Genomic DNA, 123,955 nt, shown 5'->3' with positions numbered 1-123,955 from the left:
GCCCCATGGAGGCCATGCTTTCCACGAAGTCCCGAGCGGCCCCTTGTAAGGTCGTGCCGGCATGGATGTTAAAATCCCCCAGGACAACCAAGCTAGGTGTCTCCAGGAGCATATCCGCCACGACCTGAAGCAGCTCGGGCAGGGAATCCTTGGTGCAGCGGGGAGGTCGGTACACCAGTAGGAATCCTGTACTGCCCCTATTGCCCAACTTCCAGAACATGCACTCAGAAAACTGGGTCTTCCCAATAGGACGCCTGGTGCAGACTAATGACTTCCTAAAAATCACTGCAACCCCCCCTCCCCGCCCACATGACCTGGGTTGCTGTGCATAAGAGAAACCTGGTGGGCAAGCAGCGGCAAGGACAGGCCCATCTGCTTCATCCAACCAGGTCTCTGTCACACATGCCAGATCAAATCCTCCATCCACAATCAGGTCGTGGATGGCAGTGGTTTTATTCATCATTGACCTGGCATTGCACAGCAACACTTTCAGGTCATGTGGGTTTCCCTTGCTGATCACTGTATCCTTCCGGTCAGGACCAGACCTGGAGGCAGGGATAGTCCTCAAACAACGACTAAACCTGCCTCCTCGGTAATGACATGGTCTGGTCTTAGCATAACTCCTCCTCCTGCCCGTGATCACTGAGATCGGGTGTCCCAATACATCTCCCCCTGTGGAACCTGCCCCACCCAATCTATTGGCTGAGGCCCACTCCCAGGCAGCCATGACCCTTCCCCTTAAAAGGCAAAATACAAACTATATAATAATTTAACAGAATAATAATAATAATAAAACAAAACAGAACAGAACAGAACAAAACAAAGCAAGAAACAATAGCCCTGACTAAATGCTTATCCCACCCCAAGCAAAAATAAAATAATTAAATAATATCATATTATAAAAAACAACAACCACCATTTAAAGTGCTGCAAATTAAAAGCGATCTTCAGTGTCCCCAATGACTATTTGAATAAAGGGCTTCACTGAGTACCCATGGGTATTCAGCTGTGTGCCTGGGGAAGTAAAAGGGTTATCAATGGCCTCTCCTGTCTGGATGTTGCTATGTGTTAATCCATCTCACACATCTACCCAAAAGCCCCCTGTGGTCCTCCAGCAGATGTAGCTGGTTAGAAACTAAGAATCTAGAAGTTAGGAACATTTTCTGGCATTGTGGCATTCATGAGATGGACACTGGGTATTGCATATCACCATCATGTAGATAGTGTAGACAGAAGCCAACAGTTTCATAGAACACATATCTAATTTTGCACGCTCTACCTCACAGAAGCCTGGCAGTGCAGCCTCATGGGACACAGGGTGGACTGACTACCCATGCCACATTCCATTGGAAATGCCCTATTACTGGGTAATGCAAGCCCAGGAGGACATTCTTGATACCATTAGTATGGAGCAGACCCGATAGGTTGGAAATGGACATGGTGGTGACATGTTAAGAGAAGCAGAGAAAGGAGTTGGCAGTGCCTAAGAGGCTGACCAGCTGGCCCCCCAAAGTCATCGAACCCTGGAGGTGGCTGTGCTCAGCACTCCTGGAAAGGTGTAAAAAAGGTGTGCTTGGCAATGCTCCAGTGCAATGAGCTTGTGAACCATCCCTGGTATAAGTTGCCCTTCTTTATACAGGCATGCTACTCCTCCAGGGTCCATCAACTGTTGTGGCTACTCTCCCACTGACTGCCTAGCCAGGCCCCTTCCCCCAGATTTTGGAGCACTACTGTCTTGATCTCCAGAAACATCCCCTTGCCCCCGCTGCTACTATTTGGATATGGGCTTCAAGGGAAACTGAAGAATTTGAGGAGCTTGTAGTCAAGGGGCAATCTACACTTGAGTGAACCTCCCCCTGGCCTGCCTTATCTTTGCACTAGCAGGCTTGCTCTGACAAACTGGCTTTTGCTAATGGTAGCTCATCTCATTCTGCCTTAGTATGGGTGGGTGCTCTATTGGGTGCCTGGCCAGCAGTGTGCATGGTGGGTGATATTGTACCTGCTCGGAGCTGCATCTAGACTGGCTGCTCCAAGTGGGATTGCTATGGATGTGTGTGCCTTTACATTCCTCCCACTGCAGTTGTTTTCTTTTGGCTGGTAGTGGCACCTTCCACTGAATGGAATTTGTACGTGCTGGATTTTGCCATTGTTATATCCTATATGGATATATGGTACTAAGAGAACTGATAGCAGCTTATTACAGAAATAGCAAATGTGGATGAAAATATGTTTAACCTAGATTGCTAAAAGTGTAATTGTTGTCCATATTACCAATCTGTTCTTTTTAAATGTCCTGAACAAAAGCAGCTACTTCCCTATAGTTCTTATCTGGCTTTTCTTTGCTGGGATCTGTAGCACGGAATTAGATGCACCTGTTATTATACAAAAGCCTCCAAATCCTTTATTCATGTTTCCAGGATGTCATATAGCACAAATTGTATGTAACACAATGAAGAGCATCACACCAGCTACAGAAAGTACTGTGCTGTATGAGAGTACTTTGAAAACAATATCCCAGAGCACCAACATGGGCACACGCACACACTCCACAACACTACAAATCACTTTGAAATGTATTTTTTAAAAAATAGACAGCTAGAGACTTCAGAACCACTTAAGATTCTAAATGTTGCAGAACCACCAGTGCAAGTGGCACTGGGTTTATGAAGGCTGCTCTAGCCACTGCAAGATCTTAAGGAGCAAAAAACTGAGTTGGCTACGTGGAAGTAGTGTCATCTCCAAACAGTTTCAAGACAGATGGTTCTTGAGGTCTGCTGCAGAATCCATTGTACAAACCTGTGAAGTTATCTCTAAAACTGTAGGATGGAAGGGCGAGGACTGTCTATCACGTTTGCATCAATGGTTCCAATTAATAGGCACTGGCACATCAAGAGGGCTAAACAAAATGTGACTGTGAAGAGTTTAAACAGGGACAAGCCTGAGAAAAATCTTTGTTTCTTTGATAGATCAATAATCATCCCTTAAGGTCATTGGGCTCCAACGTATCCATCCATCGTCCTTCTTACTCAGATGTAGCTCTCTAAAACAAACCCCCAATTAAAAGAGCCTTAACACTGTTCTGTACAACCTTTGTTTCCAGAGTCTTTATACCTCTGGCTCTAGACTTTTTCTTTTCTCTTCAATTTGGATACTTTCTTGACAGTTCCATTCTTATTGAGAAGCTTCAGAACACGCTCTTTGTGATCCAAGACCTTTAGCATGGATTCTCGAGCTTCATTTATTTGATCCATTACGAGCTTACATCTCTGCATATTCCCCTGAAACACAACACAGGACTGATATTAAACAGCTGAATGCCTCATAGGCACACAAGTAATTGAAATGTCAGAGAGTACATGACCTAAAGAATTTTAAAACAAATGAAACAGCCATTTAGGAACAGATGAACAAGTATGTTTCCACTTTCTGCTAATAATAATCTGGGAAATTAGACTCTCTACATCAAATGTATTATGTAAGACATTTGCATTTCAAGACACATAGTAATAATGGTGAACTTTCAAGGCAAAAGCAACCTCATTTGGACGCAATACTAAACTTAGTGCTGCTTGGATAAAGCTTGTGCGCTCTCCCACTCCCCTTTCCACTTCTTGCATATCGGCAAGGAGGAGAGTCATGTCCAAACCTGGATCAACAGTTATTTTTAATTATGGTTTAGGGAAACAAGCCAATTTCAAACCATGGTTGATTAAGTTGGCTTGTTTCCCTAACCATAATTAATATTAATCATAATTTAGAATTTGAATGGAATAATAAACTGCAGTTAATTTAAAAATGGGTATCTTCCTTATGGCTGCCACAAAGAGGATAGAGGTTTATGTGACTAATGGACTAGTTCTTCTTCTTCTCTCTGTCTCCCCCCACGTGTCTGTGTCCCCTCACTTTTAGAAATTATATATTATGCTCAGGCTATGAATGATACACGGAACCATGGAACCTGTGAATATCTATTTTCTATTTGTTGTAGTGTTTAAATACATCCCAAATTATTCATTTTTAAAAATAACCATATGTGTGGTTGTTTTTAATATTTTGAGTGGCTATACTAAAATACTGTGTGGTTTGTTTAGTCTGCTTTATTTTCTACTTCCCTCTTTTAACAGTTCTTTGTTTCACATTTAAAAAACATGTCCCACCATTTAAATTAAGAAAAAATATCAATTGCAAATCACCAAACTGAAGGAGTGAACAATAAGCCTTTACCTGTATCAGTTCATTTATTCGATGCAAATCATCATCAGTTGCTGCCTTTTTCTTGGGAATGATCCCTTCTTGCAGGGAGGTGAGTCGTTCATACACATCGTGCTCCAGGTTGGTCTATAAAATATTAGAATTTGGCAAGAATACCTATCATTTTCTCACTGTTTCATATCAAGGGCTACATAAGCTATAAAAATTCCATCTGCTCATATAACTGCTTTCAAAAGATTCACTATTTTTCACGGCTGACAGAACAGTGCTCCTCTTCTTAAGGTTACAATGTCATCTTTATTGCAACTGCAGTAGGATGCTCTCTGAAATATGCTTCAAAATGAAGCAGGGCTGTCCCACTTCAGAATGAGGAAATAGGGAAACAGTAACTCCCTATTATATACAAGTAACCGTCATCCAATGCCTGAGAAAGATATCCTTTGAGGTTCTAGTCCTCTTACCCTCATCTCTTATACTTAGATCAAAACCTAGTTTCACATGCCATCAGCAGCCCCAGCACTCCTAAATTACATACACAATGTAATGTCACATTTCCATAGTACTCCTCATGGCCTTGGGAGCTTGGTGCTAGAATACCAAGCACCTACATCACCCCAACCTAAAACAGAAGCATCCAGGAATATGGAACAGTGCTGCCTCCTCCAGTCAGCAGCACAATCCCAGACACTTCTTCAGATTTGTGCACCAGAGGGATTTGCCAGTTTTGAGCATCTGTATAAAATGCATCAGTTCTTACGCCTGAATCAAGCCCTCCATTCATACCTGATATACATATACTCAACTGCAACCTACAACATATCCCTCAATCTTGAAGGGAATCCAATTCCAATAGACTTATCAATCTGGTGGTAATTTTTAAAAATAATATAAATGTTTTGTGTGTGTGTGTGTGTGTGTGTGTGTGTGTGTGTGTATATATATATATATATATATATATATATATATATATGTAGTTTTGTATCACCTTTCAGAAAGCTTCCTGGGCTAAGGCTTTTCTTGGAGGAATCTCTTCCTCATTTTATATGAAACTACCCCATTTCCCCCACTTACCAGCTGTAATAGCTGTGCTGCGCAAAGGTGGACCTTCCACCCCTGCGCACGGCAGGATACACCTTTCTGATTAGCGATCTCTTGCAGCATAGCCTTCTTCTCTTCTAGAACAAGAGTCAAATATGAGACACAAGCAAATAATGAGTTTTTAAAAGGTGAAATGTACCTTATTCCTTGAGCTACAAAAATACTAAGTTTACTGCAGCAGTCATTTGTGTACCTGGTATGTGAAACCTGACCACAGATGTTGGTAGAATGCAGGAACAGGGGTCCAGGGTCAGATGTGCAATAATGCAACAGCCAAATTTTGTGATCTGAACAGGGGTGGAGTGGGGCTTGCTTTGAATCTTTGTATTTGAGTGTTGGTAAACTTAGTTTGTCTAATAGCCAGGGACTATATATGTAGAAACCCAAAAGTCAAATTCAATAAATACATAATGCAAAGTAAGCAAGTCTCCTTGCACCCACTTTTCTTGCATAATTCATTTTGCTAGTCAGACACACAGAGAGCAAGCAGCTATACGGGGACTATTTCCTGTCAGTTGAGGTTCTCGATTACCTTATGTATAACTAAACCTCAGTAACAATAGGAAAACTGATATGTATTAGCACTGCCTCTGCAGTACAAATATTACAGTGGCTTTAGATGGTGGATGTGTTTCTAGGCAATTTGCTGCACATCCTATATCAGAGGTTAAATGTTTGCAAGTAGACACCTGTCTAATATTGTAACACATCTGTTCACCGACCCATGCAAAATGTAATGACAGGAAGACATACCTTTCACTCTGACATCACTATACCGCTGAAAGTGATGGTAGGCAGCTTTCCATGGGTTGCGATAGTGGCGAAGCAGTGTTATGGGTGGCCGAGGACGTACAGGCACATACCTCACACCTTCTTCATCTAAAGCAAGGATCGAGAAAAATAACTAAAGCCTCTTTTAAGGTGCTTGCGTTTTGAGCTAGGAAAGAAAATGTGATCCCATGATAGGGCCGGGATACTTTGAATTAGAGATTAATTCAGCTCCAACAGCTCTCCCTCCACCCCAATAATAATCTGCCATGAAAAACTGATCTTTGTGGGGGACAGACGGACCCAAAGTTGATCATTTTTAGCTCAAATTCCTTTTCTAGTGGCAACATTACATTTTGGGTGGATGGGTATTACTTGGAGAAGACGACGACCAACCAATTATTTAATTTATTTATTTCCATTCACCTATATATTCTTTTGGAGGTGACTTGCGCTTCTCTGCTTTTACCAGCAAGCTTTTGGTAGTGGATTTCTCATCATCAGTGCTATTAGTCTCCATCATATCCCCTTCCTCTGTAGAGATTATGTGCTGCTGCTTTCGTGGTTTTTTCCTTGGAGAGGCACCAGGTGGCAAGTCACTTGAGGGCACTGAAAGGTTGTTGGCCAGCAGTGTAAGAGATGGGGAGACAGTATTTGTAGTCAGTGGAGGAACTGCTGAAAGAGAAGACAGGAAGGGACAAGTTTTAAGAGACTGACGGGTAAAACAAAGGCAGCTTTAGAGCCAACACCCTTGTCTTCCAAAGACTGCAATGCTAGAGACCAGATGCTAACTGCCAGTGCAGTGCCTTTGTAAGAGGAGAACATTATGTTTTTCTAGAGTCCCTCCTCTCAAGGATCTTAGAGCTTTTATATATACTTTCCCCCTGATTTTCTTTTGAATGGTTTGGCCTTACGTCATGAGTAAGAATGAGCAGAGCTAAGCAAACAAAGTCTTTTGTTTCAGTCCTCCCTGGTCTCTTTTTTTCTGGGATTATAGTTACTATGACAGCGTTTGGGCTCCTTCAGTTCCCAATAAAGCTGCAAGGCACCTTTAGTGCAAGCGATTGGCAGTTTGTGTTTGACATGCAAACTACTACGGCAAAAGTAACTTTCAGGAAATTCCTTAACAAATTGAATTTAAGAGTGAAAGCCTTGAACAGAGACTTCACACTATAAGGCTGCACAACTGTTCTCTTAGCGTTTACTACAGAGCAGAATTAAGCACTAATGTTTGATCTCTCCACAAACTTTAATAGCAAGTGTACAGTGGTACCTCTGGTTATGATCGCTTCTGGTTACGAACTCCGCTAACCCGGAGGTAGCTGCTCCTGGTTGCGAACTTTGCCCCAGGATGCTAACGGAAATCGCGCAGCAAGAACCCCATTAGTGAAAGCACGCCTCAGGATAAGAATGGTTTCAGCTTAAGAATGGACCTCCAGAACGAATTAAGTTCATAACCAGAGGTACCACTGTATTCTTTTATTTCTACCTGCCATTTTAACTATGCAACTCTTGTAGCTTTCAGTGACATGCTAGCTATGGCCCTGCTCTTAATAACCTCTGAACCTCTTTACTAAAATCAAACAAAATATAATTTAAAATGAAGCTGCTAACAATCTTTCTAATTATTATCTGCTGTGGGGCTTTTGTACCTACTTTGAGCATCTCATTTGTGACTGCTTAAGCAGAAATCTACCTGAGACTGGCCGCATTATATCCATGGGTTCCACTTCCTCTTTTATTTTTATCTCTGGCACAACGGGGCCCAATACTGTAGAGAGGACGCCACCCATGGCTGGTGGAGGTGGAGGAGCTGCCACAATTGTGGTTGAAGTTGGTGCAGCAGCAGGAACAGTTCCTGGAATGGTTGACAGGGCAGCCGTGGGCTGCGAAGGTGGACTAGTTGCTGTGATGATGGTTGGAATGGCAGCTGGTGGCTGCTGGGAAGTGGGGACTGCAATTGGAGGTTGTTCATTGCTCTGAATGGATACTGCCTCCACAGATACAGTCACTGGAGTGGCCATAGACACATGGATTTCTGGTTTTGGCTTGGCACTAGATGAAACAAACCAAAAGGAAAAAAGGAAAAAGTTAGCAGGTTCACTTATTCAAGATCATACTACCATGACTGTATAGAAATGCAGAGCCTAATTTTGTTCTGGTTTTTTTTTTCCTTTCCAGTTTTCTAGAAACATATCTTACAATATGGTGACATCACATAAGTAGATGGAAGTCTGGGTTTCCAGAATCTAAGTAGTACAAGCCCACCAGAAATGGTGAAATACAGTCACCAAGTTTAATGCCTTTTCTTCAGAATCTTGACAATGCCATGTTAAAACATCAGAAAGCAACAAGCTTAGGGTTCCAGTGCTATATCAAAAAATGAGGTACGAAATGAAAGAGGTTTTAGCATTATGCCTGAATCAGAACCTTTGATTTGTTTCTCCCCAAGAAATCACATTCAGGAAACCAAGAACATTGGCTTCCTGGTCATGTTTTTTTCAAATGCAGAAAGGAACCAGGAGTGCTGGCTTGGACAGAATTTGACAGTAAGCCAGTCAAATTTACATGCTAAAAACCATCAAGATAAGAAAGTACACTGGACCCCATTTTGGACGACACATTTTTTTTCTGATCCACTAAGCCGCCTGCTCTGTGGTTTGTTTTCCCACTCAAAGAAGGGGAGAGAAAAACAAGGGATGCTAAAACTGTAGGCAGCATCATATGGCTCATTGGCAAGACTATCTTGCCTAACTATGGCTTTGCATAGGCTTATATCTGAACATGGCCAATATGTGCATATTGTAGTGATCTGAGAAAAAGTAATTCAATACTCTTAAAATAGCTCCCTATTTTATGTTCCCCAGGTCCTAATCTGCTTGCACAGCTCAGTGATGATCACTGAATATTTCACTGAACTCCCATTTACCCAGAAGTAAGTATGCACCAGCTGTCTCCACGGAGCTTATTATTTTGCAATGGGTAAGAACAGCCAGCATCTCTTTCACCTTTTCGCCAAGTTAGAATTACAGTACTTTGAATGCTTTACATATCTTTTTATTATGAGATCTTACCCAGCTGGTCTTGGCGATCCAGATGCACTCCTCATTGAGCTTTCCACTCGAGTGCCAGATACCTCAGATGGCTGCGGAGGGATGAGGCTTTTCCTAACCGCCAACCTGCAAAATAGCCATGAATATAGTAGTTTCTGAAAAGCAAAACTATTACAATAGTTGCCAAGGGTGCTTAATTTAAAAGCGGTGTACTATTATTCTCCTTTGCTGTATTTATCCTATATAGGCTCCAGCTGAGGGGCTGATTAGAATTGTTCGCTCCGGCAGATTAATGGAATCCAAAAGATTCCTGAATTCGCAGAGAAATTTTCCAAAAAGAACAGCTGCCTCTCATGTCAAGACCCTAGTCTTGCTGTGGAAAAGCAAGATGATATAGGCAACTGACACAACTGCACCTAGGGGCCCTCTCCAGTCCTGGTTTCCCAAGAGACTTTGGGCAATGAAACATGTCAGAAGATGGCTAGAGCATAGATTACTTAAGATGTAAAGCGGGTTTGACCAAACACAGGTGACAGAGCTCTTTCCTCGTAGGTGGTTACGAAACTACAGCTGGTGCAGATTGCTGCTGGACAGCCTGGGTCATGCAACACTAATTCCTAAGGTTCTGCACTGGCTTCTTGTGAGTTACTGGGCCTGATTCAAAGTTCTGCTATTAGCATATAAAGCCCTGAACAACCTGGCACCTAGTTATCTAAAAGAACAGCTCTCCCTATGCTGTCCAACTTGTGCCTTGAAGTCAGCACTGAGGCCCTGCTTATGGTCACACACACATAAAATGCTAGGAGGCTGCTGACATGAGACAAGGCATTTTCTGTAGTGCTCCCTGCACCGTTGACTCCAGACCATGAAAATTACTTCCTGAAGAAATACAGTTGCCCCCTACAGTGGCTAGTTTTAAGAAATTGCCTGGTCCCTGTGTTGAAGTGTTTTTACTCTTCTATTTTACTGATCTGTTACTCTGTTTTTAGTTTTGAATTTTTTAAAAAATACACACCTCTCTGTTTTTGTAAGCTGCTTTGAGCTACATACTGGAGGTAAGGCAGGGTATAAGTCTTCACTAATAAATACATATTCCATGAGTTCTCACATGTTTTATTGGTTCTGTCATAATGCTCAGCATACATAAGACGACTGATGAACAGAATGCTACAAGGTTGTATCCAACAATATTGTACTGTTGGTGCAAGGACTTTCATCCATGCATTGAGACTTCTCCCTCTCCCACCCCTGCACACCTGGCCCAAATCTCCTACAGAGGACTGGAGAACCCACAGAAGACATGGGGCGGGGCTGCGGAGGGAGAGGAAATCCCGTCGCGCAGGCACAAATCCTTGCACCAACAGGATGCTTTTATTAGATACGACACTATTTCTTGTACAGTGGCAAGCAGATTGCACATTATCAAAGCAACTGCAATTTTACTCACCCATCTGTAGTGGGTTTCTTCCGGAGAATGCTTGGGCGAGGGGATGAACCCTGGGCTGGTGTACTAGAACTGGCATTCTGACTATGGGTTTGTACCACTGTAGTTGAAGCTGGAGCAGTGTTGAATGTATTGCTGATTGGATTGGCCATAATAGTGGCTCCATCTGCCAAGACCACTGATAGAAGGAACAAAAAGGTTATAGGGAGGTAGCAGACAAAAGCAAGAGAAATTTAACCAGAAACTGTTTCTCTTAAAATAAGAAGTGGGAATGTTGTTCCATTCTATGCTTGCTCAACAAATGCCAAATTTAAGGAGACAGCCATTCAAATGATACTCAGGAGCAGAAGAACAACTGAACTCAATAGACTTAAGTCTGTCTTTTTACATTGCTCTACTAAGAGTATAACCAAAATTGAATATCAGGCTTAGTGTTTTAAAACTATCTGCTGCTCAGTTCTACAAACGTTAACTCAAGGTGTTCAATGGGGCTCTCTCAAAAATGTATACACAGGATTAAAACTCTAATTAGCCATAGCTTAAGAAAACCACCCACAAACTTGATCGTATATTTTTGCTAGGAGATAGGGAACAGCAGATACTGGTAAACAAAATAAAATGCTCAAGTGACTCTAGCAGTGTGTTTGATTCAGAAATGGCAGTTGTCCACATTAGTGACAGCCCAGACCTATGCATTTTTAATCATAAACCCCACCAAGCTCAACAGAACTTCTAAGCAGGTGTTCATAGTAGTATTGCAGCCATAATTACACGATTAATTAAAAAGCAAACCCCAAGAGGAATAGTTATGGACAATTTTGCTCGCAACACAAGCATTCTTGGCTAGTTACCTGATGTCTTGGTTTCAGTTTGTGGCTGTTGAGCACCCATTGGTGCAGTCTGAAGACCCTGTGTGCCAATTGGGGCAGCTGGATGTAGCCCTTGGGTTCCAATTGGCGCAGACTGTATTCCTTGCGCACTGATGGGTGCTGGTTGTATACCCTGTGCACCAATTGGTGCAGACTGGATGCCCTGAATATGACGGGCATGAGATGCATCCACTGTCATCAGCTGCATGGGATTAAGATGAACTGTGGAGGCCACTCCTACTCCAGTCTGAGCTGCTATGGCAGAATTTGGCGCCTGAGCTGAAACTGGAAATACCAAACAATAGACTTAATTACTTCCACACAAAACAGCCAATTTATTATCTTGTGTTGCCAAGCAGCATTGTTAGATTTTGTATTTAAATACTTGTAGTTTATGCACACATCTGTGGTCCTGCTGAAGATGCCAACAAATTAAATAAGATTCATAAGCCAGCCCTTCCAGCATTACGTTTATACAGCAGCAACAGTGGCTTCATAATGCTAAAGCTGAATTATAATAATCCTCATGAGGACTGTTGAGGTTATATATGCAAAGAAAAAGATGTACCGTATTTTTCGTCCCATAGGACGCTCCGTCCCATAGGACGCACCTACTTTTTTGGGGGGGAAATAAAGGGAAAAAAAATTCCTTTATTTTCCCCCCCAAAACCAGGTCGGGGAACAGTGGGATGGCGGTGCTGCGCCTCCCCGCTGTCCCCCGAGCTTGTGGGGCTGGCCCATGTCTGCCTGGTGCGAGGGGCGCTCTGCTTCAGGGCGCCCCGTGCGTCGGGCGGCAGGCTACAGTCCGCAGCATGGGGAGCCCTCTGTTTCAGGGCGCCCCACGCGCCCCCCGGGTGCGCAAGGCTTGCCAACACCAGCGCGGAGCACGGGGCGGCCTCCAAAGGGCGCCCCATGCTCCGCGCTGCCAGCTGCCGCTCGCAAGCCTTGCGCTCTCGGGGGGAGATCCCCCGGGTGCGCAAGGCTGGCCAGCACCAGCGCGGAGCACAGGGCGTCCTCCGAAGGGCGCCCCGTGCTCCGTGCTGCCAGCTGCCGCCCGCAAGCCTTGCGCTCTCGGGGGAGATCCCCCGGGTGCGCAAGGCGGGCCAACACCAGCGCGGAGCACGGGGCGGCCTCCAAAGGGCGCCCCGTGCTGCCGGCTGCCGCCCGCAAGCCTTGCGCTCCCGGGGGGATATCCCCCGGGTGCGCAAGGCTGGCCAACACCAGCGCAGAGCACGGGGCGGCCTCCAAAGGGCGCCCCGTGATCCGTGCTGCTGGCTGCCGCCCGCAAGCCTTGCGCTCCCGGGGGGAGATCCCCCGGGTGCGCAAGGCTTGCCGACACCAGCGCGGAGCACGGGGCGTCCTCCGAAGGGCGCTCCGTGCTGCCGGCTGCCGCCCGCAAGCCTTGCGCTCACGAGGGGGGGGGATCCCCCGGGTGCGCAAGGCTGGCCAACACCAGCGCGGAGCACGGGGCGGCCTCCGAAGGGCGCCCCGTGCTCCCAGCTGCCGCCCGCAAGCCTTGCGCTCACGGGGGGGGGATCCCCCGGGTGCGCAAGGCTTGCCGACACCAGCGCGGAGCACGGGGCGGCCTCCGAAGGGTGCCCCGTGCTCCGCGCTGCCGCCCGCAAGCCTTCGGCTCCCGGGGGAGATCCCCGGGTGCGCAAGGCTAGCGGACACCTGCGCGGAGCACGGGGCGGCCTCCGAAGGGCGCCCCGTGCTCAGCGCTGCCAGCTGCCGCCCGCAAGCCTTGCGCTCTCGGGGGAGATCCCCGGGTGCACAAGGCTAGCGGACACCCGCGCGAAGCACTGGGCGTCCTCCGGAGGGCGCCCCATGCTCCGCGCTGCAGGCTGCCGCCCGCAAGCCTTGCGCGCCCGGGGGAACTCCCTCCGGGCGTGCAAGGCTTGCGGATAGCTTCCTGGAGCCTGGAGAGCGAGAGACGTCGGTGCGCACCGACGCCTCTCGCTCTCCAGGCTTCAGCGAAAGCCTGCATTCGCCCCATAAGACGCACACACATTTCCCCTTCATTTTTGGAGGGGAAAAAGTGCGTCTTATAGTGCAAAAAATACGGTATTCCAATACTCCAAGGAAAACATATGGCCCTTTCACAGCTAGGGTCTAGCTATAACAAGTTTTCTGATTAGCTGAAGTAATTCAGAAGTGGTTATTACTGGATATTCAAATAGTTTGGCTGAGAACACAAAGCAGAGACTCGCCAGTTAAACTTTCACCTCAATTGTCAAACTATTAGAAGTTATTTCACACTGTCAGTCCTGGTTTGGAGAGCTTGCACAAACCACAATTTGCCAATTTAGATTTAACAGCAAACCCCCATTTCCAAAAACAACAGGACATCCAAGAGAAGGGTGGAAGAGGACTGTCAGGAGGATTTTTTTATTGTTTGTAGCAGTAGCCATTGTAATACAAATCACAAGAAACAAACAAGTCAATTTGAGAGTAATTACAAAATACAAATTTTTCAGAACAGCAAATCACCAAAACTTAAAAACTGCAGAATTCCCCAAATCATTTAGATTTAAAATTCCCCTTGGTAGTCACTATGTTTGGGGTAAAAAAACAGACCATATGTGGTAGCCACCAAAGTAGTTCTGTTGGCACAAAGAGCTCTAGCTGTGCAATGGAATTTCCTCTCCTTCTCGGCCCCCAGTGCACCCCCCAGTATTTTGTGGGGATTCCCCCAATTCTCCTGAGCAGATTTGGGGAGGGCATGGGGAAGAGGAGAAGGAGAGAAAAACCCATTGCGAAGCCGGAAGTCTTTAGCAAAATGATCTGCTTCATCATTATCTTGACTTGAGCAAGCTTTGCAGAAAGGGTTTTTTAATTATTTAAATATTAAATTTGCCAGATAACCTTTGCTTGTTTCCCAAAGTACTTTGGAACCCCACTTTGAACTTAAAAAAGAAACGTTTATGCAGAAAGCTCATTTATGTAGCTGCTCTAAAACTCTTCTGTAAATCAAACTTTGAGATTCCTTACCAGGATATTGGCGTATAGTGGATACAGAGCTGGTAATTGGTGTGTAAGTGTGGGCAGCCAAAGGGTAAGGAGGTGGATATGTTGGTAAGAAGTACTGGAATTGAACAGGTACTGACTGTCTAGAGGAATGAAGATAAATTAAATGTTAGACACAACATTATAATTGTAGCCTTCAAATGAACTGTAGCAGTGATTGTTAATTAACCTTTGTTGCAATGCAATTGACTGTTCTGGTTTGCTAGCTTCTTTGTGCGCCATCACATTTACCTACTTGGAAGGACACCCAAAAAGCTTCCAAATTCAAACCCTCTTTCTATACCCTGACAATGTTGAACAGTATAATTCAATAAAGAGTAAACAGAAGAAGTGAAGTGAAAGAGTTTCGACATTTGCACATACTTCATGTCACTATGTAGTCTGTTTGTAGAACATGTATACACCTGACACTATTTCCACTTCCTAACAATGCAGCTCCTTTCCCTTCATCTACAGCTGCCCTGAAATGCAGGAGTCAAATTTGACATGCAACATTATTTGCTCCTCAGGAATCTGACAATTCCCTGAATCCACACCCTTTTAAACAAACTGTAGAATTTGAAGAGCACTGTCCATAACTCACAGAACTGGAAGCATAAATTGTGGCTTGGTTACCTAGATGTCTTTTCAGCCCGATTGGTTCAAATCAATCCAAAATCACAAGCGCTTCTTTCATCAGAAATATGCAAAGTCTTAGCTGGCGCAATCCTATGCACATCTATTCAGAAACGAATCTTACCAAGTTCAACTGGGCTTACTCTCAGATATGTGTGCGCATAGGATTAGCTTTGGATACTGAAGTTAACTGAGAGATCAAAACACATTTCATTATATTTTTGCAGATGTCCTCACGTATAACATACATGCAATATAACCAAGATGATTAAGTACCTATCCTATGTGAGTAAATTTGTTCAGTTACCTGTTATCATTTCTAGCTTCCATGGCAACTGGGTTTGGAGATGCCCGGTGCCCAGATATAGGAATGAGATTACTCCTCTCTGCAGTGTAATCAGACTGGATGCGAGGGGAAGTGTGCGTAATTTGCTGTGGGACTACTTTAGCTGTACAGTGAAAAAAGACATCCCAGTTATTCACAAAGTAAACTGTAGTAGATTCATACTAGGAAACAGATACTGATTGTTCCTTTGCTGGAGCAAGATGCACTCCCAACCTCCATTCAACTGGTGGGTAGTAGGAGCATGGCTTGCTCAAGGAGGGGAACCTGCTTCTCCTGCCCAGCACTACTGTTTTAAGCCACCCAGTGCGGCTACTTTTCACCTATAACAAGACGGGTGGAAAGGAGCGGCGCAGGGAGGGTTGCAAAGCACAGGGCTGACAACACTCGTTGTGCTGTAGTTCTCAAGCTTGGAAACCCCACACAAGGGGTTTCAGCAGGTAGGTGGGAAGCAAAGAAGTTTCCTCACCCCTGATGTACCTAGTCCATTCTGTCCCAGCAGAAAATAAAATGATAGATCAAAGGACAATGAAGCTCAGAACTAATGCTTTCTTACCGACAGGGATGTTTGAGGTGGTCACAGCCGTTGCATGGGAGGAGTGTGAGGGCATAGTCACTGTGACAATTGTACTTGTAGGTGCTTGAGTGTGGGATACAGAACCTGAAAGGAAGAAAAGTACACACACAATTAAACATTCTTCAGAGTCTGTGCCTTTGACAGAAAATGTATATCACTTCTAAGCTGTGAAATTTCTGTTGCTCCTTGTAGAACAGCTAGACCCCTAGCCTGCTCCTGCAGTAACTGGGGTAGTGTTTTCCATGTGTGCCTAGCCTCCAAAATCACATGTTAAAAATCATACACTAATTTTATTGTTCCACTCAATAATTATCAGAGATAAAGGGCTTTTTTTTTAAGCAGGATACGTCAACCCTATTAATGGTTTTTGTATTTGTGCATAAGAAATGCTGAGCTGTAGATACTCACCAGCTGTAGTTGCCGAAGGAATGGTATTGGTTGCTAAAATAGGGGCCACAGTTGCTGCTGCCACTGGAGCACCAGTACTAAATATTGTTTTCTGCAGGGGGAAAAAAGTTGTCTGTCAAGAAACCATGATTGGCATATTTTGGCATCTTGGAACAGAGATGGCACTTCCCCTGATCTGATGCTTTACAGAGGAGCTGGAGTAAATGGGCTCCCATTGTTGGTCTAAGTGACCAGCTCATGAGAGTCCACAAGCTACCTAGACTATCAGCCACAGCATAGCAGGATGCCATGAACCAAGAGGGTTTTTTAAGCCTCTTACAGCAACACCAGAGGACTGAGCAAAAGAAAGATGCTAGGTATATCAAACACCAAGTAGAAAAGCAGCAGCCTAGAAGAGGAAAGGAAGGCTAGACTTGCTTGGCAGATTAAAGAAAGCAAGGAGGCAGACTGTATTCCCGAAAGGAAAGAAGCTCCAGACTTAGGAATGGAGGATTGTGGGTTGGATGTTTCCCACCCCCTGTCCAGGCCAACAATATGTTTCATGCTATGTCATGAAACCTCATTCAACTACCTTATAAAACCATATGGTAAAAGTCAGACAACAACATGGAAGAAACTGCGCTGATCTCACTTATAATATTTACCTGAGCCATGGTGTGAAGCTGCTGTTTCTGTGTACCTATGGCTGGATGGGACGGCAGGGTAATTCTGGTTGCTGTATCCCGTGGCTGTGCAGGGCGCTGAATACTGATAGGTGCAGAAGGTGGGTGCTGCTGAATTGACAGTGTTGGCCGGCTGGAAAAGACAATCTAAGGTTCTTTTTCTGAAAGCACTTAACAGTCCGTCGACTCATTTTATGAAGACAACCACAATGGAGCTTAGAATGGCTTCTTCATTGTGCATTACATGAATTAATGCACCAACAGCATTTCTTCTGGACAGTTCAATCAATGCTGTTTCACATTATATGGCCACCATGTGAAAGGGTGCTTAGCTGCATAGCAAGATGCTGCACACAGAATGGCTCCTTTCATGGAGCAGCTGCCTAGGGAGGCAGTTTGAAGCAGCTCCCATTAGATGGCCATATTGTGTAAAGTGGCCCTCAGTTAAATCACCGAATGTACCTTTTTTTATTTAAGAAAGCAATCCCAAGACACATTTACTAGGGAGTAAGCTCCACTGAGCACAGAGTGACTTACTTCCAAATAAACATATCTATGGTTGTACTATTAATGGGTATACTGGTTACCTGAGGGTAGCTTCTGTGGCATGTGTTGTCGTTGTTGTAATAACAGGTGATTGGGCCCTCGTGGCCGACACTGTTGCTACTACAGCAGGAGGGATGGTACTTGAAGTTGTCACAGGAGGCCGGGACTGTGGTAGGTAGGGAAAAAGTATTACATTAGGGCTTTCAACCAATAATTTTAAAAAAATTATTCACTGCCTAAAATGTAAAGAAATTACACATAGCAAAACTTTGTAAAAATGGACCTCTGAGCCTCCTAAGGGTCAGGTACCATATTTTTCACTCATAAGGCGCACCTAGTTTTTAGAGGGGGAAATCAAGAAAAAAATATTATTCTCCCCCCCAGCCCCAAAGAGCAAAGAAGCCAAGACAGCGATCCATCCCGCTCGCTGTCTTGGCTTCCTCTTTAGCTGCGCGCAACCTCTCCGGCCGGGAGAGGCTGCGCTTGACTATGGCAATTCCCCCACCTCCCGCAAAAGCCCACAGGAGCCGCGCACCCTTTAAGGAGCGCACGGCTTCTGCGGGCTTTTCTATGAGGAGGGAGAAGGGACTGACTAGCCGCGTCAGTCCCTTCTCGCTCCTGGGGGAAAGCCCCCAAGAGCCGCGCGGAGCTTGTGTGTGGCTCTTGGGGGCTTTTCCTGCCTGCCTCCCCCTGCATTCGCTCCATAAGACGCACACACATTTCCCCTTACTTTTTAGGAGGGGAAAAAGTGTGTCTTATGGAGCGAAAAATACGGTAATTTGATTGCCAGACACATTTTTCTCCCTTAGCAATATGTAGATCATTTTTGTAAACATATTATAAAGAAAAACTGTTGGCAACCTTACAAACTAGGAACTATTTTACATCTAAACAGAGCTTGGCATGGTAGGCTCCACAACTATGCTTGCACCACACTCAGCTCCCTGCTGCCTTGCTTATCCCCCTTAGTAACTGGCAGCAAAGTGCAGCACTGGGAAGTCAGGAAAGCAATGCAGCCTCACCTGTGCCAGCCACTACTGCACACAAATGGAGCTGAAAGCCAACCAACCATTAACAGGAGGGCTTCAAACAAAATGGAGAGCTCTTAACTGGGGGAGTTAATCTGAAGTTCACTCTTTGGATAATATTATTAGTTTGCTCCCTTTACAGGTTCTTTAAATCTTGGCCTGCAATGCTGAAGAATTTGAGTCACAAGAACCAGTTGTCAGATTTCACAGTTCATTTAACTATGTAAGTGGTTTCCCACTTAAGAAAAGCCCAAAAGAATCTGAAAGCAACAACAACAATCATACTGCACAATTGTCACCTGCCTGGATAGGTTGATGAATGATGTGCTGAACTGCTGGTTGAGCTGTCGCTGCATTTGGCAACTGTGAAGCTGGCCTCAGGACAGTTGTCACTTTAGAACTGGACATCACAGCAGCAGCAGCCGCACCTGAGGAAAATCCCACGTAAAACTGAGACAATCCCTAAGACAGTCCACTTTTCAAAAAGTGTAAGAGCAGCCACGACTCTTTATACATGACACAAAGAATTAAGAGTGCTATTAGTAGTGCTGGCTAAACAAAGCAATTTGCATAAAAGAAAGAAAAAGTGGTAACATCCAGTGTTTCCCAACCTTTGGTCTCCAGCTGTTTTTGGACTACAACTCCCATCATCCCTAGCTAGCAAGACCAGTGGTCAGGGATGATGGGAATTGTTGTCCAAAAACAGCTGGAGACCAAAGGTTGGGAAACACTGGTAACATCAACCAGGGTTGTATAGCTGCAATATCCCTCAGCTGCATTCTCTCATGCATCTCATGAGAGAATAGGCTGTGGAGCTGTATGCTCCCTCCTCCCTTCAGATGCATCAAGTTTCTCCAGCTGGCTTGAACTGCAGATTATTTTACAGGGATATTGAATTGAGCCTGATCTCTTGAACAGGACTTGAAACCAATTTGTTAACCCTGGTATATAAAGAATCTGGTTCATCTGAACTGCAGTTGACACCACTGCAGTGGTGCCCCGCAAGACGAACGCCTCGCAAGACAGAAAACCCGCTAGACGAAAGGGTTTTCCATTTTGGAGGCGCTTTGCAAAACGAATTTCCCTATGGGCTTGCTTCGCAAGACGAAATGTCTTGCGAGTTTTTCCAACTTTTTTTCCCTCCCCCCCCCTTTTTCTAAGCCGCTAATCAGCTGATCCGCTAAGCCGCTAAAAGCCGCTAAAATCGCTAATCCGCTAAGCCGTCAATGGGCTTGCTTTGCAAGACGAAAAAACTGCTAGACGAAGAGAATCACGGAATGGATTCTTTTCGTCTTGCAAGGCACCACTGTATTAATGTTAACTGCAGTTAGAGATGGTGGATTTGCCCAGAATGTAGACAGCATGTGATCCACAGCATATTGTAAACAAGGGGCAGCCAACATGGTGTCCTCCAAATGTTGCTGGACTACAATTCTCATCAACCCTGCCCACTGGTTGAACTGTTGGCCTTGCTGGCTATGGATGATGAGATTTGTAGTCAACAATGTCTGAAGGGCACCCCTGTCCTAAAACATATGAGGGGTGTGTGTGTTTTTTTAAAAAAATGATCAACACACCTGTCAGGGGCTCAGGAGCAGAGGCACAGGGGAGAGAGGAAATGGAGAGCGAAGGGGAAGAATCTGAGGGCAGTGTAGGGGAGTATGACAGTGGCATGAGAGATTCCATGAGCTTCTCCAGTGAATCAGAAGATTCCCAGAGGGGGGCGCCGAGGGCCAGGGCAAGGGGGGTCCCAGGGGGGATGCACCAGAAGCAAGGGGCCAGCGGGGACTCCCAAAGCAGCAGCGGGAGATCAGGACCAGTTCCCCCACCAGAGCGTAGTGGGGGGGGGGAAAGAGTCCCATGTATCAGGGCCAGCGTCTCCTCCAGCAGGGAGAGATGATGAGTCAGGGCTGACCACGCCTCTATCAGAGAGTGAGGGAACGGAGGGGAAGTCAGGTCCAGCTAGCCTCCCCGAAGGGGGGAGCAGTGACAGGAGCAGTGTAACGGTCAGGAGAAAGGTTGCCGGCTGGGCGCGCGCGCCAAGTTCGAATGTACAGGAGCGCGGGACAGCAGAAAACCCAGATTGGGAACCAGGTCCTAAAGCCCGCCAGAGGCGGGGGGAAGACTCAGGGGACTCAGCGTCAGAAGAGTCTAGAAAGGGCAAGACCCCAGCGGACAGGTGGACCCAGAGGAGGAAAGAGCAAAGGAAGAGGTGGAGCAAGGCTAGAGTCTTAAACTGGTGTCTGGGGGGAGGAGATTCAGACGGAGCTTCAGCGGTCTAGAGTTCAAGACGTAGAGCTGCGCACCGCGGCTTCGAAATCGAAACTGAACTTCAATAAAGACTTTTGTATATAACAACGAACTGGCGTTGGTCCTTTGTGAGCTGGGACCTCGGGCAGCTCTGACAACACCATATTCTACTGTAACCCTAATTATACCCTACACTTTCCCAAGTCCAAGAAGCTAAAAATCATTACTTTAGATTGCAGCCATTATCTTTATAGCTACTCTACCAAGGTATTGACGCATGCATTAACCACAGTATAAACATTGTCCAGAATAAGTTTATTACATAATCAATCATCCCAAGAAAGTATTATGTTAAGTACCTCGAGGTAAGTGAGACGCTCCAATGTGTAATGGTGGTCCAGGAGCACTACTTCGGATTATTGACATCTGAACATTGGTTGTCATGATATGGTGCACATTGCTGGGATGTCCCTGCAGACAGTAACAGATTGTGTGTGGGGAAATCGTCTAGATGTAATTTACAAGAAAGGCTTCATATACAACCACACACTACAGTTAAGCCGCTTGAAAGTACAGGTTAGATATGAATTATTATGGTAGGAGATACAAACCAAGACTGTGGCTACTGTGGTTCACAGTGCTTCATTTGCTTTCCATGACTTTAAACAAACAAAAAAGTTACTTTAGAAGAAGAAAATGATTACCTGTTGTCCACTGATTGTTGCTACAGGAATAGCAGAGGCCTGTGGGATGCTGCTCTCCATTGTTACAGTAACTTGCCCTGGGACTTTGGTGGGGCAGGAGAGAGGAGAGGGTGGAGCTGGTGCAATAGGGCGGCTAGGGATGGTAGGCTTCAGGGGAGGCTGCAAAGAACATAAAGATACAACTACTGGTTCTTAGAAATCTGTGGCAACAGAACAAATAAAAACAACACAAGTATGCACCAGTTAGTTTACCCTGAGGGGAAAAGAAAACCTGTAACAAACTTACTGGTAGCCACAGTCTAATTAAATTATTTTGAATTTCTCTATACATATGAAAGGGGCGCAGGTGGCGCTGCGGGTTAAAGCCTCAGCGCCTAGGACTTGCCGATCGAAAGGTCGGCGGTTCGAATCCCTGCGGCGGGGTGCGCTCCCGCTGCTCGGTCCCAGCGCCTGCCAACCTAGCAGTTCGAAAGCACCTCCGGGTGCAAGTAGATAAATAGGGACCGCTTACTAGCGGGAAGGTAAACGGCGTTTCCGTGTGCGGCTCTGGCTCACCAGAGCAGCGATGTCACGCTGGCCACGTGACCCGGAAGTGTCTTCGGACAGCGCTGGCCCCTGGCCTCTTGAGTGAGATGGGCGCACAACCCCAGAGTCTGTCAAGACTGGCCCGTACGGGCAGGGGTACCTTTACCTTTACCTTTATACATATGAATCATATGAAAAGATGAATCTTTGTGCAATAATATTGCTTTCTTAAGATCAGGTCACTAGTACAAAAAGCTTTAATCTTGGAGACAGCTACTGGGAGTTAGCACACAAATAATTATACAGACAGACATACCCCATCAACCAATTTTCTTGAAACTTTTTGTAATCCTGCTCTCTCCCACTAACAAAAATTAGGTCTAGGGCTTGAAATTATGCAACTCCCTACTGGTTGCATTGGAACAGAGACAGTCAACTCTCAAAACCTGTGGGGCTGTATTTTCTCTAAGCCAAACTGTTTAGGATTAAGATTATCATTTCACTGCCAGCCTCAGTGTACGGGGAAGATGATGCAAGGGACAAGATGCCTCTTTCCAATTAACTACTGTGAACCTCTTCCTCCTCCTCTTCCGACAGTTCTTATTCATGCATGGCAAAGAGAAGCCTTCAGCAACTGGTACCCTCCAGATGTTTTGTACCACAACTTCCATTAGCCCCAGCCAGCACAGCTGACAATTACAATGCTCTTGTAAGGGCATGACCAGCACTTTTTAGGAAGAATTTAGTGGCATGTTTAAGAGATGGGCAGTAGGATATTTTGACTGAGTTTTTCATAGATTCACAGAGTTGAAAAGGACTTGAAAACATCACGTAGACCTCCTGCTAATGCAGAAAATTTGCTGCTATAGCATAACTGTTAGCTTACCAGCCTCTGCTTTAAAACATCTAACAAGGAGGGCCCACCATCTTCTGAGGCACAGTTTGTATCAATGGGGAGCATTTCCTTGTAATTTCAACCTATTGGTTCAAGTCCTACCCCTCTGGCATAACAGAAAACATATTTGCTCCATCACTGTGAACTATGTACTAGTCCAATCCCTTGTCAGACTGCCTTCAATGGTAAAGGTTTCAGTAGATTTTCTTTAGAAAGCACCAGATAACAGTATTCAACCTTCTCTGTCCCAGGGAATCAAAGGCAGTTGCAATATATAAACAAGTACATGCTAAAATGAAGAGAAAGTTGCACTTAAACTTAAATCTAGCCTGAGCTAACTTTGCCATTGTATTAAATTTGTGCTATTGAATACCCCTATTCCATATTTGAAAAGCAATGCTCTCATTACCTTCATAAGACCTTCAGAAAAAGAAAGTGGCACTGCTGGAGCTAAATGTGCTGGAGGAGCTGCTACTGTAACTGGCACACCAGATTGTACCGTATGGTGCTGAGTCAACATTTGCACCTGCGGATATGGCCGGACTACCACTGTTTCCTGCTTCTCTTCACGGGACTGCAGAGAGCCACCAGGGACCACATGATCTCTGGGAGCAACTTCCATTTCTCGGCTGGGTTCATCACTCACTAAATAGAAAAATGTATGAAATTTTAGAAAGAAAACAGGACTAGAAACAGGCAAGGCACAGGAATGCTGTCTTTGATTGCTATGGAACTTACTTCCAAAAAAAGTATACTGAAGCCTTAGTAGAAATCCTGTAGTTGCCTTACCTGTAGTTGTTGGGTTTATCAATCCAGTAGATCCACTGGTAGAGATCGGAGCTGGCGCTGGTCCTAGACTTGCAGGAGGGGGTCCTGAACGGGGAAACTGCTGAGAACTCATTTCCACCTATGGAACACACAGAATTACAAATAATTCATACATCCACATTACTGAAGCCCTTGTTACTGAGGAATCCCAGCAAATTCAGTTAGGTTACGTATGCTTGCACAGAGTAGCCACTGACAAATGATATGCAAGCTCTTCATCTGGTTAAAATACAAAATACAAACAGTTCAGCCAAGTTCAATAACTTAATAAACAAATGCTGGTGCGTTAATATACTGAAATATAAAAATAGTAACACAGGTTCAAGTGACAACCACCACATGCAAATAATAAAGTAGCAATACAGAGGCCTGGCACAAATCCAGTGTTTACAGTGCCAACTTATGCTTACTGAGAAATAAGTCCCACTGTCTTCAATGAATCTTACTCCCAGAAATGTGTACAGAGGATATTAACCTTCCAATATTTTGACATTAGGACTTCTCTACTAACTATCTGAAAAAAACACCAGGGCTATAATTATGAAATTAAGACTCAATATTAGCATTAGTAGTATCGATAAATAACAGTTGCTATGCAAACATCTGTATAAGACACCTATATCAAAGTATTTTAATCATGTACTGAACATCAATTAAACATACCATCAACTACACAAAACAAATACAGTTTAAAGATTATAGACCAGGGCAGAAATGCTTTAAATAAATGAAATGATAGATGTAATTATCTTGTACTTTGTAAATGGCCACAATTCTCTATACTCTTTCCTCATGCAGTTCCAAAGGAGGTGAGGCTGGTATTAAATACTAAATCTATATTGAAAGATTGCACATGTACACATGACAGTAAATGTAATGATGAGCAACACAGCTGTCACACACAGGTACCCAAATGCAATCAGAAAGACTCAGCTAATTCTGTGCAACAGCTGAGCAAGCCACATAGAAACACTGAAAGTGACTATAAATGTAAAACCAGACCATTGATCTAATTATATCAGCATTGTTTACTTTACTGTCTAGTTTCCAAGATCTCAGGCAGAGGGCTTCCAAACAACTCAAAAGTTCTACACAAACTATATACTTCTGTTGACAGCAGCCATGCAAAAACCAGAGGAAGTGTACAACTACGCAGAACAATACAACTGTACTGAACAGCTAAGCATCTGTTGTGCACACTTAGCAGAGAGAAAGCCCCACTTAACAGAGAACTTATTCCCGAATAAGCAAATCTTGGGCTGCATAATGGAGTGTTAGGCGTTGGATCCTGACATCAGTACAGTAATCACATAAACCAGTTCTGAACTCCAGCTCCCATCAGTGACAGTTGGAATAGCCAATTAGCAGGAGTGATGGGAGATAAAGTCAAACTGCACCTGGATAGTAGCAAGCTAAGGTAAAGGTAAAGGTACCCCTGCCCATACGGGCCAGTCGTGTCCGACCCTAGGGTTGTGCGCCCATCTCACTTAAGAGGCCGGGGGCCAGCGCTGTCCGAAGACACTTCCGGGTCACGTGGCCAGCGTGACAAGCTGCATCTGGCGAGCCAGCGCAGCACACGGAAACACCATTTACCTTCCCGCTAGTAAGAGGTCCCTATTTATCTACTTGCACCCAGGGGTGCTTTCGAACTGCTAGGTTGGCAGGCGCTGGGACTGAACGACTGGAGCGCACCCTGCCACGGGGATTCGAACCGCCGGCCATGCGATCGGCAAGTCCTAGGCGCTGAGGTTTTACCCACAGCGCCACCCGTAGCAAGCTAGGGAAGACTAAATCAGTCTTCACATCCTTCACGATCATAACTTCTACATCACCATCAACTCCAAAACCACTTTATAACACCGCAATACAAACGTAAATTCAACTTTCATGTGTTTGTCTCCCTCTTTTAACATCAACTGCAGGCAACACCTACAGTATCTCAATTACCTGCTTGGCAGCAGAACGCAGCTAGCATGAAGTCATCAGGGGTAATGACTGCACGTGCACAGTGCGAGATCTAGGGGAATCCAGGAGCAGCTCCTTATTCGGGGATGCTCTCTTTCCCCCTTGTTCTGGGAAACAAGCCTAATACCTCGCCCCACCCCGCACCCCCGACCCTAAACTGCGCTGGTCATGGAAGGGCCACTACGATCAATACGATTCTAACAGCGCCGCTTGCAACAGCTGGGCCGGCTCACCCGCCCGCAAACCCGCCGCAAACTTTTGGCTTCCGAGACAGGCGCGATCGGGGCGAGTTCAGTGCGGAATCTTGACGGGAGAAGCCGACACTCAGCAGCGGAGACGCCGCAGCGCGCAGCACAAGGCGGCAAAGGGAGCAGCGCCCGTCGCCGGTCAGGGGCGGCTCCCGAGGCCCCTCCCCTTTCGCTCGCTTTGGGCGGAGCTCTCCTCTCGGCATAAGCTCCGCCCACTAGAGCATGCGCGAAGCCCGCCCCCCTCTGCGGGCAGCCAATGGGAACCCCTCACTTCCCCATGGCGAGCCAGCCCAGCGTAGAAGGCAGCACAACCTGCCAACCAATGGGAAAGCCCGCACAGGCTACGCCTGACTACCAATGGGAAAACAGGTAATGGCTAATCAGGAGTAGCCAGGGCCCGCCTCCCTTCCCTCCCTGATCACTATGTGAAACAGACGCGCAGGGCCAGGGACCCGGATGTTCAGCGAGAATAAAAAGGCTGCGGCGGCCGCCGCGAACGCCCCAAGCAGCCGCCGTGAGTGAGGAGGAGTCGGGCGCCCAGCTCGAGTAACTCTCGGCGGGGCTTGGCCAGAGGGAGCGGCGCCTCTCCCTGGCGCCCCGCTCCCAGAACGAGCCCTCCCCTCGCCCGCCGAGTTACCTGCAGCCGAGGGGGCGGCGGAGCCTCTCGGAGTAGCCTCCGGAGCCGCTTCTTTCGCCGACGCTGAGGGGGCTCAGTCGGGAGTGTTGCTTCCGCTGCCGCAGCAAAGCATCCCCTCCCCCCTTTCGATTGATTGGGTCTCGCCTAGTCCTGCCCACAGCGGTGATAATTTCTCCTCGCTAGGCGCGTCGATTGGCTGAGGCGGCGCTTGCGCAGAGGCTCCTGGGGGCTGTAGTTCGAGAACTGAGCGTTGCCCATAGATAACGCCGCGAGAGGTTGGGGGAAGCGAGAGGGCCCCGATTGGCCGCCTGAAAGGAGGCGGGACGAGCGTTTAGCTGTCCCCGCCCACCAAGATTAGGATTGGTCGGCTTTCTTCGGAGCGCTTTAGTAAATGGCTTCTAGATGGAGAACGGGACGGTCCGCTGCTTGGTGAGATGGCGGGAAACCGACCTGGGAGCTGTCAGTTCCTTTTCCCGCTCCCACTTCCGAACCCAAGCTAAGAAAACAAAAAGCGGAGCTGCCCCGAAGCCGCATTGCTCCCGCTCTGCCTTACATTTACCGGCCTGACCCTTATTAAAAGGTTTATTATTGCCCCGTTGCTGTGATCTCTTGTTATTCTAAAACACACAAGTTCTCTGCATTTTAGCAGCATCTCATTCACTGGTTATGAACGGGGCTAATATTAATAATATTGTAATACATGTAATATAATGGACATGCGTGGACTGTTGGACTATTGCAGTAAACACTGGGCTGTCATATACAATGGAAGAGCCTTCAGGGTCCCTAGTGCAGCCTCTGGCACTTATACCCACTGGAGTATATTGCAATGCCAGTACAGTGTCAGAGAAAGCCAGGGTGGGCGGGCAGGTTCAGATCCCTGCTCAATGGTGAAGCTCCATAAACTAATTTCCATATTCTACCTCACAAAGTTGCTGTAGGAATAAATTGCGGGGATGTGACCACTTTGCGCTCCTTGGAGGAACGTAATAAATACTGAACCAACTTCAGCCCAGTAAATGGTTTCTTAGGGCAGGGAAGTTCTGTTGTGCCAGAAGCGGTTTTGTCATGCTGGCGTCATGACCTGGAAAGCTGTCTGTGGACAAACGCCGGCTCCCTCGGCCTGAAGTGAGATGAGCACTGCACCCCCCATAGTTGCCTTTGACTGGACTTAACTGTCCAGGGGTCATTTACTTTTTTACCTTTACATAATTTTCTTTGTATGCTGCCTTTCTGCAGTTAGAGCCATGCTCAAGGTGGCTTACAACGTGAAAAATACATAACTACAACATAACAAAAGTACTCATAATCAACAAATCATTAGAAAATACACAACCAAACTGAACAATTTTCTCCTAAATCACAATATCGAAAATAAAGATACAAAAAAGCAACAGCAACAACCCCCTGCAACAAAAACAAACACCCCAGAATCTGTACAGGAGTAGGCAAAGGACCAGGTCATTCAGGATTCACATCCTTCTTTTAAACCACCACCAGCAGTTTTAAGGAGGGTGGAGAGTACATGATCTGCCAACACTTCTGCTGATGGGTAAGAATGTGAAATGGTGGAGGTGGCCATTCCTTTGTGAAAAAAGGAGACTTATGTGAAGCAACACTGTGGCTGGCAGGATTGGGAGGGACTAGGTGGTGTTGCACGTGAGAGGATTTTAGATATGGAGCTAATGGGGAGCCTCGGTGGGAAGTTTTCAAATATATATAGGTTGTTCAAGTTCATAGAAGGGGAGGTGGTGATGTGGGCAATGCTGGTGAATGAATATTGGCAAGCAATATTAGAATGACAATGGGTACTATTAGATATTGATATGTGAACCACCCTGAGACATCCGGGTATAGCACAGTACATAAATTCAATAAATAAAATAATAATAAGCAATCCAGATTTTATGGCTATATGACCAAAAGTCTGCACTGCATATCATATTATATGATCTACAAGGTTTTAAATTTTTTGTCATCTATCAGGTTGCAGCAAAATGAGCAATGGGAAGCAGGTCAACTCCACTGGATCCTCCGAGAGACCAGCTCATTTTGGTTTAAGTTTGAACAACCTTATGACCTTTTGTAACTGTTACAAAATGGTTTCTTGAATTTATTTGTTTTCCCCCCTTTGGCATCATGCATTTTAAACATTAAGGCTTGTGGTGCTTTTTTTTTAATTAATCTATAAGGGACTGTGGGAGTCTTTGTGCCTGAATAATGGAATGAAAGTGTTAAAGAAAGAAAATACAGTGCTATTTTTCTAGAAAAAGAGGTGCCAGAACTCACCATGAACACCTCCCTCATTCTCTTAGAATGGCAATGGTGCCCACCTGAGAGGTGCTGTGAGTTTCAGTGAGTTTCCCCTTTAAAAAGTCCTGCAAAAAAATATAAATAAATAACCACTGATCCTACTTCCAGTGCTCCTTGCTGTCATTGCCACACACTTACTTCCGCACTTGGGTGGGTGAGTAATTGGCTGCCTTTTGGGGGCATATCCCGCTCAAGAGGGTTCACAATATCATAAACATATGATATAAGCAAGGGCCAGATATAGCAGGAAGGAGGGGCAGCAAGGGGACAAAGAGGAGACACTACTACAGATGGTGTCCTGTCAAAAAATTAGTTGATAATCCCACTGAAAAGTTGGTAATCCCACTGAATAAATCTTGCTGAGGGCTCTGCCACTTGAAAACCTGGGACTGGCTTTGAATATATGGGTGAGGCTTGGGTTGGGTTTAGACCAGATGACTTGACTGATTCTTTTCCACAGCTGGGGGCCCATAAGTAGGCAGAAGGAATGTCTTTTCAAGCAAGGGGTAGAGTAGATACTAGGTTTGGGTTCTGTACTCATGCAGACTGTTGTGGGGGATAGGAGATGGAATCAAATACTGTATCCTGAAAAAGGGTGCAGTTGGGCAGAAGGTCCCTATTGAAGTGATTTATCTCTTTGCTATTAAAAGAGTCTCAAGTCGTGCAGTTTTTTAAACTGGGCTCAGGAAACAATGTTGCAGCGTAGAACAGGGATGCGAAGGAAACATGAGGTCTTCAGATGCTGTTGGACTCAAACTCCTATAATGGCTGGAGCCCAGGCACGAGGACGTCGGTCGCTTGTCGTCTCAACCACCTTTGGAGAACAGGTGCCTCCTCCACGATGCAGAACTATGAAAGTGCAGAGCGGCACTGTAGCCTGGCAAGGGCTCGGGAGGACGACTTCCTGCCTGGTCCTAAAGAGGATCTTCCTAGGGCTGGAGCCTGTGCAGTACTATCTAACGCTAGTCGAGTTACCCTGAACGAAAAAGCCACAAGTCTCTTGCAGCGGACTGTGCGTGTGCGTATTTGTGCGTAGGGTGGGGAAATACTACTACTACTACTACTAATAATAATAATAATTCAGTGGCGAGGGGGAAGCGGGAGATGCTATTATGTCGGCAGACAATAAAGCGGGAAGGGTAGGGTACAGCTTCACGGTACCGTCGGCTGCCTCCCCCCCCCCCCCCGCTCGCCTGCTTGCAGTTTGCTTCGTGATGGGAACAGCGCCCCTGCTGGGCGACTGGAGCGTCGCCTTGAGCGGGACTTTGTTTGCCCATAGCCAAAATGGCGCTGCGAGCGTCAAGGGCTGCTCCCAGACTGGTTCCCTCCGTAGGGCAAAGAGCCGCTTCGCCCCAGCTCTTCCTGGTAGCCGGCGAGGGGCCGGAACCGGAAGCGAGCTGTCAGGAAACCGAAGGAGCCGCGGCGGCTGAAGCAGGAAAGGAGCGTGGCGGTAGCTTACAGGCGCAATAATAATCCGCACGGCGCGAGAGCCCCGGGAGGCGCCCTCTGGCTAAGTCGCGGCACCGGCACCATCGCCTCCCCCCCTCCCCCGTGCGGTTCCCCAGCACTGGACGGTGAGTGGGTGCCTGGGTTCCCGGACACCCGCCTCTGAAGACGCCGCCGCCGCTTCTCCTTTTTCGGGCTCTCCTGGGGCTCGAGCGGAGGAGGCGGAGTCCATACGGGCAGGGAAAGCGGGAGGTCTAAGGGACTGGGGCGCGGAGAATTGGGGGTGGTTAACCAGAGCAAGCTCGTGTTTCCAGCCTTGCAACACAGCCGCGCGATTTTAAGGCTGCAATCCTGACGGAGTGGGCTCAGATCTAGATGCTATTGAATCCCGTGGGTTTCACCCCCCCCCAGGCGAGCAGGGTTAGGATTGCAGCCCGAATTCCGGCAACTTTGTGGCGTTGTCAAGGATTCGGATATCTCGAACCGAAGGACAGACAGAGATGCGGTTGGCAGTTGGGTGTTTATTCGCAGAGCTCCTTTGAATCCTTTTTTTGCTAAAACTGTGCACGGAAAGGAAGATCTAACAAACGAGGGTGTGAGCCCCAGGGCTCTTGGAATCGGTGTTGTTGCAGCAGAGGGACAGGATCGCCTTTCTGAAATTTTACCTGCACAATGGGATTTGTGACCGCAATTGGCATGGTCAGAAGTATCATCATTTGCCATATCTGGACATGCCTGCATCGTGGAGTCTCATAATGGTGCTAAGAGTAGACCGTGAATGCACAGTAGGATGCATTAGATCAAGGGGGAAGCACTAGTTTTTTTAAAAAATACTGAGTAGCAGAGCTGAGAATGACACGTTCCTGCTGAGGATTTTGGAGATAGTAGGTTGGATGATAATGACCTAGATGGACTAGCGTCTGACTCAGCAGCTTCTTATGTAATTTCTGCAGTGCTACTTGTTACCTTTACAGTATGAAGTACAAGTGGGACAAATTTGATACGTTTTTGGGAAGGATCCATTTTTCTGAGACCCCCGTTTCTCTACTCTCTCAGGCCAACTTCACAGATGATAGAATTGCCATGAGGCTTTTATATGTGTTTTAATATTGCGCTTCCTGCAATGTAAAATTAGTATTATTCACTTACAAAGTGCCTGCATTTTCTAAGGGCTGTGCATGTATTAAAAGAGAAGTCAGTCCCTGTAAATAGACTTACAATCTAATAGACATGATACAGAAGGGGAAACTGGAATCAGGAGGGGGAAATAAGAAACGGGACTGGAACACCTGCTTATTCACTAGCTCATGATAGACTCATAGAATTGTATAGTTGAAAGGGACCCTGAGGGTCATCTAGTCCAACCCTCTGCAGTGTAGGCATTTCAACACGTGTTCCCCCAATACATGTGAATCGGCCCATTACCTCTGAATCAGTCCTAGAATTGCCTCTTTATTTTCCCAGATTTTGTTTATTTATTTTCTTATATGCTGCCTTTCTTCCATCATGGAACCCAAGGTGGCACACATTTTATTCTCAGGTGGTTATCCAGCCAGGTGCTGCTTAGCTTCAGCAAGATGGCAGGCCCAGCTTTTGTGTCAAGATATATACCTTATAACTGATTGCACACCCGCGGATTTACAGAAGCATACACTTGCTTAACTATTTCTGCTGAAATACAATGCTTAAGTTAAATGTCTTCATTTGTTTCCAGGTTCTTTTATAAGATGGGAACTCTAATTGCACTTATTGGAATGTGGGTGAGCTTCTCCCTGGTAAAAGCAGATTCAAAAGCAGTGACAACGTCTTTGACTACTAAGTGGTTTTCCACACCTTTATTACTTGAAGCAAGGTAAGCAAGATGGCTAACGCAATGGTTTTTTTAAAAAATAGTTTACATATGTAATCTCCCATATAATTTGTGTCCCTATGTTAAAAATGAGGGATGCTTAGACAGCGGCTTGCCTTAAAAATACCCAGTAAATTAATTACTGAATGGAATTTGAATCCGGACTTGTGAAATGCAGTGTCATAGTTTTTTTTAAAAAAATAAACCCCCAAACTAATAAAACTTAACATAATGTAACGATTCCTCTCCCCTCCTTTCTTCAGTGAATTTTTAGCAGAAGAGGGTCAAGAGAAATTTTGGAGCTTTGTTGAAACCTGTCAGGACTTTGGATCATCCAATCATGATGGTAATTACTGCATTCCTTGGTCGCTTTGTAATAAGATAGGGTACTCTGTGCTAAATTCTTTGTAAAGGCTCATTGGTATAAATGACAAACACTTAACACAGCCGTACCTCAGAAGTTGAACAGAATCCGTTCCAGAAGTCCATTTGACTTCTGAAACATTCAACTTCCAAAGCGCGGCCTCTGGTTGGCTGCAGGAAGCTCCTGCAGCCAATCAGAAGCCACAGAAGCCCCATTGGACATTTAGCTTCCAAAAGAACATTCGAAAACCAGAACACTCACTTCCAGTTTTTGATCGTTTGGGAGCCGGAATGTTCGACTCCCAAGGCATTCAGGAGTCAAGGTACGACTGCAACTTATTTTTCTCTTTCCATTTGTAGAATAATGCTAAATATAAAAATAGTAAAGATTTTCATTTATGCTTTACACTTTAATGGAAAATGGTAACCAGTGAAAGCTTATGCAGATATAAATTGGCCATTTAAGGCAGATCTGTAGAACTTAGTGACTGACCAAGCCAAATAAACCTGCTAGCTGCATTTCCCCACTCTCAGAGCCTTTATCTGCGTTGCTGCCTACTTTGGTCTTCAAAAGCAGATATATTTTGACATGCCACAATACATAGTGGACAGCGTTCATCGTGCTGAGTCACAAGTTATACAAGCCTACTCTTAAGGGATGAAAAACTAGGTATAGGATGATACACTCTTTCCTTCCCACATGCTAATTGCCCATTCCATTTCCCCCTTTACATGTGCACCAGAACTTGAACTGTGGACAAAACACTTTTAAATATCTAGTGCAGAAGCCAATCAGACTGGTGGAAGCAGTGACAGTTCTGTGCTTTGCCGTTCTGATTGGCTATCATTTCAGTGCTGTGCAGTAAGAAGGAGCCATTTTCTCATTGTGCAGCTGGATATGTATGTGAGAGAGGTGTGAATGCCATGTGGTGTGGCGGGGAGGGGGGAGAGAGAGAGCTTTGTGTATGTATGCTTTGGCCCCAGTCACTGTCTATGAGGGAACGTGGTGTTTGCAGGGGTGGGGAGATGGTTCACTACCTCTTTAGAGCCTAATGACTGTAATTTATAATTGATATGTCTTTGCAAGGTTAACAAGCTAAAGTAACTAAGACATCATCATTATTAATGAAAATATATAATATTTTGTTGTTATAGAATTATGTTATAATATAATAGAACTGCTTACTATTGAGGATATCTCATTAAACAGATCAGACACATTCCAGCAGTCATATCTATAATGCACATGAATTACAAGTATATCTTAAAAGTAATTATGTGCTTAGCAATTGTAGTAGTGACCAATGAGTATGAATAATCAAGTTCAGAGAAAGAAAGAAAGAGATTTTCTGTATGCAGTGTTATATGGAGGTAGCCTAGGATTACAGTGTTTACCAGCTTGTAGTCATATATTTCCAACTTGATGACTGCACAGGATGCTGATTCCTTGTGTTGTTTTAAATTGTGTACGGTTGTAGTATGAACCACGACAATTATCACTGATTTTTAAAATCCCTCTGCACTTGCATTAAAAACTAAATAGTTTACTTTATGGGTTGGCAGGTACTGATTATTCCTCTTACTATGCAATGCTGCAAGCAGCTTCCCAGAATCTTTCACCTTTGCAACAGAACTTGTTGAAATTTGCCTTGTCTTTGCGCTCTTATTCAGCTACAGTTCAAGCCTTCCAGCAGGTTAGTATATAGCTTTTGGAACATTTCTGATTCTGATGTTTTCATACAGACAGTAATGCAAAAAGGAAACACTGGGTGTCTCCTCTCCCTGAACTAGCAACCTAAGCCTTGTGTTTGACCATATTACAATGACTAATTTTTTGACAGTGACTGACTATACTGTGTATATTGGGAGTGGTAATATGTTGATGGACCTTACTGAGTTGACAGATAATATCCCCTTCCCTGATTGCTTGCCAGCCTAGACACCAAGGTTAGGTGGGGTGTCTAGGCATTGACAATCTTCCACCTCTTTCCTGACCACTGCCCAGAGAAGTATTGGGCATGGTACCAGTGCTGCAAAAGTTACCACATGGATATTTACGTTCCTTTAAAAAAAAACCCAAAACTTAAATTTAAAAGGAATGGCTTCTCATTTTGCAATTGCAAAGCAAACTTCTTCAGTATCCTGCCCACCATCTTGTTCGCCTACGATTCCTCAATAGCTGCTCGCCCAGCATTAATAATAAACACAAAACAAGACTGAGAGAAAGAAAAGAGGGGAGAGAGATGGGGGGGGGGGAGGGAGGGAAGGGAACAAATAAAGTTGCTGTAAGATTATCCCTCTTTCTCTCATTTAGCTCCAAGACAGGAGACCTTTCTTGGTTGATTATAAAATGGAGTGATCTTTATTTTCTGTGGTATTTGTCTTTGAAAGAATCTAAGAAGTTTATTCTACCTTCCTCGCTGGTATCCATCTGGGCTGGAAGCAGAAAAGCTGTGCAAATGCCCCCATTCCACAAGTCGTGGCCAGTTTTTTTGATGTGATTCAGTGCTGTACTGTTCATTCATATGGATCAAAAATGACAATGCACAGATGAATCTATTAGAAGCAGAGTATCTTGTGATCCTGTTGCTATGACCATGATGCCATTTTCCCCACCTCTGAAAAAGGTTGACATCTTACTATAATAGATCCATTTTAATACAGATAGCCGCTGATGAGCCCCCACCAGAGGGATGTAATGCATTTATTGTTGTACACGGAGAGAAGACTTGTGAATCTGACAAACTCAAAATGCTTCTACAAACAGCTTCAGAAAGGTAGTTTTATTTTGTACCAAGGCATCAACTATGCTGCTGCTTATTTTGTTAAAATAGGGCAATCTGATTCAGTGTTGGTCATTTGTTCTGTATTACATAATTCTATGATTTCATAGTTTCATGATGTTTAAATAATTTAATTGTACACTGCTTTGCTATGTTTTATGAGTTGGTGATTTATAAATATTCTGATTAAATGATTGATTACAATCTTAACATGTTGCTACTTTGGACATAAGGTCCCAGAGTGGGATGCAATCATAAGATTCTGGGGTGGGTTACAACAATAGATTACAACAAAGATACAAATAGATAAAACTATTACAGTTATAAAATGCATACTGTTCAGGTCCATTTGCAATGGCTTTGTAAGTTACAACATTTTAGGAATTCATTCAGTTCCACAATCGTGAGAAGCAGAGCAATAAAGTGCTGGGATTTCCATATGGAAATCTTATTTTAATTCTTCATGAATCACATTTAATGATTCAAGCATTAGAATAAGGACTGTCATAGTTACCTATTTATGTCTCTTCTATATGTTCAGTGTAGTCATAAGCATTATCTAATCTTGTTTAAATACAGTATTTATATTGGGGTGTTCGTCTTGTTCCAGGCCAAAGCCTTTTATATTCAAAGGCGACCACAAATACCCAGTCTCAGACCCCGAAAGTCCTGTGGTAATCTTGTATGCTGAGATTGGCTCTGAGGAGATGTCTAGATTTCACAGACTACTTGTATCAAAAGTCAATGCTGGAGAAATCATCTACATTCTTAGGCATTACATCGCTGTAAGTACTAAAACAATTTTAGGAAAGTCCACATGATTTCCAGTATTTTTCAGGAGCAATATTAGTTATTTAGGTGCCACTTCAAGGATATTTTGCATTGAGTTCTAAAATCGTGTGTGTTTTTATATAAACCATATTGCCAGTTTTTGATTGCTTTCAATATTGCAACATTTGTGTGTTTTGAAGAGGGGTTATCTTTTCTGATTATATTCAAAGATTTATTCCTCTGTTCGTACAAGACAACTGTGAAGCTGAATCTAGACTCACTGTTTTAAAGATCTAGAAGCTGTTAGGTCTCAATTTGAAGAGGTAATAGATTCAGGATATTTCTGGTTACAGTTCTTTTTATAGTCTTACTGCCCCTTATGACTTTTGTGGCAACGTGCGATGAAATTTGAGGTTCCAGATATGTAAATGCCAGCATGAGAAGCATTGCCAAGGCAGCAGGAATCACTACAAGAGCTTCTTAGATGGAAGCTACATTTGTCATCCTCCTACCAGCTGGAGTTCTGAATTGGGCTGCAACTTTCTTATCACAGAGAGGGTGGGTGGGTGTTTATAGCTGAGCTGCAACACAGCTGGGCACTTGCTCCAAGTTTAAATCAGGATGGTCCAACTGCCTGTGATTATGGTCTGGCAAAGTTGGGAGAGATAAACCTAGCAAATGTCTTGTTGTGCCCATGTTACCTTGCTTTTACTCCTTTCTCTCTTGCAGAATCCAAGTAAAGAAAGAGTCTACCTGTCAGGCTATGGTGTGGAGCTGGCCATTAAAAGCACAGAATATAAGGCCAAGGATGATACCCAGGTGAAAGGTGAATTCCTACCTTAAGAGCAGTGATGGTTCCACCATGAACTGGCATATGTTCCAAAGTTGTTTTTAAAATTCTCTTCATAAGCTCTCGCTGTTATTCTATTTAGAATTGAATCACTTTTCCAGGGTATATTAGCAATATGCTGCAGTAATCTAAATCATTCGGATTTATTTATATACAACCTTTCCACAAGGAAATTCTGCTCAAAACGGCTTGTAACAAGCCAAATAAAAATAATTGAAAACCCACTGAGTAGCAATCACTCTGGAATTGATTGCACGTTGACAGGAGCTGCTGAAGCTAGATTAGGCAACCTTTGGATTGATACTCTTAAGGACTGGAAGGTTCATGCATATATTGATGTACTTTAGGATGAGGCAACTTGCCCAGGCAACCCATTAGCTTCCCTTGACGTGGCAGGATTGTGTAGGTTACCAGTTCAAGCTGGAGTGGGGAGCTTGTCTGGACTTGTTCTCTCCCTGGCTGTTAGCAATCTGTGTGCCCAATTTCCCCTCAGGACCCAGTTCCAGGGTCTTGCCTCATACTTCATTCTTCATCTTCTGCTTTCCTTGCAAAGCTGCCTAACCTCTTACACACATGTTTAATTTACTCCTGCAGATCCTTTTTTATGATAATAAGCTGTGGTGCATGAAAAGTAGCACAAATTCTAAATGAAGGAAAAGCCATTATAATTTTTATCTGTGTTTTGTATATCCTACTTTGTGTTAATCCCTCCCTTCCACCAGTTTGCTGGCTTCAAATGCTACTAGCATGGTGTTGGCTACTAAGTAAAAACATGCAGAGGCAGAATGAGGAGTGTCATCATCGTTCTGCCCTTTTTTGTGCGACAAGCCACTTCTTTAGAAAAAAGTGTTTGACGTTTGCTCCCTCTGGAGCCAGAGTGAGGAGAGTCTCACTATGAGACTCTTCACAGTGGCAGTGGAGAGCAGCACCAGATTATTCACTGGTTGACAGAAGGGAATGAGTGTCAAGGAATGTCACTGTTCCCCCCTCACCAGGGAATAACCCCATTACACTTTGGTGCCTGTTGTAAGAAATTGCAGCAATTGTCTACTTACCTTAGAAACAAGATGTGCTTGCTGTCATGGCTGTCTGCAGTGCTAATATTGTGTGCTGAAGGCTTGCAAAGCTTGTCAGACTCTTTATGACTGATCGTTTCCTAAATGGTATCATAACCAGGAGTTTTTTTCATGTTTCTATAGGTGCAGATGTGAATGCAACCGTAATAGGTGAAAATGACCCCATTGATGAAGTGCAGGGATTTCTATTTGGAAAACTGAGGTACGTCATACTCTTGACAAACGTGTTCATTTTCCTTGGCTTTTCCACCTAAAGCATTCCAGAAATGACTTGCAAGGAAATACATAAAGAACACTGCAGGGAGGGGGCTCCGTAATAGTGCACACGTTTTGCTTGTGAAAGGTCCCAAGTTTGCTCCCGGCATCAGCAGGTGAGGATGGGAAGGACTTCTACCTGAAACCCTGGAGAGCTGCTGCCATTCAGTGTTGGCAATCTTGAGCTAGATGGGCCAACTAAACTGTATACAGCAGCTTCCTCTGTTACTTTTAGCTGCATTTTCCGACTAAAGCCTACAAAATATTAAGAAAAGGGACCCAAATCCACATCTATTAAGGGCAGTTGTGCAGGAAGGTAAACAGCATTTCCGTGCTTCTCTGGTTCGCCAGAAGCAGCTTAGTCATACTGGCCACATGACTGGAAGCTGTCTGCGGACAAACACTGGCTCCCTCAGCCTATAGGGCGAGATGAGCGTGCAACCCCAGGGTCATCCGCTAATGGTCAGGGGTTCCTTTATCTTTAATAAAATAGGTTTCCTTAATTCATTTTTCATTCCAGGCAGTTGCACCCCAGTTTGAAAGAAGAACTGAAAGAACTAAGAAAACATCTTGTTGAAAGCACCAATGAAATGGCGCCCTTAAAAGTGTGGCAGTTACAAGGTAAGTATCCATATTAGACCCTTCTCCAAATCTGAAATGTGAACTTCAACTTCCTAGGAGCTCTTACGCTGCACTTAAGTCCTTATATACACACACTAAAATAAATTTATTATGACTTCGTTATGAAGTGCTCCTGTGTCAGCAGAAGCATCCATAAATGCAACCGTTCCTGGAACAGATAGAAGCACAAAGACACTTTCCATCAGCACCACCCCAAGGCATTTTCCCTTTGTGCGAAGCATCGAGTTGAATGCAGTTGCATTTTTTACATGCCAGCATATTTCAAATCACAGGTTCCTTCTTCAGCAACCATCTTAAACTTTTGAATTACATAGAATAGCTGAAGTAGTTTCCTCATGGTGCCAGATAGGTACAGTATTTCTTCAAACTGCTTCAGCTCTTCTGCATACTTTGAAGAAGAAAACTTTGCCCCTAACAGCATTCACCTGGAGTTCATCTTCTGTGTCTTCAATCCAAAACCCCATTGTGCCTGGCTGGGATGGACTTTGATTAGATGAAGGTGCCCCTCTACCCACAGAGTGATGCCAGCATCAACTCCCAGCTCCTCATTCCACCTGGTGGTAGCTCATGGAAAGCCCCTATATGGGGTGTTCTAGGGAAGGGACTGAGCCAGCCCCATGACTGTCACTGCTGGATCCCAAGCAGACCTCACTGCTGCCTTGTGATGTCTTCGAGCCAAATCATTGCACCAGTTCCAGGCTGCCACAGTGATTTGCCTGCCTCTTCTGCTGTGGCCAGCAGGAGCAAGAAGGCTGCCAGTGTGGTGACAACACAACCCTGCCACTGCCTGCTAGGGAGATTTGGATTGCTCTGTTAGTTGGCATTAAGCAAACAAGTTCCTCCTTTTGCATTCTTCTTATTTCAGTGCCTCTTCCTTCTTTTTTTGCCAGTTGCATTCTTCGCAGCTGCATTATAATTACGGCTCATAGTTGCATTATAGATAAGGTGACAAAAGACTGCAATCCTGAACACACTTGGGAGTAAGCCCCTTTGGATGCAGTGGCGTTTTCCTCTGAGTAAACCTGCGTGGTAAAATTCCCGAATCCTTCTGATTCATTTTCAACTGGTGAATGCTTCTCAGCATTATATCCAGTTGTATGAATTGTGTACTCTGCTAAGAACAGAACATTGGTGGATGCGCTATCTTGATCCAGGGATGCCCTTACTCATGAACTCTGCTTCAGCCATGTGAGCAATTTCATCAAAGTGTGTGAGAAGAATAATTGGGTGTTTAAGAGCTTCAAGAGATCAGGCTGATCTTGGCACCTAGCAGAGTTAAGCTTTATAATGTTCCAGGTTTGGAGGACTGCCTTATGATTGAACTCTTTTCAATTTTAGATCTGAGCTTCCAAACTGCTGCCCGTATTCTGGCTGCTCCTACGGTGGATGCTTTGATGGTCATGAAAGATCTAAGTCAGAATTTTCCCACAAAGGCTAGGTAACTCTTGCTGCTGCTGCTGCTGCTAAGCAAATGTATACAGCCAACAACGACCTGCACTGATAATATCTTCAGTGAGGGGGGCAGGCTACATCAGAAAAGTCAGTATTTCTGCATCATTGGTACTACAGCATTTGTAATCTTAAGTGCATATTAGTGTTTTCTATTAAATAAGAGATGTTAAGTTCATAGTTGGCTCAGATTACCTATCTCTTTTAAGGGATAATAACTTCCTCCTGGTATGTGTCCTTTTGGATTTAAAAGCTGAAAGCACTGAATTCTTGTGCAACCATTTTTGGCACAGATTTTGAAGATGTCAAACTTTGTAGGGTTTAATATGTGGAGTCCCTCCCCCCAATTGATTGCACTAGAGAGCTTAAATGAAATAGATTAATTGTTGACCTTGCAGTTGCAATGTTTTCTATACTGTATGAATTCCAATATCTGTTTACTGGTAACAATTGTATGCCCTAGTGGGACATGTTGGAGTGGAACAGATATAAAAACAAAAGAAGAGGTAGGACAGGCAATTAATGATAACATGTGACTCTTTTGGTTTCTGTAGGGCAATAACAAAAACAGTTGTTTCTTCAGAACTCAGATCAGAAATTGAAGAGAACCAAAAGGTAATTGTATGGAGCCTTATTGTATTGGAGCCTCTTGGCAAAATAGGGATTTGAACCTAGGTCTCCTGGGCTGACACTAGCCATTAAGCCACACTGCCTCTCTGTATTTAAAAAGTACATTTTATCGAGCTCTAAATACTTTGAAGTGCTGTTCTTCTTCCAGAATGTCCAGAATGTTTTGTTGGTTTCTGGTTGTACTGTTGTACTAGCTACAGCCTAGGGCAGAATTTGGAGGAAAGGTTCTTCATCATATCATAGAACCACAGAATTGTAGAGTTGGAAGGGGCACCAAGAGTCATCTAGTCTAACCCCCTGCAATGCAGGAATCTCATCTAAAGCATCTAGGACAGATGGCCATCCAACCTCTGCTTAAAAACCTTCCGCGAAGAAGAGTCCACTAGCTTCTGAGGGAGTTTGTTCCAGTGAACCCTAACACTGTTCTGTGCAAGGTTTATATTCCACAAGCTCAGAAACTATGAGCCAAGTGGCTCTTAACTGGTTTTACCTGGATATTTCCCAGGGAATAGTCACAAGCAGTTACTCAAGGAGAACTTGGCCTTTTGGGTTTTGCCTTGCTTTCGAATAAGTCCCACTGCGTTTCAAACTTGAAACTTAGTGGCTTTTGGGATGTGTTCTGGGGATTAAACAAATAGAAACTTTAACAATTGGCACAGCAGGAGCAGTACAATCCCCTCAATTGACTTCTTTATCTCTGTTTAAGACTGAAATCGCAGTGTAATTGAATCTGCTGCATAATATCTCTTTAACTTTCTCTATAAGGGAATAATGTATCTATCTGCGTATCTATTTACTGTAAGAAATGTCAGGGTGAATGTGCAAAATATCAGGAATGCTGTCTTAACAAGCTCCCAGAAGAGTCCCATTATAGAAAAGAATTATCTCAGAGGAACTGGGTTGTCACAACAATTAGAAAAGAAACAGTGGGGCAGAATGTTGTTCAGATATCAGAATACAAATACCACTTAACAGTTCAGCATAACAGGTTTTAACAGTGCAATCCCAGACATGTTTACCTAAAAGTAAGCCCCACTAAATAAGTGGGTATAGGATTGCAACCTAGATTGCTCTAAATCTACATTGAGGACTGAACTTTGCAATTTACATGGCACAAAAGAAAATGCTTATTAGTATTATATATGAATCTCAGTCTTGAGGGTAGGTTGGTTGAAGTGAGAGAAGTAACTTTGGTAAGATTATTTTTCTTTGTTTGATTTAGCCCCCAGAGGTGTCCTCTGACAGCTCTGTGCGCCCATTTTGATTTCATCTGAATGCAAATGATGGCCACTGATAGTGGCCTTTATATTTTTTGCTTATGGTACACTAACTTTATTTCTTTCACATCCCTTTTACATCAGTCTCTGTTATACTTTTCAGCTAGTAAGCTGCCACCCCCATATCATATATCAGCCATATATCATAAGTATCTCAATATTCCTTAAAATGGCCAACATAATTCTAGAGTATGATAAAACCACTTTGTGAAATTTATTTATCGGTCAAGTGTGTAAGCAGATTGCTTGAGGTCAAGTAAGTAGTTGATCCATTTTACTTCCCCATGTCTGCATAGAACTTTGGATGCTATAAAGAAGAGCAGTAATTGAAATGGGAGCACAGCTTGTAATTGCTCCCCATCATCAAAGAATGGGCAGTCAGCAGGCCATATTTAGCATGCAATCCAAACCCCTGGTGGTTGGCAGCAGGGCTTAACGGGTACTACAATAGCATCTGGAGTCTCTCTGCTTGTGCCAGGCAGGGTGCAAGGTGTGATGGGTAGGAAAATAGTTTAGTTCAGTGGCACCAGCTCCAGGTTTGTGCAACAGAGAGGCCTGGATTAACTTGGAGTTACTTAGAAGCCAATGAATACAGGCAGCAACCATTTTGCATGCATCCACCAATGTGTGGGTCCTTTTGGAACAGGGCAGGGTTTGGGTTGGGTTTATGTGCACTCCGCTCAGGTGCGCAGGGGCCAGGAATGGAACCCCTGTGCAAAATGGTCGTCACCTGTACTTGGCTACTCCAGTTCAGTTGAAACTTCATTGGTAGGTGAGCCCTGCTAATGACAGAGCATGAATACAGGTAAAGGGAAACCTTCTCATCCAGACTCCTTCCTGTGTGGTGGATCAGGGGTTTGGATCACTCTATTAATACCTCATCATTCTATTTTTATCATAAGATAATCCACACTCTGTGCTGCATTAGATTAATACTGATAGCTGATTTGCTGTCAAGGCAGGACCAACTGAATTTCCATTTCTGGGATCAGTTAACATTTTAAATGCACATCTTTGAAAAGATTTGATCTAAAGTTATGTATTATTCAAGTCTTGTATTTAAAAAAAGTCTATTAATGTCTTTGTTGTACTTTTTCCACAGTACTTCAAAGGAACCTTAGGTTTACAATCCGGGGATTCTGCTCTGTTTATCAATGGGCTGCACATAGATCTAGACACACAGGACATATTTAGGTATGAACTCTTCAAATTCTTCTTAACTTAGGTTACAGTATAGCAATATAAAATGCTACAGTATTATCAGCCGGTGGCATTCTAAAGTTTTATCTGATCTGTGCTCTTTCTAGTTTGTTTGATGTCTTGAGGAACGAAGCTCGTGTTATGGAAGGGCTGCATAGTTTGGGAATTGTTGGCCTTTCCATGCACAATGTGTTAAAGCTGAACATCCAGCCATCGGACTCTGACTATGCTGTAGATATCAGAAGTGCTGCTATTTCAGTGAGTATGTGGGGTGAGATTTCCATTGATCAGTAAAAAAAATCATTCACAGTATGTTATATATCCTGGAACACTTGTGCACATGCTTTACTGAAGTGTAAATTCTTTGAGGCAAGTCTTGAACCTTATTTTAGTTCAACATACGAATCCATACAGTTCAGTTACTTCCACTGCAATTGAATCGCTAAATAGTGGCCCTAAATTGAAATAAGTTCTAATCATCCAAGCAACAAGTATTTTTAATTTATCTTGTTTGACTTTCTTTACTTTTTAGTGGATCAATAATCTTGAAGTTGACAGCAGATACAATTTGTGGCCTTCCAGTGTCCAGGAGCTGCTGCGCCCGACTTTCCCTGGTGTAATCAGACAAATAAGGAAAAACTTCCATAATTTTGTAAGTGGTATCTTATTTTGGTCTATGAACGTCACTCTAAGATTTCCAGAGTTGGGCAACTTAAGATTTTATTTGTATGCAATGTTTTAATTAATTTCTATTATACGTTTTCCACTAAAATTAAGATAATCCTATATATTTAGCTTAGTATATCTGTTCCAATATAAAAAAACCCATACAAATAAGAATCCATAGAGAGATCTAAAGCATATTTAAAATTAAAATTGTGAAACATAGTTCTAGTCCTTCTGAAGTGATGTAATGGCATCTGAATCCCTACTTTGCTATGACTTTCAGGTGCTCATCGTAGACCCGTCCCATGAGAGCTCGGCGGAGTTGCTTAGCGTGGCTGAAATGTTCCTTAGTAACCACATACCACTGAGGTACTGCTGCAGTTTCTGTGTGTGTGGAACTTAGAATTTTATTTTTGAAGCTGAGTAATGTTCACAGCTACAGGGACGCGGGTGGCGCTGTGGGTTAAACCACTGAGCCTCTTGGGCTTGCCAATCAGAAGGTCGGCGGTTCAAATCTCCGCAATGGGGTGAGCTCCTGTTGCTCGGTCCCTGCTCCTGCCAACCTAGCAGTTCGAAAGCACGTCAGAGTGCAATTAGATAAATAGGTACTGCTCCGGCGGGAAGGTAAACGGCGTTTCTGTGCGCTGCTCTGGTTTGCCAGAAGTGGCTTAGTCATGCTGGCCACATGACCCGGAAGCTGTGCGCCGGCTCACTCAGCCAGTAAAGCGAGATGAGCGCCGCAACCCCAGAGTCAGCCATGACTGGACCTAATGGTCAGGGGTCCCTTTACCTTTACCTTTACTGTTCACAGCTGATCACCTTTCCGAACCTATGAAAAGTACATATTTGGCATGATGGGAGTTTTTCTTGAGCAACCATCTCCACTACCTCTTATTCCTAACTGTATGAGAGAGGAGCCTTTTGGGTCTGATCACATATGGGAAGTATCTGGAGGTCCTGGTTTGTACCAAGGGGCTGTGGGAAATCTGATATGGGGCACATGCTTATGCCTATGATGTGAGTTTTGCACACATGTGAAATACCACAGACAGGGAGGAATGATGCAGATGTAACATTATATGACTGTGTACCACAATGCCTCTTCCTCATCTATGACTTTTTTTACACCAGCCAGATTCATGGCTCAGTCCATGTCTGCACCAATGTCAGCTATGGTTAATGCTAACCAGGTCTGGCTCCTATCTCAGGATTTGAAACCAGAGCTTGATGTTAGTTCCATTGTCTGGTTAGGATTGAACCCTGGTTAGCATTAACCTTGGTTAGTTTGTGCATCAAGAGAGGAAGGGGTCGCAGGGGAAAGAGCACAATCCGACAGCTCATTCCTGCATCCCTTCAACCACTGATAAAGGATGGGTAGTATTTCGTGGTGGTCAGTGTCACTCGTGTTCACAAACCTAAACATTTCCGCTGCAGATGCTGTGCTTTTGAATATCTGATTTGGATTTTAGTCTGTTTTCTTTTCTTTCATTAATAGGATTGGACTGGTTTTTGTGGTTAATGACTCTGAAGATGTTGATGGTTTACAAGATGCTGGGGTCGCCCTCCTTCGAGCCTACAATTACGTTGCGCAAGAAGTTGATAATAATTTTGCCTTCCAGACGGTTATATCTGTGAGTGTTTTGGAGAGAATTAATGCAGCTGTATTTGTTTATGTCAGCCTTGAGGCTGTTGCAACAAGAAGAGACACTTCTTGTTGCAGCAGTTTGCCTTTTCAGAATATTTGGGTTAAAGATTATGAAAGTGGTAATGTACTTGCTGTCAGTGACATGAGGGCAGGTTCTGTTGTGAGTTCTTGACCATCTCTTTCCTGGAAGGATAACTTTTCTTGCCAAAGCCACTTTTCTCCCACTGCACTGTTCTCCAAGTTAAGCTGTAAAATCGAAGTTACATGTGCTCCCTCTTGTGCATTCCTGATGTAAATGTAATAGAAAGTAAGGTGAGGAACGATCTGGTACACTGTTGTGCATTTTCACATCTTCTCCTTATCTTGTAACTATCGTGATGGCAGCATGGGATTGGAAGATGGGGGGGCAGAATATAAATCATCCTAGGCACCAAAATGAGGCTTTTAATGCTGCCCTTCTCTTGCTCCTGTCTCCACCCTGGTCCCTCTACCTTATTGCTGATGTACCTGTGCAATTGAGAGCTTGTTGTCACAGTCATACTTGTCTCTTGGCCAAGGCTTGTATGTGTTGGGGGGGAGTGGGTAAGAGTGGATTCCTCCATCCTTCCTGCCCTACACTGTGTGCCATGTGCTGTCTTCCCTTTCCTGTTGTCCCTGCAGTTTGATTTTAGCCTTCAACTCGCTCTTAACAAAGTTGGTTCATAATGGTGATCGGCCTTTTTTAGAGGCTCATCCATGCCACCATCAGTAATTTACTTCCCCTCATGACATTCTGCTGGGCACTTAAACATCTTGGGAAAATAAAGATATTGGGAGAACTCATGAGAAACTTTTCACTGTAAGACCTTGTAAAATAGATAACCAAAGCAGTTTGTAATGCATGCATGCATACAGCCATCTATCTGTCTGTACTGTATGATATGTATAATTATTTTCCTGCAGACATCAGCTTTGCAGGTCTAGCCTACACCAAGTGTTGGGCTGTAGTGATATTACGTTGCTCTATAAAACACTGCACATGAGCAAAAAATGAGGCTGCTACTTTTGTCACTTTTGTTTACCTTAGGCCTGGGGATGATGGGACAAAAAGACTAAGCCAAACGCTTCATGGATAATGTGGGTTTTGAAATTGGGTTAGTAGAAAGAGAGAAGAGGCACTGCTGAGGTCTTCCTGGAGGGAGTTTGATACATAACGGCAGGCAAAGCGAAATTGAGAGAACAGCTGATTTATTGATGATCCTCTGAAGTGTAAGGAGAAGAGGTAATGTTTTTAACTGTGCATGTGTCAATGTTTTCTTGACAGATATACAACAAAGTAAATACAGGAGAAAAACTCAAGGTGGAGCATGTGGTTAGTGTTCTTGAGAAGCAGTATCCTTATGTAGAAGTGAACAGCATCTTAGGAGTTGATTCTGCTTATGATCACAATAGGAAGGTAAGGCGTTCATGTGTCTGGCTTATCCGATTTCAAACCCCATAACTCTTTTTGTGGAATAAAATTTCTGCCAAACTATTCATTGGAGTGATCAGAGGTGCCAACAGGATTTTCTGGGCCAGTTACAGCAGTATTTACCCTCCATAACCTGCTTTCGCATAGGTTGTTTTGGAAATATGGACTATGTTGCAATAGATAAAGTCAGTTGAGGCAGAAAGAAAAAAATCTTATTTGTATCTTTTGTACATTTCAGGAAGGACGTGGCTATTATGAACAGACAGGTGTGGGGCCCTTACCTATTGTGCTTTTCAACGGAATGCCCTTTCAAAAGGAACAACTAGATCCCGATGAACTAGAAACTGTGACAATGCATAAAATACTAGAAACCACCAGCTTTTTCCAGAGGGCTGTGTATTTGGTAAGCCATGTTGCTTGTAGTCTGGGATTTCAAAGACCTCTTCGGTGCTTAAAGATGATGGCTAAGATTCAAAGAGCTGTGCAGCTAGTTTTGAGCTTCTAAGCAGGCTGTAGGTTTACTTTTCCTTTATGGCAGCCCCTCATTGCCACAGAGGAACCTACTATGTCACAGTTCTGCTGTTCCAAGAATTGTAAAAATCCAAAGGGTTGCACATAAGAAGCAATTTAACATCTTGCAAAATATTGAGATGCTACTGTGTCTTTAAACGACCTCTTTGAAGGGGAGGTTCTGAGAGAACAAGGAATAAAACTAAAATTTTAAAAAATGATTTGACTTCTCAATATTATTCTGATTTTCAGACCAGTTCCAAAACATGCTTTTTGTTTGTTTGAGGGTATTAGATCTGATTTTTTCTTTCTTTTTCAGGGTGAATTATCAAATGATCAAGATGTGGTTGAATATATCATGAACCAGCCTAATGTTGTGCCAAGAATCAACTCGCGGATCTTGATGTCTGACAGAGAGTACCTAGATTTAACCGCAACTAGTAAGGCACACTTGCTGTTGAATCCATACAAAAATTTAATAACAACAATAACTTGTTAGTGGACAATAAGATCTGATTTGGACACTAGTTTGTACTCCCCCCCCCCCCATTTCTGGCATGGCCACAAGCTGTTCAGAAATACCCACTTCCATGTTAAACTAAGTGTGCAGTTTGTTGTTTTGTCCAAACTTGGACAAACTGCATTTAGTTAGTCTGTGGTTGGTCAAGACAAATAAAAAATACAATTAGTCTACTCTTAAAACAGAAGCAAAAAAATTTTCCAGTCTCCTCCTCATGGATGTGGCAGAGTAGGAGGGGAGACAAAGGAATTCACTAGCTGAAGCCTCCTGCAGACAACACTGTATTCAATCATTGTATTTAAATAATAATAAACAAACAAACAAACAAACAATTTATTTATTTATTTATTTATTTATACCCCACACATTTGGCTGGGTTTCCCTAGCCACTCTGGGCAGCTTCCAACAAAGATTAAAAACACACTAAAACATCAGTCATTAAAAAACCTCCCTGAACTGGGCTGCCTTCAGATGTCTTCTAAATGTCAGATAGTTGTTTATCTCTTTGACATCTGATGGGAGGGCATTCCACAGGGCAGGTGCTGCTACTAAGAAGGCCCTCTGCCTGGTTCCCTGTAACTTGGCTTCTCGCGGTGAGGGAACTGCCAGAAGGCCCTTGGTGCTGGATCTCAGTGTCCAGGCAGAATGATGGGGGTGGAGATGCTCCTTCAGGTATACTGGTAAATGTTGTTTAAGAGTTTTCAGGCATTTTGTATTGGAGAAATACAAGGGCTCCGTACTTTTATTGGGTGGTTTTCTCACTCCTAGCCCCTGTTCCTTGACCTTGCAGCTGTTCTTGCCTATGCTTTATCATTCTTAGCCTTTGCTCTTCTCTGTCCTTGTCCAAATTCTACGATGAATTATTTAGGAACATGCCCTGTAGGAACATTTTATTGGGAATTTGCTACCAAAGAGGGTAATTTTCTTTTTAAAATAAAATTAATAGAATTTGATTTAAAGTGGTGATTGTTGATGAGTTAATATTTTTCTTGCAGATAATTTCTTTGTGGATGATTATGCTAGATTTACATTCATGGATTCCAAGCACAAGACAGCTGCTATAGCCAACAGCATGACCTACATGACCAAGAAAGGTACAATTATGGGAGTCCTGTCTCTTTCCCTTTTGTAGTCTGCACATGAATGTTTATTCTGCTACTTCTTTAGCCAGGCTTCCTTTTGCATTGTGAATCATAGCAAGGCATTTGAAAAATGTTTCTAATGATGCCATGTTACTGCTCCTTCTTTGTGCCAGTTGTAATCTCACTTTGCCCTCCAGTTTGATCCTTAAATGTCTACCCAGTTTTATCTGATCAAGTTCTTCGGTTGTTCATAAAGGTTCCATAGATTTAGCATGTCATTATGGCTTTGCCATAATCTGAAGAACCAGGTACTGTAGAAGAAAACAGTACAGATTGGTTCATAATGTTAAAAAGTATTTGCATGGCATTTCTTTGGCCTGCCTAGCTTCCAGGCAGCATCATATTTTCTGTTGTCTTAATTGATTTCCTCTGCTAGGCTAGGTCTGTACTTGAAGCAGGGCAAGAGGTCCCTGATATGCTAGTTTATTACTCACAGAGCGTATTTTCTACCACCTTGCAGAGCAGCCTTCTGTGCTGGCTGGGGCTAATGGAAATTATCATTTAAAACAGGCATGGCCAAACTTGGTCCTCTAGATGTTTTGGGACTACAACTCCCATCATCCCTAGCTAACAGGACCAGTAGTCAGGGATGATGGGAACTGTAGTCCCAAAACATCTGGAGGGCCAAGTTTGGCCATGCCTGATCTAAAACATCTGGAGCACACCAGGTTGGAAAGACTTTCAGAGTCTCCTTTTCTCTTGCATTTCCTGTGTAGACCCAACAGTAGTCAAATGCTAGTCTTGTTTATTGGGAAATGTTAGCTTGGAACTTCACCATTTAATTTCACTTAGTTTATTAATGTATATGGATATATGAGCAATATGTTTCCTTATAGAAAATGGAAGTGTTAATTGCTTTTGAAAATAGCCCAATAGCAGCCAATGGTAGTTGGTAATTGCTGGGCTTAGAATAGTATTGCAGCTGTTGCTAAGACATTTTAAAACACACCCACCCACCCTAAAATCACTAATTCTTCACTTTGTTACCACATTTCTTATTTATTGCTTAACAATAAAAGACTACAAGTTGACTGAATATATGCCAAAGGAGCAAATAAGCTTAGGAGAAAAATGGGATGAAATATAGTGCTATTGCAATTCTGCATATATGTGTAAGTTATTACTTTGGGCTTTTATAGCCATTATGGGCTTTTTTTGGTTTGGATTTTCATATAAAATTGTCAAATCAAGGCTTTATTCTGATTTATTATGCCTTTGCAAACCATGCACAGCTTAGGTAATGAGTCTGGGAGAGAGGGGGGAGTCACATGCTCCCATCCTTAGCCCCTCTCTTCTGTCTCTCTGCTAAGGCTTATGTTGGCACCAACTTTAGCTACAGATAATGTGAACCAGAGATTGCTATTGACTGCGATTGAAGCCAATCTCAACAACCTGGTGAATATAAATCCTGAAAAAATTTCTCCTTGTTGTCCATAACCCTGGTGAAGTTGCAAGTAAGAGATGAAGAATTAGAGGAAGCATAAATATGTCAAATTCTGTGTTGGATTGTGTGTGTGGGCTTCAGCAATTCTTCTGAAGAAACAGACTTCCTTGCTTCATTCTAGTGATGTACCACAAATATAGAACATGCTCCCTGTTTGATTTTGAACAGCACATGAAATGGCTTTTGATGTAGGAGTATCTAATGTGTTTGTTTTGTAGTGTGTGGTTTTATTTAGTTCTCTTCTATAAGTCACTTTGAATATAACAGCTAAGGAAGGGCACTTGAGACATTCTACAAAAGCTTAGTTTGGGGATTTTGTTTTGGTAGATTTATCAATGATCGACCAAGTCTTCTTGCCTGTCTAGGCTTTTAACACTAACAACTTAAAAAAGGGGTAAACTAAACATTTTATCCATCATTAAGGAACCCGCTCATTAAGACTCATTACTAGAGGTACCCTTGGCCTCATCTTACAGTGGTTTTTTGAATTGTTTCGGATATTGAGCTCCAACTATCTAGGTGAAAACCTTGGAATAGTCTGACCAGCAAGCTGCAATCTAGAACCTTGTCCTACTTGGCAGGTTCTAATCTCCTCCTGTGGTGAAAATGTGGTTTTGGGTCCCCTTACACAGCCACAGTTAGGCAGCAGCTAAAGCCTCCCTGGAACCTTTAGAGTCTAAAGTTTAGATCCTGGCAATTGTTTCGGATATTGAGCTCCAACTATCTAGGTGAAAACCTTGGAATAGTCTGACCAGCAAGCTGCAATCTAGAACCTTGTCCTACTTGGCAGGTTCTAATCTCCTCCTGTGGTGAAAATGTGGTTTTGGGTCCCCTTACACAGCCACAGTTAGGCAGCAGCTAAAGCCTCCCTGGAACCTTTAGAGTCTAAAGTTTAGATCCTGGCAATTATGGGCAAGTTTAATGTGTATTGTCTAGGTATGGTGATAAGAGCAGATAGTAGCTGGGCAGCTAGCTCTAGGTTCGATTAAATGAGACAACCTGACTTCAGGCCTTGGTTTGTTACAGAAAATGTTCTTTTTTTAAAAAAAATAATTTTTATTAAGATTTTCCAAATTAAAACAAATTAAATCCAATTTATACACTTCTTCCAATAACCAGGACTCCCCCCCCTCTTGTGTTCCAAATCTTCTAAATAAACAATTAAATTCAACAAGTTCTTATCCCCAAATTACACTCATCGTCAATAACCCATTTTTTTCAAATTCCCATCCCCTAAGATCTGTCTATTCCCTTCCACGAGTTCCCCCCTTTCAGATATAGTGCAGATGAAAAAAAGATACAAAAAGAAAAAAAATAATTTTGCAGCCTTTGGATTCCAAATTTCCCTCCCCTCTTTCCCTGTTGCGTTCCTTATATCCCTCCAATTCTAATATCTTCCTGGTGTTCCCACATTTCACTAAACCCATATCTCTCTGATTCTTTACCAGTCATTTTTAATCACAAGTGTCCAATCTTAGAAGGAGTCTATCTCAACAAGGGGCCCATTTCTTCTATCCAGATTTTTGTATCCAGGAGTATAAACTCCAATTTTATTTCCATAAGCTTGTCAAATCTGGATATCCCAAATGTCCCCACTTCCAGTTCTGTCCAGTTCTTGTTGTTTCCTTATTCTTGTCGGTCACTCTCCTCCTTTTTGTTTCCCTGTTCTCCCGCAGAAAGGTTCTTTTTCCAAAAGCTTCTAATTCCTCTGCAGAGGCTTGTTATTCAGGAGCAAAACATTACGTCATGTCCCTTTCATTTTCCAACAGATAAATCCATTGTTTCTTGTAGTATGTAGACCTCTGTAGACAAAATAATGTTCCATTTCTGCAGTTTCCCAGGAGATTGAAGGTTCTATTCAACTGTTCAAGTTTCCTAGCAAAAACACATGCAATATCCCTCAGCTCCTCTAGATGGATTACAGTAACTGAGTTCCCTTCCAGATCCCATCCACCAGTCCAAATAGCTTGTTAATCCTTATTTGAAACAATTTGTATCCAATTTATATCCAAATGTAACTGGCAAAGTCCTCAAAACACCGTCTCTATTTTGTTCTTCCGTTTTGACAGCTCTTTGACAGCTGTCAAAACCTCCATTACTCTTCTCCAGGTATTCTCGCAGATCGCTCCAGGGATTCCGGGGGGGTGGGGTTGCTTTTTAATACAAATTCTCCTTTTCTCCTCCAGCTCAAACTTATAATTTTCCCTCGCGAAGTTGTTAGTTCATCAAGATAGGGTTACACTCGATCTTAGTTGTCAAGTCCTTTGTTTTGTCTTTTCTACAATAAAGGGGGGTCTGACTTCCTTTTTCCACCTCCCCCGTTTGCACCAAATTTTAAAAATTTATCCCTCTTTTTAGTCCATAGTCCAATTACTCACGGGTTTTTCTTTTGGATCCAAATTTTCAATAGAAGAAGCTAGCGCTCTCCACCGAATGGCATGCGGCTTCGCTCGGCAGGGGAAGCGGCGGACTCAAAGCACCCCCCCCCGGCGCCCGTTCCTTAGCCTTTAAAAAGGCTCTTTCGCGGGCCGGGGAGGGGCGCAAAGGTGCCAGCCGAGTCACCATGTCCATGGGGCTCCGTGCCCATGGCTTTTGAGGGTCCTCGCGTCGCCGGCGCGGTAGAACCCAACCCCTGCCGAGCCGGCTCCCTCCGGAGCACGGAGGGAGCCCGCCATTCGGCGATGGCGCCAACCCGGAAGTCCCCTGTTACAGAAAATGTTCTTGTCACACTAGTGGATCATCTTTGTTGCAAGGTAGCATGGGGCACTGTGTGCCTGTTCATTTTCCAGTACCCCTCAATGACTTAATATCAACCATGCTATCCTCCTGGTGGGATTGGAAATGCAGGACACACAACTTTTACAGTCCCACTTAGCCTGTTGGGTAGTTCTCAGAAGGCAGTGCGGGGGAGCGCTTATGGGAGTTACCCTTTGGGATGGGATAGGGTTCTATCCTGTCACCCATGCTTTTTGATAACTATATAAAATCAGTGTGAGAAATGTGGTAGAGATTTTGACTTCAGTATCTTCAGTATAGAGTATGCATCTTGCACAGGGGTTATAGAGCGTATATGCAAAAACGTGTATAGTCAAACCATCCCCATGAAACTGCCCCTGTGCAAGCAATCTTACCTTCTAGAGCAACCTAAGGCCCGGGGGCCAGTTGTGGCCCAACTGCCTTCTCAATAAGCCCTGTTATTGATAATTAACACCTGCCATCATGATTCACTTCTTGTGAACATAGCTAAAGACTAGAGCTGTCTTTGAATACTGGAGGTATTTGGAAAATCATGTGTCATATAGGATCTTGTCAGGTGTATCAACTAGGCTTCAGTGTGAAGAGGACAAGGCATGACAGATCCATTTCATTTGGAAGGGGTGCATGACTTCTGAAAATTAGAGAAATACTAGAGATGTTGTGGTTTCCTATTGCTGGAAATGAATTAATTCATAGTTGCCTCTGACATTAGTCACTGTTTACAAGGGTCATGCATACCCTGCTGTGGCTGTTGGGTACTTGCAAGGTCTATTCTGTAAACTAATTATATCTTTTCCCACTCTTTCCTGTTTTACTTCTGTCAGGCATGTCCTCCAAGGAAATTTATGGTAATGAGCTTGAGTGCATTTCTTTCCTTTTTTGCATTACTAATTTAAATACATTAAATCATGCTCAGAGCCCTTAGTTATTGACCTTAGAATCTGTAGGGAATGAAAAATAGATGCATGTTTTAAAATATTTCCAGAAATATAATTTGAGTCCACATTAAAAAGTTTTGTTTATTTGCTAACAGGAAAACTTAAGTTGCTTAAATACTCTTTGATAAAAAGAATAAAAATCTTAAATGAATAGCTAAATAAACCCCAGATAATAAACAGAATTATGCATGTGCCTTATTTTGTGTACCTTAAAAGATAAACTTAATTTTAACAGAGATATATACACATGGTGTTACCCTTGATAAATACTAATACCATTGCGATCTTTTTGTATCTTGCCTGAATGACTTTTCGAAACACTGCATGTGCCCAGGTTGAAATGGAAATGTGCATTATGATATTATCAGCTTCAATTTTCTTTCTTGAATGCGTTGTTGTTCCTTTTACAGATGATTCTTTTGTTAGACCAGTGACTTTCTGGATTGTGGGAGACTTTGACAAGCCATCTGGAAGGCAGCTTTTGTATGATGCTATCAAACACCAGGTATGTAGCGGCCTTTGTTGAAGAAGGGAAGGAAGGAAAGCAGTATTGTCAGCATACCTGGGGAACTGAGCTACACCACCTGATTGTTTTTTGTGCCTTTGAGGGACAGATATGACTAATCGCTAGGCTCTCTGTGTTTAAAGGAAGAGGAACCAATTGTTCTTTCATGCCACCATGCCTTGCTGCACCCTAAGATCTGAGTACCAGAGAGGAGCAAGCCATAATCCTTGGCTTAGCATTATGTTTCAGCCAGGCTTTACTTTGTTTTCTCGTAGCAAAGAAAAATAGATAAACTGAGAACAAACTTTTGTTTATCGTGCTTTGTTTGCACAAACCCTCGTTCAACTATAGTGCTAAGCCCAGGAATGATGGTTTGTTTCTACCCAGCACAAGCAGGAAGCAGGCACAATCAGCTTTCCTCTACATTTAAACACTGCCTTTGTTTGCTGGCCTTCGGTGCTTGTACAAACTGCGTTCTAATGCACATTTTGTTTTTATGCAGAAATCCAGTAACCATGTCCGGATTGGCGTGATCAGCAACCCAAGTGAAGACCCAACCAGCAACAACACAATCATTGCTAGGGCTATATGGGCAGCCTTACAGACGCAAACATCTAACAATGCCAAGAACTTCATCACAAAATTAGCCAAGGAAGAGAATGCAAAGATGCTGGAGGCTGGCGCTGATATTACGGAATTTGCTGTTGGAGTAAGTACAAGCTGGCTTTTGCTGTGAGGTGGTACACTAGTAAAATGGAGCAGCAGTACCCATTTCCTTTTTTAATTTACAGCTTTCCTGTCTTGTCTCTGAACTTACTTTTACTCAGGGTCTCTTTTCTTTCAGGGTATGGATATTGATATTTTCAAGGAAGCTTTTGACTCTCCTAAAGTGGATTTTGTTCTTTCACATACCATGTACTCCAGGGATGTTCTTAAACTGAAGAAAGGGCAGAGGGCAGTGATCAGCAATGGCAGGGTAAGCTGGATTCTCCCCCCCCCCCCCCCGCCGCAAAGAGAGCTTTTTCACTTCCAGGAAACTGTTTCAACATGCTTAGCCCGCCTAATTCTCCACACTTGAGGGAGTTGAGAATTTTAACTTTGCATATTAGTCAATAAAAATAATGGGATCCAGTCTTTTGATTTGAGATGTCTTTGAAAATTAGTTGGAGCTGAAAATTACCAGTACATGATAGGTCTTTGTTTAGGGTGGCATTAATAGCAGGGTTCACTTTACTTTCATTGAGCTACTTCCTATATAATTTTTAAAGTCCTGTAATGGAAGGCCCAAAAAAGGTTGAATGTTGTATTACATAGAAGTGTATGATTTCATACTTTGGGAAATGAACAGAGTTTTCCATATATTTGAGTAATGTATCTTGGAGCATGGAATTTTATTGTTTACACCTGTTTATCCTAATAAGCCCCACATCCGTGTGTGTGTGTGTGTGTGTGTGTGTGTGTGTGTGTGAAAGCCACCTTGAATAATTAACAGCAGCATTCAGCTTCTCAGAATGAAACACTTTCCCACAGCAGTCCTCTGGGAATGCATAACTAATGGATCCAAAGAGCACTTTGGTGGCTGTTCTAATGTACTGCATTTGTCTTAGCGGTAAGAATAAAAAAGGCAGCAGTGTCAATTATAAGTAGTCTATTTTGCTTTCCCTGAAATTCGGTTTTTCTTAACTGATTGGCAGTGAAATGGTTTTGATCATAAGAAAATTTGCTTCCTTGCCATATTTATATAATACTTTTCAGTTTAACAAAGCCCCCAGGGCTTCTGACAATATCTGTACTAAAAAAAAAAAACTTTTGCAAAAAACAACAACCAACCAGATGATAAATAAGAATGCATTATCTGTAACTGCTGTTTTAAAACAGGTGCACTGGCTGCCAGTCAGTTTTTGGGCCCAATTTGAGGTGCTCATGTTAGTGTTTAAAACCTTAAATGACTTAGGCCCCAAATGTTTGAGAAACCACCTCATTTCCTGTGGACTTTCTTGGATGTTAAGATCAGCAGAGGGGGCCCTCTTGGTACCTCTGCCTCCTCAGACGTTTGGCAGGGAGTAAGACAAAGATGGCCTGGGAGAGGGCGTTCTCTGTGACAGCCCTAAGTTGTAGAATTCCCTTCCCACAGAGGTGTGTCTTGTCATCTCTGGCCCTCAGCACTTGAGATGTGTGTTTTCAGCATCCATTCTATCCCTGTGACTATAATTTGTTTTAAGCCTTTTTAATACTGAATTTTAAATTATTGTAACCCATCCCAGACCTGCTGGTGAAGAGTGTGTAATAAATTTAATAACAGTAGCAGTAGCAGGAGTAGTAGTAGTAGTAGAAAAGCACAAATATGCTTCTCGCAGGAGCGCATTACAGAGCCTTTGAGGCAGCACCAAAATGGCCCTGTCTTGTGTGACCACTTCACTTTCATGAAGTGAAAGCCAAGACCTCAGATGTTGACCTCATTGGGAAGGTTCATATGGTAGGAAGCAATTGACACAGTTGCACGTGCAACGACGGACAATGTGAAATTTTGAAGTAGTGAATATTTGACTGGTTAAATTCTGAACAGTAATATGAGTTGGATTACTGTGTGCATCACAGGGGGTGAGTAATTATGGTCCCGCCACAGTTTTCTTCACTTTCCTTGACCGTCTTACTGCTCTAATGCAACCTAATTTTCCATTTTATCTTTAGATAATTGGGCCATTGGAAGATGGTGAGCTTTTTAACCAGGATGACTTTCACTTGTTGGAGAATATTATTTTAAAGACTTCTGGGCAGAAAATAAAATCTCACGTTCAGGAGCTAGGGGTGGAGGAAGATCTGTAAGTAAAAATGAGCCAATGACAGTTTGAAAATTGGGGATTCCATTTGTTCATTTGATTTCTATAAGTAGGAACAGAGTAGATGAGGGAGATTCTTTTTATTTTTGTACTAGTACAAAATACCAGTTTTTAGGTTCCAAGTAAGTTCTCATAATGGGTTGGATTCTATGAACCGAGGGCAGACTTCCTCTTGCGGAACAGGGCCTTTCTGCCTTTCCCCTCCCAAGCCGTACTTGAAGACTGGGAAACTTTCCGGTGGGGTTTGCAGCATTGGAGGGGGGGGGTTATATTCACAGAAGCAGTGCAAGTACAAAGGCAGGGTCATTCAATTTGTGCTGGATCCAAACTAGTTACTATTTTATCTTTTGCTAAAACATCTAGTGTGTCTTTGGCTTCCATATTAAAAATATCACTTGATTAGGCCATTTTAGCATGGAAAGCAAATATCTGAGCAGATGGAATTTGTCTCTGTAGTGCAAGTGATCTTGTAATGAAGGTGGATGCTCTTCTGTCTGCTCAGCCAAAAGGAGAGGCAAGAATTGAATACCACTTCTTTGAGGACCGATACAGGTAAATATATGGATATAGATAGTCTGCTTTTATGTATATGGGTTATGTAAATTGCTTTATAATCTTCAAAAAGCTTCACATTAACTTGGGGTTTTTTTATTTGCTAGAATTAGAGAATGCTAATACATCATTTGGGATGTAAGACTAAATAGGAAATTGATTGCTTCTCCCTATGCGTTGACAATTCAATCTCTGTTTATAGAAGGCATTGATGAATATATTATGCACTTCTTGGTGGGAGCGGGGGTAGGCGTTGCTTATATTTCTCTCATGGGCTAAAACATAACATGCAAATGTCAGTTTGTATTTTTTTCTTTTTCTTTAGCGCAATTAAATTAAGACCAAAGGAAGGAGAGACGTATTTTGACGTTGTGGCTGTTGTGGACCCTGCTACCAGGGATGCACAAAGACTTGCTCCACTACTAATGGTGTGAATATGTTATTAGTTTGCAGTATAACCAGTAGCTGAAGAATGTTTCATAATATACTGAACATTACCTTTCCTTATCTTGATATAGAAGGTTGTTTTCATCACTCTTGAAAACACATTGCCTTTTGTGTAAAGCTTAATATCCGGAACTTAAGTTGTTTTACATTGGAAAGTAATTATTATCAATATGGAGAAGACTAAAACATTTAAGGTGGTTATTTAAATAAAATATAACCTGTTTAATGGGAACCTCAGCTCATCATGTAACAAGATTTTCTGTTTCTCCCCTCTAATCACTTCCTTTTAAAAATCGATCCTTCTAACCTTTCTCTTTCATCCCAGATCGTTTCTAAATAACCTTAGTGTGGCTGCTGCACAGAAAGTTATCTGAGCATTTCAGCTTTAGCTAGCCAATAGAAAGAGACAAATTTGCAGATTTGCAGGGCATTGTGAGAAATGTACACAATTAGCTGTGAATTTAACTTTCTCTGTCCCTTGTTTTGTTTTAAGGTATTGAACAAACTAATAAACATGAACCTCAGAGTTTTTATGAATTGCCAGTCCAAACTCTCTGACATGCCTTTGAAAAGGTGAGGAATGGCTAACTTTATAAAATGTAATCAAGTGGGAAGCAAAACTACACTGCTTATTAAAAAATACTGCAAGTTTGCCTCTTGATACTACTGTTAGAAAACTGTAGATTCAAACTGTGTGGGCAGGGCTGTGTGAGTTTCAAGAGAGCTGCATTAGCCTCCACTTCAATTGAGGTGTGATTTCCATATTGGAAGGAATATTGCCTCCACATAAATTTTGTTTTGTGATCTTAGGCTTCTTTTCATTGATAAAAGCCATCCTATGTTCTGTCAGCTTTGTAGTAGATCTGCAGAAATTACGAAAATTAATCCTTATTACAATAAAGGTTCATGCAATGGGGGTTGGGACTTTTCTCTTCATGTCACAGTTTTTTTGTGCATAATGGAATGTCAATCTTCAGGATGGCATTTCAGGAGACTGCTGAAAGAGAGTGAAGTTTCTGACTCATTTCGGTCTTCTACTTTCTGATGCTTTGGTGTTGTTGCTAACATAGGAATTCAATTCTCTATTTTACGCCCCAGTCATTGTTTTGTTTTTAATAGAAGCACAGAAAGGCGAAGAAAGGAATGAGTAATATGAGAGGCGCATAGTTTTTAAAAATGCTTGGCTTGAGTTTTGTTAGGAAAAGGAAAAGCTGAGGCACATCTTCAAGCACCAGAACCTAGAAGGTTGTTTGCTTGTGGGGTTCCAACAGTATGCTTTTTCAAAGCCGTGTATCTTAAATGCTAGGCATGCAGAGGCTATCAAGGTTACAGATTTGAAAGGCATAACATAAAGACAATTGACTGTGACACCTGCAGGATTTGAGATTAAAACATTCTGATACTTGTCATTTTTAAATTTTAGTTTTTATCGCTACGTTTTGGAGCCAGAAATAACTTTCAGTGCAGAGAAACACTTCGTTCCTGGCCCAGTAGCCAAATTCTTGGATATGCCCCAGTCCCCCTTGTTTACTTTGAATCTAAACACGCCTGAGAGCTGGATGGTGGAGTCAGTAAGGACACCATATGATCTTGACAACATTTATTTAGCGGAGGTAAGTCCAGTCAATGTGTGTGTCCCAATCTGAAGAGGAGGGTTCATTTCAGAATTTATACTACTACTACTAGTAATTATAATAAATAAAAATATTTATACCCCATGCATCTGGCTGGGTTGCAAACAAAACCATTTAATCAACTTTAGCCTTAATTTCAGGTTAAAACTGCTCTGATTAACTGGTGCGGCTAAATTTGGAGAGCAAACTGCACAAACACACTCCTCCCTTTGCCAAATGTTTGTTTGTTTGTTTGTTTGTTTCAGGGCAGACCACTGTGCCTTGCCTGATAGCAGCAAGAACCACAAGCAACTGAAGCCAGTTGTGCTCAGTTGAAATCAGTGCAGATCATTTTCTTGCATGAGGTTTCCCCACCATGCATATGGGAGTTCTTATTAATAAGCCATTTTGCTGCTGTTGTATTACTTTTAAGAAAGGGGTGGGGGCCCTGGGGACCTCCAGGTGCTCTTGGACTTTATCTGCCACCAGCCTCAGCTTTTACCTTGTTATGTTTTTTGACTGCTTAAAAAATGTGTTTTCCTTTTCCCAGGTGGAGAGTGTTGTGGCAGCTGAGTATGAGTTAGAGCACCTCCTTTTGGAAGGGCACTGCTATGATATCACGACAGGGCAGCCACCGCGAGGGCTACAGTTCACACTGGGAACATCAACAAACCCCGTGGTTGTCGACACCATTGTTATGGCCAATTTAGTAAGCGACTATTTTCCTCACTGAATTAAAGTGGAAAATCCTGTTGAAACAGATCTGAGTGCTCCAATTGGCCACTCAAGTGACTTATGCTTTTAATATGGGAAGAGGCAAGCCTAAATTTTCTGGTGTTGGAAGTGCCTAATTCCTAAGGTCTAATTTGAAGACAGAGTTAACAGAGCATTCTGATTGTGGGTTGGCCATCATATTCTCGGGAGCTTGTTTGCTGTGTTACCACTGCTAATTAAGGGAAGCATTTTATTCTCTCTCATCTTGATGTGATGCTCAGTACTAAGCAAGTTATCTATCACGGGTATTTGTCTTTTCTCTTTTCCCTTCACAGGGCTACTTCCAGCTGAAAGCCAATCCTGGTTCCTGGTTTCTGAGACTTAGAAAGGGAAGGTCTGATGATATCTACAGAATTTACAGGTGAGGTGGTAAAAAGCATTACTCTTGGGTTTGTATGTTTTTGGTTAAAATCCATTTGGGCTAGTATTGTCTTTCAGCATGGCATTGTGTTGAGCAGGGGGTTTTTCTCTCTTACTTGGCAATACACGAGTTCACATCTGGGTTCTCTTCACCTCCCGAAGCTAACAAATTAGGAATTGTGTGAAATGTGTTTCATGTTTTCAGTTTATATTTCTTTCTGAAATACTTGGGAGGCGTACTGTGAAGGAAAAGCATTGTTTGATATAGGTCCATGATGAAAAGTAGGAAAGAATTAGCAGAACTAGTAACAAAACAGCACTCCTCCTACAGTGATTATTGAGCTAATTTAATTTAATTATTCTGATCAATTTTAGCCACGATGGTACAGATTCTCCACCAGATGCCAGTGATGTTGTTGTTGTTATCAACAATTTCAAGAGCAAAATTATTAAAGTGAAGGTGAGTTTGAAAAAGACACAATAAAAGTAGTAATTACAGCAACATTTGTTTAAATGCACACACTCACCGCATATTTATAAAAAAAATATGGCAATGTTTGCCCTCCTATAGAGGACTTTCTGGACAAAACAGAGAAATGCAATCCTTTAAAGTTTCGGGTAAGTTAGGAGATGGGGCAACATCTGAATAATCATCCATAATGCAACACCTCTTCCTAGAATTTATACTTCCCAGCTTATTAGAAGAGCAAAAGGAAGCTCCATTTGGCTCCTTATTTGTCTGTTAGGTAGGAGCATCTGCCCTACAAATGCTCTGCCAACTCACAGAATGGGATGCTGATGTGGAGAAGGAGTCATTGGAAACCAAGCTTTCACACACCCCATGAACAGAAGGGGGTAGGGAAAGATGCAAACGGAAGGGTGGCCTATATATACAGAACTACACACTGCAGGTCCTAGAATATATTTAATAACCTTTTGTGTTTGAATATAGTTGCCAAACCTGCAATTCTGAGTTTACTTGTATACATCAAGGATGGGGAGACTGTGGCCCTCCAGATGATGGCTTCCAAATCCCTTCGGCCCGAGCTGGCGTGGTCAGAGATCAGGGATGAAAGGCTCTGCAGTCCTGGGAGGTCACAGGTTCCCCACCCCTGACATATATTAAAGAGGAAGTGCGCCCACCTTTTCGTCTAGTATTTCTCATCATGCGAGGTAATCCAGAAGTGATATTGTAGGAGATGCAGTTTACTCGAATTGAATGTTTCACCTTTCCTTCAAGCCAAAGAGCTAGCTGGAATTTCACTTTGAGATTCCTTAGCCAAACACATCCTCCCTGCCCCTCAAGGTGTCATTGTCTACAATTTACTTGGTAGTGTGGCACAATTCTAATTGGGGGGAAAACACAAAATGTATCAAGCCAGATGGTGTTTCAAAAGAAGCTTTTAGTAAGAAGCTTAAGCTAATTCACTGTTCTTTCTTCACAGGTTCAGAAGAAATTGGATATGCTGAATGAAGATTTGCTAAGTGATGGAACAAACGAAAACGAATCTGGATTTTGGGAATCTCTTAAATGGTGAGCATGGGTGTCTTCATTCACTGCCTTTCAAGTTTGCTAACCTGAAAGATTCCTTGATCCTTGTAGCTGCTACAGAATACATATAATCCTGATGTGTCTCGTTATAATTAAATACCACATGACTAAATTTAGAGTACTTTTTAATTTTTTGATTAAAAATGACTTGATCCCATCCTTTCATAGGAGTAGGTATTGCTTTGCCACTAAATCAAATGTGAATAAATTTGAGAAGAGTTGTAATGCTGTCTGCAGAATTGTTCATTGTTTTTTCAGCGAGTGTGATTAACGTTTGGTGGCAGGAGCTTCCATTGGAAAGTTCTATGAAATCAGCGCATTTGTTTTTGAATGGAATGTTTCACATTCAAAAGAGGCTGGATTTTCTGTCTTTAGGTTTCCCATCTTGAGGTTATGATAATATGAAGCATCCCAGGCAGGCAGGCAATGCCTGCTACAGTCCCAAGAAGTGTTGGTTAGGTAGAGAATATAGAGTGGAAGTGTAAACCTGGCTGTCTTATGTGATGTTGCAGTATAAACATTGCTCTCCCCCCCTCCTTTTTAAGGGGCTTCACGGGCGGACAGAAGAAAGAAGAGGTGAAGCAGGAAAAGGATGATGTGATCAACATATTTTCTGTGGCATCAGGGCATCTATATGAGAGATTTCTCCGGTTAGTCTAGACTCAAATTGGAAAGCATATTACTACTACTTGTAAACCACAGTTTGAGAGACTCTGTATATAACCTTTATAGGCTACATTTCTGCATTCCAGGGGGTTGGAGTAGATGACCCTTCAGGTCTCTTCCAACTCTATGGTTCTGTGTACCTGGAATATAAGACCATATATGTAAAAACCTTGTGGGGTTTCCCCCCGTATGAATATAGCCATAATGCAGCACCAAAAAAACACCATAACTTGCCTTATGGTATGTATTATTAAGATACAATTGGTCAAAGTATGCTGATATAGCAAGGGTCATATAATATTGATCTTCTCGTGGTGCCATCAGTAATTTCATGAATACAAATTGCCTGAAGGAGCGAGATGTGAGAGCAGGACACTGTACGCTGCTAATTTGGGTTAGTTCTAGATTTATTTATTTATTTTTAAATCACCTTTGCCTGTCTATTGCCTTAACAGGATAATGATGCTATCGGTGCTGAAACACACACAAACTCCAGTGAAGTTCTGGTTCCTGAAGAACTATTTGTCACCTACGTTTAAGGTTTGTTGTAAGAACTTGCTTTATATTTTCTTTGTTGGAAGCCTGAAGCTTCCCAGCCCCTCTCCCTCTACTATGTCTGTTTCTGTGTATCTTCAGCTACTTGCACGTGCACCTTTATCATTGAGAGATTAGTGGTAGTAATTTTATTTATTAAATTAATTAAGTTATTTTCTCAAAAACAAGACCCGAGCCAACTTAGAAAGCATTTAAAATATACAAGAGACAATAGATGCTTGTTGTCATGTTTATATCCTGCTCTTCCTCCCAAAGCAGCCCAAGGAGGAATAAATATCTGGTTCCTTTAAGGTTTTGATTGGGTTTTGTTTTTGTGTTGCTATAAGCATAAAGTACAGTGGACGCTCGGGTTGTGAACGTGATCTGTTTGGGATGCATGTTCGCAACCTGCAGCGTCCGCAACCCGCAGCGGCGCGTCTGCGCATGCGCGGGTTGCAATGCGGCGCTTATGCACAAAGCGCTATTGCCGAAACCTGGAAGTAACCCATTCCAGTACTTCCGGGTTTTGGCGGTCCGCAACCCCCCCAAAAAACGCAACCTGAAGTGTCTCTAACCCGAGGTATGACTGTACTTTAAATATCATTTTGTATCAGAAACTGTTGGTACCACAAAGCATTATTTTGTTCCAGGAATTCATCCCATATATGGCTGAAAAATACAATTTCCAGTATGAACTAGTCCAGTACAAATGGCCACGATGGCTTCACCAGCAAACAGAGAAGCAGCGCATCATCTGGGGTTACAAAATTCTTTTTCTGGATGTGCTGTTCCCCCTTGCTGTTGATAAATTCCTGTTTGTAGATGCTGACCAGGTAAGTGGTCTTCAAGCTTCAAAAATTACCAGGTCAGTGCCATACATCTTTGCCGGCACGTGCAAGAGGGTACTCTCAGAAAAGTGCAGTAAAATGGAGAAATTAGCAACCAGGGAATAAACGCTCTGGGAGGCAAAACACAGCAATTCTTGTGCCTTCAGTAGATGTTAGGCCTATCCCATATCTCTACTAACACCTGCTTGTGGCTGATTGCTCTTTCTCTCCACCCAGAGCCCATGTTAGGATGGTGGAAGGAAGCTGTACAGTTCCCAGGAGGAGGGAAGGAAGAGTTCATTGCCATCTTGGGTCATGTTCAGTTAGAGAAACAGGGCAGATCCTGATTTGGTAAAGCGGGTCTGGAGTTGTTCCCATCTATGGCAGTGGCCTTGGTAGTGGAGATGAGAGCGAAGTTGAGAAGCCAGGACTGTCACGTGTATCTCACCTGTCAATCTTGATGGGCCTTTAGTTCATAACTCTCATAACCTTTGGAGGTTGTAGTCCCACATTCTCAACAGAACTGAAAGTGGGGTATGAATGACTTTTCTTTAGATTGTGCGTACAGACCTCAAGGAGCTAAGAGATTTCAACTTGGACGGGGCCCCTTACGGTTACACACCATTCTGTGAAAGTCGCAGAGAGATGGATGGATACAGATTCTGGAAGTCAGGATACTGGGCAAGTCACTTGGCAGGAAGAAAATACCACATCAGGTGATAGAAGTTTGTTGTTCCTGATACTGTGCTGCTGCTTGCTTCTTCTTCTTTTTTAATAGTACTACCTGAAAGCGCTGCATCATCCAACTGCTGTTGTCTAGTGATGGTGAAATGGTGTTGAAAATATGTGTGTGTGTGTAGGATTTGTGCCTCTTGTATTGGAAGTTCCATCACAAAATGAAGAGTGTCCATTTGACATTTTAGACAATAGTAGTCTATTTCTTGTATGCTTTCCTTTTATAGACACAAATCTTCATTGTCATAGGTTAATTTATCATAAGACAAATGGGTTTACCTTTGACAGGAACAAATGCAAATAGATTAATGTGATGCATTCTGTTTTTTAGAACATTCATCCAATTTGCCTGCTTGTGATATATTTATTTTGAGAATCTTATCTGTGCATTTTGCATTTTACCTCCTAAGGTAGCAGTCAATGAAACAGTTGCTCTCTTTGTTCTTAGTGCTCTCTATGTTGTGGATTTGAAGAAGTTCCGGAAGATAGCTGCTGGGGATCGGCTTAGAGGACAATATCAAGGCCTGAGCCAGGATCCCAACAGTCTCTCCAACCTTGATCAGGTACTTGTTATGCTTTCATTACAGTTTTGTGTTTTTTAAAATAAATTTAAACAACTTAATTTTTAAAGCATCTGCAGAATTCTATCTTTTGGAAAGCTGCAGGGTCAGCACATAGGTACCGTGTTCTTTGCTCTATAAGACGCACCAGACCACAAGACGCACCTAGTTTTTGGAGGAGGAAAACAAGAAAAAAAATATTCTGAATCTCAGAAGCCAGAACAGCAAGAGGGATCGCTGCGCAGTGAAAGCAGCGATCCCTCTTGCTGTTCTGGCTTCTGGGATATCTGCGCAGCCTGCATTCGCTCCATAAGACGCACACAGATTTCCCCTTACTTTTTAGGAGGAGAAAAGTGAGCCTTATAGAGCAAAAAATACGGTAATTAAGATGGGTGCTTGATGGCAGGACACATATTGAGGTTGGTATGGAGGCAAAATAGGACACATAAAGCACTAGTGGCAGATGAATGGCCAAGTGGAACTCAATAACCATAAACTGAAGGGACCTTCTGTGGCATGTGGGCTCTAAGACTGGTGTGACAACCAAGTGTATCAGTTGTGGGACAGGAGGAAACGTGGTCACTTAGATGGAACTAGAGCTCTTTGCTTTTAAAAGCCAATAATTTATGGTTTGATAGTTGCCAGGCTTGAAAAAGAAAAACAGCTAGATACTGAGGGCTCACAAATTCTCATTCTGTCCAATGTCTTCATGTTGTTATAACTGTAATCCATCATTCTTGTCTCTTCTTCATGAATCTTTTATGGTCTGAAAACCACATGGGTGATCTCAGCTAGATTTGTGTTCCAGCGTATAATTTTTTTTTGGTCATGTTTTTGCTGTTTAAGTTTGGAGGGCTGTTTGTTTGTGTTCATGCTTGCTTTTCCAGGATTTCTTGTACCCGCACTATTCTTAGTTTTCATATGATTACTGGGTTAAAAGAACTGCAATTTTGTTTTCCTTCCAACAGGACTTGCCAAACAACATGATCCATCAGGTGCCCATTAAATCACTCCCGCAAGAGTGGCTTTGGTGTGAAACGTGGTGCGATGATGCTTCAAAGAAAAGAGCAAAAACCATTGATCTGGTAAGACTCCTTTGTACACAACAAAGCAGGAAGGGGCACGTGCCACATATCAGTAAGATTTCAGTGTGTTTAAATTCTGTAATTTTATCACAGCAGTAAGGGTACTTTCTCTAGCTTTCCTGCTTTCATACTTTTTCAAAGAAAAACTTCATCAGTTAAATAAGGGGGGTGTTGTGTTCAGATTTTGCATTCCCAGGAGGTAATTTAATCTCCAAAGACTGGCCTGGGGACCAAAAGCATCAATTGTGACCTCTTAGTAAAGTTGTTGCCTTCTGGCAGTGAGTGCTTCACAATTGTGGACCATATGCAACCTGGCATAGCAATGCATATGTATGAAACTATGTTCAGGGATCTCAGACCCATCCCCTAAATTTTGTGGAACTCTACAGTGTTTAAATTGGAAAAACTGCAACCGTTGTTAGTGGCCTGGTTCGCATATCACATTAGACCATATTTAAATACAAGCTATGGTTTAATTTAGTAACAAAGGTTTGTTTGGAAAGAAACAAACCACAAGCTCAAGCCCAGACTCTGACTTGCTTCCCAGCACGCCAGGTATTCCTATTAAACCATAGTTTACTTTAACTATGGTTTTAACATGGCATGTGAATCAGACCAATAACAGTGAAATTAAAATAGAATGAGCAGCATAGTTTCGCTGTCCAATCATATTCAGGGCTTGAGCTACACAGGCACTGTTCAGTAAGTTTTCCCTGTATGTGTGAAAGGCCACAGATTTATTGGCAATGACTTATGTGTTGTGTTGTGTTGCAGTGCAACAACCCAATGACCAAAGAGCCAAAGCTGCAGGCGGCGATGAGAATCGTCCCTGAGTGGCAGGACTACGATCAAGAAATTAAGCAGCTTTTTAGGCGTTTCCACGAAGAAAAAGAATCGGGAGCGCTTTTTGAGACAAATGAAACTAAACCACAAAGTCGAGAAGGTAATTGGTTTCCCTCACTGCTTTTAAGATGCAGCTGTTACCTGTACACCTGAGGTCAGGTGTGCCTGCTGATGGAGTTGTCTGCCCATTTCCTAAGACACAAAAGCTCAAATTGGACCATTTTAAGGCATAAATGCAGAAAATATACTATAGTGAGCCATTTAAACTTCAACCTGTGATAACTGACTATGCAGGTTTTATTGTGCCAAAGGTGAGACGTCTGCACTAGAAGAAATGGTAGTCAGTCCCTCAGTTATTTTGACCTTTGGAAAATCAGTATATTAACTGCTTTTTAAAAAGTGGTTCTAAAGTCATGGTTATGTAACTTTCATACATATTCCCCCTCTCCACTTCTCTTCCACAGAAATGGCAGCGCATATGGAATTATGATCTATGGTGACCCACCATGTGAGACTATTTCATAGACAATTTTTCTATCAAATGCTAGTTTTTTCTAGTATGTTTGCAAGACTGCTAAGAAAAACTGAAGGGGAGGGTGACAAGCTGTATTACACATGATTCGAATTTGATTTTGGCTGATGGAATAGAATCTGGATGATTGGGATTAGCGGAACTATCTTTCTTTACGCCTGCAAGAGATGGAGGAGCCCACAGAGGACTATACAGTTTTGGAAATGATTCATGTATGCTGAAAAGCAGCAAGTCTCTTCATCTATTTTTTGGCTACTGCACCACTGGACATCGAGATTCTGGGTCACCTCTGCCTTTCTCAGGAGCCCAGAAGAAAGGTACTACTCTGAGAGGGTAAAACCTTGAGAATACACAGGCACTGCCCTCCTTTGTGGATTGAGGTAGGGCCAACTCTTTCAGGTTTGAACAGGGCTTGTTGTCATGCCTTGAATCGAATTACACAGGTATAGATGTCAAACGGATTCAGGTTTTTTTAAAAAAGAAAATTACACCTTCAGTTCTGGAAGAACTACAGTTCCTTCTATTTAAAATGCATTGTGAATAACTCATTCGTTGTAAGGCAAAATTTCAAAGCAACCCAGCCAACTTCAAGAAATATACATTACAAATGAATGCATATTTTAATGAAGCAAACTGTGTGGGGCATCTAATATTTTTTTCATTGCAGACCTAAGAGAGTTGTTATTGAAGACTGCAAAATTAGTAGGGCATTAAGACTTCTGTGAATTTGTGGCTCTCATGAATGTACTTTTGTTTATGCAAAACTGTGGAAGCTTTTTGATTTTGTAAGTTTCATAAGTTTATTTTCCCTCAAACACAAGAGTGATTTCAGGTCAATAAAGCCTTAGAGTTCCTAAATCTTACACTCTAATCCTCCTCTTGTGGGCTCCATGCCCTTCCTAATTGCTTCATTTCAGTTTTTCCTTAAATGCTTCTTACTATAAAATGTCAGTCTTCTTTTGCTTTCACACTTTCCAAATTCTGTTTGGGCCAGGTTTCCAGCTGCGGAAAACATTTCCCTCTAGAAAACTGACCTTTGAAGGAGATAACCAACCTTGTACTTTACTCTGTTTTCTATCTCGAATAACTCCCCCTCCACCGCCACAATCTCCATTTCATATGAAGTAGGCAAGTCTGGCACAAAACCACCATGTTTGAGATGTACTAAACAGCCATTTGTGATTGTAAAATCTTGTCAAATCACCACAGAAAGTATCAAACCAGGTCATTCTTTTAACTTCACTAAGGGCAGAAGCTCCTCTTCCCTGACTGGCCCTGGCTCATAGCAAGGAAGCAGGGTGTTTTTCAGAGTTCTTTCATCTTCTGGCTTCGGATTTCACTTTTTTTCACTTTTCCCCTGAGTACTTGCTATTGTTCCCCCCACTATTTCAGTGCGACTAGATGGTTGGGGAAGGGAAATTATAAAGGGGGTTAAATAAATTTAAGCTGACTAGAGAGCAGCTTCTTCCTTCATCTCCCCCTCTGTCCTGACACCTGGTTCTGCCTTCCCCCTCAGCTGGGGAAGAGAAAATTGGACTGAACACACCAGCTGCTTCCCACCTAGATGGGCAGCAGACAAAAAACATCATGTTGATACTCCACATCCAGCAGCTTCCACATGAGTTCCCTTAGCTTACCTGGGTCCAGATCAGAGCATTCCAGATCCAGGCACAGTGTAGGAAGCACAACATCCTGAAAGTCCACAGGTAGACCTGGTCTCACATCCCTACCCCTGCTGAGGATTCCATGCCTACCAAATAAATTGCTCAGCAGTAGCAAGGATCCCGTAGATTGAGGCGGATCATATAGCCCTTTCCCTATTTGATTTGAGCTGGAAAAGATGAACACTCAGGGGAGATTAATGGTAACAAAGGGCATGATGGGCTTTTTCTTTGGCCAGAGTTGTCTGTATCAATAAGTTTTCTGAAGATAAATGAGGCAAAGAGGGAGATGCCTCCAGAAGGGAACAGGGGCTGTCTCTCCTCCCCTACCTCTCAGGAGCTGCCTAAGACATCTAATACACTTGCCTGCAAAAAGTGAGGGCTGGCCAGAAACACCCAAGGGCAAATAGGGTAGACAGCTCTCTGGTTGCCCAGAATTCATGCTTTTGTTTTAAGCAGTCTCTTTTTTTTAATCCAAAGGACAATCTTTACACAAGTGGGGATATACAGGAGCCGAAATATCCCTAGGGTAAGGCTCCCAAAGTGGTGAGCCACAGCCTTGAGGAACATGGACCCTCTCCAATATCTTCTACCCAAATGCTCTTTTCTGGGCTGTTTCCAAAAGATTGACCAGTGAGCAGGGCTTCTTTGAGAGAACAGACTGTAATGAGCCTTCACTGACTGTGGGTGAAAAAATTCTTTGTCCATTGATAATGGAGAAGAAGTTCTTCAGGTTCTCCACATTGGGTTGAGGGTGGAGGACTTAAGCAGTAAATACGTGCTTCTCACGTAGCCTGTAAAATGGACCTAAATCTCGCCTTCAGCATGGAGCTGCTTATCTCAGTTTTGTGAAGGTCAAAATAGTTTCACCACCACACCAGATACTCTCTACACAACATGGATACTATGTCACCTTGCTGCCAAATGCCTTTCTGATTGATACCAGACCATGCACATCAGAAAGAGTGTGGAGCGTAAGTGGCTCAGGCTTAGGAGTATCCAACTTTCAGTGAAGGTAATTCAGCTGGTACACAAATGACTTGATGTAGTGCTAAATTTATGGAAACACCAGGAGGGCTGATTGTAAAGGAACACATTTACCTTCTGAAATATGGTGTACATGATCCAGTGTGAAGATTTGCAGATGCTCTAGTCAGGGTGATATGCCAAACCCTCTAGTTGTGAGCAATTATTTAATTATAGAAGAAATGTGTAATTTTCTAGCTCTTGAATGAGCTAGGGGTGACATGATTTCAACAAGAACAGAATTGAACTGCATTTTCTTGACATATGCGCCACCAATAGAGCATAAAGTATAGCACTTACTGTGCTATTTTAAAGAAAGGCACTTGGAAAGCTATTTATTAAACTTGCTGCAGCTATTGAGACAGCTTTATATGCTTGCTTAGCTTCATAAAGAGGATTTTTAAAAGTTCAGTGTGAAATGTTTTCCAGTTGTGTATGAAGGTTGTGTTAGCATTCCAGAAAATCGAAGTAGAAAAATAAGGAAATGGAAAGCAATATTTTTCTAAACTGCCGTTTCTTTAGGATTGGCAGTTTGATTCTCTCCCCCACCCCCTTATTTAACATTCATTTGCCCCCAGTTTGGGTGGTGATCAAGCAACAATGCTCTGTCTTTTAGACTTGTGGGTTCTGAAGCTCCTTAAGAGATGACAACTCTTCTGTCAGGTTTCACAACTTGAACAAAGGAAAGAGAGAGGCTATTGATGCAATTGCCTCTTCCATGTTCTCTCTGCTTCCTCTGCATCACATGGGATCTGTGGCAACTGAAAGGTAGCAGACATTCATATTTGCTCAGATTCACAGCCACCTCGATGTCCCATTATAAGACTGAAGTTCAACAGAAAGTGTCTCTGTTCACCATCCGTGCATTATGACGCTATATGAAGAGGGCTCTCCCCAAATGAGGGAACTTCCTTCACCTAAAGACTTTGGAGAACACAAAGTTCCAGTCCCTGCCAGTCAGTGCAGAACACAAATATTCAGGCTGACTTATAGATAAAATCTGTTTTATTTTGACATAATTACACACATTAAACCTTAGTGCTTAACTAAATCTAAATCTAAAGCATTGCCTGAAAAATAACTGTAGCAGATTTCCTATGAAATGCTTACCTTATCTGTATTTGTTGGCTCCTTATCTAGGTTACTGCATCCTGACAACTGGCTGAAGGGGGAACCTAGGTGCTTAGCTAGTAAGGGATTCTGGGGATATCTGGTGAGGCAAGCTGATAAGGGATCCACATAAGGTCATTGCTTTTCATGCTCAATTTCTCTCCCTTAAGTATGGAGGAGAAGCTTAGAAACCTGGAGTAGTTAGGCCCATCAGATAAAGTGGGTTGGCTCAGGTATTGGAGGGGTGAAAGGGACAACAAAGCTAAGGGACCTAGATGGCTGTATTAAGCAATTTGGTTTTCAGTAGTTACACAGCTTATGGTGGTCATGTCCCTGCACAAACCATTCTCTCCTAAAAGGATGGCACTGCTGGGTTACTTGGGTTATAAGTACATTACTATTTATATCAGCTCATTTATAGGCTTCCCTATCTGTTAGACCTGGAAAAACGGCACTAGTAATAATTAAATCACACTGGTTGAAGAATAATGCTGGCTTACAAAAGCACTATAGAACCTTCATTGTACAGAATACTGTAAGCACAAATAGACAGGTCCCTATTTGTACTTTTAATGTCCTTGAGACTTAAATATCAAGCTGGTTTTGCAAACTCTGTTTTGAAGATTGCCTGTGTTGTAGTAATTTCTGCTCTTCTCTTTCCCCTGCCCACCCCAAAAGAAATCCCAGCAGTTCCCTTTCTCTCTCCCCCACCCTTTCTTTTTAAAGCATGAAAGTCAGAGATGGAAGTAATTGTTAGCTAGCTGTTGGGCTTAAAATGGGAATGAGCAAAGGTTTTTTTTGCGGCATTTATATACCTTTTTCTCTTTCAGCTGTGTCCCCATTCAATAATAATGTGCTGAGTGAAGCTCATATCTGTTGATGTACAAAATGTTCAGTACCTTCAGAATGTTACCAGGTTATAATTTATCCTCCCAGGTCTGCTAAACACAATAAAGCTATTTTCATTGTTCCTCTTTAACAAATGTTGTTCTGATTTATTGGGTTCTGATAATGTACTAAGTTTGGGGTCTGCAGAATTTAACTGTATCTGAGAAAGCCTTGCAGTGTGCCAGGGTTTTCTGTTAGCCACTGAAAAGTGGTATGAGGTATTCCATTAGTTAAAAGGTTGTCCTTCCCACTGTATCAAAGGAACTTGGCCATTCAGGTGAGACATTTTATTTGTTTTTTGTCCTTGTTGTGTCATGGGCTCAGGGTGAATGCATAACTCAGACTACTATTTAAATGAATAAATGACTTGACAGAACACATGAGAGCAAGTTTCAAAAGATGGAATATAACCATAAAAGAGCAGAGAGAATTATTTTAGAATTCACACTTGTACCCAGTTCTTGCAGGGAACTCAAAAGTATCATGGAGTTTCCCATTCAGCGATTATAATAAAATATTCAAGGTGTTGGGTTACCTGTTCTTCATTACATTGCCCAATATTGCATGCCATTAATGCTTTGTAGCCAGGATCTAGTTCTCATGTTAATAAGCATGTGTACATTTGCAAATTGCATCCATGTTATACAAATGCCACTCATACTTCTACCTTTTCAGAGAGAGTATGTGTAGGCAGAAAATGCCAGCTCCCAGCCCTAGATACCCAACCAAACAAAGGTAACTATATGCGGTGTATTCTGTCATATGAAGAGTTTACACAATGAAGTGCTCATGTCCAAGATAGGCTTTAACTAAATGTTTCACTTTTATTACCCAGATGGGATAGATTATCCAGTTGCCAGTATATTAACTAAAATATAGTTAACTGTAAGCTGAAACCATAAACTATTGAAATTACACTGGTAAGTCTGCTCTCCTGCTCTACTTAGTCAAGGGCTGGAAGCACTGCTGATTATTCATTTGGAGTTTTAAATATTGCAAAGCAGGAAATAAGTGTTTCTATTGCTCTGTTTTCCAGACACCAGTATTTAAGCAGTGGCATCTTAACAGCTAGCCTGTGAATCTTCCAGTTTCCTGCATATAGATCCAAAGAAACTTGGGGCGTATATGGCCAGTTTTGGAGGAATTTCTGTCTTTTAGTAGGTCCATTATCATCAAGTATTTAGGTCCATTTTCCAAGTTGCAGAGCTAGTCCCATCATGTACAGGTTATGTGACTTATATGCTCTCCATCTTGTTTGTGCCAGCTTACTGGTCTTTCCTGACTTGCTGATAACCACACATGATTCCCAGCTGCATGCCAGAGGCTTATGGAACAATCTGTTCAATTATTTCCAGTGAGACAATCAAAACAAAACTGTTTTGGGGCTTAGCACTGAACATCTCTGAGCAGGCATTTTGCTCTACACACCAGGGGCCGCTGTGGGCATAGAAGAGCAGTGAGAAGGACACAGGCTAGCAACACCTCCATGAATTTCTGCTCATCAGAATACAGTATTGTCCATGGTGACTGTAGGTGGAGCACTTGCACTGTTGAACCGGGAATTCCCAACAGTGTTTTGAAATTGGGAGACACATTTGTTCCATGTGGTTTGAAATGACATTTCAGTTAGGAGAATTAACAAAGAAGAAAGGCAAATGGCGCTTAGTGATCTCTATTAAAATTAGGCCTCGGTACAGGAAATGCACAGTTCTTGCGTTTCTGCATGTACCCCTAGAATGGTCTATTAAGGTTTCCTGCATATTGGTCTTTAAATCAAGAGCAGCTACTACTATGCGTTACAGCTTTTTCGCTACACAGCCAAGGTGAGAGAGTGCAAGCACAAATACCAAATTCATAAAAATGAGGATCTGCAGCATAACCACTGCCTCATAAGCAGCTTTGGGTTACATTCCTGATCTTGAACATCCAGAATTAATACAAAGTTTTGAATTAGTTGAGGGCAAACAAGCGGAAGCTTAATTCAGATAAGACAAAGATTCTGGTGATCTAGGAGTAAGTAAATGGCTTATTTTGGAGGAGTTTGTGCTCCCCCTTAAAAACCAGGTAGTATCCAGCCTTTTCGTAAATAGCTGTGTAATCTAGCTACCCCACCCTTTCTTCAAGAAGCTCAGGTTCTCATCGCCTCCCTACAATGAACCACCCTGAGATCTACAGATGAAGGGCGGTATATAAATTTAATATATAAAAAATAAGTAAATGCCAATGAATGTGTTCCTCTGATGAGCAGCAACCATCTAGGGGAGTATAATTTGCCCCTGAATTCTTATGGGTTAACTGATTTGGCAAAGCTTTCCCTTTGGGGATTTTAGTTTCTGCTAATACATTTCATTTTTTCTTTTTTTGCATTCAGCCTCTCAGACACTTTCTTTTCCTGTGTAGAATGCCCTCGCCAAAAAGATATTCTGGAATGTCCTTCAAACATCTCCTAAAAACCCAATTGTCTCCCCAGGCCTATTTTGGAAGTTTGAGAGTCTTATCCTGTTCAGCAACAGACTTGTTTTAAATTATGGGTCTTAAATGTACTGTGTTGTTTCAATTTTAAGCCAAACCTGAATATAGGTTGCACCCCTATAATGAGGTATTGTTAAATGGAATACACCCACACCCATAAATCTCTGGTAGCATCCAGTGCTTTTTATAATCTTAAAATCACATGCAACCTCTAGACTTATCTCACAATGGATAACTCACTGGGCAACCAGCAACACCTTGTCAGGAAGCATGGGGGATCCTTTTACAAAAACTACCAAAATGCTGCACAATTCCTGAGGTCTCAAGTCACCACTTCTCTATCTATATAAAAAATGCAATTATACAAGCCAGATTATTTTGGGGGTGGGGGGGAGTGTGGCTCATTTTCAGAACAATGTATGTATGTGAACTTTTATTTGTATTTTAATTGCATTTTTGGCATTTTGATTTTATAAATTTATGTAGACTACTTAGGGATTTCTGCCAGAAATGTTTAGTGGCAAGTACATTTTTCAAATAAGATAAATAAATAACCCTTAATCATTTTACTCCTCATCAGACGTAATATATCTGAAGTAGGAAGTATCCCTTGTCTTTCCCTCCTCATGCTCCCATTTCGTGGTCAGTCTTTTCATTTTGGGCATATGTGAGACTGCCACAAAGCAAACAAGATATGGCGGAAATGTTAGGTTGCAGGGGTGTCTGTTGAATCATATAATGCTTTGCTCAAAGGTAAGCCCCAAATTGTTCCATGGCGCTTACTTGTCAGTAAGTGGGGCTGCGATTACAGCCTTAGTCTGTTCTGCTAGCTCAAGAGGCGATGCAGAAGGCCTTCTGCACTCGCCCTTGACTATAACAGAATAATAAATGTCCCTGTTCCCTTTATGGCGTTGATCAAAGCAAGAGCTGTGCTCCACAAGCAGAAAAATGATTTGAAAGTTGTTCCAGTACTATCAAGCATAAGCTGATGTAGTATTTTGAGTTGCTGTGTTGTTTTTAAAATGCATGTGCATTTTTGTTTTAAAGATGTTTCAGCATATGGGAGTTATTTTGGAACACGAGGAAGGCCGGAGAATGAAAATAAGTCGTCACTTCATTTCATCAAAGGCTTGTTGAGGAAGGGCCTGACCTTCTAGCCACTGCTTCATTTATTTAAGACTTTAAAGTTTAAATGTCCATGCAGCAGAAAAACAAACAAAAGCTGCTCTCTCCTACAGGCCCTGCAAAGCAGGATAGTTGTATTGTGTGTTAACCAGAGTGCTGTCATGACCTTAGGGGCTGTGAGGGCAGTGCCAGATTTATGTATAAGCTAAACAAGCCATAGCTTAGAGCCCCACTCTCTTGGGGCCCCCCAAAAAAATTTAAAGGGAACAAAAACTGGGCGTACATTTCCAAAATATAAGATAAATATAATATACTTCTTAATTGTATTTCAGTTCAACAATTACTTTGATAAAATACATATTTTGTTATGTGCAAATGGCTTTAGATACCTATTAGGTAAAGGTAAAGGGACCCTTGACCATTAGGTCCAGTCGCAGAAGACTCTGGGGTTGCGGCGCTCATCTTGCTTTATTAGCCAAGGAAGCCAGCATGACTAAGCCGCTTCTGGCGAACCAGAGCAGCACATGGAAACGCCGTTTACCTTCCCGCCAGAGAAGTACCTATTTATCTACTTGCACTTTGACATGCTTTCGAACTGCTAGGTTGGCAGGAGCAGGGACTGAACAATGGGAGCTCACCCCGTTGTGGGGATTCGAACCACTGACCTTCTGATCGGCAAGCCCTGGGCTCTGTGGTTTAACCCACAGCGCCACCTGCGTCCCTCAGATATCTATTAAGCCCATAAATTACAATATAGCATATATTCCACACAAAAAACAGTGACAATTTGTTGTTGACAAAGGACAGCTGGACATATAAAGGGCCCCATTACCTTCAGTAGCTTAGGGCCTCATCAAACCTAAATCCGGCCCTGTGTGAGGGGGTTCCAAATCCTAAGGCTGCTTCCAGGCAATTGGTGCCTAGCCAGCTGCTTTTTCATTCTAAGCTACCATCAGAATAGCAACTGCAGTAGCTGCTGTCAGGGTGGCACAGGCAGGGTGGCATTGCGCCCCTGGTTTTCCAATGCCAAGTGTCACTGCCAGATACTGAGAGGGAGAGGACTAAGGTGCAAGGAGGTCAATGCAGTGCAGGTGCCGTATCAGATTGCTGCCATTGCACCCACACCACACAGAGCTCCTTGCCCCGCCCCCTATTGGTACCTAGCAGTGGTGCTTGGCATTGAGCTCTCTGTGGCCAGGGCATTTTTTTCCAGCCAGAATTCGCCAGAACTCGGTTCTGGCACCTCTCAGTGGGCGCCATTGCCATTACAAGAGAACATGGGGAGCTTCGGCACCATTTTTCTAGAAAAATGTCACACCCTCCTCTCAGTAACTGTTGCTTTGACATGAGAACACAGTCAAAGACTACGGTCTTCCACAAGGTACTAAGGAGCTACAGGCTATGTCAGTGTTTCTTAGTTTTGTTTTGATTTCAGGAAATTTTCCCTCATACTGTACCATCCGCTGTGCAGAAGCGGACCTTTGTCATTAGATGCTCTGCTGACAGAGAAGATCAGATACACCTGTCCAAGCAGCACACAAAATGGCCAGATAAGAGCAGTCCCTGAAGAACGGGCAAAGAATGAGGAGAAATAAGCGGGGAGGTGCCAGAAGAGAGCAAGGCCACCATTGTGGAAACAAAACATACATTGCCTGCTGCTGGTGGATACATTATTTATTTCGATTATTTATGACCTGTCATAGTTCACTTGTGGACAGGATATGCTGTGTCACTGGAGAATTACAAGGTCGCTAATAACTCACAGGAATGAATAATATACTTGCAGGTGCCCTGATACAATTTTTACAGCTGTCTGTGTGGGGTGGCAGCTACTTAGTAATTTGACGCAGATGTTTCGTAAAATGGCAACTTTGAGTAAGGTGCACAAGTGACTAGTGGGAACAGCTGCTGTTCAAAAACCAGGACCTGTCCCAGTCCAGCCTTTCTCCAAATGCCCCAAAGTAGGGAAAAGTCATCAAGAGCAATGCTAAATTTGAAACTAAACTATTTAAGCATGATTTCACCGTGTCTAATTTCTACCAGAAGTAGACTGGAGTACCATAATTACAACTGAAGAACGTCTGACAGGCCAGTGGTGTGCTTGTGCTGCTGCTGCTGCTGCTGCTGCTGCTGCTGCTGCTGCTGCTGCTGCTGTGTTAAGCCAGCAGGACCAGCGGCCAAGATCTGAGTGCCAGGACAAGGGAGCAGCCAACCCACTTATCCAGCTGCTGTGGGACCCAAGCAGGATACTGGCAGCCCTAGTCTAACAGCTGCCATTTGGTGGCGTCTTGCGAGTTGTTATTAACAGCTTTTCTGACAATTAGAACATTTAAAATAGAATACCAAAACAAACATTAAAAGCAGCAGCTGCATCATTAGACTTCAGTAAGTAACAGTCAAGTCAGTATGTGGGGAAGACCTTTGGAATGATAGTGAAAACGCTTCTGCCTTCTGGCAGAAGTTATGCTGAAGGCTTGCCAGGCAGGTTTCCCCGGACAGGGAGCTCCAGAGAGCTGGGTGCTCTTTCCTGTCATACATGGCTCATCAGTGCCACATGTTAGGGATGGGGGCGGAAATTCGGTTTGGTTTGCATTTTGAAGCTATCTGGGTCACACTTCCCAAAACCATACACAAATCGAAACACAGTGATCACTCAATATTCATATCTCTGACTTTCCCCCCCCCCCAATGCAGTGCAGTTCTCTAACCCAAAGACATGCAAATAAATGCATATGTAAATGGAACATGGCATCCAAAAATATGCTCTGGAGCAGGAGAAAAAAAGCTTGCTCCATCTTCTATGTGACAACCCTTTAGATATTTGAAGATTGCTATTATGTTTCCTATGCAATATTTTTTCTTTACAGCATTGGACTTTCCTTTCGCTTCCAGGCATATCCGCAACTGAGCGTCCTTTCGGCTTTGGCTCAGCCGCTTCATCAGCTCTGAATCTACTTGTACTTGTAATTTTGTACTTGTAATTTTAAAAGATGATCCTGTTAAGGTGCTACACTCAATATGCCAGCAAATTTGGAAAACTCAGCAGTGGCCAGAGGATTGGAGAAGATCAGTCTACATCCCAATCCCAAAGAAGGGAAGTGCCAAAGAATGCTCCAACTACCGCGCAAATTGCACTCATTTCACACGCTAGCAAGGTTATGCTTAAAATTCTACAAGGCAGGCTTAAGCAGTATGTGGACCGAGAACTCCCAGAAGTGCAAGCTGGATTTAGAAGAGGCAGAGGAACCAGAGACCAAATTGCAAACATGCGCTGGATTATGGAGAAAGCTAGAGAGTTCCAGAAAGACATCTACTTCTGCTTCATTGACTATGCAAAAGCCTTTGACTGTGTCGACCACAGCAAACTATGGCAAGTTCTTAAAGAAATGGGAGTGCCTGATCACCTCATCTGTCTCCTGAGAAATCTATGTGGGACAAGAAACTACAGTTAGAACTGGATATGGAACAACTGATTGGTTCAAAATTGGGAAAGGAGTACGGCAAGGCTGTATATTGTCTCCCTGCTTATTTAATTTATATGCAGAATTCATCATGCGAAAGGCTGGGCTGGATGAATCCCAAACCGGAATTAAGATCGCTGGAAATATCAACCTCAGATATGCAGATGACACAACCTTGATGGCAGAAAGTGAGGAGGAATTAAAGAACCTTTTAATGAGGGTGAAAGAGGAGAGCGCAAAATATGGTCTGAAGCTCAACATCAAAAAAACAAAGATCATGGCCACTGGTCCCATCACCTCCTGGCAAATAGAAGGGGAAGAAATGGAGGCAGTGGGCTCCATGATCACTGCAGATGGTGACAGCAGTCACGAAATTAAAAGACGCCTGCTCCTTGGGAGAAAGGCGATGGCAAACCTAGACAGCATCTTAAAAAGCAGAGACATCACCTTACCAACAAAGGTCCGTATAGTTAAAGCCATGGTTTTCCCAGTAGTGATGTATGAAAGTGAGAGCTGGACCATAAAGAAGGCTGATCGCTGAAGAATTGATGCTTTTGAATTATGGTGTTGGAGGAGACTCTTGAGAGTCCCATGGACTGCAAGAAGATCAAACCTATCCATTCTTAAGGAAATCAGCCCTGAGTGCTCACTGGAAGGACAGATCGTGAAGCTGAGGCTCCAATACTTTGGCCACCTCATGAGAAGAGAAGACTCCCTGGAAAAGACCCTGATGTTGGGAAAGATGGAGGGCACAAGGAGAAGGGGATGACAGAGGACGAGATGGTTGGACAGTGTTCTCGAAGCTAGAAACATGAGTCTGCCCAACTGCGGGAGGCAGTGGAAGACAGGAGTGCCTGGCGTGCTCTGGTCCATGGGGTCACGAAGAATCGGACACAACTAAATGACTAAACAAACAATTATGTTTCCTCTCAGACTCCTCTATTCCAGGCTAAACATATTCATCTCCCTCAACTGTTCCTTATAAGGCTTGGTTTCCAGACCCTTGATCATCTTTGTCGCCCTCATCTGCACATGTTCCAGCTTGTCAATACCCACCTTAAATTTTGACACCCAGAATTGGGCACAGTATTCCAGGTGTGGTCTGACCAAGGCGGTACTATCAGAGCGGTACTATTACTTCCCTTGATCTGCTGCTGCATCACACTGTTGACTCATATTAAGCTTGTGATCCACTAAGACCCCAAAATCCTTTCCACATGTACTACTGGCAAGCCAGATTACCACCACCCCATCTTATAGTTTTGCAGCTGTTCTTCCTGCCTATGTGCAAAACCGTGCATTTGTCCCTACTGAAACTCATTTTGTTGGTTTTGGTCCAGTTTTCCAATCTGTTACAGTCATTTTGAATCCCAATTTTGTCTTATACAGCATCAGCTACCCTTCCCAGTTTGGGGTCATCTGCAAATCTTATGAGCATCCCCTCAATTCCTTCATGAAGTAACCCTTCAACTTGGTATCTGCTTTCAACAGAGAATCTACTAACACAGCAGCCTGGGATCACTTCTCAGAGTTATAACATGATTGTGTCTGAATGTACATAGTTTGGAAAAATTATTTCTTACTTTGGACTTTCTTTTCTTTATTGGCATCTGCTTTGCAAACACCTTGGTATGCAGTACTCAAAAGGTAAGATTGTTCCATAGTTGTATTGCCCTTCCTTTTTGCAAGGCAAGGAGAGTAAGGTCCCTAACTCCTTGTGTTAGCATTTTAAAGCTAATTTAATGAAGAGCGGAGCAAGTGATAAGATCAAGCACAGTGTTGTCATTGTCAGCAAGTCTTGAGCTACCAAAAGGTTTATAACAAAAGAGATGCACAAGCACGGGTCCTCTCTTAGTGATGACTGTGCTGCTCATTATCGGCAATTAAGAATTAAAATGCAAAGCTGAGATTCCTACTGGACACCAGGGTCTTGCCATCAGCCAAAGGTCAATTGCTGAACACTTTCAGGGCACAGCTGAATGTTTATTGCTACAGAAACAGATGAACCATAGGGACGTGAACGTCTAAAATGAATAAATAGGCTGTTATTTAAAAGGGGGCCCAATGATTAAAACAAATAGAATATATTGATTTCTTCAAAATCTGTAATAAAGAATTTGGAATTAAGTTAAGTCAAAACCTACTGACCACATAATAATTATATATTAATCTGTCATAGGTATTGTGCTGAGCCATACTTAAGTGTAATGTTTCCTCAAGTTCATGTTGAACTACCATGTTGATTACCAACCTAACAGGGAGAGGTTTCTGTTTAAAGGTTATGGAGGCCCTATGGTGATCATTAGGCAGCAGGATAGTTCCAATAATCTTAACACATGCCTGGAGAAACATTTTGCTGCAGAAAGATAAATATTATGAGGAAAATCTATGAACACTACCTTTAAGACATAACTAGGCTTCCAGATATTGATATAGCTGAACTCCCAAGGGTAGGGAACATGAAAGTTCGCTTACCTGACCTCCTTCCGGATGAGTCCTTGCTACATAGTGTGATGGAGAGTGGGAGGGGCAAGTCGGAAGGAGGGATGTGCGGGATAAATATACCAGCAAGAGCACTGGCTTGGCTGCAACCATCACATTTGGCCCGGACTGACCTTACCAATGCCTCACCCATCCCTTCTCCATCATGGGATGCACCAACACCACGACCAGAGAGATGCCAGATAAGGAGGGCAGCCCCAGTGCTGCTCTTACTTTCCAAAGCAATTTTATGCTCCTGTTGGTAAGTAGCCAGTACCAACTGAGCAGATCTCATTTATTTAAGGGACATGTTGCCTTTAATAATTCTAATATTTAGTTAGAGTTATGGCTGCAATGCCCTCGGGTTGCGTTAATTAATGGTCTCTTGTCAGACTATTAATCATCTCTCATGTGGAACTGATTGTGGTCCCAAAAGGTGAATTGCACCTTTCTGAAGGTTTTCATTTTAAAGTTTGAAGCAATGCTAAAAGAGGTATTAATCCAACAGAATCTGGCCAGCATTATAGGCTTATAGCCTCACCTCGTAATATGATGAAAAAGCTTTTTGGGGTGGGGAGAGGAGCTCACCAGACCATCTGGAGATATAATAAATCTGACAGCCATAGCAATCTAAGAATCAAACACAACTTCATTATATTAGGAAAAATGATTTTCTAATTAACTCATGAGGAAACCTTGTGATTCATTCACCCTAATAGAGTTTGAGAGTTCAGACTTCCTCATCAGTGTCATAAAATCATTGTCCCTTATAAATTATCGCTTTCTCTAGTCTGCAGAGAAGGAGAGCTTGATAGATTAATAGGGTATTTAAACAGTCTACAGATAACTCTAATAACGATCTTTACATTTTGACATGCACTAATGTAACTAGTTTTAAGCAGTGCTTAAGAAATCTCTTTTGAAGTAAATACGATTTGATTCCGGGGAATCTTCTTCCTTGAAGCTAACTTCAGCATTGATCTCCACTCTCAAAACAGAAACATTTGTTAACTTTCAGTCCTGCCAATATCAAGAAGTGGAGTTTTCCCTCTTGTTAAAACCTCAAGGCAGGTATTGTGTAGTCCTATGGTTGAACAGAATTAAATTTTTTGAATATATATATGTAGAAATTCACTGGGCCGGAATTAAAGAAACAGTCCCTAATTTTTTACTTCCTTACTAGGAAAAGCAACAACAAGTACTTTGTTGTTGAAGATCTTGCATTTGGCCAATTTTAGAATCTTTCAGAAAAAAACCAAGACTTACTGATTGCCTATGCAAAGCAAGAGGAGAAATGTATCACCCTCCCAATTAACCTTTCAAAAGCTGTGCTCTAAAGACACCCACACCTAATGAGGTTCCCAAATTGAAATCAAACATTTCCCTAAAAAAGTAGATAATGCCAATTTAGCTTCTAATTCTGCTCCTCTAGCAGATGCTATCAGCATTAGGGATACATTTAAAGCACACTCAACACCCCCAAGAATCTTGAGGAAGTGTTTACCCCTCACACATTTACAGTTCCTGGCAACCCTTAACAAAATATAGTTCCTAGGATTCTTGATGTCTGTGTGTTTAAACACGTTTAAAATGTATGGTGTGTAAGCAGCCTAAGTGTTTACCTTCTTAATCCAGCTCTCCCTTTGTAGATCATAGAGTTGGAAGGGAACCTGAGGATAATATAGTCCAACCCCCTGCAATATCAAGGAATACGCAGCTGTCCCATATGGGATTCGAACCTGTTGCCTTGGCATTATCAGCACCACCTCTAACCAACTGAGCTATCCAGCTGACAGACCAAACTATCCACCTATGTAACAGCAAGCATGAACCCAAAGAATAAAATAAAAAGGTGCCCCAGTCATTTTAAAAGTGTTTTTCCCCCCTAAGTGTTAGCAATGCTGTGCTCCCATGAGCCTAGTGCAATATATCATCCTGAAGTAATAGAAGGGAATATCCTTGCTATGTGTGTTGCTGGGGTTGTGGGGAACAGAGATCCTTATGTTCACAACTAAAATTGTATTAGAGAAGACTTCCTATGTTCATTTATACTGCAAGGAAGCCCTCCACTGACTAGAAATAGGTGTTTTTTTTTAAAGGAAGGCCCAATGGATCTGTCAGAAAAACCTTTCTGCTCTTTGAACTTAAATGAATGCAGGGTGAGTGCTCCAGCACTGAGGAAGTGTGGAATTTTTAAATATTTTAAAAATTAAATGGAACTAAAGGCCAGACAATGACATACTCATGGCAGTGGGAGTTAAGATGGCTCACCCCCCCTGCACTCCAGCTTCTTGCTTCCATTTGCTTGTGTCATGCCAAGGACTGAGGGGAAGAATGGGAGAATCCTGACACAGGCTGCACACACACAATATTTGAAGCACATTTCCTCCGCCCTCAAAGAATTCTGGGTAGTGCCATTTACACCTCACAGATTTACAATTCCCAGAAACCCTTAACAAACTTGTGGTGCCCAGAATTCTTTGAGGGGAAAGCATGCTTCAAATGAACTTGAAAGGTATAACGTTTATCCTTTCTCCTGCTCTCTGAAGTTTGGGGGAAATGACAATTTCAAGGGGTAGGGTGGGGGAAAACAGTATGGGAGCAGGAGGAGTGGAAAAAGGATATTGTGAATTCTTCACAAGTGCTGGGCCTTTGGGATGCCTGTAACCATAGCAAAATATTCTGCCAGAGGCCTTTGGCCTGCTTATTCCAAAGTCCAGAGGGATACCTAGCTGTGTTAGGCTGTTGTAGAACAACAACAAAACAAAACAAACAAATAGTGTGGCATGAACTTTAATGGACAAGGCTATTTAATATATTTAATAAAGCTGTATAAGTACAAATTGTATGTATAGCTTGCCCTTCACCAAATGGCCTTAGGACAGCCCAATATCCACTAAGTAGCTAGCCGTCTTTTTATAACCCCTGTTCTTCTGAGGACATTTTAAAGAATCTTCTCAACAATTCTTTTCCAGCTCATACACCACACACCTGCAGGATCACCTTACTCCGTATGTATCCACTTGACTACTTTCATCTGTGGAGTTGATGCTGTTACAAGTGTCATATAATACTTGCTCTGCACTTGTAAGGAATCAGACCTAAACTTTGGAATTCCCTGCCTAGTGACACCAGGCAGGCACCTTTGCTGTACTGTTTGCTATGCCAACTTTAAACATTTTTTTAGGATACATGTCTAATCTCTTAAGTTTAGTATTAATTTTAATTATCTGTTAAACTCCTTTAGTTATCAATTAAGCAGCATATAATCAAACAGTCAAACAGCATATAATTTGGTTTCCTGAAAATAAAATAAACAAATACTGAACTCCATCTGTGAAGCTGGTCTTGCAGTGTAGGAAAATAGAAAAAACAACAATAACTGGGGCATCTCATTTCTGCAGTTGCATCCTCAGCCCAGATTCACCAGAGAAGAAAAGGCAGCAGAACTCATGGAACAAAAGGGTCAGATACATTGGCCCATCTTACTTACCACTGACTACACTACTAGGCGGTGGATATCCTGTCTGATTTCCAAGCCCTACCTGATGATGCCAAGGATTGAACCTGGGGCATTTTGCATGCAAATCATGTGTGCCAATGCTGCCCCTAAGGCCCTTCCCACAGCCCAGCCCAGTTTGACTGGAACAACACACATGCTTATTGAATGCAATCTATCAAAAGGCATCTTCATAAGTACATGACTGTCCTGAACTCCTGGCCTACCTGACAGCAAGTCAGTATGTCAAATCCAAAGCCCAGCATTCAGGAAACACAGTCCAGGGTCAATCCAAGTAGCCAAGTCTGAAGTCCAGCAGCCAGGATACAATCCTGAGCCAAACCCAAAGCACAGCCCCATAGAGGTCCAGGAGCATCAAAACATGGCTAGTGGAGCACACACAGTCCCTCAGCTCTGCTTCTTTTTTATACTTTGCATGCTGATTGCAGCATCTGGGCTTGATGAGGCAGATGACCCTCACCTGTTCCAAGCCTACTCCAGTTGAGGAAGCACACACTTCCTCCCAGAGGTAGCAAGCTCCACCTGGCCAGCTAGGGAGCTGGTCTGTGGGCCCTTGCCAGCCTCAGTCTCCTAGAGTACCTTCCCCACTGCTCCCTATGCCTCAGAGCCCACTGTGTTTATGGGAACAAGAGCTCCTCTGGCTCTGGTGATGAGTTCTGCTGCTCTGGTTCCTGCACATTGACCTCCATCCCCTCGCCATCCTCCATTACCCAGTGAATATTTCCTTTCCCTTCCTCTGCTTGTCCTATCTACATCCCTCGCCAGGATCCTCTTCTTCTTCCCTGTTGTCCTGCCAGTTCATGACAATGACATATACTGGAGACATTCAGAGCAACGTGATGTTTGATTGTATGTTGCTAACTAAGCATCTGGTTTCCATCACCACAGCCAGACTGAAGAATTCTCTCAGTCCAAAGAGCAGAGAGGAAATGTCCTGCTGCTTGTTAAACATTTTGAAAGCACTCACCTATTTTCCTGGCATTCCCCTTTGGTAGCCAGTTGGGATGCTGACTCTCCTGTGTCTCATGCTTCGCCAAGGTGATTTAACAGCCCATCTAGAGGACATAGTGAAGTTACTGTTGGCTTCGTACAACTTTTCTTGGCTAGATTGGGAAGGAGATGTCTTGGCTGGAAGAGTGATGTAGGCCTCACAAAAATGAGAACAGACGGTTGCGTGCAGCCCAATCTCTGAGCGGTGAGAGATTCCAGGGGTGCCTGAGCTTACCCAGGTTTTGGTTTCCTTAGAATGAAAGTTGTTGGAGACTGTGGTTTCATTTACACATATATACAGTTTGATCACAGGACGGAGGGGCTCACAGCATTCCTCATTAGAGTTCCAGGAAAACCCCCAGCAAGACATATCTCTGTCTCTCCAGCTTCCAGCATCAAACAAAACTAATACAAACTCTGGCTATCATTCTTCTACCTTACAAGGTGATGTAGCTTCCAACTAGGTGAGGAAGTAAGTTACCCCAATCTCTATGGCAGCAGGGCAATATTTTCTAATGTAAGTGGTGGTGCTTAACCATGAATTTAACAAAGGAACTGGTTTGACTGCTTTCCTGTCATACAGTCTAACCCCACATGCAGACGTATCATTCAGGCTGATCCCTCAAACCATAACACTACCTAAGTATTTCTCATATATCAAGGTAGAGGACTAGAGTCTGATTGACTGAAGTGGTATTGGTCACCTAATAAAATGGTTGGAACATGGCAGCCAGGTCCCCTACACTCACTGCCTCCTTTCACAAGGCTGTTGAAACTGCAGCACCCACATAACATAGAAGCTGTTGAAATTCCAGGCCCCCCTTTTAAGGTTTTTCTATGGGGCAAACAGAGGACTGTCCCCTGACAGCCCTTCAAACAGAGGACTGCTTCTAAGTCCTTTACAGAGCACACTTGTTAAAAGTCTCCAAGGCTGAAATGGAAGCTGAAATCCTGGATTAGATAGAAGCCCTGCTCTGCCGACCCAGGCAGGTTGTTCTGACAGCAATTTGCCATTGTCTCTTCTTCCGATACGACGCTGGGATTGTCAGGGTCAGCTCTTCCATGCCGGAAGAGCAGGCAGTCTCCTGGGGCAGCAAAATAATGAGCAGCTGCTTATTGTTAGGAGCATACAAAAGATATATGGAGTGGGAAGGTTTAATCAGCAATCCAGCCCAATCCCAGGAGCTCATCTTGGAAAGCATAATATGACCAAGCATAATATAAACAGATCATTTGTCAACATTATTGCTTTAGGGTATACTTCTGGGTATACCTCAACTTTTCCAAAAGAGGTAGATATCTGCTCCTCTAATCTTGGAGCCCCGCTCCCTTTTTTGCCACTCCAAGTAAAGCTAATACAATTAGGTTGTAGAGGTTTTATTTCTGAATTCATAAGAAGAGTCTGCTGGATTGGGCCAATGGCCTGTCTAGGTCAGCATCCTGTTCTCACAGTGGCCACTCAGATGCTGGTGGGAAGCAGCACCAGAGCACAAGAACACTGTTCTCTCCTGTGGTTTACAGACATTCATTCGGATTGTCAGATATTCATTCAAATTCATTCAGATGTCTGGCCTAAGGAACTGAATTGTAGTGGATTATGGTGGAAAGTGAGTAGACAAGTGACAACTGGGGTGACAAGTGTTGCAATATTCACCACGTGGAGGTTAGGGGTTGGAATCAGCCAAAGCATAGTGATCAGGGACAGAGCAGGGAGGACTACCCAGCAGAGCGTGTGGACAGGCTTGTGATTGTACCCAAATGTGCCCTAAACATGTTCTGCTGGTACCATCTCCTTTACCTTTGGCGCATCAGGCAAGGTCTGTTCTGTTGTCTTGTGCACATAATAGTTTTTAAGATCCTTTAATGTTTCAACTGTTATTTTTATCTGCTGGCTCAATCCTTTTTACCTTTGTGGGTTTGATTGTTTACATTTATTTTATTGATGATGATAAGCCCTCTTGCCCACACTGAAAGGTGGGGTATACAGCCTATATGGAAGCAAACTTTTGGATGGGCAGAGTCTTAAGAGAAGCTCAGTTTTAGCATAGCAATCAAGCATTTGCTTATCTATCCATCCACTTTGTTTCCTCACTATGCGAGGAAATAATGACTCAATGGCATTTGGAGAGCTAGTAAGGTATAAAGGCTGAGAGTGCATTTAGTGTGTCACCTGCAGTGATAAAGTTATCAGGTCTGTGTTCAGTATCACCAAGAATTGAGAGTAGTCCAGGGATACTTAAAAAAAATATTTTTATAAGTTGTGTGTCCTTGTTTCTCAATTTGATCCTTTTACATGGTTTTGTATGTTTTGTGGTATTTTATGCATTGTGATTCGCCATTATTTTTATTGATGATAGTTTAATAATTCTTTATTGTAACTGATAAGTGTAAACTGATTATTATTTGTTGATATTTAATTTTACTGTTTACTATTATATTCTAATGGATTATTTAATTTGATATGTTGTTTATTTTAAAGTTATTGTGGCTTTTTTGTATTGGATCAGATCGTTAATACGTGTGTGATCTTTGCTGCCCATTTTGTAAACCGCCTTGCATATAGTAATAAAGAAAGGCAGTATACAAATTAAAAGTGAAATGAAATGAAATGAAATGAAAATATAGATCTGGAATCTCTTTTCCAAACAAGCAAGCATTTAAGGCAGTGCAATATTTAAACAACAGCAGCAACAATAATACTTATTATTTTATTATTTGTACCCCACCCATCAGACTGGGTTTCCCCAGCCACTCTGGGTGGCTTCCAACATATATAAAATAAAATATTAAACACTAAAAAGCTCCTTATACAAGGCTTCCCTAGAAAAAGAGGTGCCAGAACTCACTACGAATGCCTCCCTTGTTCTCTTCAGATGATAATGGCGTCCACCTGAGAGGTGCTGGAACTGAGTTCCGGCTGAAAAAAGTTCTGATTTAAGGTATGAATTACTGTCTTTTCTCTACTTATTTTCTCTACTTACTATGGAAACATTGCTGTGTGACATTAAAAAAAAATGTGCACATTCCCCACTCGGGTTCATTTTTGTTCCATTATGCTGACCTTGAGGGTTTTTGAACGGCCCACAATTTACTGTGATGCCATTTGTGGATAGAACAATGTCCTGTGATCATAGCTATACTCACACCCTGAATGGATCATGTATAGAAAGACATTTGTGAGCTACACTGGTATTGCAAGTTGCAATGGCCTTCTTCAGAAAAAAATGAGAGTTGCCACTAGCATATGCCTCATTGAGTTTGAGACATCCCAGGTGTGACTTTTCTTTTAGGCGGGCCATAGACTGTGCTTGCACATCCCATATACTGTATTACTTTTGATTCTGGTGCTCTGGTGTCTTCCGTGTCAATCAGGTGGCTCCTTCACATGCATGCGTACTTTTTACTTCCCTCCCCCCCCCCCCGGTGCCTTCCAGGAAATGTTACCTGCTCCAGAGGCGAATAGGTTTTGCTGGTGGTGCTGTAGCATCTTAGGACACAGTACAGTGAAACGTGGACGGGGATCCCCCAAGGAGGTATTCTTCCCTCTCTCCCTTCTCCCAGAGGCATCACCCAGGAGTTTTTATTGAGGCAGTGAGCTGGCGCCCTTGTCCCTGCAGGTATCTTGCAGCAGCCATTAATTTACTCTTGTTCCTGTGCAAGGAGATTTTGCTAGCCATTAGCAGAAGCCAGATGGCGTTTTCATACTAATGAGATTTTGCATTCTAGAGGAACAGAGACCAACCTCTGATTCCACAGGTATTTCATTCTTAGGAGCCTTGTCAGCCAAAGCAGCAGGGATAGTGCTTTAATTTTTTGCCTGTGTCATGCACATTTGCACATGATGCATAGCGCCTTGGTGGGATGGTCTTTTTGAAATTGATGTGTTCAGGGTGTAGATGTATCGCATGGCATTACTTCATTGTGCTACAGTTGGTATCTGAAGTATCCCTGAGTACTGAGCCACTTTTTCAGATGCGCTCACCATCAGTGGTGATTTTTAACACGTCTATAGAAAATGGTTGTCGTGTTCAATGGCAAAGAATGACAATTAATATTATTGTCCAAAGCTAGCTCTAAGAATGGAAGGTTAGGATAAAGTTTATTCTTGTATTACTTTTCAGCCAAAAAAAAAGCTTTCTCAAAGGAGGGCACATAATGTTAGCATACAACACCCCAAACAACACAGTCCCCCACCCTCAGCACCCAAGTATTCACATTCAAACTATGTTATAATGAGCTTACTGCCTACTTCTGTTTTGAACAGGAAAACATGTGAAAAGTTCCCCACCCATAGCCCATTTTAACATGTTCCTTCCATCCCTTGTAATAGAGGCCTGGGGATTTGTCATACTTTTGTACTAGCCAAATCAATGAAAAACAGAGCCTGGAGAGGCAGAACAAAGATAACATGTACACCAAACAATGTTTTTAGGGTTTATTTTAATCTGCTAACATCCAGTCTCGATCTAGACAAAAAAGAAAAGGGGAAAAAACCACAATTAGATGACTGTTCCTTTTACTTTGCTTTGTCCATTTTCGTCATAGGTTTTGAGAGGAAAAGGAAACAGGCTTCCTTTTCGTTAACACTTTTTTTTTTAAAAAAAAGAGAGAGATGTGATAAATAAATATATAAAGTTTTAAATGTTGCTTCATTCAAATTAAACATTGCTTTTAGTTCCTGCAGCGAACATGCAGACCTTACAGATTCGGTCCACTGGAAAACAACTGTTGGGATCTTCTCTCAGTCAGTGTTGATCAGAAGAGCCTGTTCTGAGATCTCAAGTGGGTGGGAAAATAGGGAGGGACTTGGTTTAGAGAGATCGTAAGTAGCACTCTGTTCCTTGGCAGAGAAAAACACTCAAGGAAGGGAAATGGGATCCTGTGTGTGGATTGTCCATGCGGTTCCTGGTGCTTCTTACGCAGTGATGGGGAAAGCAAGGACTACATGAGCAAAGCAAGCAACATGACACAAGATAGATCTCAGTTGATTCCAAGAGTATTTATGTTGGCAAAGCCTGGCGACGCCTGAGGATTTGTCCAGCGATTAACACAGGAGTATAGGAACATCACAGTGAAAGTGTTTTCAAAAAGCACTTTAAAAGCAGTTTGAAAGAGGCAATAAAAATAAGTTAAAAACATACTCCAACATGTACAAAACAAATCATCCTTTGAAAATAATTTTAACATAATTTTTTTTTTCATAGCATGGCTCCCAAGTTCAGCATGTAGAAGGAGCACCTGAGAAAGGGGAAGAGAAATGTAGAAACCACAGAGAAAAGTGTGGGGTGGGGGTGGGGGCAGAGGCTCATTTGCATATAATGCCCTTCAGATTTTATTGGAAACCAAAACATTCACCGACGGTAGAGCAAAATGATAATAAAAGAAGAAAAAACCCAGCCTCTTTTCAATGGATCAGCGCATGAGTGCATGCAGTCAACTCCTGGTGACAATTATTTGGTTGGGTAATTGCTCTGTGCTTTAAGGGACTTTAATTCAACCCTTGAATTTGTTTCTGCTAGTGGAATGTGATAATGCATCATTCAACAAAGAGGAAAACTGAGCAGAGCTGCGATCTGAAGCATATGCTTTGTAAAACAGTGGAGGGAACGAACAGTATGAGGATTTCCGTGGTGCTGGCATCAATTCGTTACCTTTCATTATTAACTATGAAGAGCTGCATGGCTGAAATGGATTTTAAGGCATTATAGCACCAGCCGGAGCCTGGTCAGAACTATTCTGGAGCATCTACAAGTTTCAATGAGACTGACATTCCCATTATGATTAAGGCGCATAACTTACTTCCAGCTTTGACACTTTAGCACTAAATTGTGAAAGTTCTGACCTGCCTTTCTCCTAGACAGGTACACGTCTTCATAAGATAGCCTCATGCGGAAACTGCACAGTGCAAAGTGTGCTATTAGCCATGCCTGTTGAGGGATCAGAGTGGGCTGAATGAGAATGTGCACTGCAGGTGTCAGGTGTTGCAAGTGCACCTGGTCCCCAAGGAAAGCTCTTTACAGGCACTCTGAACATCCTTTTTGGTGATATAGTCAGCCTAAAACCCAAATGAGCATGTATTTCAAATTGCCTAAGGAGAAGTTCCTTGAAAGTGGGGCCTAAATGGCATACTGTGTATGCCATTCTGACCCTTTGCTGTAATACTTCAGAGGCTGCACAAATCAAGCAATCTATTGTTTGGCCTAGTTCCTTCCTGCTACCCAGGATCCAGGCAAGGTATTAGTAGAGATGCTGCAAAGCTTTGCAGGCTACACCTTCTTCCTTGGATCAGAGCAGACATGTGCTGGCCAGAATGCTTCTGAGGAGTGAAGAAGAAACATAGAGAGCTGCCTTAAAGCAGGTCAAGCTTATTTGTCCATTTTGCCCACTGTCTACTTTGTGTTTGGCAACAGGCAGACGACCTTCCCATCACCTGCTCCCCCCCCAAAAAAAGTAGAAATTCCAGGGGTTGAACCAGGGACCTTCTGCATGAATCTACCACTGAGCTAAGGTTGCTTCCCAAGTCAATGTCTTGCTGTGCTGGAATCCCATAGGATCCTGGACCAACACTGGCCTTTATTCTCTCATGTTCTGTGTGCATGTGTTGGAATTGCCATTCTGGCTACTTAATACCTCTTTTTGTGAAGAGTCATTCGCTCCCACTTTTATTTTTAGTACAACCACTGTTAGGAAAAGCTACCCTCATCCTCATCCTGCATTGTTACTCACTGGAAAGCATTCTTAACAATGCTTTCTTCTGGAAATAGTTTTGCAGTGATGTCCAGAATACTTTGAGGGAAACAATGTACTTTGAATGTACTTTAAAGGTATTGTGTTTGTTCCTTCAGAGCCCTTCATTGGTCCTTTGCTCCAAACGGCTTCCATGAAAAAACATTTCTCAATCACTTTCAGTGTGACTTTAGGTGGTTGGCTGACACTACAAAACCTACTTACTGTCTTAAGGACTGCAATAGTGGAAAGCTATGAGCACTGGAGGGAGAAGTTTGTCCTGAGCCAGAAGTGTTTTTTCTGCAGTAGCCACTCACATGGCTGAGTACAGATGTAGATTTTCAGTGGCTGCAGTAGATATTTGCAAGACTTCTCTGGCACCAAATATTTGCAAGACTTCTCTGACTACAAACATTATACACCGTTGCTGTCAACACAGGAAAAGTTCAGTCAATGACACAGGAGATGAAAGGGTGGAAACACTATTCACCAAAATGTTGGAGGCCCATCAATGCTTAAAGCCACCCAAGAAAGGACATTTGGTGTCCAAGCAAACACTCTATCACACTCTTTTCTTCTCAGCCCTCAGAAAGCCACAGACCAGTTTCCCTCTGCCTCCTGCACTCTATTATAGCTTCTTAGCCATTTAGCTGCATCCTGAGTTCCTTCAGGCTTTTAAGTTCAAATTATTACATGCCTACTAGTAAGTCTTTTTGTAATGCTTTAAGATTAATGCTTTTGATTTGTAAACAGGAAAATTCAGGGGAAGGAGATAATATGTCAAAGCTGGGACTTGAAATGGGGAACCCCTCCACTAGCTGCAAGTATGGAGGTCTAAGCAGAAACAATCACCCACCTACTCACCTTCCTTGGGTAGATTTAAGGGAAGCTGATGAAACAACATTCAGTAGTTTTATTTCCTTAGTCTGTTCTTAAAACACAATATTACACAAAGAAAATGTTGGAGAAAGACTACCACTGATCTCCCCAGAGGTCTAAGATTTCCACAGGCAAGATCCATTAAGGTTCACTCAGGTTGTTGTGGAAATAAAATTTAGGCACAACAAACAAAACACTCCACTTTTATCCTTAACCACACAAAATGCGAAAGCAGAGTTTGGCCTTTGGAACCTGCTACCAATCTTGCAAAGTATAACACAGCAGGCTCTCCAGTCTTCACGCTATGAATATGGATTAGCTGCTGCAACCATTTTTATATTATAGATCCATAACTATGAATGCACAGTAGAAAGCCTTTAGGTAAAGCTACATGCTCTGCATATAGAACAGCTGCTTCTTCATAGCACACATACGTTTGTGGGAAAAGGGAATGTGAAATAGCATTTGCTTTTGTTTGCAAAGAGTTTCTTTAGTTACAGAAATGCACAGGTGTCCTGGGAATTTAGCAAACTGCCATTCATCCCCAAATGTAGGATTTTTAACCTGCAGCCTCCTCTACCCAAAATAATGCTTAAAAAAAACAACAACAACCCAAAATAACTAGGATGAGATAGTTTTCCTTTCCTAAACCTCAAGGGCATCTTTTTAGCCAGCTGTGCACACTCAGAGAACAGGAAGGCCTTATTCCTAGAAACACTCCCAGGCCCATACGAGAGCCACACTAGCACTGATTGACAAATAGATCTGGCAAAGTACTTAAGAACTTGCATATTTTTCAGTGTAGGGTAATCAGGAGCACCTGGGCATTTGGGCTGATCAGAGAAACACTGAAAGAAAAGGACAGGTTTTTCAATCAGCCTGCATGGGGTGGGATTTTTTTTACTGTGTTTTTAATTTCCATATCACTCCAAGTCCCTTTTCACTGACTGGTTGTAGAGAATGCGTAGACATAACAAGCTCTGTGTGCTTAATCAGGCAGGCTTCTATACTAGAGACATGGCTTCCCTCCTTCTGGGGAAAAACACACACACTACAGTTTGGAACCCAAAGCTTTGGCAACTATGCAGACAAGAGTAGCCTAGGAAGAGGGAAATCCATTACAAACCATGGGAAATGACAGTGCTTCTTTGTGAACAAGTATATCAGCCTCTCTTTCTATATTTCCAGTTTTCTCTCCGAGACATAGCGAGTCCATCCATTGAGCATCAACCTAACTGCCAGCTTATTTCGACTTCATCTATAACCTAGTTATTTGCATCCTAGGGAACAGGGAAGGAAGGTGACAAACACAGCATGCTTGAGCCTCCCCCCCCCCTTTAGTAGAAAAGAAAGACACATGCTTTGGATGGAGATCAAATTATCACTTGATGCTCTCCAAACAAAACTTAGATGTTAAAAAAAAGAGAGAGAGGAAAAGGGATTATTGTGGTTATTATAGGCTGGAAAAGAACACCAGACAGTGCCTGAAGCAGAGAATCAGTCAAGATGCCCAATTTTCCAAATGCTACAGCTTTGTTAAAATAAGACAAAGGCAAGGCAGGTTTTGCCCATCCTGGAAAACAGTGGTAACACTGCCTCTTAAGTTCAACAAAGCAGCACTCCTACAGCTGGTGGATGCAATGCAGCAAATGTTAGTTGCTTCCAGATCCCATTGAAATCAATGGAGTTTGTGCCCAGTTGAACGCTTAAAGTGAAGCCCTATACTCCATACCACTCGTGGGCACTGAGGACAGCATGGAAGGCCAAACAATGAGCATTTTGAATATGTAATATCTGTGCCAATTCAAAGAAAATGCCTTCTCACTGGAAGCAAAGAGTGTTTTGAAGCATAAACATAAGCAAGAAAACAGCCAGCAATGTGGTGATCAGCAGTTTGCAGGGAACATCATAGACCATCTCCTTTTAAATGTCAGGGATTGGTGTAAACCCCCCCCCCCAGTTATTTCTAGGAAAGGACGTTTTCATGAATATGTGATAAGAACCCATGTTTGGTTTTATGTGGGATTTAGTAGTTAGCATTTGAATAACTGCCCATGAGGTAAAAGCTGAGAATATTTGTGCACAAATCCACTGGTTGTTTTGGTAGTGCAGTATGTAGTAGGATTGGGAGTGTGTGCATGCAGGTCAACCAGTGCCATGTATTCAAACTTCTGTGCTTGATATGTGGTCCAGGCTGTATTTCGCTTCCTTGAATGTTTCTCTTTCTCAACTTTCCTTTTCCCTTTCTGATTGCTTGTTTTGATACTGCTCTGTTCTTTTTGACCATAGTTTTCCATTTGAAGCCAAGCAGCTGAAACTGGAAGGAAGTCACTGTCTGGCAAATTCGCTGCCATTTATTATGACTTTCGCAACTGAAAACCTCGCTTGAGCAAGGGAGAAAAACATTTGACATTTCTGAGGATCAAATTACTCTTGCCAAGGGAGAACAGTGGTTACAAAGCTACTATCCGTGACCTCTAGATTTGCATCTAGGAGGATATGAAACATTACACTGTATTTGGCGTCAGAGCTGGGGGACCTACGCTTGTGCATTTTAAACTCTGAGCTCTCTAGGACTGATTCCTTAATATTTTTTTGTTTTATTTTATTTTATTAAGAACCCCATTGGTCTTATAAGAAACAGTAAAAAGACCCTTTGTTTATAGAAGCATTCTACCTTCTGTTTTACAGACCATTTTTTTGTTTTTTGTTTAAATAAGAGTTGCTGTTTTTAATTCCATGTTCTTTTATTATGGAAACCCTAAAATCCTGTTCTCAGTATAAAATTCCGTCAAGGCTACCACTTCTCTATAATATGGCTCATGTAGTCCTCAGTAGGCAAGCGCCCTTGCTCTTCCGTCTCTTCCTTGGGAAGTGCCTCATTAGACCGGTGAAGAAGCCGCTCTTCCCGATTCTTTATCCTCTGCTCCATCCTCTCCAGCTGCCGCTTGTACTGGTATCGCTGTTGGAAGAGGTCTTTTGCATAGTCGTACAGCTGCATGTCCAAGTCATTAAGTTCTTCGATCCTCCTTATGGTGTTGTTGTCTACCTCTACTCCACCTGCCCTTGTGCTGTTGTACTGCATGAACGGCCTGATGAATTTCAGATTGAAAGTTCTCTCAAACAAGTACTGTGTTTTCCTCTGGAACTCTGTCAAGCCGAAAAAGGCCATGTCTCTGAGATTCTTCTTAGCGCTCTCCAGCAGTATCTGTGCTCGCTTGTTTTCTGGTATGAAGGACATATTATAGCAACCCACCAAGCTCAGGTCAGCCAACATCCTCACTTGGCGATTGTTGGCTAAGTTATACGGGCAATCCATGAATTCCTGAAGAGTACAGCCTGACCAGTCTGTGCCTTCATAGCATGATGGCAGCTCTTCGGGGGTTGGCGTCCGGCCATCACACATGTGCAAGGATGTTTTCCAGGTGGCTCCTCGTTGGACGTGCCTCCATTCGCTGAGGTAACGGGATACAGGATCTCTCAGCAGAGTGATGTAATAAAACTTCCTGTAAGAAAGAAGAATTGTATGTAAGGATTTTATACACACTGTAATATAATTGTTTGGCACTCTGAGGCCTAGTATATATAGAAGATGGGACAATAACCAATGAGCTGCTTTGTGTGGGAAATTGCAGTCAAATATAACTATGCATGAGTGCAAGTTGGTGCATGAAGGGGTTAAGACAATAGAGTTGGATTCCTAGACGTAGCCAAGTCACGCCCCCACTTCCTGTTCCCTTGTTCTCCGTGCCATGTAAATGACAAAGAAAGATGTGTCTAAACAAGTTCCACGTTCACAGCACATGTTTGAAGTTATCTCCCTGTTTTTTTCCTACCCAAGAGCATTCTGCCTGTGTTCTCACTGTTGCTGCTTAGATAAATGCATGAATTAGATGTTTGGAATGTTTTATAAGTAAATCATTTTAAACATACTTAACAGTGTGTGGTCTGTCCATTGCAAGAGGGGTAGAAATTTGCAAGCAGACTAAATGGGACAAAAGGGTCTAACAAGCTGTAGAATGAGACATGGGTGGTGCTAACTGCTGCTTACCGGTAATTTTTGTGAATTTAGACTCTACTACTGAGGCTCTCTCCTGCTGGAGGAGTAAGTTTAGCCCCAGGTTTTGAATCCAAGAACCCAGCCAATTCTTTGGTTATTTACTCCCCAAACAGGGATTCATATTTTTCCTCCCAGAGTTTGCACATCATGTTCGGCGATAAATTATTGCTGTAAGCAACATGGTGGTGCACACTGCACAATCATGCACACTTCAGTCCTCACTCACTCATCCATGTCTCCAGTCAGGATAAATCAAACCAGAGTGCTGGTTTAGCATAATGTATGAATCAATGCTCATGGTTTGCTTCTTCCAGACAATCTATGTGTAGAAAGTCAAGAATAAGCTTTGGTTTCCAATTATCATGGTTTTCACTTAATGCTGAATGTGAAGCTGAGCAGCATGCACCAGCAGACTGCAGCTTCAAAGAAAACCATAGTTTATTTTGAACGATGGCTTACCATGACGTGCAAAACAGACCAATTTCTAAATGCAGTTACGATTGGTCTCCTTTTTCTCATAAGAATCTCTTTGATAAACTCACTTATGTACAAAAGGATTACATTCCCCTAATCAGAAATCATCTCCGTCTCCCCCCCCCCAAAAAAAATCAGGAATGCTCTATTGTATTTGTTTCCAGCAACATACTTCAATGTCAGAATAAATAAATGGAATTCAAATGATTTACCACCATCATATAACTTGCTTGCTTTAGGGATCAACTGGCCTTTCAGACTACCATGCACCTTAAAATTCAGTCAAGAAGACTCATTTTGGAGCACTGGTCAACAGTTACTACTCAGATAACTCACACTTCACACACAGAGTGCCCAGGCATAACTACAGCATTGCTGGAATCTCCCCTGGCCATGGCCTACTCTGCACTCGCCCTAAGTGTTTTTGCCTGGAGGGAGGATGGAGAGATGTGGGACATGGATGTGTAGAAAGAAACCTGTGGATTTGCATGGCTGGAGTGTAGCCTGCCACCACTGGCATGTGACCATTGTTGCCTGTGAAGGCTGAAAATGGTTGCTCACACTTTCTAACATGGCCAACCCCAAATCCTCCTGACTGTGATATACCATGGCTAAAATCATTGCTTGAAAAATGCAAACAGAAATTAACAGGCTGAATGCTGAAGTAGACTGAGACAATATTGTGCTGTTTGGAAATATACAGTGGTATCTTGAGTTACATACGCTTCAGGTTACATACGCTTCAGGTTACAGACTCTGCTAACCCAGAAATATTACCTCAGGTTACGAATTTTGCTTCAGGATGACAACAGAAATCGTGCTCCGGCAGCGTGGCGGCAGCAGGAGGCCCCATTAGCTAAAGTGGTGCTCAGGTTAAGAACAGTTTCAGGTTAAGTACAGACCTCCGGAACGAATTAAGTACTTAACCTGAGGTACCACTGTACTAAGGACACATGCACGTCCATCGGGCAATGAGTGCAACGTCAAGTAAAAGACTTGTGTGTCTGAATCAGGCACCACACAATTCATCACCTCAAACAGAGCTTCCTTCCCAATGACCTTGCACTTTCTGGCGGAGGCAGGTCACCAATTATCTAGTGATGTACATGGTTGTATTTAGCTCTTGATGCCCAACATAAAAAATAAAATTAAAAATTGCTCTTCTTAAAACCAGCAGGTAAGTTTTCCACCTGTCAACAGTTCCAATGTGACTTTTTTTTCATGGGCAATGCCCATTGCTGCATAAGGCAGCCATTTCATTTAAAAGTGCACCAAAGACACTGGCAAAGAAATTAAACTGCAAACAATGGTATGTCCTTACTTCTTGATACCATATTAGCCCGAATATAAGCCGTACCCGAATATAAGCTGCACCTTTAAAATTGGAGGGGGAAAAGAAAAATAGGGGTGGGGGGAACCAACCATTCCTCGCTGCTCCTGGCACTGTTTGCCCCACGCTCCTGGTTGCATTCTGTAAAGTTGCGAATGTAAGCCACACTTTAACTTTTCATGGTTGGAATTTGGAGGAAAAGTGAGGCTTATATTCAGGCTAATACGGTAATTCACGAGGGTCTTGAATGCATCGTTTCCCCTGCCCCCCAGCTGAAGTCACACTGACAGAAATTTAATTTCATTTAATGGGCATTGGAGGAAGTCCAGAGTGCATGTCTTTCAACTTCTGCTTTTGTAAGCGGAGCAAATAGGAATGTCTGCTGTTCAGGCTCTCACCAAGCTAAAGATGTCGCACTGTCTAATAAGTAACCATAGAGGGTGGGTGGAGGGGGGGGGTCAACTTCCCATGTGTTTCTTTCTCTTCTCATTCCATTTAATAGCAGCCCATAATAATGATTCATCTTCTCTGACCAGGATGCAGCTATGATTTAAATTATCAGTGCTAAGAAACCCCTAACAGGCAGGGATAAAATATGACAACGGAAGGCACCGGAAAGTGATGACTGATGCCAGATGTTCCACAGAGCGAGAGTGAGCGACAGATTCTAAACATTATAGCCTTTTAGTTTTAAAAAGGGTGAACTCTGGTGGATGTATCTGTCTTTAGACTAGAAGTTCCAAATATAATTTTAAGTTGTCCCCTCCTCACCCTGGTTCTTCCAAGAGGCAGTATTTTATTATTACTGCAGTCCTGCTTAGAGCTAGGGTTTTCCGCTGTGAAAGGTGACCACCTGGCAGTGGTTGATGATCACAATCGCACAAGAATCCAAATCCTGTGTCAAGAAACCCCAGATGGATGCTAAGTAAAATATAAATCCCATACACCTATCAAATATGTTGGAGATTCATTGCTTCTAAACTGGTTTGGATGAGTTGCTCTGAACCAGATATGGAACTTCTGCCAGTGATCAATACATGGTGCAGGATGGGATTTGGGTTTCCCAGAAAGGGAAACACAACCATGTGTACTAAAAGAACGAGGCAGCCACTGCAGGGCACAGAGACTCTGGTCCTAGCTTTTTATTGACATTACCTGAGCATGTTTTCCTCACCCTTGCACAGGGCTTCCACTGATAGGGTTTGTTATGTGAATCACACCCAAAGTGATCTACTACTGACTAGAAATGTATAGGATTGTACTATTTCTATATTGTATGCTAATCCTTCCTATTCCACAGCTGTGGGTGTATTGGCAGGGCTGGTCTCTGCCCTTCATGGTGCTGATCTTTCAGATGTGACCACTGAACCGGCTTCCCGTATCTTATGCACTACAGGAGGACATGAAGACTGGTTATTTACGACATTTTCAGCACCAGGTTAATAATAATAATAATAATAATAATAATAATAATAATAATAATAATAATTTATACCCCAGCCACTCTGGGCGGCTTCCAGCAAGTTTAAGACATCCTTGTTTGCTCAGCCATGTTAAAAGGGCTACGTTTGGTTTTTCTCTTTTAGTTTTTATTACTTTATTGCATGTGCTTTGATTATAATGTATTTGATGTTATTATAGGACACTGCCTTGGATCCCTTTTGGATGAAGGGTGTTTTAGATCATTATTTTCTTAATGGACAAAAAGGATAACAGATGTTTCCTCTCACACAACAACATTCATGTAGGAATAACACAGGAACATCAAAAACTCTCTTCTATCAAGTCAAACTGCTGGTCCATCTAGCTCAGTCTTGCCAATTCTGGATGGCAGTGACTCTCCAGTGTTTCAGATGGTGGACATTTCCAATCGTACCTGGAGATGCTGGAGAATGAACCAGGCACATTTGGCCTGCAAAGCAGGTTATCTACCACTGAGCTATGGCTCTCTACAATCCTCTTTTGGTGGCCTGCAACCATAAGCCTAATGAGCCTCCATCTTGTTAAATGTTTCCACTTTAGTCCCTCATGGTTGTCAAGAGAAACTGGGACAGAAAGGGAAGCCACATTAGGGAATTGTCAAACTCCTACCTCTATAAAACTCAAGCTTTGTTTAAACAAATATTAACAGTGTGGTACAATATATATATTTCTCAGGAAAAAGACAGTCCTCTCTGCCAAGCTCAACTTTGCCTATATTGCAACCTATAGGGCATTGCTTTAACCCAGAGTGTTTATCCTTGGTGCTAACAGCCCGTGATAAAATGCAGCAGGGCTTATCTGGTCTAGACTTTTGCAAAAATATACCTGGGCTTTGAGTACCTAAAGAGTAAGCTTTCTTTGTGTCACCCTTTCTCTCACCAAAAGAAGAATCTTGCTGCTTTGCCTAATTCATTTTTTAGCTTCATGGAAGCAATTAAGCAAATTATTGTGCTCCTATCAATCCCTCTCCAAGGTTATCCCTGCATCAAACACAGTGCCATTTAATGAGCCATTCACACAGGAGGTCACCAATCTGTTACAGAAAAGAAAGAGAGGATTCTCTCTTGCTTCCAGAGTTGCCACTTAGGCAGTCGGCCATTCTAATAGCTCTGAAATTTTTACTTGTTTACTTAGAGTATTTTCATCACTATGTTCTCAGGGTGGGTGGCAACCATATAAACATCCATAAAACATAAGCATACATTAAAATCTTAACAGTAATTTGGAGTAATAACCACATGAATAAAATGGCAACCTCCAAACCAGCCGTGTGAGTTATATTTCCTGCATATGGCTGACTAACCAAACTAATACCAAACGAAAGCCTGTGCACATAAGTGACTTTTCAGTTGATACTGAAATGAATAAATTGGCACTGCCAACTGCATATTTGTTACTGTCAGGACTCCTACAACACAATACCTACCCTTACAGGGTGGGGGGGACTTACAAGTGTGGGGGGTTCAAACCCACATTTCCCATTTTTCATTCTGTGGTTCTTTCCCATAAGCTACCTTGCAGCCCACTGTGCCACCTGCTTTAACATTTTTGGAGTAAGTGTGCCTTCGTCTTGGTACAACAGGCCCACCTGCCCTTCTCCTGGTCATAGGGTCCTAACCTTGCTGTACTTTTTAATTAGTTAAAATGTACAGCAAGAAATAAAGTGCTTATTTCCCTCACACAGACCTGTATCCTGTGTGCCTATTATGGTATAAAGGACTCATAGCCTGTAAAAAACCATGGTTAAAATGTACAGCAAGATTAGGACCATATGACCAGGCCATGCCAAGCATTGGGAGATGATTCATCTTTACCAGTCTAACTTGGGCCAATTAACCCATATTTCGTGTCTGGCTGAACAAACAGCAAAGGACTCACCTTATGCTTGCAAAAATGATATGGGGATGCACACTAGCTAGGAAGAAACAATCAGTAACTTACTCCCAAGTAGATGGGCACTGACATGATAAATTACCATATGGAATGAACCTAAGGAACACTTTTACGGGTTCAAGCCATGAGTGCAATGTAGTTACAGTGGTACTTCAGGTTACAAACACCTCAGGTTACAAACATTTCGGGTTACATACTCTGCTAACTCAGAAGTAGTACCTCAGGTTAAGAACTTTACCTCAGGATGAGAACAGAAATTGTGCGGCGGCAGTGCAAGGCCCCTTTAGCTAAAGTGGTACCTCAGGTTAAGAATGGTTTCAGGTTAAGAACGGAACAAATTAAGTTCGTAACCAGAGGTACCACTATATAAGTCAAAAGGGTACTCTGACCTGACACATTAAGGCAGCCCAAAGCAACCTACAGCCAAACACACACACACAAACAAACAAACAAAACACACACACACACCCCACTACACCTAAGGAACATGCCAAAAAGACATTTTAGATACTTTCTGTCCTAGGTGAAGAAGACACAGTTCTTGGGTCAGAAAGACCGGCAAGGAATATACTGGGAACGCATTGAGAAAGAGGAGGATGGAATTTCTTTTGGCCGCATAAAATTGTTGACTGAAAGTGCCTGTTTCACAAGTCAGAGCTCTTAATTCATTGTGCTCTTGCTTCTGTGTTAAAGGAATTTATTTGATAACTATGTAATGGACTTCCCTGTAAAGGAAAAATCTGAAAAAGCCACTTCCCTAGAAGTCTTTTACCATTTGACGCCACACGATTCGATTTCCATTTCTCATCTTTCATCCTTACATAACATGCCCTCTCTGTTTGAATGTAATTTAATATGTGTATAATGATTGGTAGAAAATAGGCTTAATTTTCCTCAACCTGTTTCCTCTCATATGGCACTTATTATAGCTCTTCCTGTTCCCCTGCATGAACAAAATAAAGCTCTCAGACTTCCGAATGTCACCAGCGAAAAGAAAACACCCCCCCTATATATGTACATGTGTATGCAAAATAATGGTTGCAGTACAAATTAACAAAAGCCAGAAAAATCCAGTCCTCTTTTCTTAGGCTATTAAAGGCGGCTGGGGGCGGGGAGGAGTAGCAAAACAAACCGTTGTGTTTTTCATGTTTCCAGCAGTCATGGCTTTGTGCATATCAAGTGAATGTGTGCTTTGGTAGCTGCATTTATTATAAAAGACCTTTTTAAAAAAGCCAAACAAAAAACCCTTGACGGATGGTACCCTTGGGAAGTTAAAAAGATGAATTGTTTATGATGTGAAATGCTGAGCAGCTTCATGAACACACTCCTCTGCTCGCAGGTCATAACTCACTGAATGCTTTCGGTGGCCCTGTCACATGCTATATACTGATCCAGCAGATAACACTGATCCAGTAGCTGTTTGCATGGAGAACAGGTCAAAAGACCAGGACTGTAAAAGGAAAGTGAGCAGAAATACAATATGGAGGGAGTATAATTAATACTTCAGCAGTGTCATCCAAATAATCAATAATAAATAAATCAGGCAACATTGGACAACAACAGTTGGTTGCTATACTTTAAATAAGCTACACAAACACCATTTTCAAAGAACAGCTATTTGGTGCCCTTCAAGCCTGTCTGCCGTTAATTGAAAACTCCAATAATTAAATCTATGTTTGTTATCATTTTGCTAAATATCTGTGCCAAATGAAGGAACTACTGGGGTTAAAGAGTTTGCAGCATTCAAAATACCAGGTGGTCTAAGCAAAGCTATGATTTTATCTCTCTTGCCACCAGTGGAGATGTAACAGGAAAACATGGGAGACAGGAATGAATTGTGGGGAGACTCAAGTTTTGCTTGTCAGAGGAGGAGTCTGGAAGCATCTACTTCAGGTTTTACAATAACCACAGTTCCCTGTATTATCTGAAGTAGTAGACTGTGGTTTGTATAAATACTAGTCATTTACTTTAATTAGTGCACACACCAGGACCACAAACCTGCGGAAGCTTATGCCACAATAATTTTGTAGTGTTGAGGCCCAAAATAATGTACCGTTTTTGTTGCAACAGACTAACACGGCTACCCCTCTGGAATTTTATAATTAAATTTAATTTGACTGTGATAAATTGTTCTGCTTCTCTGATTAGTTGGATCCAAGCGAAGCAAGTGTCAGATTGAATAAAAGACAAGCAAGGCAAAACTAAATATAAATGAGAAAAAGGCCACTTCTGGGACATAAATGAGAGCCTGTGTGGTTGGAGCATGGGTTGGAGCATGGGTAGCCAACATGGTGTTCTTCATGTGTTGTTTGAGCATAACTCTCAGCCAGCATGGCCAATGGTCAACAACTGAAAGGCACAATGTTGGCTATTCATGGGCTAGACTAGAGCATCAGTCCTGGCCTGGTGAAGCCTGGGATTCCACTCAGTCATGGACGTTATTGTGTGACCTTGGCAGCCCATAATCTATCAGCTGATCCCAATACCTTGTCTGATAGGGGAACATGGAGAGGGGAACGTGTCCTCTGCGTGGTGCCCTGAACTCATTGAAAAAAGGGCAACATAAAGATACAGTTGTGGGTACCAAAAGCATAAAGACCTTAAAGCAGATTGATGGAAGTAGTATGGCTTGCATGGAATGCAGGCAGAATGCCAAATCTCAGGCCATCTCCCTGCTCTGTTTTGACCTCCCTGGGTGGTCTTGGGTATCACACTTTCTTTTACACTCACTTTCCCATCTGTTAAATTGGGAATATTAGTGATTAATGTTTCATCGAGGGCTGCTGTGAGGATGGGTCAGACAGATACGGTAAAGCACTTATTATTTAATTACTAGTATTTGGTTGTGGAAAATCCTAGTGCTGTAATATCAGATAAAAAGAAAACACATTTGTGTAGAATTAAAATATTCTATACCAAAATAAAACAAAGAGTGGGGGTGGATTGATTTGCCAGATGGTGCTGTAAATCATGCTCTGTTTGCTTCCGATCTTCCCTCTTACCGGCTAGGATAGATTCTTGAATGATTTACTATAAAGCGACTCAAACAATAGTCATCTGTAAGTCTGTAGCAAAACACACCAGTTAACACAGCTGTTGCAGTGGTTTAAGAAGGGGGCATTGAACTTATCACTGCCATGGCACAACTTCCATACGTTTACACACTAGACTATGCAGAAGCCTATGGAAATAAAATGAAAATGAAACTGTACCTAACAACTACATTTACTCTCTTTGAGAAACTGACGTGTAGCAGGTGTACACACCTAGGCTTGTGGGGGGGGACTATCTCCAGCAGCAGAGAGGAACTTACAATTCTGGGGTGAGGGGGAACCCAGAAATCAAAGGAGAAAAATGTGAAGCGATGTTCTCTGCACTTTATGTAGCACACAAAGCTCTTGCTGTGAATGACACCTATAGAAAGTGCCAACAGTCAAGTGGTTTTGCAAACAGGGGAGGGAAACATCTTACAGAGATGGTCAAAATGGTGGCGAAAACTTGGTCTTAGAAGTGCAATAGGAACAAGGCTTGAAATATGAGACTGCTCTCCAGAAGGCAAGCGGCTTGGAAATGCACTGCCGATTGAACATGGCAAAACTATTCATTATTCTAGTAGAATAACCAAGACCACTGCTTTCTGAAAATGCAGCTAGAGACTTTATGAGCCTCATTAATCATTTTTCACAAACTGCTGATCTGGAAACAGCAGGGCAATTCGTGGTTTCAACTTCATTTGCCTGAAAAGACCATAGCACATTTTCTCCGGAAATTAAGGTTTTCCTCCTGTTTTAAAGAGGAGTGCACAATTGCCATAGTACTATGCTGCACAAAGCACCAGGCTAACTTGTATCAACGGTCTGGTCTAGACATATGTAATGGCTAGCCGAATAACCTGCAGTGGCTTCTTAAATAACAAAAGCAATTATTGCAGTGTAGAAATAATCACACCCAAAGACTTATCTCAGACATCCTGTAATGTGATGGCAAAATTGTTTAGCTGACCAAATTTAAGCACTCAGAAGCCATCAAGCTGAATCAGATAAGAGATCCATCCAGCCGTTTGTTCCTGTACATTTATTTCCAACTTTAGGATCACTGGTATGGTAGAAAAGGCACCTAAGAAAGAACTGGACCAATGGAGTTTAGCAGCAGGCTAAAGCTCTCCATTACAGACATTTTGAACCACTGTACACATTGCCTTAATCAAACCACAAAGGATTGTACTTTCTGTTCAGCTGCCTAAGTACCTTCATACGGGTTTCTCTCATTTCTTACTCACTTTACATAGTGAACAGGAGATGCAGACCAGGTGGCTGGTACCAGGACAAGCTAGAGGAAAGGCTGGGAATGCACAGTGACCTTATCTACCTGCCCTCCAATATGTACCTGGCTAAAGGAATAGTTTCTTCTGTTTCTTTTCATTATAAGAGTGAATATTGAGCACTATTGGGGGGAAAACTGGAGCAGCATGTTTTCTTTACTTTCTGGGTGTGACAAAAGTAATTTGCTGAGGCCAGGAAATTTTTATTTTTTCACAGGGAGCCCTCTTCTTTCAGATAAACAGATTTGTAAGAAATTGTAAATGTCTTTTCGTCTAGAAGTTTATGGCCCTATCTAGTGTTTTGGCCTTGCATGTTCCAAGCTTCGATGTCAAAAGCTATCAGGGCTGAATTCCTTTATCCTCAACTTTCACTGTTGCAATCTGCAAAGGCTCCTCTGACCTACTGTGCATGATTAAGCAACAGAATTATATTTTATACTCCCCTCTTCCTAAAATTCACATTCGTTTTCATCAGAACTCACGTCCTCCTGCCCTTTCCCTTCATTTTTTTTGTATTTTGTAATCAGCCTACTTTCACAGAAGACAGTCCCTTCCTTTTCATTTCTTTCACCATCATCAACTTCTCCCTTTAAAAAGCACCAAAAACAACTAAATCTCCTGCATTACTGTTTCCTAGGTTAACTCCTGTGCCCTTTTAGAAGATGGACATTTAAGAATAACAGCATGCTGGCAAATGGAAATGCATGCACACTATGCATTTTCTTTTGTTTCCCCCCTGATACTCTTGACTGACACGGACATGTGGCCATTATTCTGCACTGAACATATAAGCATGCCCAAGGAGAGCAACTGGAACTATTTCTTCGCACCATCCCTTGTTCTTTCCCAGCACACAGCCAGCTAGCTAACTCTGGAAAAACGCTGTGCCTTGATCCGTTTGGATTGATTCTTAAAAAGCAAATCACAAACAGGCCTGAAATATAGTTTAATATTTTGCACGTATTAGGTGTAGCTTATTGTTTAAAAAGGAGTTGGGTAGTCTGATAGGAAGTTCACTTAGCTTGACTACAGTTGCATTATTGAGTGTTTCTAAATCCTGCATTCCTAAATTGCTTTTGCAATTCTGAAAAACAATAATTACATTTGGGAACTGAAACCCTGTAGGAAAAGAGAGCACAATGGAATATTTTAAATGTAAATGGAAAAGTCATTTTTCTGTTTCATTACTAAAGTGTAATTATCATGCCTGAAACGTGATAAAACATGCCTACTAACCCTGATGAGTATGTTCTACCTCTACTGTCGGAGTCATTATGCTTCTGAATACCAGTATCTGCAAATCACAAGGGCGTGTTGTTGCACTCAGGCCCTGGCTTTTGGGTTTCCATAGGAATCTGCTTGTCCAATGTGAGAAGAACATGCTGGACTAGATGGGTCACTGGCCTGATCCAGCAGGTCCTTCTTAGGTTCTTAGGAGAGTGAGGAAATCACAAAGTTATTTTCTCTAGTCAGTTTCACAAAGTGAACTATCAGTGCGCCTCACATGCGGTCACACTTGAGATGCCATTGTGTGCTGTGTGTATGAACACACCTTCAAAAGAGATCAGCCATGTGAAATTGACACGATCAAATAATTCTGCAGTGACAAAAGGTTCATATTGGCTTTAGTTCCCTTGCAACAAAATACAATGATTTATTTATGCAAACAAACAAACAAACAAACAAACAACCCACCACCATTGTACAAGAGATACATCGATGTAGTATAAAAGAACAGTCACTTGGTTACTTGGCCAAAACAAAAAAAATTCCTTCCAGTAGCACCTTAAAGACCAACTAAGTCAGTTCTTGGTATGAGCTTTCGTGTGCATGCACACTTCTTCAAAAGAAGTGTGCATGCACACGAAAGCTCATACCAAGAACTGACTTAGTTGGTCTTTAAGGTGCTACTGGAAGGAATTTTTTTTGTTTTGACTATGGCAGACCAACACGGCTACCTATCTGTAATTGGTTACTTGGCTGCAGTTTTATACATACATATATACATTACATACATATTCTAGTTAATGCAGCAGCCCGTGTCCTTGGCGTTCTGTGAAGACTCATACACGACAAGAAGTTTTCATGTGAAAAACCCGTTAACAATCAAAGAGTCATAGGAATAAAGTAATATCAAACAAAGTGAAACTGACACACACACACACAGAAAACCATCACCCTGAAATGCCCTCTGTAGATGATAATATAGCAGTAGCTGCAGCCAGAGCAAAGGATGCTTCAAATGTCTGGCAATTCTGGGGCGCAAAAAATCCACTAGATGGCACTTTGTTACTTTGAAAATCTATCAGATGAGAAGAAACAGCCTGCGAACATATTGCAGTCTTTTCTTTTTTAAAAAAAAACCCCCACAATAATACTGTAGCATTTCATATTATTACAACACATTTACTCTGGTTCCCATGGGGTTTCCTATGTGTCTTACATATTAAGGTCACAAGTGGAAGCGAGCATAACTGTGGGGGAGGGACAGTTGTGAGTGCCTGCATTTGCTGTGCTGGTCTCAGCTGCAGGAGGCTAGTGAGCTGACAAGGATCTACGAGCAGAACCAACTGGCGCCAGAACACATCTGGGTACCAACTGCATGCTTTGCCAGGAAAGCTGGGCCCACCAAGCCAAACAAGAACATCCTTGGCGTATTATGGAACCTCCCTTCTGCTGCGTAGAATTCACAGGACGTGCCACCGGTTTTCGTGTTATATTAATGGTTGCAGCTTCGTACAACATAGTCACTGCTTGCTAAAAAAAGCTGGGTGCGCCAAGGTTTCTCAGACACGAATGCCAAAATCTAGCATTTTAAATGTGCTCGAAGCATGCACACAGATAGCCAAGCAGAACAATTTCTGGAGTTTCACGGAAAGTATTTGAAATGGAAGAGAGAGGAAAAAATCTAGCAACAAAACTAAGGTACTTTTGTGGCTTCCACAGTTTGAGCCAATGGGGGTGCTGGGAATGATACTGCCTGCCAAATGTAGGGACCCCCCCCCCAAAAAAAAATTCCTGGCCACTGCTTGGCGGTAGCATGTTCAGAATCCCAACACAACTTTGGTTGTGCACTTGGTTCAGAAGAACTCCTTTATTTTTGAGTGAGCATAATAAAGTCTCTTTGCAGCTCGCTTTAAGTACGCTGTACTCGGCCCACAACAGGAAAGATTCCCTTTGTTTCCTCAAGGTTTCCAATAGTTCTTTTACTCTGCAGTGAGTGGAAGACAAGAGTGAGAAGGGAAAATTCCAGAGAGAAGTGGAGAAAGTGCTTTTCCCAGCTCAGCTCAGTCAACAGCTGCATGCATGATGAGCTGTATGCATGGCTGGTGCAGCGTAGTGGTTAGGGCACTGGACTAGAAGTTGGGAGACCAGGGTTCAAACCCCCATTCAGCTATGAAACTCACTGGGTGACCTTGAGCCATTCGCTAGCTCTTAGCCTAACCTACCTCACAGGGTTGTTGTGAAGATAAATGAGGAGAACCATGCATGCCATCTTGAGCTTCTTGGGAGGAAATGTGGACTATAAATATATTCAAGCAAGTAACTTAGCCTTTTCCAGCATTCTTAATTTTAATTTGTAGAGTGGGAAGAGGGCCACATGCACTGGCTTTGCCCTTCCAACTCCAACCTGCCACAATGAAGGGGAAATGGAAGCATGTTTGACTGAATGTACCTACAAGCCCTCACCTGATTGGGCATAGGGTTCCTGATTGCATGGAGGACCTTCCTTCGTCAGGGTGAGGTGGCAGGGGGTTGCTGCACACGCCTCCACGTCCCTCTCCACAGATACAATTAAAGAACGCCTGGATAAGGCTTTGGTCTTCCCCATATGAAAAAGGCCACTAAATCATGCAGGCTTCTCATTGCAATGTTATCAAAAGCACAATAGACTACGATCCTTTTATGCTCTATGTAAACACAAATAACCTGCAAGCATTTGGAATAATTAAAAAAGGGAGAAACCTGGGACCAATGCCACCCCACCCTACAGCAGCTGCCTCTGCTATGGTGCACTGTTTGTGTTGAACATTAGGCCATAATTGATTATCTACATTCCTCCCCCCCCCCCCCGGAAAAGGACCCAAGATTCCAGTTAATGCCTCTTCCTGATCTTCCTTAGAATATTTATGTGGCTGACCATTCCTAACATAGCATCTTCCACATGCACTTCTCTGTGAGGATAACTCCTAAAAAACTTCTACTGAGGCAGACGCTACAGAGGAGTAGCCGCCCATGGTGAATGGTTGCAATTATAAAAGTGGTTTTCTAGCCCTGGTGATATACTACAGCTGTGAAATGTTGATCTTCAAATAAGGGGCCCTATATCTGCAGAGTTATTGAGTTACTGCATATTGATCTCTCCTGTAAAGGATTTTTTCCCCCAGGTTAAAGCTTCTGAAAGATAAAGAGTAGAGTTGTTCATATCATGTCCTTTTACTAGTACAGTGGTACCTCAGGTTAAGAACTTAATTAGTTCCGGAGGTCCGTTCTTAACCTGAAACTGTTCTTAACCTGAAGCACCACTTTAGCTAATGGGGCCTCCCGTTGTTGCTGCTGCGGCCGCCGCCACACGATTTCTGTTCTCATCCTGAAGCAAAGTTCTTAACCTGAGGTAATATTTCTGGGTTAGCGGAGTCTGTAACCTGAAGTGTATATAACCTGAAGCGTATGTAACCTGAGGTACCACTGTACCATCAGCTATTCTACCATTCACACTACAAATATTAAGTCTGTGCAGACAGGCAGACAACTGGAGATGGTAAATACTTTCCCATTTCTAAGGGTAAGTGTGGGTTAGTTGAGACAGCATCAAGTGTTGGACCAGTGTTGATGCGAGTTCAAATCCCTGCTCATCAACGAAGTTTACTGAGACCACTTTCTAGAGCCAATTACTATCTTTCAGTCTAATTACCTTTGCCAAGAGAGTGGGGACTAGCAACCTTCTGGTACATCACTTGTGCTTATTCTCCCTAGAAGCTCTGTTCTGGATTTGACCCCAGGCCTCAAGATGTGGTGGGGTGAGTTTAGTAATGCCATGGGTCATCCTCCCCTTTCCCTTGTGTCATGGCAGTTGACCAATGAGGCACCTGGCAAGTCTCCGCATTGGCCCTGACCTCCAGCTACTTAAAGAAAGGTCAACATCCTGCATATGCGTATGGGGGACCCTCCAACATATTGTGATTTGGGGCCTGGGAAGATGACATTAGGCCCACCATTTTGGCAATGCAGCAACCATCAATGTCTTCCTTCCTTGGGTTCTGGCCTCCTGACTTGTGCCATGGCCACAGCGGTGCCCTTGGGCTTACAGGAGAGAGTTGGGTAGTTTCATTGCAGGTGGAGGAAAGGATGGCCCTGATCCACAGCTCTTGCATGTGGATGCCATCCAAGGGTCTTGCTCCTGAACAACCTCGCAAGGCTGTTTTGAGCCTGAAATGGGATGGTTACCACAGTTGCATCCGCTGTGCTCTTTGTAGGGAATGACTGGACACAAATAACAACAGTTTAAAATCCACATTGATTAACACAACAAACTTGTTGTGTAATGGATCTTCCTTTTGATTCAATTACATTTCTGCTGCATGAAAATACATAGTGGGAAAACTTTGGATTGAATCGCCCTTTGCTAACACTTTTATCTTCTGTCCCTGCGAAAAAGGGGTTGACATGCCCCCTGCTAATCAGAAAGTGCTGCCATAAAAATAAATAAATGTGTGATGATACCCAGAAACTGAAAAACACTAAATATCTCCCAATCAATGCTAGGATGGTCACAAGCATCTCAATGCAATATATGCTCCCAAAGGAATAGATGAGAAGCAGGTGTTGTTTCCTCTTCATATGGGTCTGAATGCCACCCTGAGGAGCACTAAGATTTGGATGGCTCAGAGGTCACTCCACTCTTACAACCTTCTTCTGCACGACACCTGAGGCTCTACCATCATCCCAGGCCTCTGGGGATGTCTCCACTGTAGCTTCTTTATCTCCACAGCCACACAGGAGCATGTGAATGTAGAATCAGCTATGAGTCCTTCAAGGATTGCCCACTCTCCAAGGGGGATGGAGGCAATGGGAAGAAAAGGCCTACCAGTCATCCTAAGCTATCAGATTGCTCTGATTCTTTGTTGAGACAACAGTTTCCACAGCAGGGCCCAATGGAGCTGCCCAGGGTCCTGATCTGCTTGGCTTGGAACAGATTCTGGTAATTGTTATTAGCTGTTCCACCAGAACAGAATAACAGGCGGGATATGGGATATGGAAACCATATTCAGGGAACCAAACCAGCCAATAGGCAGAGAAGGGATAGCCCATGATAAAAAGGGCCTCATGAGGAAAGTGCTTTAGCAGCAACATTTTTTTTAAAAAAAAATCAAACATATAATCTAGATTTAAAAATTTAAACAACTACTGACTGCAATTACATTTACAATTAAAAGATCTACCAGAAATATACTTAAATTCATTAACTTAGTCCGCATTTGCTACCTCAGGAGACCAGCTGTTCCCTGAATATGGGGCAGCAATATACAAACTACATCTTGCTCTCGTTTGATCTAAATCTTTTGGAAGTTTCAGTGATTTGGCTGTTAACATCTCTTAGGTGATAATTAGCCTCCAGGGGCAGCGAACAATGATTGGGAGAGTAAATGCAGAGTGGAAATGTTAAGCAGTGGAGTGTTTTGCTTTGCTTTTTGTTAGTTCTACAGATTAGGAGGAAGGAACAGTGGAATAGACAGAACCAATTCTAAATAGAAACCCAGTTTTGCCTCACTGTGTTGGCAGTTGCAAATAACAAGAAGCAACCCAGCTGGATGTAAACTCTTTAGGCTTTGCAACACTGGGTTCATCTGAGGCATTGATTGCTTGAATGGTGCCAGTCCAATGGCTGTGCTTTGTAATCTGCAGTTTGCTTTGGGCTCTGACCAATACTATGGCAGAATTGAAGGAATCGATTGATTCATTCATAAACCATAGTCTGGAAAGGTAGGCTTTCATTGAATGTAAGTAAAGCTGTCTTTTGTGAAAGGGTATTCAACACTGTTTTGAAGAAACTCAGCCAGATCGGCGGGGTATAAATAATAAAGTATTATTATTATTATTATTATTATTATTATTATTATTAACACTAAAAGATTTGCCAACATTATTTAGTCAAGAGGGTCAGCTATCTCCATTAAGCATGCAAAAAAATAAAAATAAAAATTGCTTACACTGATATCCTTTTATAACCAGCTAAAATCTTTAATCGTTTGACATCTATAACAAATGGCAGCTGATTTCTAGAATGTCTTTTTGGAGCCTTTGTAGACTTCATACTTGCCTCTTTGTAATTCATTCATTCATTCTCTCTCTCTCTCTCTCATACAAATTATTCCATTTCTGAAGCCAAATGCATTTGGGCTTGACTTTTACATCAATGGAAAACCTGCTGCCAATACAACATACGCAGGTTTGATAGCAAGGGAAGCATACAAAAGTAATCAGTAAAACCCTATTATTATATATTGGGTCTTATGAAAAAATGAGACTGTCACGTTTGTCTCATGGAACTCATGACACTAGAAGAAGAAAGTGGTGGGGGGATGAGTAAATCTTCTGCTACTTGGAAAAGCTGCTCATGTCCTTTATGACCCTAGTCCGTCTATTCAGAGTGCTGAGCTGTTACTCAGAAAGGCAATGCAGCACACCTGTGTTTATAACTGAGCTGGTATGAGAGGCAACAGGAAGGTGGGCGGGGGCTGGTATCTAAAGATACTTTTGAACCACCCAGGTGTTTACCAAGAAGAAGATGGGCAAGCTTTCCTGATATGGAATACCCTGTCAGAGCGCCTTTAGTAGCAAAGAATATTGAATTAAGCAATACAGTATTCAGCTTAAGACTTTGCAACTGGATATTCTATTTTGCTTTTGACTCAAATATGCCTCGAGCAGAACTCACCCTTCTTCAAGAATTATCCAAGATAGGAGTTAATGAGATAATAGGAAGATGGACTACGCATGACAACACTCTCCCATGGAAGGATAAACATTTGTTAAATGAGAATACTCCTAATATGCACAGTGGGATACTTAAACCAAGAGCAAAACCTCCAAGTTATTCTGCTACTCTATTAATTTCCTTTCAATTAAGTCAAGGGACTATCTCCCTTTCTACCTGACTGAAATAACTTGAGCAAAAAAATACCTATTGGCGCTGTGGGTTAAAGCCTCAGCGCCTAGGACTTGCTGATCGAAAGGTCGGCAGTTCGAATCCCTGCGGCGGGGTGCGCTCCCGCTGCTCGGTCCCAGCGCCTGCCAACCTAGCAGTTCGAAAGCACCTCCGGGTGCAAGTAGATAAATAGGGACCGCTTTCTAGCGGGAAGGTAAACGGTGTTTCCGTGTGCTGCGCTGGTGCTGGCTCGCCAGAGCAGCTTCATCACGCTGGCCACGTGACCCGGAAGTGTCTCCGGACAGCGCTGGCCCCTGGCCTCTTGAGTGAGATGGGCGCACAACCCCAGAGTCTGTCAAGACTGGCCCGTACGGGCAGGGGTACCTTTACCTTTACCTTTACTCCCACTCAATTATCCTTTGAAGTAGATTTCCTTCATATGTTTATGGAGATGCTTATTTCCCCAGTCCCTCTGTTCTAGACAGACCCTTGCTCCCCAAGTATGTTGTTAAAATGTTTTTTGTTAGAGCAGGCTGCATAAATCCATTTATTTCATGTCGGTGATTGACAATGACAGTGATGGTGGTGTGGGAAACCCTGCAGGAAACATTGGTCAAACGCAAGCAGAGCTTCCCAAGGTCCATGGGGTCCCATAAAGGAATTTTTGTGTAAGTCAGCTACTTCTTTGACACTGATCTTTTGCTTCAGAGACTTTCTTTCTTTGTTGGAAGAAGATGTGAGAATCTTTTAAATGCCCCCTCTGCCTTTTTAGATCGGTTGCTCCCCATTGCTGTATGATTTTATAAGAGAAGGGTTTCCTAAACATGAGAGACATTTCTACTTTTTATTTATTTATTATGTTAAATGAACTAAGAGAATTATAAAACAAATCACTGCTGAATATAGTCCTACAAAGATCAGCCCTTTAAGTCACTACTGAATTTCATTCCGATTGGCTCTACCTGTTGGGGACTTTGAAGAAGCAAAATCAGACAACGTGTGGGTGGGGGAAAGAGCCAAACAGGGCAGGTTGAAAAGGAAGATGAAAGCACTTAAGATATTTTCAAGCAGGAAAACGAGAGGGCAGAAGCTCAGGGAGCGCCCACTTCAATAAGAAATGAATTCTGAGCAAAAAGATAACGCATATAACTGCATATGTGGTTAACAAGTCAATATATTTATGTTGCATATTAGTCTCCTGTGTGATATTTGCATGTTTAAATTTATTTGATTTATAAGCACTGCATTTTTACACTGCAATTAGTAGTTATCTACAACTGATACTGGAAGTCAACAAACAGGTTGACAAATAAGCATTGCAAGGAAGAAATGTATTTGATGTATAAGTATTTATGACAGTGCTTTGATGCATACACTGTGCAAACTACAGAAAATTATGTACCCCCACCTGTAATATCTGCGGCTATAAACTTTGTTCCACAGGAGACTGAAGTGTGGAACAAACTTTACACTTTGCAAGTCTTATGACTAATAATTTTAAATGGCTGCTGACCAAGGTTTTAGCTCTCTCACGATGATTCTTACAATTGCTTCCCTCCATGCACCTCGTCATGGAACACTTTGGTGCAAAACAGACATAGGACTTGGGTATATAGCTGGTTCCCTCTTTGTTTTCCACTATCATTACATCCCCTGTTCTCTGTATTCCTTTTTTATTCCAACTCTTAAAGTAATATTAACTAATGCAGCCTCATCCTTTTTATTGATAGTTTGCTCTATTATCTTATCCTTCCTTCAAAGAGCTCAGGACAGCATTCATCTCCATCACCCCCAATTTTCTCCATACAGTCTTGTGAAATGGGTTACACTGAGAATGACTGGCTGAAGGATGATGATTTTGAACTCTCTTCATCCCAATGAGATTTCACTGATCCAAATATCTCCTATTTTATTTAATTTATTAAATTTGTACACTGCCCTTCATCCAAAGAACACAGGGTAGTTCACAATATAAAAAATGAGAACACAAAATAATGCATTGCTTCTGCTGCAGAAATCACAAAGGTGATTTCTCCAATAGGGCAAATAGTATCTTGGAGGCAATATAGATAGAAAAAAAATGATATCCTTCATCATCAGTGCTCAGATCAGATTTGCAGCTCCCCAAAGGCTACTTACAGGTAAAACCAAGATCACTGGGGGACCAGATGAAAGATCTTCCATATCCTGCCTCTTTTGGGCCTTTACAACTATTTCAACTGTTTGAATGGTCTGGCATCCAAGAAAGTTCACTATTCTGGGCCATTGCTCTTAATGGTTTTGTCACTGTTGCCAAATTCAGGATAAGCTGTGCAAGATAAGCAACTGTTCACAGAAATATTCATAGATCAGCCTTGTTCTTTAAACTAGGTATTTCAAATGTTTTGGTTGCTTCAGGTTTCAACCCTGCTTCCATTAAGAATTTTATCTAGGAATTTTATCTCTGATGCAACAGATTTGCATTTTCTATTATTTAGTTCCAGGTTCTTCTCTTGATACAAGTCTAGAACTTGCTCTAGCTTCTTGTTTTTTCTTGTTCTCTGGCTTTTTCCCACTGACAGCAACCTCATTTTCAAATCTCTACTGGTGTTCCCCAGAAATGTACTGTTAAGAGAATACTCTGGTAACAGAAATAGAATGCCTGCGTCTCCTTCATGTGACTGGAAGGAATGTCATTTTGAAAGAACAAACAGGTTATTCCCTCTCTTCCATGTCCTGGAACAAAGAGGCAATGCATCATTACAGAGCTATTATCCTCCATTAGATTAGCTAAAAATGACAGATTGGGCTCCTATACTTTAGCAGTAGACAAAAGAACACTGCCTCATAGTCAGCACACATTTACTCAGATGGTGGCTACTCACCCCAAGACAAGCACACAACGTCTGCTTCCATTAACAGAATATCATACTGGCATGAAGAGAACTCTCAATGTTTATTGTAAAAATGTAATCTAGCTTTTTCTTTCAATCCAAATGAAGTCAACAAAGATTCCTTCTCAGCCGTAGCAGAGATAACCGCAGAAAAGCAGCATTTTCTTTAAGTGAACCACTGGAATGGTATGATTTATTTTGCTTGAGAAGAGAATTAGAAAAGGTAGCCAACTCTCCTCCAAGCACCAAAAGCTAAGGACCGGGTGGGGAATTGTATATAAGAGTTACTAATTCAAACGGTTTTTTACTGTGTGGTCCCTGATCTTCAGCCCTAAAGCTGACAGTGATGAGAAAATATTGTTTCCTAGGAGTAGAAAATTGGCTGCTTTTCAACTTGCAAACTGTCTCTGAGAAATGCACGACCCCAGTAAGGGCCTTAATATCATGTTCACACACAACCAGGCCAAATCAGAAATACTTAAGCATTTCTTACGTTTCTATCTCCTCCAACCTCTATGGAGCTCAGAGCTGCATACACAGTCCCCTATCTCATTTATCCTCAGAGCAGCTCTGTGGAGTAAGTCAGGTAAGTTATAGTGATGGAGTGAGGATTCGAGCCAAGGTTTCCCTGTTCTAAATCAGATATCTCTATCCAGTACAATTACAGTGGATCTCATAAGATATAGCTATATAGAAAGCAAATGAGTTCCCTTTCTAGACAAAATTTAGTGCATGTCATAGAGATGAGTTAGAAAAGTTGGTCTTTGCAAGAGTCCTACACTCAGAGCAAGGAAATTCTTTTTTGGAGGCTCAGTTTTAACTTGAGGGCATAAGAATACCAGGAAGGGTCCTATTAATGATTCACACAGAGAAAGCTCCAAGCCTGAATGTTCAAACAGAGCCTAAGGCATACCAATTCAAAGGAAGGGTCTATTCGTCTTTATTTCTTTCACCACCAGAAACACTAGGTTGCCATGATACCTTGGAGACCAGTCATCACACCTGATGGATGTTAGTTTTACAAAGCATGTTCCATTTTACACCTGAGTGAACCTGCAGCATTTCACTAACTACTTCCTCCTTGCTGAGATTTTTCAGGATGCTGAGTGCCAAATATCCACATTTCATCTCTGACAGCCAACAAGTTCCCTCTTAATATTTATATATTTTTAAAGATCGCGCTGGCCCTCTGCCATAGAAAGAGACCTTGATCTTCCAAAACCTACATATGAAACGCTTTAAACAAGAAATCAAAATCTAAACAACAGGTGAGATAGCCAAAAACAGACTCTTGAAGAAGAGGGTGGGGGGAACCTGAATTAATATTAAGTAAACATTTCTTTAAGTCTCATCATCATCATCGTCAGCTTTAAGGTAAAATGACTTGTTGGTGTAGGGCATTTTTTGAGTTGTTGTCATAGAGGTATAAGTGGAAACATGACACTGAAATTGATCCTTATAGTAGATTCCTTTCAGGACAAGAAGAATAGGCAACCATGTGCTCATAGACTGTTCCAGGAGCTAAATTTCCCCCAGTTCCTGTTTGTGGGATCTTTTCGGAATATGGATGACCAACTCTGAAGGGATTTTTTTTTTACTTGTTTTTGCTCCAAGAAAATTCTTCCAAAAACTGCCATGGAGGTAAATGTGGCTATGTGGGGAACTATTTGGGGCACAGGCACTTCTAACCAGGTCCCACTGATATGAACAGGAATGGCCAAGAACACTACTGTGAGAGCTTACAAATGAAAATTCCTGCCAGGAAAGCTTCCAATTGGATTTCCCCCTTAATTTTTAAAGAACATGATTTCAAGAAGGAAGCTGAAAGTCTGCTTGTGATAACATATATTGTGCCAGCCAATCAAATAGTGCTTTGAGCGAGGAATGAGGAGGTCTGCAGATCTGGGACTCTCCCATTCTCTATGAATAGAATCATTTAGAAGCTGCAACAACCTTCCCATTTTAATTCCATAGAACAGTGTGGGAAAAAGCCTCCATTAATGGATCAGGGCTTGCATGAGGATAAACACGTAATGTATAAAACTTACCAGATACTGACATAAACAAGGGGGCCATGGATGGGAGCATGAAGAGAGGGCCTGAAGAACAAATTCCATGAAGTGCAAGAGATGACTATGGCAGGCAGAGGCAAACTTAGCCCTCCAGATGTTTTGGGACTAGAACTCCCATCATCCCTGACCACTGGTCCTGTTAGGTAGGGATGATGGGAGTTGTAGTCCCAAAACATCTGGAGGGCTGAGCTTGCCTATGCCTGGACTATGGGGACTATAGAAGTGGTTTATGATGTTGCTTAAAATCTAAATATTATCCTACTGCATACATTACTGAACTTTAAATATAATATTTTATTAGGCTTCATATTGTTCTGCTGAACATACTACACTGGTTTGCTGACATCACTGCTTTGGTTTGTTGACATCCCTACATTATCTGGTTGACCTCGGCATGGGAGCTGGCATTGTATTTTACATCTCAGTGAACTGGGTTGTTTTTTTGCTGAAAATTGTATGAAAGAAACAGCTAGCAAAGGGACATCTTTAAGTGAGAACTATTTAACATGATTAACTTCAGTTTGTGTTCCTTTTATATGCTTTTTGCTATTTTAAAATTGAGTCTTGTGAATTCACCTCTGTGGTCTGAATTCTTGAGACAAAGGCCTGTGTCAGTACTTACACCTTGCAAATGCAATGTATAGGCTCTCTCCCCATCCCTCCCACCATATTTTGCAGATATTTTGCTGGTTTCAAATACAAATTGATTGAAACCCAACTCATACTCTATAACATGTGTTTACTTTGCTGGGATAGCTCAGTAGAGCATGTGACTCTTAATCTCAGGGTTGTGGGTTTGTGCTCCATGTTGGGCAAAATATTTCTGCAGCGCAGGGGATTGGACTAGATGACTCTTGTGGTCATTTCCCACTCTACAATTCTATGATTTTATGAAGCAAGGAAGCTTTAGCCTATAGACTAGAACATGTGTTGCTTCTGTTAAGGCGGTGCTATCTGTTGCTGTGAGAAATACAAACTTGGAAGGGACCTGGCTACCCCTAATGGGCATTGCTTGTGACAAAATTGATGATGAGCAATAGCATCCAACAGAGCCACCTTCACCTTAAGAAGGCATTAACACCAACATTTTGGGTGTTAATCGACAGCAAAGCTACCCCTTGCCTTGCACTATGCCACAGCAATCCCCTGCCCCGGCACCATTTATGAACCTTTTCTTGTTCTCTTTGTCCTTTGAAGGCTTTGTGCTTTGTCTTTCCCTTGCTGGAGTGCAGATCTAGCCTGTTTTCCTCACACAGCAAGATTCCATCCCTTCCGTGTTGATTGGGTTTTGCATTACTGCCTGAATTGGGATGTGGGGGACTCTCATGCAAAGCATAGCATGCATCTGGGGCACAGTCTGGATGATCCCTTATTATCTCCATTTCCTTTTGTCTTTTCAGTGACAGCCATATTCCCCTGGCACTGGCAGCAACAATGCACTCAAAGAAGAGTGAAACAGAAGAGCCAGCATGATTGAAATCATCATGGGGAAAGTGGCAGACACCCATTAAGGCCAATGAATTCTAATCCTACTACTTCCAACTGTGATCATCATGATGCCTTCAACTGGGAAAGGTACCGTTTATTACTTCTCAAATTCAATAGCAGTTTTTGCCGAGTGGCTTCTAGGGCATTAGGCTCTTGAATGAAATGAAAAAGCCTATTTCCGGTTCCAATGCAGAGCATCAACATTTCTAATAAAAATCATGTGTACTGAAATCTAGCTGCATCAGACCAGGGAGCCAAGAATCCAGTATGGGCCACATAACAAATGAGACCACATCATAAAGAGAAGTGGTGGGCAGGCTTGGGGTTCATTGTTAAAATTCACATCTGGTGTGCAGGGAATTGAAGCCACC

General features: G+C 42.5%; 3 protein-coding genes across 10 annotated transcripts in view; 1 reads left to right on the top strand and 2 right to left on the bottom strand.

The window, feature by feature from the left end:
* Positions 1-2,375: 2,375 nt before the first annotated feature.
* SAP130 (Sin3A associated protein 130) lies at positions 2,376-27,272 on the bottom strand. Of its 7 annotated transcripts, none has more exons than XM_083741702.1 (21): positions 26,703-27,272; positions 23,814-23,931; positions 23,434-23,669; positions 21,605-21,763; positions 21,260-21,371; positions 18,954-19,078; positions 17,664-17,788; positions 17,059-17,209; positions 16,415-16,505; positions 15,986-16,090; positions 15,394-15,535; positions 14,436-14,554; positions 11,427-11,729; positions 10,579-10,753; positions 9,153-9,257; positions 7,775-8,133; positions 6,505-6,750; positions 6,064-6,189; positions 5,284-5,384; positions 4,225-4,338; positions 2,376-3,278 (listed from the first exon to the last, which is right to left on the bottom strand). In XM_083741702.1, exons 2-21 carry the CDS (start codon positions 23,923-23,925, stop codon positions 3,120-3,122), a joined length of 3,165 nt encoding a protein of 1,054 aa, XP_083597828.1. In that variant the 5' UTR covers positions 23,926-23,931; positions 26,703-27,272; the 3' UTR covers positions 2,376-3,119. The 7 variants fall into 7 exon arrangements, with proteins under 7 accessions (XP_083597828.1, XP_083597825.1, XP_083597824.1 ...); XM_083741699.1 differs by having other exon boundaries at positions 6,505-6,753; positions 26,703-27,271; XM_083741698.1 differs by having other exon boundaries at positions 5,284-5,387; positions 26,703-27,271.
* Positions 27,273-30,400: 3,128 nt separating this feature from the next.
* Positions 30,401-69,961, top strand: UGGT1 (UDP-glucose glycoprotein glucosyltransferase 1). Of its 2 annotated transcripts, XM_083740201.1 has the most exons (41): positions 30,401-30,589; positions 32,176-32,313; positions 32,574-32,656; positions 34,237-34,367; positions 35,338-35,450; positions 36,067-36,241; positions 36,957-37,053; positions 38,277-38,355; positions 38,929-39,029; positions 40,389-40,488; positions 41,054-41,114; positions 43,509-43,600; positions 43,714-43,864; positions 44,139-44,258; positions 44,556-44,641; positions 45,768-45,903; positions 47,221-47,352; positions 47,606-47,770; positions 48,197-48,317; positions 49,393-49,491; positions 54,565-54,588; positions 55,089-55,183; positions 55,686-55,892; positions 56,028-56,159; positions 57,875-58,005; positions 58,480-58,575; positions 58,901-59,003; positions 59,516-59,595; positions 60,446-60,635; positions 61,186-61,344; positions 61,685-61,770; positions 62,145-62,229; positions 63,215-63,303; positions 63,867-63,971; positions 64,443-64,527; positions 65,172-65,354; positions 65,904-66,064; positions 66,532-66,646; positions 67,612-67,728; positions 68,503-68,671; positions 69,036-69,961. In XM_083740201.1, the coding sequence occupies exons 2-41, from the start codon at positions 32,189-32,191 to the stop codon at positions 69,059-69,061; spliced, it is 4,605 nt and encodes a 1,534-aa protein (XP_083596327.1). In that variant the 5' UTR covers positions 30,401-30,589; positions 32,176-32,188; the 3' UTR covers positions 69,062-69,961. The 2 variants fall into 2 exon arrangements, with proteins under 2 accessions (XP_083596327.1, XP_083596328.1); XM_083740202.1 differs by lacking the exon at positions 54,565-54,588 and having other exon boundaries at positions 30,402-30,589.
* A 25,495-nt stretch (positions 69,962-95,456) lies between these two features.
* HS6ST1 (heparan sulfate 6-O-sulfotransferase 1) overlaps positions 95,457-123,955 on the bottom strand; it is a 184,321-nt gene continuing 155,822 nt past the window's right edge. Inside the window, exon 2 of the mRNA XM_083741660.1 lies at positions 95,457-98,948. Coding sequence (XP_083597786.1) covers positions 98,240-98,948 — 709 coding nt within the window. The 3' untranslated portion in view covers positions 95,457-98,239. The remainder of the gene's footprint in view (positions 98,949-123,955) is intronic.

The sequence above is a fragment of the Podarcis gaigeae genome, assembly GCF_964106915.1.
Source record: "Podarcis gaigeae genome assembly, chromosome: 5".
Lineage (NCBI taxonomy): Eukaryota > Metazoa > Chordata > Lepidosauria > Squamata > Lacertidae > Podarcis > Podarcis gaigeae.
This window is presented reverse-complemented; position numbering and strand designations above follow the sequence as displayed.

Excerpts from the sequence above, each read along its gene's own strand:
- SAP130 (XM_083741696.1), bottom strand. The coding sequence starts at position 23,925 with ATGAGTTCTCAGCAGTTTCCCCGTTCAGGACCCCCTCCTGCAAGTCTA. Across the intron at positions 11,730-14,435 it reads CACTATACGCCAATATCCTG|TTTCAGCTCAGGCGCCAAAT; the intron begins GTAAGGAATCTC and ends TGGTATTTCCAG. Across the intron at positions 3,279-4,224 it reads GAATAAATGAACTGATACAG|GGGAATATGCAGAGATGTAA; the intron begins GTAAAGGCTTAT and ends GTTGTGTTTCAG.
- UGGT1 (XM_083740201.1), top strand. The coding sequence starts at position 32,189 with ATGGGAACTCTAATTGCACTTATTGGAATGTGGGTGAGCTTCTCCCTG. Across the intron at positions 35,451-36,066 it reads CTACAAACAGCTTCAGAAAG|GCCAAAGCCTTTTATATTCA; the intron begins GTAGTTTTATTT and ends GTCTTGTTCCAG. Across the intron at positions 56,160-57,874 it reads CAGTGATCAGCAATGGCAGG|ATAATTGGGCCATTGGAAGA; the intron begins GTAAGCTGGATT and ends TTTTATCTTTAG.